The sequence below is a fragment of the Coturnix japonica genome, chromosome 2 (genome assembly GCF_054131305.1).
Source record: "Coturnix japonica strain WE chromosome 2, WE-NBRP24, whole genome shotgun sequence".
NCBI lineage: Eukaryota > Metazoa > Chordata > Aves > Galliformes > Phasianidae > Coturnix > Coturnix japonica.
Genome location: NC_140664.1, coordinates 75,362,514 through 75,506,692, shown reverse-complemented (window position 1 = coordinate 75,506,692; position 144,179 = coordinate 75,362,514). Strand labels below are relative to the sequence as shown.

The 144,179-nt window shown below is 39.0% G+C and overlaps 1 protein-coding gene and 3 long non-coding RNA genes across 7 annotated transcripts in view; 2 read left to right on the top strand and 2 right to left on the bottom strand.

The window, feature by feature from the left end:
- ECI2 (enoyl-CoA delta isomerase 2) overlaps positions 1–8,125 on the bottom strand; it is a 21,895-nt gene extending 13,770 nt beyond the window's left edge. Inside the window, exons 1-2 of one of the 3 annotated variants that reach the window (XM_015854552.3) lie at positions 8,057–8,125; positions 2,489–2,665 (exon numbers count right to left, since the gene is read on the bottom strand). Coding sequence is in view for 1 of the 3 variants with exons in the window: in XM_015854551.3 (XP_015710037.1) it covers positions 8,057–8,118 (62 nt within the window). In the remaining 2 variants the exon portion in view is untranslated. Of the gene's footprint in view, positions 1–1,582; positions 1,813–2,488; positions 2,666–8,056 lie in introns of those variants that run through there. The other 2 variants (XM_015854551.3, XM_085540278.1) reach the window with 2 other exon arrangements.
- Positions 8,126–10,814: 2,689 nt separating this feature from the next.
- Positions 10,815–12,194, top strand: LOC146761960 (uncharacterized). Its single transcript, XR_014943719.1, has 2 exons — positions 10,815–10,923; positions 12,064–12,194. It is a non-coding gene; the product is annotated as an uncharacterized LOC146761960 (long non-coding RNA).
- A 15,828-nt stretch (positions 12,195–28,022) lies between these two features.
- On the top strand, positions 28,023–143,035 carry LOC146761959 (uncharacterized). The gene is made up of 6 exons (XR_014942794.1): positions 28,023–28,141; positions 54,225–54,687; positions 103,940–104,069; positions 107,613–107,732; positions 108,406–108,538; positions 136,653–143,035. It is a non-coding gene; the product is annotated as an uncharacterized LOC146761959 (long non-coding RNA).
- On the bottom strand, positions 94,241–122,193 carry LOC107309666 (uncharacterized). Of its 2 annotated transcripts, none has more exons than XR_014942793.1 (3): positions 121,910–122,193; positions 120,077–120,294; positions 94,241–94,446 (listed from the first exon to the last, which is right to left on the bottom strand). It is a non-coding gene; the product is annotated as an uncharacterized LOC107309666 (long non-coding RNA). The 2 variants fall into 2 exon arrangements; XR_001553277.3 differs by lacking the exon at positions 94,241–94,446 and adding an exon at positions 105,795–111,659.
- Positions 143,036–144,179: the final 1,144 nt, after the last annotated feature.

Below are 144,179 nucleotides of genomic sequence, written 5' to 3'. Positions count from 1 at the left end.
AAGGAAAGAATATTTGCTGTGAAACACAGGAAGCAAGTTAATGCAAGTTAAATGATTTAACGATTAAAAGGAATTCTAGATATTCTTCTGTATCTCATGCCGTTAGAAAGGAAATCTACATGAATAATACAAAAATGGAAACGGCTAACAAAAAAGGCAGTGAGCACAAAGTCAGTTTACTTCACGTGATCATCTGCAGGCCTTTATTAGAACAGCGCTGAACCCAGACAAATGTGGGTGAGCCTTTTGCCAACTGAATCAACACGCAAGCCAACCCACGTGCTCCGAATACTGTGTCAGAGTTCAACCACTTGATCCTTTACCCCACTGGGAGGCCATCCAGGTAACTTGTACAGTCACAGAACACAAAGACCTTCACCTTCAGATCCTACTTTGTCAGCCCAATAGGTGACAGTGCTGATGTGGATTCAGTGTTTACAAACAGAGCTTTGGGTTTGCACCACATATGACAATCCTGACTTCACTGCAGCTTGACTACGGTCAGAGTGCTTTAGATATAAGCAGTCTTTAAGAATCTGTTTAATACACAACAGTGACTCTATTTTTGCAAATGTATGTGAAGAAAAGTTGAGTGGGGAGAAAAGGGGAAAGGCTCAGCAGCCAGCCCTAAAGTGTGTACACATATATGCTCAGGAATAAAGGAGTTTCAAATTTGGCTGCACGTGAGCATTCTTCCTTACAAAGGGCACATATTGGACAAGTTAGATGAGGAGGAGAAATCAAGGACAAATCTATATAACATATATATGGGTGATCCATAATGCCTAATCCAGCTCCAGGCAGGGTCTCAGGCTTCAATTCCTCCCCTGTACCTTCTTTGCTCCTTCCTTCAGATTACCCTGATTTTTCTCCCAGGAGAAGAAAGAAAATGATCTAGATAAGGAGTACAAGTTCAGACACATAAAGTGATGCAAGGGCAATGCTAGAGGGAAAGATTACAGTTGTGAGTAACTGTTTGGAAATGAGGAATATGAAGGGAACATAAACCAGTATATAAACTTCAAAAGTGAGAAAACAACTGGCCCACATAGAAAAAGAAACACAACCCAAGACATTGACTTCTCTTGTTTTCTCCTTCTGTACATGAGAAGTTGTCAAACTGGACTTCACTTTTTTTTTGCTGAGCAAGAAGAAGCTACTGTCTGTTAACATGAAAATCATTACATATTTTAACCTGGGGGCTGCCCATACATCCTGCCATTTGTTATATACTACTGAACCCACTGCTGGATAAAAACAGGAATGTTGTAATGTTGTGCACATGGGTGGGGGGGAGGGTTAATGCAGAAATTCTAGGTGAAGGTTCATAGACTCATTAAGGTTAGTAGAACACCTCTAAGATCATTTAGTCCAACTGTTCACCTACCACCATCATGTCTACTAAATCACATCCCTCAGCACCACATCTCCACGGCTCCTGAACAGTGTCTCCACCACCTCCCTGGGCAGCCCCATTCCAGCACCTCACTCCTTTTCCAGAGAATAAATTTTTTCTAATAGCCAACCTGAACCCTCCCTGTCGCAGTTTAAGGCCATTACTTGTCATCCTAACACTAATTACCTTGGAAAAGAAGCCAATTCCTATCTTGCCACAGTCCCCTTTCAGGGGGTTGCAGGTAGTGCTAAGGTCTTCCTTGACTCTCCTCTTCTCCAGATTAAACCATCCCAGCTCCCCCAGCTGCTCCTCATAAGACCTATAAGCTTTGCTACCCTTCTCTGGACATTCTTCAGGACCTCAATGTCTTTCTTGTAGCGAGGAGCCCAACACTGAACACAGCAGTCAAGGTTCTTCTAGTTGTAGGAGGAAAAGAACCATCTTTGTCACCCTGTTACAGGCTTCTACGTACGCTATTTTTTGTCATATGTTCTCCAATTTTTTGCCTTCCTTTTTTTTCCCCACTATTATTTTGTTTACCTCTGCTTGACAGGTTTTTATGCTAATATAATCTCATAATTTCCACCATTAACTTCTAGATGTTCTTCTCTTACACTGAGAAACGTGGAGTTACCATGTTTGACACATAAACATCTTTCTTTGCAGCTTCCGTCATCCGGAAAGAGTCTGTGTCTGCTTCCACAACTACGCTGCCTCATTTGTATGCATCTCTGTCAGGATCCTCTGCTGCCAGTTAAAAGGAAACCAATTCAGAGCAGAGACCCATGAAATTCAGCTTTCATTCAGAAGATGGAGAAGCAGAAACCACCTCAAACAATCCTGCCTGTTCAAATTGTAGCAGACATTACATTTTTGAGTACGTAGCAACTAACAAAGAACCAAAGCTTAGTGAGTTGCTCCTCTGAGGGGGGAAAAAAAAGACCCTTTTCATGACACCAGCTTCTATACCTTGCTCAAATCCAAAAAGCCAACTAACCGACAGTAACCCCTGCATGTATAACAGCCCATACTTTTTCATGGCAATCCATAGACTCTCTGTGAGCCTTAAGTTAAGCCCTGTGTTGCTCTCACCTGCTAGCACGCACCACAGCAGGTTAGTAGTAACGTCAGTCAAGTAGGCTGCAGCGGGTTAGCAGTCAGTTAAAAGCAGGTTAGCAGCTGGAGTTGGTTGGTTTCTTCCTTCAGTGTGAACCAGTGGAAAGACACACCAGGTAAAGCTTGGCTGCTGCTCCCTTCTCTTGCACAGATCTGTTGGAACAAACTCCTTACTTCTTAGGTCAAAAGCCAGTAGCCCAAGAAAGACTTATTACCATTAGTTACTGTCTTCAAATCAAAACATTTGGTTTTCTTGGTTGTATCGTACAAGGTTTTATTAATCGCTGTGACATACAAGCAACCCTTCCCTCTCTGTTTAAGGTTCATAGACTCATTAAGGTTAGTAAAACACCTCTAAGATCATTTAGTCCAACTGTTCACCTACCTACTTAAACCTTAACCAGCGTAGTCTTTCGTAATCCTCCACTACTTTGTGGTTAACATCAAATAACTAAGGTTTATTGCTATCATATAATAAATACACTTCCAGTGTTCTGCTATTTCCCATACATCCAGCTAGAGGGAAATATCAGCGCAAATTCTCCACAACCAATTCACTGACTGCTGTTTTAATAAACAGAAAGAAATAGGAGCCAAATTATTTCCTCCCTCACTTCAGAAAATCTCAACAGTTGTTCTGAACGCAAGTTGGGTGTACAAATCCTTATCAGCTTTCAATAGTTTAGACTCCCACATTATTTTGACACACAAAAACTAGAAGATAATGATGTGTCTGCCGGCAAATCCAAGTGCTGAATCACTGTTGTTTAGTGGAAGTGGCTCAGCTGCACTTGACAGCTTTTTTTCAGTGGTAAAGAATAGCTGAGAATCAAAGCTCTACATTACCATTCTCTAAGATCTGAAACGGGCTGTTCTTCATTTTCTGAGCAGACACAGTTGATATTCTCTCGCCACAGCTGCTGGGGAGGAGGGGGAAACTGGAATAATCTCCTTAAATCTCTAAGAGCTTTTCTCCCCTCCAGCAGACTTTAAGATATCTGGATGTGGTGAATGAGGCAGGAACAGCAGAGGATTTCTTGTAGATCCCCAGTTCATAGAATCATAGACATAGCTAACGTAAGACATCTCTCCAAGCAGGAAGATTTACAGACATACCCTCCAAAACATATTTGAAAGTCAAAAATATAAACATTAGCAAAAAACAATAAGAAGCTGCAATAGCCATCCATGTGACATTTGGTGAGAAACAGCGTCTATTCGGAGACCAATGAACACAAACAGGTCCTTTGTACACCCAAGGTGACTTTCTAACTAAACACTCACGAACAAATACCCCCAATAATTTTGCGGTTAATGGAGAGAGGAAAAAGCTGTTTTTTCTTTTGCTGACTGCGTGGAGATAAAGGCTGAGTGCTCAATGGTGTTAATGGCTTTTGGCCAAGGCAAATAGGTTTCCGACATGGACACAGCCAACTATTGGTGCATGAAAAAATCCACTGCCACTACTGCAAGTTCAGCCGAGCCAGTGAATGAAGACAAATGCCCCATCTGGAGTACTGTGTGCAGGTGTGGAGCCCTCAGTACAAGAAAGACATAGAGATTTTGGAAAGGGTCCAGAGGAGGGCCACGAAGATGATCAGGGGGCTGGAGCACCTCCCCTATGAGGACAGGCTGAGGGAGCTGGGTTTGTTCAGCCTAGAGAAGAGAAGGTTGCGGGGTGACCTCATTGCAGCCTTTCAATACCTGAAGGGAACCTACACCCAGGAGGGGAGTAAACTCTTCGAAAGAGCTGACAATAGCAGGACACAGGGAAATGGTTTTAAGTTAAAAGAGGGAAGATTTAGGTTGGATGTTAGGGGGAAGCTCTTCACTAGGAGAGTGGTTAGGCCCTGGAACAGGCTGCCCAGGGAGGTTGTGGATGCCCCGTCCTTGGAGGTGTTCAAGACCAGGTTGGACGGGGCCCTGGGCAACCTGATCTAGTAAAGGTGTATGTTTGGTGGCCCTGCCAGGCAGGGGGGTTGGAACTACATGATCCTTGAGGTCCCTTCCAACCCGGGTCATTCTGTGACTCTGTGATTTGTGTGATGCTTACTTTCCCACATGAAACCCTGATACCTGGATACAATCAGAAGAGTCACAAAGATGATGATTCTATTGCTGTACAAGCTCTATGAAAATAACGAGGCAGTATTCTGTCACAGAAGACTTTACAGCTTATCTATGGATAACATTGCAAAGCCCTACCAATTTCCATCTATCGTGGAATACAATGGTAGCACACCTGAAATAAAAATCATACACTGTTTTAATACCACACAATGAATTCAACCCTCAAGAAATCTCTTCAGATCTGAGTTAATTACAGAATCCCTTCCACGAAGCACTGGTGAGGCTATGCCTAAATCACCAGGTCCAGCCCTCTGTGCATGAGAGATGGAGCTAATGGAGAGTCCAGCAAAGGTCCACAATGTCAGATGTCTATGAGCAGTTCAAAAGGACTCTGCGACATTCAGAAAGCAGAAAGGTGGTTGATGTTTCCTGGATGGGCCTGAGTGTGTTGGAGGTTGGTTGATTAGTTTTAAATACAGCATTGCATAACAAGCAATAAAGATACAGCCATAAAGATACCATGAACTGTGTAGTCTGATAGTACTAAGGGCAAAGCTGTTGACTTGTTTCTAAACCAAAAAGGTGATAATTTCTATAAATGTATCAATGAGCCATTCATATAATGAGCAATGAATGTAATTATGCTTTCAAATATGGGACAAGTAATTCAGAGAGCAGGTTCAGTTAATTCCCAGACGGGAATAGGAAATGGCTGCAGAGATCAAGTAACGATTGTTGTGTATCGTGCTGGGACTTTGTGCTGAGCTCCTGCCATGTGGATGGGCTGAAAGCCTGCACGAGTCACAAGATGGTGCTGGGAAGCCAAAGACACTCTGGATGCTGTCCAAGAGCCAGGGTGGAAGGGAACTCTAGCCCTTAAAGCTGCTTCCTGCCAAACTGTAGAGCAGATATTGCTGTACAAACAGATTTATTGGATGGAGGAAGCGTTCCAAGTGCACACAAAGATCACAGAGGAAAAGCCAACGGTTTACAAAAGAAAATTAACTATTTCTCAGTCCATTTTATTTGAAACGCTAGTGTTTAATAGCGCTTCCTTGAAAAAGCTCGGCAGTGTTGCAGAGAAATAAAAGAGCTCTTCATATAAAGCTGTTTTTGATAGGGCTAACAGGCACTCAGTGCTAGGATCATACTACAGCCAGTGTGAAGTAAACCCTCAAAACGGGGCTAGCATGGACATAGGTTTCCCACCAACAAACATTCTGCTACTAAAAGCACTAAATCATAATGATTAATGTCTTAATTGCATCTAACAATGTGTAGCATATATACAATCTAATAACGTGTAGCAGTCCATTTTTCTTTGTGATCCAATTCAGAATGTCTTTCCTCCCTTCCCATTGTAGCAGCTTAGCATATTGAGTTAATATTGGTAGAAAACTTGCCCAGAGGGGTTGCCTTTGTCTTTGTTATTTATTTCTTTTTTAACTGAAGGCAGAAGTCACATTGATCACACAATCTGCATTATTCCCATTTCTCTCCGTATCTTAAGATGTTCATATATATACTTCAAGGAATCTCTCACAAAACTTAGGGAGAAAAGTAATGCAATTGAACATCCAAACTGCACAAGAGGCCCCAGTTTCTTCATCAAGATGCACTCGTTCCTATTTGAAATACATACATACTTGAGGAAAAGTGTTTCACTCACCAGAACGTGCACTACAGCAGTAGAATTTGCATGTTGTAACAGCCAGAGCATCACAGGTCTTGAACCTATTGATACGATACCTGCTTCACTATCCTACTTTTAAACTTGCTTATCCAGTATACTTAATGCACTAAGTGCCGTCTTCTCTAAGTATTTATTAAGCCACTTTTGACATCAAGAGGAAATTCTACAAACTGTCTTATTTTTAGACTCCTATTCACCACTACCAAATAAAACCAAGTGTTGGTCTTGAAATTTCAAGTCTATTAGCAAGTCAAGCCAAGTTCTGCATCATACAACTGAACTAACTCTGAAGATGATGTTGCCGCAATGCACACAACTGCATGTGACATTTTGTTTGGAAACAACATAAAAGAGGTACGTAAGAAAGGCACAAAACAGGCAAGGTTACATCATTCTTTGAAAAGCTGTGCTAAGAGTAGTCTCAGCAGGGAGCCTTAATTAGTAAGATGCACAATTATGCTCATTTTTTTGTGTGTCTGGCAAAGGAAGAACAAAAGAAAACACCAAATGAGGTATTCCTCTGCATTTTTCAGTACAGTTTTAGGTATCTTACCCCCAATCCAACTAATAGCTTAGTTGGCAAGTAAGCAATTGCCTGATGAGACAGAAAAATGAATACATAGGCCCTGCAAGATGAAACCATCAAATGTAGTCATCTCGCATTCTCTGTGGTCAAGCATCTAAAGTGAAAGCATCTGCACTTTTAAATGCGAGGAAGGTGACCTCCCTCGTCTTATGAGGAAAACTACATCTCATCTTGGCCATTAATCAAGTACATACAAGTCAAAAAGACTCAAGCTCATCAGATGGCACACACAGATGGACACCTAATAACTGGCCTTGCCAGGGGAGAGATGGGAACTGAGGCAAAAGCAGGGATTTGAAGGCATAGCTTGACTAAAAGCTTTTGAGAAATGATGGGAATCAGTTTGAATTCAGACATCTCCATGTTTCATATGGACATCTAGACCTCAGTTTTGGACTCATACCTTATCTGTTAAACTTTCAGAGTGCCCATGAATCCTAGAAATGTCAGCTTGAAACACGTAAGGACTCTGAACTGAAATTCAAAAGCACTATTGTTTATTTGGCCTAATCTTGCTCCCACAAGCCAAGTAGAAGCATGTACATTTGCACTGAAATCCTCATTAAATTGCTTCACACAAAACTGCTCTGCTTGTGGTGAAGGGTGCAGCTGAGCTCCAAAACCTGCAAATAAGATAATATAAGTAGGAAGTGGCTTCAAGAGGTTGCCTGCTCCTGAGGTGACCTCAGAACAGGACAGAGACAGCTTTGAGATGAGATCAGGCTCCCCAGGGCCTCAGTAATTCTGAGAGGAGAAGTTCCACAGCTTTATACAAGATCCAAAGGAGGATTTGGACCTCTTACCGCTACTGGAGCTATGGCGCTGCTTAAGGATGTGAATCATTGTTTTACTACCAGCAGCAGTATTTCATAACACTGCTTAATTGTGCCAAAGGTTAAAAACTGCTCCACTGCCATCCAAGCTCCGCAACAGCGCTACATAGCGTTCCATTTTCGCAGAGGACTGACCCGTTCTCTATACGAATGCTCAAAGCCAACCCAAGCGTTCCTAAACCACCACAAAACAGATACTAACATCTCCCTCTCATAGACACCTCCGGGGCCGCAGCCCCGGAGCTCGGGAAGGGCTGATACCCAGACGGCACAGCCCGCGGAGCAAAGGGGAGAGGCACAGGCAGCTCATGGAGCAGGAACGCGTGGAAGCAGCCCCTCTCCGAGGCACGGCAAGGGCTCACCTTATCTCGCAGATACGGCGCCAGCACAGGCTACGAACCAGCTTCACAGCGGAGGCAGCCATGACAACTGGGCGGGCAAACGTGCTGACTGCTGAGTTGTAAAGAAGCGCAAAGCACCGCCCCGCTCTCTCCCTCCCTGCTCCGGGAGGGCACCGCCTCCAGGGCGGGCGGGGAATGGTTTGGAGCCCACGTGTGGGAGGTGTTCATAGAAACATACTTTCCCAGGGTTGGAAAGGACCTGCAAGATCATGTAGTCCTATCGTCCTGCCATTATGTTTGCTACCACACGCCGCTAAACCAGATCTCGTAGCTTCTCGTAGTTACACGGAGCCCTGGAGCTGTGAGTTTGTGTTCTGTAGTGCTCTGGAGTGAAATGGTGATGGTAGAAAGTGTGCTTTTGAGACAATAAAGAGTGTGAAACCATCCATCCCCAGTGGTTCAAAGTCTGGGACACAAATGAGTAATCACTAAGAAACATAATGCATGGAGGCTTATTGCGCCTCCAGTACCTCAGGATGGTTGACGTGGAGCAAAGGTGGACTAAATGGTAGTGTCCACCTGATTGACTTAAGGACAAAATGGAATGTCTTGTGAAGGTGAAAGGCAGTAGTGTTTATCATCCAAGTTTTGTTCTTTCAGCTTCAGCTCCTGCCATCGACCTTCTCTTTGGCAGATGTATCTGTGTTCTGCCAGGTGCTGGAAATGCTTTCTCAGTTTGGAGATTCACATCTCTCAATCCAACTTCAAAACACATCTAAAAAGTCATTGGTTAGTCTTGATTTTATTTTGTTTTATTTTTTCTCACAAAATTTAATGTGTTTAAGGCTTTGAGTTGTTCCTCAACAATAAATGTCTCAAAGCCATTAATGAAGCATGGGGTTCTCATTTTTTATTACAGTTTTCCACAAGAATACATAACCATTAGATCATTCAGTTAAGATGTGAACAAACAGGACTAGCAATCTGGATATCACTTTTTTCCTCCTGTTGCCAAGGATGTGATGTGTGACCTTGGCTAGCAATCTGGATATCACTTTTTTCCTCCTGTTGCCAAGGATGTGATGTGTGACCTTGGTCAAATCATGCAGGTGACTTGTAACATGGCCTTGGATTTCAGGATGGTTGATACCCCTTGAGTTTCACTTAGAATTTAAGTTCTGAAGACCTAGCAGTTTACAAATTCAGATCCAACCCTTGCTGGCTTGCATCTCAACCTGGCCTACCTGAAACAGCTTTTTAGGTGGGTTTTAAACTCTCAGTGAAAATCTCTGCTATGCAGGGAGGTGAAATTCATGTTTGTAGAACACATTGCAACAGAATCACAGAATTATCAAGGTTGGAAAAGACCTAGAAGATCATCTAGTACAACCATTACCAATACTTCCCAGATAAATCATATCCCTCAACACAACATCCAAACGCTTCTTGAACACTCCCGTGGTCGGTGACTCCACCACCTCCCTGGGCAGTGCATTCCAATGCCTGACTACCCTTTCCAAGAGGTAATATTTCTTTAATAAAGTCAGACTGGAACTTAGGAGAATCAAAAAGCATTTTCCAGTTTCACCTGAAAATAGCAAACAGTTTTCATTATGTGATATAGGAACAAAATAAAGACATCAAAATTGTTGAGTGTTTACAAGAGAGGAGCACAGAGAGATGGTAACTGTGGTGACTTCTTTTTCTCATCACTTGACTAAGACAGGAACTATGATGGATGCTCCAAAACTAATGCTTCCTGTTTTAGTAATGATGTCCCACAATGTCAGAGATGGATGTCGATGATATGGCAGTAGAGGTTGAACCATCCCACCAGTGTTCCATTATGTGTTGTTGCCATGTGACAGATGGTGCAATTTTAGGAGCATGGCATGCAGGCTCTTGTTCATCACTGGCAAAAATGCATAGCTAATGGTGGTGATTGTGTTGAAAAACAGTTTTCTGTTTTGTAGTTGAGCATTTGCTCTGTCAAGTAATGTTGTGCTCTTTATCTGTTGTCATGTCTATGGAAATAAATAGGAAACATTACTTTCAGAATAACCTCTGTATATGTTGTGTTTACAAGAATGCAACTCAGTGTGTGTGTCTCTAAACAGTTATCCTGTTCCCTTTTCTCTTCTTTATTCTCCTCTACTACTTAGCATTCATCTGTCTGCTAAAGTGAGATAGTAACTTGACTTCTTCATGGTCAAATGGCCAAGATAGCTACCAGTGGCCGCTTCACCCATGAGACTCTTTTTCACAAGCAACAGGTGTAAGAGAGTGTATTTTCTAGTTGGGTCCCTTTGAAGTTATCATCATGACGTTGCAGGAATCTGCTGTAGCTGTTTGTATCAGCAGTATGATATGCCCAGTTAATATCTGGCAAGTTGAAGTCACCCATAATGACAGAAGCAGCTGATCTAGAGGGTATCTATTAGCTCCAGTCATCAGCGTCATTGTCCTAAGTGGCCCACAGCAGTGTTCCACAACATCCCCTTATTTACTTGTCCTTTAATCCTTACCTAGAGGCTGCCAACTGTGCCATGACCAGCTGCCAGCTCTGTACAGCCCGACCTCTCCCTCACAAACAGACGCATCCTACTCCACCTGCCCTGCCTGTCCCTGCAGAAAGGCCCAGAACGGTCCATTGCGACACACCAGTCACGGGACTCTGCCCACCAGGTTTCATTGATGCCAGTGATGTTGTAGCTCTGGGGCTGAGCCAAGGCTTCTGGCTCCTCTCACTTGTTTCTCAGTGCTGCATGCCCTGCTCTAGCAACATTCCAAAGGTGCCTCACCACAGCCAGCACCTGCTGGAGCAGACTGCAGGATCTCTAGCATACAGTTCCTCAAATTTCAGCATACCATCCCATAGCTCGTCACTGGTGAGTCTGGATTTATCCCTGTCACCTCTTCTAATCTTGTTTAATCTCTACCAGTCAACCCCACTAGGTCCTGCATAAAAATACCTTTCCTCATCTGAGAAAGGAGCATCACATGAGGCATTAGCAGGCCTGGTGTTCTGTAGATCATCCCATAATCAAGAAACACAAAATTCTGCTGGTGACAACAACTTTGGAGCCACGTGTGGATCATCTGGTTCTGCTTATCCATATTCCCTGCTACCAGAAAGATAGAGGAGAACAGTAACCTATCATCCCAAGGCCCTGAAGTCCGTCTTGAATTCTATTTACTACGTCATGACTTCTGACATTAAAAACCAATAATGGATAATAATCAGAGGGCCATTACCAGGATAGTGAGATTTCCAGTCACATTTCTTACCCAGGCTCCAGTGAGGCAGCAGGCTTCCATTTGGGTCAGATCTAATCAGTACATTGGCCCTCTGTTCCTCTGAGAAGGGGGTCACCTATGACAACAGCCCTGCTTTTGTTCCTGATGGAGATGGTCGTTTTAATGGGGACAGGAAGAGTAGGCCTGAGGAGACCCCTCCAGCCTGAATGAACCTTCCTCCACAGCATTGTTAGCCCATCTATTGGGTTCCAGAGCCTCAGACCTGTAGTATGAAGGCACTTGGGAGAGTTGGATAGGCAGGGGAATCCATCTGCTGCCTATGTGTCTCTTAGGTCCCCTCCTTCTGCCTGGGAGCAGAGGATCTTTGTTTGTTCGTTTGCTGCCATGGCAATTCCTGCATCTTTGCAGTAATTTCTGCAGTCTTTATGTCATATGTTTGCCTTTTTTTTCCCCTATAGATTATCTACAGTCTACTTTCTGTAACGTCACTGAATTAAAGTCAGGGTTAAGGAGTTGAATATTTTTGATGTGATAAGACAGCTGTTCTCTCTTTGATAGAAATTGTTTATCTAGGAAGCAGATGTGTGGGGTACTTTATTATTCAGAATTTGATTTCCATGGCAAATAGTTTTGTATTATCACTACTGAGAATTTTCATACATTTTTAACAGAAAGTTATCCCGATTATTTGTTCACCTTCCTTTTGAAATTCAGTCCAATAAATCCTGCAGGACTTACTTGTGAGATAATATTATTGTGTCTTTTCACAGTAAGAACACCTGGGAAAGATAGATTCCTGGCACAAGTTCAATCAGAATATGTGGTTATGGGAGTCTTACTTTACATCTGAATCAACTAGCAACAGAATTGTCGTTAATTAAAGGAACTGGAATCTTCCAAAGCTGGAGTTCTTTTTACTTTCCCAAACCATTAAATGATGCAGGTATTGGCTGTGGATTTGTCAAATGCTTTAGCTGAAGAACGAGTGTTTCTACTTTTTGTGAGTCTTTCCCTTTTCAAGGAAAAAAAGTATTTGGGCCAACGTTTCACACAGTTCAAACTTTAAGCTGGTGCAAGAAAACACTGCTACTGAAAGGAGTGGTCTATCCACAATTTTCCACAATCCCTCCCTGTTCACTCCCATGCCTTTTTTTCTACTCACACTAATGTTTTCATATGCAAGCATCAAAGTAGTTAAAATTAACCAGGCAAAACCAGGCGAGTAAATAAATAGAGGTTAATTGTGACCCAGATCAAATCTCTGATCCTTTTCAGCACATAACTTGGTTTACACTCCTATCGGTTGAAAGGACAGGGCATATCTGACAGAGGAGTCTGACAAGGAGCAGGATTGCTTCTTTCAGCCACAGCACTTTCAGCTTATGACATTAAAAGCATTAAAGCATAACCTCTGAGGGATTTGGTTCACTTTCTGTCTTGGTCTAATTTTATTGCTAGAATGTTTTACGCTCATATCACAGAAAGCATCTCTGTAAGTAGTTATAAATGCATCCTCTAGGAAGTGATTTATAAAGCTACAATAATGTGCATCTATTAGACCATTAAAACTGGAGTTGACAGAGGGACTGGGGAAGATACAAGGTCCCTGTATTATTTTTTTTGTCTAATGGAGGGAACTATTAATGATTCCACTAAGCAAAAAATTACATTACGAGCTTCACCCTCTATCAAACAATCGTCCCAGCAAATATTTTTCTTGAGTACAGGATTCTTTTGGTGGGGATGGATCGTAATTGTCAGCAATCTCTACTTCTGCTTGCAACCACCCTTCCACAGCCTTCTGTGTTGTGCTGACCTCAGCGTTTGTGTGGGCATTCAGGAAAGCAGATCAGAGAGCTGATCCAGTTTAAAAATAACCTGCCCAAGAAGACCCTGCAGCTGGACCAGTTTGCCAGTTTAATTTACACTGCTCATAAATACGGTGTATCTGGCACAGCTCAGAGCATAGTGACTTTAAAATAACCCTATTGCTAAAACATTTGTCTTTAGACTACATCCCTGTGTCTACACTTCCTTCGCTATGTTAGTATATCTCACTTTCCATGTGCCAAGGTCTGATTTTCTTCATCTAGGGCAATTCTATTCCAGTAAAAGCAAAATTCTATGATGGAGTTGCAGCCTCTGTGGATCAAGAAAGGACAAATGATGTTGTCTATTTGGTCTTGTGAGAGGCCTTTGACATGGTCCTGCGCCACATACTTATCTCCAAATTGAAGAGAAATGGATTGGAAAGATGGACAAGTTGATGGATAATGAATTGGATGGACAGTTGCAGCCAAAAATTTGTGGTCAAGAGCGCTATGTCCAGATGGAGGTCATAGATCAATAGTGTCCCCCAGGAGTCTGTCTAGGGAACAGCGCTCTTCAGCATCTTCTTAGTGACCTGGAAAGTGGGATCAAGTGCATCCTTAGCAAGTTTGCTGATTACGCCAAGCTGAGTGGTGCACTTGATGTGGCAGAAAGAAGGAATGGCATCCAGAGGGACCTGGATATGGATAAGCTTTAGAAGTGGGCCCAGGAGAACCTTCTGAAATTCAGCAAGATGTGGAAGTCCTGATGGACAAAAAAAATGGACATGAGCCAGCAGTGTATGCTTACAGAATGAAAGGCCAACAGTATCTTGGGCTGCATGAAAAGAGGGGTGGCCAACAGAGCGAGGGTGGTGATTTGTCCCACTCTACTCTGGATCTGTGAGTCTCCATTTGGATGCTGTCATCCAGGCCTGTGGACCCCAGAACAAGAAGGATGCAGAACTGTTGAAGTGGGTCCAGAGGAGGGCCACAAGGGCTGGAGCACCTCTCTTATAAAGAGAGGCTGAGGGAGCTGAGCCTGTTCAGCCTAGAGATAAGAAGGCTGTGGGGAGACCTCATTGCAGCCTTCCAGCAATTGAGGGAAACTTATAAAAAGGAGGAGGTCTGACTTTTTACGTGGTTTGATAGTGATAGGAGAAGGTGAAATGGCTTTAAAATAAAAAAGGCGAGATTTAGATTAGATGTCAGAGTGGAAATTTTTCACTGAGAGGTTTGTGAGGCACTGGCACAGATTGCCCAGAGAAGCTGTGGACGCTCCATCTCTGGAGGTGTTCAAGGCCAGGTTGGATGGGGCATGGACAGCCTGATCTAGTGTATGGCAGCCCTTTCCATAGCAGGGAAGTTGGAACTAGATGATCTTTGATGTTCCTTCCAGCTGAAACCATTCTATGATTCACCTCAAAATTTCCAATTGGATCTCTTTTAGAGTGTAATGTCCTCCTCTGTATTTGAGGGAGAGCTGACCACTTTCAGTCTCTGTATTAGCTTTTAGTAAGTCATAGCTAACTTGATTTTCTCCTAACAATGCTTAGCTGTTGGTGTTCTTTCATGCTGTAAATTTGCAGTCTAGTGAAATGTATCTGTCTTGCTTTCACCAGTCTTTTGTCCTGCTGCCCTTTTTTCTTCTTCCCACAGAGAAGTGCTCATCTTGATCTTTTACATTACTTTCTGTAGTTTCTCACGTTTCATGACAGAAGGCTTAGATAATACATTCAGACAAGTAATCCACATTTGGAAAGAAAAAAGAAATAAATAAGCTATAAAATGATGTCAGTTCTGTAAACAGGATTCATATTGTGCTCTAATGATTATTCCCTAATATATGTACTGGTGATGGCACTAGGAAAAGTTAGTGAAATGGTGGTTCTGAGGAAGCAGTGTTAGACATGCGCATCAAGTGCCAGAAATGTTTAATCAGGTGGCAAATAAGTAAATGAATAAATGGATTAATTTCAGGATCTGATCCTCTTAAGCAGTCTCAGTGGAGAAGCATCTCTAAACACAGCCACGCTGGCAAAGGAGTCTATCCCTTTTGATATGATCAGCATCCAAAACTGGCGTATTAACTTGGTTGCTTTTTATTTAAAAGATTTAAATCTAAAATGAACTGAATTAACTCCTACTGTTGACCAACCTTTGTTTTCCCATGTACTTGTACAAGAACGAGGGAGCCCAAAGAGATGATATCAGAATTGATGTGCTGTTTAGGGAGTAGCCTAAAACTCACCAGCATAAAACAGTAAGTTCAGGAGGATGCTTTTAGCCCCATTCATTCCTCCTTAGAGCTTACAGTCCTCCAGTGATGGTTAGCATCCCTCACATTCTCCCAGACTACGTACCTATCTTCATTTCTTGAGAGAATTCTACAGCTTCTTGTTATTTTATCACAGGAATAAAAGAAGTGATAGGGAAAGGAATCCAGTAAGAAAAGCAGGGATTGTCCATCTCTTACATGCTACCTCCAGCTGAAAGCATCCAGCCAAACTTTGAGTGACTTAGATACAGCTCTATAGTTCTCAGTAAAGTGCTTTAAATTTATTTCAGTATTGTTTTGGTAGCATTCTACAGTTTCCTCAGCACTTAAGTCATGTAGGCTGTCCTCCTACATTGATTTTAATAGCAATAGAGTTATCTCAGGCAGTTGGAAGGCAGAACTGAGCAACTTCATATCTTGAGAAAGCTGCAAATATATTTTGAGACACCCTCTTAGCCTTGACTTTCTGAAGCTCCCTAACTGCAGTGAGCAGCTGCTCTGTCTCCTGCAAGTTCCTCACTGTAGCACCAGAGACAAATCAAATTAGCTGCGGCTGGGCTAGCTGAAGGCAACAAGTTGTCAGGTAGTAATGGCTTGGATAGATTGGGCTTGTGCTGCAAACTTGAAAACAGGCTATTATTACTTGTTTTCCTTTCAGGTAAGAGTTCTTAAGTTCATAAAAACATAAGAAATTCAAGTTGATTATAGGTCTTTTTCATTTGAAAGCATCAGTCTTATCTTTTGTTTGTAAGAGTACTTTGCTAAATTGGTGATTAGAAGCTCTACTATAGTCAAGGTGGGAAGGAATTAACATGATTTTCTGGGTAGGAGGTTATTATAGGAGTTAGACAAGGAGCAGGAGGTTGGATTAGATGAACTCCCAAGGTCTCTTTTGATCTGAATTATTCCATAAATTCAGCTGAAGTCTATGCTCTATAACACAACGCAAGTGACCACAATAAGAGGATTAACATGCAGACAGATTGTTATTTTTTCTTGAGGGGTTGTTACAGAGTTACTCACAGTAGGACTGATGATGGCCAACAGCAAAAGTGTGCAGAAGGACCTCTTGATGTTGAATGACTAGATAACAAAAAGGCAGATGAATTCAGTCCAGATAAATGTTGAGCAATATACACACGAGGAAGAAAACAGTTATTTTGAATAGAAATGCTAAAGGGTATATTTCTACTCAGGGTTGAAATTTGAATTACAATAGATAGTTAGAGTCATAATAGATAGTTAGAGTTATAATAGATAGTTCCATGGTAACATCAGCTCTGTGCTGAATGGCAATTAAAGTGGAGAGCTGACTTTCTGCATCTTTGTTCCACATCTGTATGAAGTGGATGGAAATGCCTCTACATTACATAAATTTATGAGGTTAAGTTGGTGTATACTTGCCTTGCCACCTAGATGCTCCAATAAAAGAAAAAATCTCATCTGATCTTGTTTAAATAATCTGATTTCTCTCAACTGTTTTAAAACTTCTGTATTTTTTTAATCGGGTTGATTAGCTGCTTGTATAAAGAAAATCACTGATAATTAGAATAATGGCAGTACTGTCTTAGGCGAAAGTCCTGCTTCTTTGGTAGATGTCTTTACCTTGACAGTTAGTGTCATTCCTCCTTCAGCATACACTGAATGGCCTTCATTGTCTAGCTCTAAAATGTGACTTTAGTCATGTGTGGAGAAGATTTTCCAGCTATTTGTCTCAGTTTTGAACTATTATTTATTTGGAAAGACCAATGGCATAATGCGCCTCTTGGCAGATATGAGCTGATTTGTCTTTGGAGACGCAAAACCTGTTGTGACATTTGGATTTGTTTTGGCAATGTACAAAGACAACGAGGCATTAGTTTCTTGAAAGAGTACATGGTGTATGCAGTTATGTTCATGTCAGCGGCTTTTTTTATGTATAACTCCATTGCATATGGGAGCCTGGAGACCCTCAACATACACAATGAGAGCTGTTAGTAAAACATCTCAGTCCTCCAAATTATCATGTTTATTACATCACTTGAAAGTAAAATTGTAAAGTTCCTACAAAAATCAAAATTCATTATTGGTGGGATCATGCATTTGAGTGATACGTCTGGTTTGGAAAGTAGGGATTTCTTTTGCAAAGTAAAATGCAGTCCTAAAGAGGCACAAAATGGAAAGAGAAAAAGCGTACTTCTAATTCCTTGCAAATAGATGTCCAAATCATGCCAGTCACTAGCACTAGCTGTCGTATCTGTATGTAGCTGCAGTAGGGACACAGAAGAATGATATTAGAATCTAATATATACTTATCCATTTTCCCTACTTCTCTTGAGATATCTCAGCCAGGTTAGTGCAGATTTCTGCTTGTGGTAGACTTGCTTCTCCAAAAATACATATGAACCTGTGCATGTACATAGAATCGTAGAATTGCTCAGGCTGGAAAAAACCTTAAAGACCATCAAGTCCAACCACAACCTAACCATACTACCTTCACTCTAACAACCCTCAGCTAAATCATGTCCCTGAGCACCACATCCAAACAGATCATAAACACATTCAGGGATGGTGATTCAACAACCTCCCTGGTGAGATGTATGGAAACTGTTGAGTCAAGGCCTGAACCACTGATTGATCACCTGGGGAAAGGACTGAGTCAGCCCTAGAAGCACAAGTGAAGGCAATTCAACTGTGTGACCAGAAGGGGTAGAGCCTGGCTGCACCTCTCTTGGACCCCATTTAAGGGCTGACTGCCACTAGGGAAGAAGACTGCCGCTAGGTTGGAAATCCCTTCTTTGTGGAGTTTTTTTCCTGCAATTTGTCACATTTAAATTGTAAATTTTAATGATGCTTTGTGAAAATATATCACTACTGCTAGGGTTTGGGAGCCTACGACGCAGCAGCATTGATGTGTTTTTAGCCTTATCTTCTCCTTTAATGGCAACCATGTTTTATACATATATTTTTAGTGCCTTGTCTTTTAAAAGAATATGTTTATAGCTAATACAGCAATGTTTTGTAGGTCTTGTAATACAAGCCAGATAATTAAATGTTTGGAACTTGTATGGTAGGACAATACCACAGGATCTCAAAAATTCTGCTTTATTTTTCATGAAGTCCAAGCTGGCATAGGAAGGTTTTGCCCAGAAAGAGCTATACGGAATGAAATCACAGCTTTTGGGCACAGAAGAATTGGTGGTGGCTTTCAGTAATACCTTAATTTGCCAGTGGAGGATGGGGATATTTGTATCTTCAGAAGTGACCCATCTATTTGTACCAGCTGAGAGCTATATACCAAGAGTGCAACTCTACTCAGTAGGTATTTTGAGAGTCAGGTTTCTTCACAGTGGTCTTTGGCTAACATAAGGCAGAGGAACTGCTAATAGTGTAGATACTGTTATTATGGTAATCCTTGTGTTTTTTAACTGCCTTTTTGATCAAGCATTTGATAAATACAGTTTATTGAGGAGGCCATGTTAAAAAAAAATAAAATCATATATTATATTGTGCTCTGCAGCTGTGCTCTTAAAACAAACACTTCTGTAAATCTCTGTTGTACCTGTCAACACATTTTATTGCTATGCCCCAGTACATATTGATTACCACATCAGTTCTAGCTTTTTGCACCATTTTACTTTGCCAAAGACAAGGCGCTTTCTACAAACTGTGCAAATTACCATTATCTCTGTTTGTTCTTTGGCTCAGGCTTGTGTCAACAATAACACAAACCTGGCCTGAGGTTGGTTATAGCAAAAATTGCACCCAGTCTTTATTTTTTTAAGATTTCTGATGATAAGGATGTATGGAAGTAGAGTCTGCTCTGTGTAGGCAGCTCTTGGTGCAAAGAATTGGACATTAGAGAAACAGTTAATGTGCGTTCAAATAACCTGTGTTGTTCAACTGTGACATTCTTCCCTGCATCCTTTTTGGTCTGATGAGATCCAAAGCACATAAACCTGTAGTAGGAATATTGACATTTCTTTCTTTCCAAGAAAGGTCTGGAAGCTGTCGTCTTTTTGCTCCTAAACAAATACAGCTGGATTAGCTTCACAGGCTTACATCTGAATGATCACTTCTCCCTGGATCTATTCATCTGTTCTTAAGTATCCTGAGCAAGATCTCAGCATCTACTAGATCTCTGAATCCCATTCCTCTGTCATCTGGAAGTGTTCAGATGAATCATCCAATTGAACTGCATTTATCAAATGTCTGCATGCCAGTTCGTTGGTGGTGAGAGCCATTTTGTGACATCTAGCACTCTAATAAAAATACATTCTTCTAAAAAGCCATCGAAGAATGAAAAGCTGTTTAATCTGGCAGCAGCTCAGCATCACACACAGCCATTCACTCACTTCCCACCTTCCAGTGGGGTGAGGGGGATTGAAATGTAGAATGTGTAGATTGAGATAAAATTTTACTAACAGAAAAGGAAGAAATGGAGGTGCTCCTGCCCCTTTACTCTGCACTGGTGAGACCTCACCTGGTGTACTGCGTCCAGATATGTGGAGCCCTCAGTACAGGAGAGACATGGACCTGTTTGGAGCATGTCTAGAGGAAGGCCATGGAAGTGAACTGAGGGGGAACATCTCCCCTGTAAGGACAGGCAGAGATAGCTGGGGCTGTTCTGCCTGGAGAAGGCTTTGGGGAGACCTGTTCATGTTCTTTCAGTATCTAAAGGGGGAGGATGTTAGAAGGAAGGGGACAAACTCTTTATCAGGGTCTATTGTGATAGGAGAAGGGGAAATATCTTCAAACTAAGAGGGGAGATTTAGACTGAATGTAAGATGTTTTTTTTACAATCAGGCTGGTGAGGCCCTGGAACAGGTTGCTCTGAGAGGTGGTGGATGCCCTGTCCTTAGAGACATTCAAAGTCAGCCTGGACAAGGTTCTGAGCAACCTGATTTTGCTGTAGGTGTTCCTGTTCATTGCAGAGGAGTTGAACTACATGGTCTTTAAGGGTCTCTTCCAACTCAAATGATTCTGTGATTCTATGGTTCTATGATCTTCTGTTCTACTTATGGTAGATAGTTTCAGAGTTTTTGTATTTGTTTGTATGTCTGTTTTCCCCCTGTTGTCTTTTCTTTTTTTTTAGTTACATATCATTTTTTTTTTTTTTTTTTTTTTTTTTTATTCTGTGGCTCTTTGCAGTGTTGTTTCTTGGAACATATATCACATTTATAGCGTGCTCTTCTGTGAATTGCCTTCTAGTTGCAGTCTCACTTTTGTTGAGTTACCAATTACAGTGCTTATTTATTGATCCTGGATGAATAAATAACCTAATTTTCCCAGACCTTTGAGTTATAAAGTATAGTTGTGTTGTTTAAACAGCAATTTAGGCTTACCTCCTGAGATTACTCCTACACCTTTTTTGCCACTGATGCAATACAGATTTAGACACCTTGGTCTCAGTGTGTGCAAGTTTTGTGTTATTTGTATAGGCAGAAACATCTGTTAAAGGTCTGAGAATGGCTAAATAAATTTTAAAAAGCTGAAAAATTAAAGAAATATGGCCAGTGGCAAAGTGATGTTAAATCTTTTATTTCAGGTGATGGATTATAGAAACTCAGAGCTTGTTTTCACTACAAACATTCTTTCCTGTTCTAGACATCTCATCAAAGGTCTGGTTTCTAGTGTTTCTTTTTGTTGTTGTTGTTGTTTTGTTTTAACAGTGAAGTACTGCTGCTCCAATGGTCTGAGCTCAAGAAAATCTTTCTAGATTAGATGTGACTTCTTTTCTCAGCCACTCACAATTTCTTTTCTGGTTTTGGTCATGTTTCTTATTTTCTACAGCTTTTAAAAATCAATGATCTCCCATCTTGAGTGTTGGATTTCTGTCTCCTCCTGTTGAAAATAGCAATACTATGACCAAATGCAGTGCTGTCTTAAAATACTTTTGTGGAGCAGGTGTGAAATAGGGTCTTGTTTTTCCTTTCCTCTTTAAAACGAGAAGAACACCTGTGGTTTCTGGAAGTACTCTCTGCAAAGATGTTTCTGTGTAATATCTTGGGGTGCGTAACATCACAAGCACATGATTCTGTGGCCAAGTCAACTTAGAGGGAAACATAATGAACATGGGTTTTAAATAGGCTGGCAAATGGGTTTCTCGCCAGTTTATAACACAGTACTGCAAATACCTATTAGTGCTTACACATAAGATACAATAAGGTATAGATCGACTTATATTTTTAGTGTACCATAGACACTTAAAATGACTTACACATTACAGTTAAGAATTAGTTTTTGGCAAAAAACAAAAACAATAAGAAACAGTTCTTCTGTGATGATCCTTCACTGTGAAGAAAACTGTTCATAGAATTCACCAGAGTCTCTTTAGATGGCTTCAGCTGTAAAGGGTTTTCACATTTCATTTTCAGTCTGAACTGTATCAGCACCCTCATTCATAAATGTCAGCATGAATATTTCTCCTAAATTAATTTAATTATCTAAATATCAAAAGTAATTTCACACCTGCAATTCCTATTTAGTTCTCAAGACAGCGTAACTATCCTTGTCACATTCTTCCAAACAATCTGTGGTTCTCTTGTCCAGCTAATACTATTTTTTTACCCAGGGTTTTTCTTTGCTTTCCATCTTATCATAGCAGGCTTGGAGGACATGCACTAAGGTTACTTTTGGCACTTGAAAAATGTATTTAAATTTACCTGCATCACAACATCTAAGTATACTTTGCCATATCACATATGAGTACTCTATTAGGAAAAAAAAAAACAAAAACAACCACAAAACTAAACGATTGACAGACAGATTAAAAACTGCACTGATTATTTTGCTGCATCCTGAAAGACCATATGTGGAGATGTATCACATCACTGTCATAATGTATGATTTTAACTGTGGTGCTGAGCAATGATGTGGTACTGTTGTGAGTGCACTATAAAAGGATTTTCTGTTACCTTCCTATTTTTAACTTTCACTGACATTTGAAGAAAAGTCAAGACTTCCTTTTTTTTTTTTTTTTTTTTTTAAACCAACCTTTTTAATAAAAAATGAAAAGAATGTCCTAATATTTTGTGTTTGTCTTTAGACTTTTGTGGAGAGGAAAGGCAGTGTAAAAACTGGATTTAATTAAAGTAGTATTTAATTGAGAATGAAAGAAGCATCTTATTTTATATGACTTAATCATCAGTGAGCAGATGCAGAATTTTAAATGAAAGAAAGGCAATTACCTCTTCCTAGTCTTGTCCCAAAAACAAATGCTTATAAACTGGCTATCAATAGAATCATAGAACAACCTGGGTTGAAAAGGACCTCAAAGATCATCTAGTTTCAATCTCTGTGCTATGTGCAGGATCAACAACCACCAGTCCATGCTGCCCAGAGCCACATCCAGCCTGGCCTTGAATGCCTCCAGGGATGGGGCATCCACAGCCTCCCTGGACAACCTGCTGCAGTGTGTCACCACCTTCTGAGTGAAAAACTTCCTCCTACTATCTAACCTTAACCTCCCCTGTCTCAGTTTAAAACTGTTCCCCCTTGTTCTATCACTATCCACCCTTGTAAACCACCATTCCCCCTCCTGTTTATACACTTCCTTCAAGTACCGGAAGGCCACAACGAGGTCTCCCTGGAGCCTTCTCTTCTACAAGCTAAACAAGCCCAATTCCCCCAACCTTTCCTCAGAGGAGGGGTGCTTCAGCCCTCTGACCATCTTAGAGGCCCTCCTTCAGACCCATCTTATGAGGAGCAGCTGAGGGAGCTGGGATTATTCAGTTTGGAGGAGGCTCAGAGGAGACATCATTGCTCTCTATAACTACCTGAAGGGAGGTTGTGATGGGGAGGACTTTGGCCTCTTCTCCCAGGCAACGAACAGGACCCAAGGATATGGTCACAAATTGTACCAGAGGAGATTTAGACTAGACATAAGGAAAAACTTTTTCTCTCAGAGAGTGGTCAGGCACTGGAATGGCTGCCCAGGGAGGTGGTGCAGTTGCCATCCCTGGCAGTGTTCAAAAGGCATCTGGATGAGGAGCTACGAGATATGGTTTAATGGCCTGTGGTAGCAATGGTAATGGGAGGATGGTTGGACTAGATGATCTTGTAGGTCCTTTCCAACCTAGTGATTCTATGATTCTATATGATTCTATGACTTTCAGTGATTCAGATCAGGAAGACTGTAATAAGGGAACTAAGAACTTACTTCTCTTGAAAAAAATGTTATTAGAATTATAAGAGGTGAGAATAGCATAAAAGCCCTTATAGGAGTCTGAGATGTAGTAAAACTTCACTGGATATACAAATGATTAATATCTGTACCAGGAGAAGATGTTAAAAAAGCTATGGGACTAGTGCTGAAAGTAGATTGACATTGAGACAGTCTTATTTTCCCATGAATTCTCTCAAATTTTCCTTGAAACAGCTACTGCTGTCAACTGAGTGTGATGGTACAAACTCTGTTTCAAAACTCATGTTCACAGGTGTTCCCCTTTTCCCATTTTGTTACTGGCTGCGGTTCTCTGTTGTTTCTGTCCAAATTGCCCAGATATGGTGGATGCCCCATCCCTGGAGACTTTCAAGGTGAGGCTGGATCATTTCCTGGGCAACCTGATGTAGCTGTGCAAATCCCTCTTCATTGTAAGGGACTAAATGACCTTTAAAGGTCCCTCCAACTCTAAGGATTCTGTGATTCTATGATCCCTAGTGTCCTGGCCTTTAACAGACTTGTCTTCTACACAAGCCTACGGTTCCTAGAGGCTCTTGCTGTACACAGCAGCATATACACGAGAAGGAGGGAGGCAGAAATGAAGAATCACTCTGATGTGTAGTAATTCAGTCAGTAAAAACTGACAGCAAATGCCTGCAGACAGATTCAGGAGGTGCAAAAAATGCAAGCAATCAGCTTCCTGCCTAGCTTTCTAAGTTTTGAAGCTCCAGCTGAGGGACTTTCCACAAGTTTCAGGGCTGGAATAGTTCTGGGAAAGTAAATTCTCCTTCACACAGCTTCCTCCTGTGGTAGATCTGACCTGGTAGACTAGTCTCTCCTCCATTCATGCATGTCTGAGATCATCTAATCTTTTCTGCATTACATCAAGGCTGGCTAAGAGACTTGCGAAATGTGATGCCTGTTACAACACTCTTAGCTGAACTGTCCTTGGCAGCTGTTCTGAGGACTGCATAATTTCTATGTACCTCAAAGGAAAAGGAGTAGAAGAGAAAGCAAGAAAAAGAGACACTGTTATCCTGCCAGGATTTCTAGGAAGAAAGCTGTAATATGAATCAAGGGAGAAAACTTTTGTTTTCAATAAAAGTTTTGAAGATGTTGATATTAGACTCAAAAGGCACGATTGTTGTCTCACCTACTCATTTTACACTGCCTCCAGTTGAATTACTCATCGTTGGTGCTGGTAGAAGCATACATGAGGCCAAGATCTGGAGAGCCAGCAGACTTTTTATTATAAACAATCCCGTAGTTTCAATCTGATGACTTTGTTGTTCAGCTTTCCAGACAAATTAATAATTTGGATAAATGTAAGGCCTAGTTCTCTGACATACTCTTGACTCCAGAAGTATTATATAAATGCAGCTAAATAGAACTTGGCTTTTGTACTTACTTCAGCTATTGAAATAATTGTATTTTACAAAAATATTTTTTATGAACAAATAGTAGACCAATTTGTGCTCTTTTATACTTTCTATACAAGTGAGAAGCAATGTTGCCTTCAGTCAATTTCAGATGTATTGAGCATATAGAAAAACTGATTGTAAATTCTGTAAATTACAGGGATACTTTGGAAATACATTGTTCTGAAGACAAACTTCACATATTGGAACAAATCTTCTACCTATAGTTATGGAACTTGATGCTCATTAATATGGAGGTATCTTCAGCAAATCACTTGAATACTTTTAAAGATACATCCGTATACTTGTATAATGTCCAAAATACGTTACACCTTAGGTTTACCGGAATCTTTGTCCTGCTAGCTCAAGTTTAGGTATTATTTTTGATGCAACCCAACTTAAGTTATGGTTGATGATTATAAACTGTTTGCATTGATAGAAAGATATAGTTACATTTTAAGAGATATTCTCGTAAACTGCAGAGTTCAGGTTACGTGTTGTCTGACCATTTGTATTTCTACTTAATGTTCACTTGCAAGAGAGCAAAACTGTAACAAATTACACTTTTTTTCTTTGGATTAGAAGAAAAATTCAGTGTATGGTTTCCAGTCTTGACTTATCTGTGTTTTTGATGGACCTGGTGTGCAGCTCTTATAGAATCACTGAATCATAAAATGGGTTGGAAGGGACCTCAAGGTTTGCAGTGCTGCTGACCTCCATACCTAATACTAGACCAGGCTTCAGATGTTCTTCGTTTTATCCTGATTACAGTTTTGCTGAAATCAATGGATATTAGTGGGATCAGAAATTGCTTTTGACAGTATGTCAAATAGATCTGAAAATTTATTTGCATATATAGTGTTCTGTGGTTTGCCATACATTTATTATGTATATATACAGTGACCACAAGATTGGTATTGTTGTCGTTTCTGGACAGTTTACTGTTGCTTTGTTTTTGCTGCCAGTGATAGGTTGCAGGAGTTTTTATTTACATTTATTATTATCAGAGGAAATGTTTCTCTGCTTTAGTGAGCTCAAATTTCAATCATGATAGGAGAATTAGGTGGAATGTTATTTTATAATAACTGAAAGAAGCTCAAATCTGATAGCCCTGTATGTGCAAAGAGCTGCTTTCAGTCAGGCAGCGTTTTACATCCAAGATTTTTTCATCAACAAAGAACATTAGTGTGTACCTGAGATTTAAAGTCAGGAAACTGACCTAAAATTGCAGGTGAATGCAAGACTTCTCATTCAGTGTTCTCCACATCAGTCTTCCATCAGCCTCACATCATCGAAAGGTAATTGTCATAAGCACTGTTGTAGGTGATAGCATTTGGCTTGGAAGATATATTTGGGATGAATTTAGTGTATCTTGAGGCTTTCTGTATGTCCACCATTTGAGAATGCGATTCAAGATTGCTGAAAAAACTCAACCCTTGCTTCACAATCACACCTTATTCACATCATCACTTTTTGGCAGTATATATATTTAGAGGATGAAATACAGGGAGCAGATCGATGCATTAATTTCACCAAAGCGAGGTTAAATATTTTATGTTTCAATAAAAATATTTTAAAATTAAAGTAACTTTTGTTACTTGTATGCAATAACTGTATTATGTATTTCATAAGGGCTGCTCTGAAAGTGATGCTATTTTATTATGGTGGTGGTATGGTAGTAGAGGCTGAGCCTTCCCACCAGTCTGCCATTCCATTTTGTTGCTGTGAGACAGATGGTGGCAGAGGAGCTGTCTTACAAAATGGCGACTGAAATTTTCCATACAGAGAAAATGTCACCCACTGACATTTATCAATGCTTTCTGAATGGAGACCAAACCAGGGATGTGAGCACAGTGAGGGGTGGGTGGTGTATTTCAGCATTAGTGACAGTGAGTCACTTCCAATGGTGCAGATTTCTGTATGAGCAGCATGCATATTCTTCATCGCTGGTGAGAATCCACAGCTAATGGTGCTGAATATCTTGAAAAATTAGTATATTGTAGCTGAGAATTTGCTCTATCGAATAGTGTTACTGTGTTCTTTGTTATAGTTTTCATGGAAATTAATAGGAAGGATTACTTTTGGGGCAAAGCACAGATATGCAGCTCAAGATGATTCCTTTTCATTCAGTGCAACCTAGGCAAGTCAAAAGGTTGGAAATCCATGGCATAGAGAAAACACTGATGCACATTGTGTTTTTCTTAGGATAGAAACAAAGCAAACAAACACAACCTCCTGTTCTCCTGGACCATAAAACAAACCAACACAAATGAACAGGCTACGAGCCCTTTTATGTTCAGGTCTCTAACAGGCAACAGAAGGTGAAGAGCTATGTGCAACTAAAAACATCTTTCAGCCAGGAATCACTCATACAGGTGTTTTTTATTTAGTTACAGCAGAAACTGATGAGAGTCGTGAAGAATCTAAGTATCTTTTGGGGTGGTTTTTATTTTGGAAATGCTTTTTAGTACCCTTATAAAAATAAAGATTGTTTCCAGATGATAAATTATTTTTAGTTTTTCAAAAAACAAAAACAAAGACAAAAAAACTTTATCAGAGAGATTTCATTCCTAACACATTAACATTTAAATAAATGTGAAGATAGGAATCTTCAGCTTGGAGAAGACTGAGAGGTGGTATAATCACTGTTTAAAACTATGCAGAGTACAGGGGTCAAGTAGATGAGATCAGACCCTTTTCAGTGGTGTTCATTGAAAGGACGAGGGGCAGAGGGCAAAAACTGCAACACAGTTTATCTTGTTATTGTATTGCTTTCTGGTGACATCAGTCAGTGGTACCATGCAGCATGCAGGGATCCTCTGGCGAGCACCATGTCGTGTTGTCTGTGGTGTGTTGGCAACAGGCAGTAATTGGTTGTGTCCTGTTTGCTAAAGCAGGTATCAAGCAATATCTACTGATACTGATCAACACGTGCAAACACAACGTTGTCAGCAACTGGCTGCCCTTTGGATTTTGAGCTCTTTGAGGTTGGCAGTCCAGATAGGGTTTTACACACACAAGCCATACCTTCCCAAACAGGATGATAAAATGTTCTGTGAAACTATGGCCAATAAATAAATAACTGAAGTCAAAGTGAATGGCATCCACTTCTGTCCAATTGTGTACTGCACCAGTATTTCCTTTGTGTGTTCAGAAATGATGTTCATGAAGATTTGCTCCATAATCTTCGCATGGATTGAGGTGAGACTGTCTGGCCTGTAGCTTCCGAGGTCCTTCTTCATGAAATGGGAGTGATATTTGCCAAAACAGCCTCCTGCCTTACCTGCTTGACTTACGGAACATCAAAAAACAATCTGTTGTCTGTTTTGGGTTTGCCCAGACTATCAGATAGAGATCTCTGTTCTCTTTGGAACTGGAAGGCAAAAGAGATACTATTTCTATATTAAATGAAGTCGGCATGAGGAAGTCTACAGTACTATTAAAGTCAGTGAGACTTCTTGCATGTTTAATACTGGACAGGGTATTGAATATAACTTCAGTTGGGACCTTAGTGTTGGAGTGCTCTACTTCTATTTCTAAATGGCAGCAAAATAGACATTAGCTAAAATTAAAATATCTACTTTTGTATCTCATTTTCAGGAGTCAGCAAGCAAATAAGAAAATCAAACCTGAACATTTGCCAGATTTTGAGGAAAATTAATTTTTTTATCTAAGATTTTTTCCTTATGTCTGTCACTAGTCAGGAAACTGACTGGTAATACTTCATTTCTAAATGATAGGGCAGCAGGAAAATTAATTTAAAGCTATTTTAGACAATCCACTTGACTTCCTAACTGGTTCATTTGAATCAGTGAGTGTCAGGCCTTCAGGAAATCATACAGCCAGTACTTCACTCAAGTAATTTCAGAAAGAACAGTACAAATTTTTATCCCATCCAATTCTAAATTCTTCTTCTAATTGCTGATGCTACTTCCCGACCTTGCTAAATGCCTCAAGAGCACATAGAGCTGCATTAAGCTCTTGAATAAAAAGATCAGTTATACTCTTTAACAAGTACAAGTAACTTATTTCATTTTATGAAATCTCATTCTGTCACGGCTTCAGAGCATAGAAAGAAACTGCAAAGGAAGGGACCCCTAAGCAGTAAGGGAAACATGTATACTATGAAGGATGAAGACTGTATACTTAACATGCAGTTAATTTAAAATATACACGGGCATCGGTTTTCTCCCTGGCTGCTGTCTAATGAGTGTGGAATTAAAATGCAATCATGATTTTTTTATTTTATTTATTATTATTTTTTTAAGTGCCTGGCTTACTTTTTCATTTTGTGCCCCACACTGATCACAGATCTCACACTTGGATACCTGCTATCTTCAAATAAAGCATTCCCTAAACCTTAAGTAAGGCATCAGAATCACTGTTTTGGAGCTCTGCCATTCATAAAATTATTTTCCCTGGATTTGGTTAAACTGTTGCTTTGACAGTCAGACTACAAGTATCTTCCTCCTAGATCTGTACTCTTAAATACTACAAGTTCATTCTATTTCATTTCCCATATCTGTAAGACAGTAGGGATAGTCTTGCCACGTAGCTGATTCCTTGTGGAGAAAAATATTTCTCCCAGGAGGAATTTTTTATCATCACAAACTTACATTTTAAATTTCTAGGTGGCTTCTTTTGCAATAGTCTTCATGCTCCTATGGGAATATTCTGTGGATTCCTTATTTTCTCATTACCATAGCTTCTGCCTGCATGCCTTCTTTTTACAATGAGATCTGGAAGAGTTTATGGACTTGAAAGGACCAGCTCTAGCTACCTGGCCTTTGTGGCATGGGATGGTACTTACTGACTTGCTAGAGGGACTGAACTGGGAGCAATGTGGCTGAGATGCTGCCATGGCAAAGACTCAGCTGCAGAAATGAGGCATAGGTCAGCCTGAACACGATGCTTGGGATGATGACTGGTTTCCTCTGGACTTCTTGTGAAGTGGATTTTTGTTACTGTGTCAAGCTGTAAATAAATGAGATTTTCCTCTTTGTGAACATCTAACTGTTCTATCTTTTGACTAGTTTATTTATTTAATGTTTGACTGTTGTTTGCTGATAGTGATTTAGGGTAGAGGACAAACTCCATAACTGTGCACAGGAGCAAAGCAGACAGGCTTGTGTGAATGGCAAGCTAAATGAAATTCCCCGGTACTTTTCAGCGTACCAACTCTGTACCCATCCTAAGTGTATTTATAGGAAAATACGTCGTGATGATCCATGCAGGAGGCTCCTCCAGCAGGTGGAGCTGTACGTTTTACTTTATCTGCACGATTGAAAAGGAAAACGTCGACGTCAACAAATTGTCTTAGGCAAACGCCGAATTGATTCGGAGCTTGTTTTTGGAGCCCCAAACACGGGTGTAAATACAGATCATGCCTTTGCAAAACAATAAGGTGTCTGTGGGGTCCTGCTGAAGAAATTGTCTCTAGAAGAATGGTTAAAGGAAGCAATGTTAGAAATAGGCTTGAAAGAAGAAATGGAGGAGTTATGAAATAGAAGTAGTAAATGACTGGAACAAAAAAATACACTAAACATTTAATTTAAATATATGCATATCAGTACAGTTGCCTGAGGAATTCCCTAGTAAATCAGGAACTGCAGATAACTTTATACCACTCTTTAGAGAGAGATTTGGCCATACATTCTTCTATGGCAGTGGGGAAAGCTTGTCCATCTTCTCTGTCCAATTTTTGTTTGTATTCCTCTTCTCCAGAGGACTTGCGCTTTTTCCTTCCCAGTTCTCTGTCATAAGCAGATCAACTAGTTATCTGTTATTCCTTTCTTATGTACATGTAACCGTCCCAACCATCTGTCTGCTGTTCAGAAATAGCTTCAAGAGGTATTTCCCAATCCCCCTCTTTTCTGGTTTGTATGGAAACTTCATTATTAGCAGCTAAAGTTCCTTTCAGTGCAGAAGTTATTCTTATCAATTTCAGTTGTCATTCTCCTCTCAAACTGATTTTTTTCCCATCTCTCCCCTCACACTAAAACGCCTGTTTAGAGCACGGAACCCACAACCCCAAACACAACAGAGCAAATCCAATGACAAAATGACTTTCTTCATAGCTGTGTAAAGAAAACGGACAACAGAATATCTTATGAAGGAAGTTTATAGTGCCATTAAGGCAATTCCCTGGGCTGGGTGAATCAGTGCAGCTCTGCGAAAGTTAGTGGAGATTCACTGTCCATGTAATTCTGAATGAAGCCTGTTCCCTGTAGCAGTGCATGTTACAGGCTGATATAATTTTTTGCTTTTATCATAATATCATTTTCTACTTGATAAACAAATAATGTGATTTCTAAAGAGCTAATTGATATTACTGTGTTAGAGACACAGTTGCATTAAGAATACTATAATTGCGTCAAGAAATATTCCAGTTTATACACTTACAACAAGAACTTCTGAGTGACTGTTTTTATAGGATGTACATTTCAAGATTATGTATTTTCTGATCAAATTAAACTTTTTGTAAAATACACTTCTTCTTTTTTTTTTTCTTTCTTACAGATTCCGTACTTTTATGTTTTTGTTTTCTTGTTCCTCTTCCCTTTTTTCTTGATGTATTTTTGATTTAATACTGAGGATGCTTCAGATAGGCAATGAGATGAAGGCTGCTCATACTGTTGCTCTTCCATCACTCAGACTCTTTAAAATATAGAAGGACTGTGACATAAGAGCAAATCAGAAACTCTGCTATTGACTCTAAAGAGCTGACTGTAAAATTGCATGTATGACATAACTTAGAACTTCAGTAAAGATGGAGAATTCATGCGTAGAAATACATTTATGTTCTGAAAGTGAGCTGTCAGGATACATCTTTCACACATGTTTTCAGACTCTTCCAGATTAAGACCTCTGCCTCTGCTTCTTAATCGGGACTTCTCTTGTTAAGATACAAGGCATTCCCTGACCTAACCTTATTCATTCGCAGATAGCTCTTGAAGCAGCTTGCACTATTCTGCAGAGGGAGTAATCTACTACAGTCACTTGCTGTAGTGTCTAAGTGTCAAGTGAGGAGGGAAACATCTTTTGTTCAATTTTGTATTGATATCCACAGTGACTGCTGTAGGGAAATACAGCCCATTGTAGACTACCCGTCCATACTGAGCTTCAGGCCTGTGGGGCACAACAATGCTTTATAATGGAGCTTACCAGCAGGCTCCACAGTTTGATTAAAATGTTACTGTTTCTCTCCGTGTTATAACACAAACTGGGGAATTCTACCTTGGTCATAGTGCCAGAAGCCTTTGCAAATTTTGTTTGACAACTGGCCTGCAGGACCCGTTCAGCCAGAATAATTGGAAATGCCAACTTCTGTGTAACTTTGGAGTGTTTCCTAACTTAAGTGTGTGGGGTTGGGCAAAATGCAGAATTTGAAGTTGTGCTCTGTGTGTTCTCTAACACAGTTTATTGGCAGCAAAGAGGTGCAGAGCCTTTTTTTTTTTTTTTCCTTCTTTTTATTTATTTTTTTAATCAAAAGGAGAAGAAGGGACTTTGGTTTTTACTTGTATGAAATGAACAATGTTAACTAGACACACAGCCAGAATTTCAATGTACTAAAACAATGCAGTGTATACCCAGCTCTCTTCATGGCTTCAGTGACTATGATGAGACCATAGGACTGAAATCTACTGCCTTAATATCTCCACATGTAGGATGAACTTGCATGAAACTGTACTTTCAACAACGCAGTAGAATTAAAGTAATTAAATATTCATTTCCTTATTGTTGGAATGTTTCTTGCATTTATGTGTTTGGGAGATGGGAAAAAGGTCTCTTTTTTTTCAAAGAAAAATGTAAGACAAGAGGATCGGATGTCAGCTGGTCTATGACTAATTCCTAGTATAGTGTTTCCCACCCAATAGAAATCTACATCACTTATGTCATCCTTGCTGATAGTCACAGAAAAGAGGAAAAAGATTTGGCACAGGGAATGTACTGTATTCCTATCCTTGTAAGAAGAGAAGAAGAGGCTATTTCTCAAAGAAAGGAAAGGGCAAGATTCTGAGTGACTGAGTATTGAGAGGTCCTGATGATATGTGAATATGTGTTGTCTTGAAGGAAGAAGAAAGAGGATGAAGAGCAAAATAAGCAAACCTAAGTTTATGTTAAGTCGTGTGTTCTAGAAAATGCCTCACTCTGAAATAAAGCTGGTTTTAAGAATGACAGTAGAATAGTCTTGGATTTTCATGTGTGTTGATGGTAAACCCATTGCAGATTATCACAAACTTACATATTTTTCCTTATATTTTATTTTAGGTAGGTCCTCTAACTAAAGTCCATTATAAAAGTCTTGAACTTGCTTTAGCATGGGGGTTGAAGTTGATGGTCTCTTGAGATCACTCCCAGCACCTGCAATTCTGTGATTCTGTGTGTGTGATTTATCTGTTGCGCCACCTAACATAAAGGATGGGATGATGAACAGATATTAAAATAAAAATCACTTATATTGCAAACTCAGAAGCCATTTAGGGTTCATGTGGGCAAACAATCATCTTCCAGGTCCCTCAAACTATTAATAGGGTATGCCTGTCACAAGTGAACCCTACAGAGAGGCGTGGTAACTCCCTGCAAAATATAAACATGGCACTGCCATATTGTGTTTGGTCTGGAACACAGCGTATTGCAGTCTGAGGTGGCTGTCCTTCAGTAGAAGGTATCGTGGAAGCACAACATAGTGCAGTCTGAGGTGATTATCATTCAGAAGGAAGTATCATGACAATAATCTAGTAGTGTCCCCCTAGCTTGCAGGGCAGCTTGAAGTTGAGACACAGTTTGGATGACCAAATTGAGTACTCATGCTGCTGAACAGCATCAGGCAACACAACTTCCTTACAGTTGATGAATAAAGTAAAATAAATTATCATTGGTGGGGCCCCTGAAGAGCAGTCATGCCAACTAACTGTCACAGAGATCTGTTTTGAGATAACAGAGTGATACTTATCTCTGACATTTTTAGCCCATCACTTGTTTCAGGCAGAACTACTTTCTGTAGTTTTCATTTGTTCCCTTTAAGATGGCAAGCTGTGGTCAGTGCGGGTCTCTTTTCCCTGGTCAGACACACTGCACTTGCATTATTTTGTACCTGCTGATACAGTCCAAATGACTGCCAGAACATGGCCTGATTCTTTCCACGTGGGGGACACACAGATGACTTGTGCTAACTCCACTCCTGATGTGGTAACTTTGACATTGCTGCTGTGTTACCTCCATTCAACATTTTGGCGTGATCTATTTGAGTTTAGTCTTTCAATGGGCAAGATTATGAAAGCTGATTTTCTTTTTTGTTCTTGTTTGAAGGCAGGTAGAATTTATTCTACCAAACAACCAACAGATGCTAAACAAGTGTATTGTCTAGGGTGCTATCTCAGAGGGAAACGTTGCCTCTTTGTGGAGTGCAATCATTGCTTTTCATGCAGCTCTTCGTCATGTCGTTTGGCAGCTTTTTGGTGTTGCTGTGGCCTCAAAAGGGTTAACAGCAAGTCAGCGGTGCTGCTGTAATCCTCCAGGACTACCAGCATGCTGCACTGTTGTTGTGTCAGACCAGGGGGTTCAGGAGGAAGCTGCACTAGCTCTGGCAGCTGCCTCAGTCACGTCTGTCATTTTGGGTTTCTGTTTTCAACAACATGGCTGACGTAGCAGGTAAAGCAAAAGCCCACCGTAGTCTGTACAGAACCATGTTCTTCCACTCCCTACCACGTCCAGAAAATGCCCTGCCTCCTCAGAGAATGAATGCTGTGTGTCAGGAACACAACCTAGATGGGGAGAAAGCAAAAGTGTGCATTTGACAAACAACCCTTGTCCTTGTCTGCAGTGGTGGAAACAATGCAGGTAAACCCAACTGCCCTCTGCCCTACTTCTCGTGTGCTGTCGGCAATTAATTCTCGAGCAGAGTAACCAGAGGGAGCACTTTTTCCACAACACTGCTATTTTCTACGATCTGCATTGGCTTCGTCCTTACATTGACATTGCAACCATCTGGTATGAGCAATTTGAAATGAAGTGGGGCAAATCCACCCTGTAGCTTCTAAAGAAGTGCTCTTAGTCAACCATGCTAGTTTTCCCTTTTATTTTTAGAAAGACTGCTTTAAATTGAGGAGAGCAGAAGTGATTGGGAAATATCAGAGCTGGACTTAACTTCAACTCTGTTTGCAGTTGTGTAATGTAATTTCAAGTTCTTTTTTTCTTGAACATATGTCATTGGAATATCTGACACATTTAGCTACGTAAAATCCAGGCAGGATAAAAATAAAATAAAAAATATATTTTTTAAAAAGGTTGTTGTTATCTTCTGGGCAGAGAATTGAGGCATAGAAAGGGTGAAAACAAAGTCCCAGAAAAAGTCTGTGGATAGATTATTACCCTAATCGCTGGATTAGCCTCCTCTGCCTGTCTCCCCCAAGATACTAACAGTCATGATTGGAAAGACTGCATTTTCTTGGTAACATGGGTGTTTTCCTTTGTAAATCTCTGTTGCACAGAATGTACTAAGCTTCGGGATAATCACTGAGCAAGGCAAGCAGGAGGCCAAGGGCAAAGCTGAGACAGTGACCTATATATTCTGGGATTCATCATACTCATCTAGTGATTCAGAGTGTTTGCAGGCATTTCAGAACAAGGAATCTGGTCGGAAGTATTCTGTTTCCATTCCTTCCTTTGGGAGGTTTAGTCAAGGGGATAGGAAACTTCTGCAACATCTTCCAGTTTTACTGGGAGACACAAAAATCAAAAAGATGGCTCTACTGGATGAGACTGGAAAGCAAACTTTCTGCCTACCATAGTGGTCAGTAATTGATGTTTAGGGAAACATAATAAAAAAAGGCATGTATGTTCTTCCTATTGTATACCTTTCCATCTTCTAGCAATAGGTGGTGAGAGATTTTTAGATTTGTGGTTTACATCCAAGCTGTCACATTTAACAGGGCTCAGGAGACCTTTTTTTCGTGAATTAGTCTCCTTTTTTTATCCATTTTCCCTTTTGACCTTCACAACATCCTGTGTCAATGTGTTCCACTGCTTCATTCTGCAGTATGTGGAAAAACACTTCCTTTTGTGATTTTTTAATCCTGGGGCTTGATAATTTTCACTGAAGGCCTCTTGATTCCTTCTTTTCTAAGAAACAGCAAGTAGTTGTTTTGCTTACCACAGATTCTTACAGTTACTTGGGTTGTGTTTTCTTCAAACTGAATGGCCTTAGACTCTATCTGAAGAAAGCCTTCCATTATTTTGATAATTTTTCTGTTCCTTTTCTAGTTCTGCTGTAATATTTATGAGTTGGAATGACCAGAAGTGCACTTAGTATTCAGGCTCTGAGTGCACCATGGATTCATGTATTAGCTTAAGCTGTTTTCTGTTTATTCTTTACTCCCTTTCTGGTAATTCTCAATTTTCTGTTTATTTTCTGACCAATGCTGGGGATTCATGTAACATTTTCTACAAAGCATTTAAAGAAATGGAAGAATGCTTCCTATGGTCTATATGATCTAAAGACAAAACATATTAATTTAAACACAGACATAAATTACTGGTATGCTTTATATGGCTTTAGCCCTATCATTGTTGCCTGAAGCAAGTTCTTTCTCCTTACTGTCCCAAGATTTGGAGGAATATCATAGAAATACTACATACCAAGAAAGCCACACATGGGGAATGCAAATGAAATGAATGTCTTCGTAGCCAAATAATCATTCGAAGGTCGGGAACATGAAGAAAATGTAGATTGGATGTGGAGCTGAAGAGTTGTTGGTTCCTAGTCTTGCTTGGAGGTAAAAAAAACTAGATGAATCACTGCATTTTACATGCTGAGATTGGGTAGGGATTGAATAGATAACAGGGCTGTGGTATTGGGAATGTAAATGTAGCTGTATTGATTGTTTATCTGACACTGATTGTGAACAAGAGTTGGGAAATTCTCCAGTGTCCCACAAAAAGCTTGGATACTTTACTGCTGCCAGGAAGCATAAGTTATTAATCATACCATCAAAATATGATTTCAATACCAGATAAGATTTTAGTGATTTAATTTATCAGTACTGATGGTATTTCTGAACTAAACTGGTGTCCCTGTCCAACTGCAATTTAGAAGTGAGGCTTTCTTTCAGCCATTCTCCATGCCAGCAGCATTGCGGTACACATGGGTTTGGATTTGTGGCTGTGCAGACAATTGACTGCTATCACAAAGTCATGAAGCAGGTCTTCCTTGGCTGTTGTGTAGGTCTTATCATTACCTCTCTTGTAGTCTCCTTAATAGTTGTTGGAGGCATGTGGCAAAGTGCTGCAGGATACCCATGACACCATACATGAGGTTTTGAAGCAGCAAGCAGAGAGTAGACCATGCTTTTCCTTCACCAGAAGATACAGTGGCTCATCAGCCAGGCAAGGGTAGTGGAAGCAGAAAGACAACAGAAGTCACCTTTGTTTTCCTGTTCTGCCCTTCTGAGTCCTGTTTCAGGGGATGGAGGATCTGTGCCATAGGTTTCCTCCTGGGTATATCGTAGAATCATTTGAATTAGAAGGGACCTTTAAAGGTCATCTAGTCCAACTCCTCTGCAATGATCAGGATCACCTACAGCAAGATCAGGTTGTTCAGAGCCCTGTTCTGCTTGACCTTGAATGTCTTAAAGGATGAGGCTCCCACCACCTCTCTGGGCAACCTGTTCCATTACCTCACCACTCTTATTGTAAAACAACTTCTTTGTAACATCCAGTCTAAGTCTCTCATCTTTTAGTTTGAAGCCATTTCCCCTTCTCCTATCCTACTAAAGAGTCTGTTCCCTTTTTTCTTAGAGACACCCTTGAGATACTGAAAGGCCTCTCTCAGATCTCCCCAGAGCCTTTGTTTCCTCAGTCTGAGCAACCCCAGCTTGAACAGCCCCAACTCTTCTCACCTGTAAATAATTTGTCAGTGCCCTTTTACTTTCATTTCTTAGGAACATAGATGAGCATTTCCTGTGCTCAGCAGCAACCCCTGGCTATTTTACTAATGTGTCACTCAATACAGCTGCCTGAGCTTTCTTGCAAGGTGTGGCACTGTTGCCATTAGAACACCCAGACTCTTTATGTAGCTCCCCTGTAATTTGTGCATCAAACCTGCAATAAATCTACAACCCTTTTTACCATTAATAACTGTCTTGTGGAAAAAAAAAAGATATTAAATGAGAAGTCATTACTGCTCATCTGTATGTGTGTGGAGCTTTTCAGCTGGGATACGTGCTCAGACAATGAACGTTTGAAATGCAGTAGACAAGCATCCCTGGCCAGACAGCAATTTTAACACGAGGTCTAAATTCCACTCTTAGTTATTGTGGTGCTGAACCATCTCCATCTCGTGAACTGGGATGAGAGAGCAGAATCCAACCCTTAGAATAGTGTTTGATAGCCCTGTTTCTACCGTGATGATTCATGCAAGAGACAGGGCAGCAATCATTACGAAGGAAATGTTGAGGTGGTGTTTGTGAACTGACAGTTCCTGCTAGCTTGAAATGCTGTCAGCAGAAGGATTTCATTGACAGTACCTGCAGCTGAAGAGATCTAAGGGAGACTGGCTGGTAGGAGAGGTTTTGTCACATTTGAGAAGAATTTTATCATAAAGAAATGAACAATTTGTAACACCAGTAAAGGTACAAAAAGAACTACAGGCCCAGCAGCAGGAAGCTCACAGGCACTCTTCACAGCACCTGAGTCATCTATAGCCCCTTGGTCCCCTCAGCCAGACCTGCAGCTGCAGTAAAGCTGAAGACCTGACGTGAATTCACGCTGGTGTCTTGTTCAGGGAAGGATATTGATGTCATCAGACACTCTGGGCCACATCCATCTTTAGTGTGACAGTGCTGGACTTACATCACGAATAATTTTGGCACAAATATCTGCACTGGCTTTCACAGCAACAAAACTGACTTCTCTTCTGAAGCAGGAGTGGTAAAATGTCAAAGAAACTAAACAGCACATAAAACCCTTGATCCTGGTTAGGAGTTTTGCCATGCTCAGGGACAGGGTTTGGCTGGCTATCGTAATCATGGAGTGGTTATTATGTACTCCAGACATTGCATAACTGCCTGTTTAATTTACTGTGAATGTTACTGAAAGCTGAGGATTTAATTCGTTTGAACATTAGAGCATACAGCTCAGTTAACCTCTTCTTCATAAGTCACTGGATATTTATTTCCACAGAATATTATTTTCCTCTGTATATTTCCACTGTATGTTATTTCCACAGAGCTACAACATTATTATTTTTTCTGTTTTAAATAATAAGTTTGATCGTGCTTTTTCCTCAACTATTCTAAGATTTGTCTTTTTAGCATGCATCTGTTGTGAGTGTACACCGTCAACCAGTGTGAAATTGCTTGTCTACCATCACATCTTCAAAAATCTCTAGGAATCATGTTAATTCTTTACAATACAGTCAGGGCTGGTAAAAATCAATCATGACAAATTTTACTCCATATTCTTTTGATTATTATTTGGTTATCAGAGCTTCAAACAACAGTTAAAAAAAGATCTTTTATAATCCATCCTTCCTCCTTCCTTCCTTCCCTCCTTCCTTCCTTCCTTCCTTCCTTCCTTCCTTCCTTCCTTCCTTCCTTCCTTCCTTCCTTCCTTCCTTCCTTCCTTCCTTCCTTCCTTCCTTCCTTCCTTCCTTCCTTCCTTCCTTCCTTCCTTCCTTCCTTCCTTCCTTCCTTCCTTCCTTCCTTCCTTCCTTCCTTCCTTCCTTCCTTCCTTCCTTCCTTCCTTCCTTCCTTCCTTCCTTCCTTCCTTCCTTCCTTCCTTCCTTCCTTCCTTCCTTCCTTCCTTCCTTCCTTCCTTCCTTCCTTCCTTCCTTCCTTCCTTCCTTCCTTCCTTCCTTCCTTCCTTCCTTCCTTCCTTCCTTCCTTCCTTCCTTCCTTCCTTCCTTCCTTCCTTCCTTCCTTCCTTCCTTCCTTCCTTCCTTCCTTCCTTCCTTCCTTCCTTCCTTCCTTCCTTCCTTCCTTCCTTCCTTCCTTCCTTCCTTCCTTCCTTCCTTCCTTCCTTCCTTCCTTCCTTCCTTCCTTCCTTCCTTCCTTCCTTCCTTCCTTTTTAAAGTTACTTGGAAATTTTCCCTATATACTTTTAAAAAATTTACTCTGTCCCCATTCATCAACATTTCATTTTTCTACATGCTCTTCAGGGTCACTTTCTTTGCTTTTGAAGTTCACTCAGCTGAGTTCTGGCCACTGGATCAAGAAGTGCAAAGATGCATAGTTGCAGCGTAGATCATTTATTTTTCCAAGGGGTTTGTTTACTGTACCATTGCCTCTTTGCTCTTATATCACAATGGTACAGAATCTACGTCAAAGAACAGCACCAGAAGGTAAACTGTCTTTACTTTGAAAGTAGACAGATGGCTTGTAGTGCTGTCCCTACTGGGATCTGAAGGTCAAACAGGATTTCTTCTTACCTCTGCTGGCCTGTTCTGACTCTTCAGTTTCATTAAAAAATTATGTTCATTATTCAAAAGGAGGAATTTGGTTCAGTTAAGAAGGAATTAAGTTCTGTATCGAATGTGGAAGCTTAACTGTTACCAGCAGTAGGAACTTTCTTGCCATTAAAATCATAAATGGCTTCTGAATACGTGGAAGTGGTAAATCTGTTAGGAAAGCAAGTATTTACTTAGAATTTACTGAGAAATATCAAATCAATTTTAGTACCAAATAGGCCAAGAGAAGAACTTTGACTATTCCAAAGCACTGCCCAGGCTGTTTCTTCCAGAGCTCAAACAAACTGAAAAGAATTTCTAAGAAAAAGCAGAAGGAGAATTCTGGGTAATGATGGCTGAATAACTACACTCAGCATCCTGCTTTCCTTCAGAACCCCTATGTACAGAACAGGGTAGTGGATATTTACATTTCAATACTCAGCATGCTTCCTCTGCTTTTTCAGAGCTGTCTTGGTTGAGCCCTGCAGCTGCCCAAAGGGGGTTTAAGCTTTACTGGGGATGCAAGTATGGTTTAAAACAGAGGTGTTTGGTTTATTCCCTTGTCCCCAGGCTGTCAGGAATGTAACAGTATAACTCCTTTGCTAAGTAAGTAATCAAAGATGTCTTGACAAATAGTGTCTTGAAAGCCATGGCTCAATAACACTACTTGAAGTTACTTAATTTATTATAAAGAAATATGACTTCATGTGACAGATATAAGTTGATGCTTTAATAATATATACTACTAGATGCAAAACAGTGCAATATCTCTACTGTCATGCTCTTCATTCCATTGAAATACTTGTGTGAGAGCGATCTCTTGTTTGTTTATCAAGGTATTAGCAAACTAACTAACAATGGAGAAAGAATGTAGAAGACTAAGCAATATCATATTGACTGGTGGAGGTTAACAAACTTGCACAGAGAATATGATCATTTCTTAAAAATGCTGTAAATGATGAAAAAAAAATTCTTGTAACACCCCTCAAACAGTGAGACTGACTTGTATATTTTCTAAGTAGTCAGTGATGCAGTGTGTGTCCATATGCATTTGTCACTGATTGGACGGATTAATTCTGTGTTATAGAAGCACTCGTGTTACATGTTGACCTAGGCAGTGTATTCCCGAGGAATTTATGATCTGGGATGCCAAATTTAATACTGTAAAAAAAATGAAATGGCATTAAATGGCCAGATCAACATAGAGAAAAACATACAAATTCATGAATTCTATGCCATCTTGATTTAAATGAGTTCAACGTATATACTGTTTTAAGCATATTTTACTTTAAAAGGTAAAGCAAAATCTTCAGATATGCATCCATAAAGAATCACAAACCATTGCTCCCCTTAACAGCTCACATGTGTCAGAACCAGCCCAGAACTTCAAGGAGGTGTATAGGTTACATGGAGAATAACCTGAGAGTTGCACTATAAAGTTAGTTTTATGCACATGGATGAAAAATATATAAGATAAATACAGCTTTGATTGTTCTATAAATAGTTCTTTAATGAAGGGCTGGTTTAGTTTGATAAGCAAGGAACCCTTCTTTGTTATTACTTTGTATAGGCAATATTAAAGAAGATGAATCTCTCCTGCATCCAGTAGTCATAGTGTCCTACATGAAAGACAGATAACTGTGAGAATTAATCTGGGTCTGAAGATTTCTGAAGACACCATGGTTTAGTTTAGGAATGGGAAGGGAAGCCAGACTGAAAAATAGAAAATCCCCTGTTGAATGTTGCTCAGGGGGAACAGGCATACAGGATGTTGGGACTACGTTCCAGACATTTTAAGCAAAGGGAGAGATTCTCATTTACTTACCCGGTCATTTGATTAGGATTTTAAAAGATTTTAAGAATGGAAGGGGAGAGAAGCATTTCATTATATTCATTCCCTTATCAGTTACAGAAGTTTCTTAAACTTCTGTGCATCAGTCACACATTGTTTTAAATGGCTGTAGGGATCTAAGATTTGTCTTTCTCAATGCCTATCTGTTTGATCTATTAACATTTCAAGGAAGTTTATTATTTCACATAATCACAATACAAAGCTCAGCAAGACTTTTATGCTTCCCAGTGCACTGCAGCATAGCTCACGTACCGCTATTCTATTTTGAACATAATGCTCAATAAGTAAGAAGGGAAACAGTGTCTAAGGGATCCCAAGCAAGGCAATGAGAAGTCAGTGAGTGCTACATTCCTCAGATTAGAAGTGGTTAACATTTAGTGTTGGGATGGACAATTATTTCAGTGAAATAATGTGTGTTGAAATAAAATCCTGTATAGATATTTGAAAGACAAGAGGTCTTCTTTCTGAATAAGTTTTCAGATACTAATAGCAAAGTTTACATTTTTAAAATTTATATATATTTATTTACATTTAATTTTGCTAGTAGTTGAGAGCAGTCCTGTGGAAAAAGACATGGGGGTCCTGGTGGACGAGAAACTGGACATGAGCCAGCAGTGTCTGCTTGCAGCCTGGAAGACCAACATTAGTCTGGGCTGCATTAAAAAGGGGGTGGCCAGAAAGGACAGAGAGGTGATTGTCCCCCTCTACTCAGCTCTTGTGAGACCCCATGTGCAGTACTGTGTCCAGGCCTGGGGCACCCAGTACAGAAAAGACTCAGAACTATTGGGATTGGTCTGAAGGAGGGCCATTAAGATGATCAGAGGGCTGGAGCACCTCTCCACCGAGGAAAGGTTGAGGGAACTGGGCTTGTTTAGCTTGAAGAAGAGAAGTCTCCAGGGAGACCTCGTCGTGGCTTCCAGGATTTGAAGGGAGCATATAAAAAGGAGGGGGGTCAGCTGTTTATGAGGGTGGATAGTGATAGGACAAGGGGGGGTAGTTTCAAACTGAGACAGGGGAGGTTTAGCTTGGATATTAGGAGGAAGTTTTTTGCTCAGAGGGTGGTGATGCACTGCAATAGGCTGCCTAGGCAGGTTGTGGATGCCCCATCCCTGGAGGCATTCAAGGCCAGGCTGGATGTGGCTCTGGTCAGCCTGGTCTGGTGGTTGGTGAAACTGCACATAGCAGAGGGGTTGAAACTAGGTGATCGTTGTGGTCAGTTTAAACCTAGGCCATACTATGATCCTATGATTCTATGTATAAAAGAAACCACAGATCTCCATGCCTAATCATTATTTTTAATACTTTCATTAACTTAGTAGTTTTTGCAGTGCAATTTGAGACAGCACTGTACACTATATGATTAATGATTTATTTTAAATTGCTTTTAAACTTGCTTCTGAAACTCCGGACAGTGAAAAGTGTTCTCCTAATTTTAGTCATCTTTTAGGTGGAGCCTTCCTGCTGCTATCCTTTTCAATGGGAGATGAAATTTCTTTAGTCCTGTTTCCTGTATCAACTTTTTCTATTAACATGCAAGTACTCAGTGCCTGTAAAGCCAAGTTGTTCTTTTAGGATGAGAATTATTTGTGGAGAGGCTGTAGCAGAAGCTCCACACTTCTTACTGCAGCTGACGCCTTCTCTGAAGCAATCTCTTCATTTTGAGTTTCACAAAATTTGCAACAATCCTTTTCCTAGAACTGTATGTACGTGTATATATGTTTGAACTGAAAGTTAAATGACATATATGGCTGATGAAATTTGGGGGATTCTTTTCTGCAAATATGTGGGTCATTATTTTAACTTCAGCAAAGTTACTCTGCTTTGAATCAATGTACAGAAGAGTAGAAATGCCCAATGCATGGCTGGCTGGAGCTGTTCTGCCATCTAAACTAGGTGTTTTGCTGTTTTGTTTGTGTGTGTGTGTTTGTTTGTTTTTATCCTAAATAAAACTTAAAGGATGGCAACTATAAAGAAACAGATCAGTACTGTAATAACAGCGCTTACTTTCCAGAGCTGGTAACTGTTTTTATTTCTGATTGAGATCATTTAGCTCTTCTGAAAACTGATCATTATTTTCAGCCATCTATTCACACAAGACTGATTTGCAGACTTATGATATTAAGTATCTGGAATTTCTATTGATTTTGTGTCTGAAAATCACATGTATTATATTTAGCTGCTAACTGAAGCTGAGCCATTAGCTTAAAGACCTCTAGTTAGAAATTCAGATTTTGACTCTAAAATACAACTGTAGTAAAAAAAGGATAAAGTGGGGTACCTTGGGTAATTTCAGTACATGCCTAAATATTTAATTTTGAACACTTTTGGTCACTTTCCTGAAGTATTTTAAACAGATACACACATCAGGTTATACAAAATACAACAACAAATATCAGGAATACTTTCCAAGGCAGAAAACTTGTTGTGAAAGTTTGAAAGCATCAATATACTGGAGCAAAATTTGGAGGAGAATGGACTTATATAATAAAGATGCTGCTCTAGAAGCTTATTTATATAGCATTAATGTCCCAAGATGTTCTTCTTTGCCACAATTTACATGCAGAATTTCAAATATATCTGTAAGTGTTCCTTAAATATTGAAATGTGAAGGCAAACATTCTCAGGAACAAACATGTTGAACAAACTATGTTGTCTTGAGTATCAGCTTTTAAAAATAATCAAATAGTTTACTTTAAAAGACCAACCTGCATGTCTTTCAGATGGTTTATTTGCTGAACAGTGAATGTGTATTTTAAGTCTCCTTTAATTTGAACCGTGTGCTTCAGAAATATAAAGCTGTTAAGTGGAAAGACTTATCCAGCATTCAGGCTGAAGTAATTCAATTGATACATGCAAAAATTAGCGTCTCCCATGTCAGCATATACAGTGATCACAATACAGTAGCTGTATGTTTTATGTAGTAGAATTAACCACAGTAGTGAGGGAGACATTTAACCTGAGGGAGAGAAAGAAAATAGCTGGTGACATGACCTGATCCTGCAGTCAGATACTTACGCTTGACTGCATAAGCAGTTGTTCCTGCTCACTTAAGTGGAGCTCTATAATGACATATGAAGAAGCCTTTATCAGGATACTGGAGTTTGTCTCTCTTCTTCAGATAGTTACCTATTTCTCATTTCTGTCTTTACATGTATTAATCTTTAAATCAATCCTCTGCAGTAAAAAGATGCTATTATCCTTGTAGTCAGGCAGTACCTTATAGCTGAAAAACTAAGAAACAGGAAGGCTTAGGAAGGGAAGAAGGAGAGTTCATTTTACATCTAAAAATTTGCTGTAAGTTGATCATCTGAGCCTGCACCACACTTCACATAGCTTAGGCACACATTTCAGTTTGTGTCAGGCAGCATGAACATTGTGGATGGGATGGTCTCTCTTCCTTGACATTGAAGAAGAGCCTAACTGACTTTTGTAGGCTAGATACTGAAATTTTTAAGAGATTTTACATAGTTGAGCAGAATCCTTCTGAAGTGACTGCTCTAAGTTTGCAGAGAAAATTCTGTGGTGTGGAGTCTTGTCTCACGTTCTTCCCCTTGGAAGCTCTGCTCTGCCTTAAGGACGGCCACCTTAAGTGATGCTCCTGTCACTGACATTTAGCATTTCCTGAAACTGTCTGTGGTTGCAACTATGCAAATTTAATTGAGGATTTAATAATAGTCTAACTATTTGTGTGGGGGAGAAGGACATATAGATTTGGTTTTCCTCCTTAAAGCTAGATATTCTTACAAAGAAAATGATTTATCCGGAGATTCAGCTTGAAGAACTAGCTGGTCTGGTGTTTTCAGCTTTCCAGAAAGTTCAAAAGCTTAATAGCTATTCAGCTACTGACTGTTGTATGTCTGGTTTACATATGGGCTAAAGGAATCGATTTTTTCAAAAGAACTAGGTATTAGTCCTGCCCTACATGTGCTGAAAGAGTGCCATGAAACTTCAAAGAGGGAAATATTAATTCATTGTCAGCAAGGACTTTCAGATGTTCCTAGCTTCTGATTTTTTGCATGTAAGCTTGGTACCAGCACAATGATGACTTTAAGATGTTGTGAGGTTTGCGAAAGACCATTTAGTGTGTTTGCTTTTTCAATATAGATAAAGTGATTTGGCCTGTAATATATGAAGAAATGTATCCCACTGTAGTGTATTCTCTTCCTTTGTAGAAATAAACTAAACTGATGTAAATAACAGTATCTTATACCACCTAGCTAGATATAGCTCACTTCATTATATGTCTTTTGCAAACCAAATATCCAGGTTTAGCAAACAGTCAATCCACTGTAGTTTTCCGTGCTGCCTTTGCAACAAGAGATTTTTACGCTATCATGTATCTGATTTGAAACCAAGTATTATTTTTAAAACAAAAAAAAAAAAAAAAAAGAGAACTGCCTTTGTTAAGTGCAGTATGCCTGATCTAAAACCCACTGCAGTTACTGTGGGTATTTCCCTTAATTTTCCTGGGCTTTGCATAAGGTTGTAGGTTCTGTAAGTTTCAAGAAACACTCTATTCAGAAGCGTTGAGTAAAATATCTCACAAGTACTCATATTTTTTACTGCAGCTTCCTTTTTTTGACGCTTGGAGCAATCTCATAGATACTCTCTACAAAAATAGATCACCACCAGGCAGAAATTAAGAATAAGAAGTTTCACTTCAAGAAGTGAGTGTTTTTAGAAAGCTGTGAACACCTTAAGGTAATGTCAGAACGTGGAAACTATCTTGCAATCTGAACTACCGTGGTCACTAAAGTTACCTGCTATAATTAACTGAGCAAAGTGAGTTGAAATGCTTATTCATTTGAACACTTCACATAAACTGATGTATGCATCAATTTAAATAGACAAAATAACTTTGCATTCTGTTTTCATGCTGATCTCAATATTACAAAACTGCTGCACTGCAGTGTGCTTTATATTCTATTTTGCATCTGCAAAGTCATATCCTTTATTAAAGACTAATTACTTGCCAATTCGATTTGAAGAACATACAAGAACAAATGGGCATCTGGGAAGAAATTATATAAATTGACTTAGAGTTACCAAATAAATCTCCAAAATAATAGAGAATAATTTGTATATTAAAATTATCTGTCGCATGAGATCATGCACATCTTAATTGACTGTGGAAAAACATATCCTAAAAAACTAATGAACAGCATGTATGTACCATGTGCTCTCATATCTTAATTCCAGTGTCTGTCCATGTATGCCTGTCAATGTATGTGTAAGCTTTCTGTAATAGCAATCATGAAGCATCACCGAGCGAGGCATTTGGGCTCTATATCATCGTTCAGACTCAGTGAAAATTCTTAACACCATAATGTGGTCATTGTTAGTTTAAGTAGGTTTCTCTCAGATGTATTCCAAAGAGAACAGCTGAAACACTGAAGTGGTATGACCCAAACACAAAAAATATCATGGTGGCAAAGCAAAAAGCAGCAGCAGAGGAAGCAGCAGTTAACATTTTGCTAACCCAGTTGCTCAGCCTAGTGAAGTCTGAATGGCAGAGTTTCCCTGTAATAGCACCCATGTGTGATGTACATTAGTATTGCTGAGTGGTTTAGCCAGTGTGCTATTTCAGAGAAAGCTAGCAAGGATCTCTCTTAGCAACCAAGGGTGCAGTTTCACATTACACCTAATACAGTGTGACTGCAGGCTGCTAAGAATATGAGCAGTCCCCATCCATTACCCGCAGCTGTAACTTCCCACACTCTTCCTTCCTCTTAGTCTAATGATTGTGTGGCCATAGGGCAAAATGGTTCAGTTTCTCATCTGAGTGAAAACAAATCTTTATCTGCCTTTCTTTTTTTAAAATTTCTTTTCTTTTTTTTTTCTTCCCTCCCCTCCCCCTGCCCCGCCGTGGTGGATGGATATTTGTCAGATCAGGAAGCCAGTTCCATTTGCAGCTGTGTGACTACAGGATCCAGGGGTGGGAACCTGCAGCTGGGCCAGGAAGATTGTTTGAAGTGGTCCCAGATGACATGCCAGATCTACCAGTTCATGGAGGAATCAAGTTCAAACCCAGCCTGCAGCTATACCACAATCAGGAGCTGTCATTAGATGACATCAGATAAAGCTGTATTGTACTCAAGTTTAAGGTCAATATTGTACTCTTCAGCACATTTCTACATCAGGCTACTACATGCTTGTAGAGCTACATGCCCATTTGTTTCCAGAGAATGTTCTCACATGAGAAGGCTTGTTATCGTGTTTTTTATCCCCAAAAGGGACTGAAACACAGGCTTTCTGCCTTTTTCAATCAGGGTTCCAGAAAGATTGTTTGCTTGGCTACTCTGATTCATCTGTGATTGGTGAGTCACAGTGGCTTTGAGAAGTGGTTATTTTTCACATGATCCAATTTTCCTGCTTTTTAAAATGCAAAATAATTGAGATAATTGAAAAGACCTTAATCCTTTCAAATAAGACTAGCTGATGAATCAACTGGATTTAAGATCTCATGAGATGCTTCTGTTTCTATATGAAGTTTGAAATATGTCCAGAGCATGATAGTTTTCTTCTTAGTACTGTATGAAATTCTTAATGAAGACAACTTAATTCTAAGAAAGGATAGAAGATTTGTCCAAATTCAGAACACTTCAAGGAAAATGGCAAAACAGAAACAGAACTATGCAGGCAAAGGATCAAATTGGGTATCTAGTAGGAAGAAGGGAATATTCCCTTTTTTATAACTGGAAGAATGTAGGAGAGTAGAAATTTACAGAGGAAGTCTGTGGGAAAGGCAGGAATGGAATCCAGGCATTCTGAATGATAGCCCAGAGGTTCATCTTTCCATTTCACTTGGAGGGTGGGGGGTGGGGGTGGGGGTGAGAGGACAGGAAATAATCTTCAGTTTTAACATTCTGCAATTTCAAATTATTTCTCATTCCATACAAGCCAAGAGCTTCTGCTTTTATTTATTTTTTTTATTTATTTTGAAAAAAAGCCAGTAAAATCTCAAAATCTTTCTTCTGGCCTAGTGAATATTTAGTTAATTGCATGAAGTGAAACAGTTTCAGCAGGAAAGCCTGATCTCTGATTGCCTCTTTCTGCTTCTTTGCTCATAAAAGTTTTGCTTTCAGGGCCTCTTGTGGTCTATCTCTACTGACCACCTCCGAGGCTGCATTGAGAAATGTGGCTGTGGTGTCATGATCATATGGCACAGACTGCTACACAATACACGTGACTAGTATTGTCCTGATGTAGATCAGAGATAGCATGAGCTTGGGGCTTTCATATTTCACATCCCAAGCCAGAATTTCCTATCACTTGACTATATGCTCCTCTAAGGTAAATGAATCTTTGCCTCTCCTTTCGGTTGGAGATGTCATCCTTGGCAAAACTAAGAGCAACCTCAGCTGCCCCAGTGGGGACTGTGAAAGTGATTTCAGAGGAAAGTTTTGGGTGTACTCTTTCAAAATGAGAAACTTAAGTTAGAAGATGCCCAATGAGCACTGATAGTAAACATCTCTTTTCTTTTAATAGAAGAATACTGATACTGTGTGCAGGTCATGCAGAGACAGAGAGCTGTGTAATTGATCAGAGTAAGGAGCTGTGCAGAATCCACATTCTGCCTAAGATATGCAGAGAGCAAAATACTGCACCCTATTCCTGTTGTGTGCCCTTCAAGCAGAGAGTTGCCATTTAAGTGTTCCTTCTCTTCAGAGGAATCATAGTTGTTTAGGGGTGTGAAATAGCTGTGAACAAGAAAGCTATGCGATTCAAATTGTTCTGTGCAGAAATCAAATTAAGCTTGTCACTGCCTCTGCATGTTGTCCTTCTACAGTTGCTGTTTGTGCCGTCCCACAACAAGACACCCAAAGTTGTGCATTTTTACACTTCTTCAGTGGCTGAATCCTGCCACCAACTTCAGCTGAAGTAATTTTGAATTCATGAGTGCATTTCAGATGTTAGGGGACCACCAAGTGTTGTGGAAGTGGAGCACTGCTCAGGTGGGAGCTTTACAGAGGAGATGGGATGATTTGCAGATGTCATTGCTCCCTGCCTTCTGTTCAGGGGACTACGCTGAAAAAGCTATTGTATATGTCCTCCTACCCTTTCACCCCTGGCCAAGAAAATACCCAGAGATCTTCACACAGCATTGCACACTGTGCATGTGCTATCAGACATAGTTGCTGCAGGGTGAAAGAAAACAGAAAATAACAAAAGCAAGCCCCATTACTGGAAAAGACTTTGATGAGTTAACACCATTCACGTATCAAAAAAGCAGAATTCTAACTTCTTCCACAGAAGCAAGGATTTGCGTGGTTAAGTCTGATGGAAGTATTTAATGAGCAAGGTCACTGGCCTAAAACAGCAAGAAGGGTGGAAAATCTTGCAGTGAGGAACAAAGCTGTAAAATAAATCAAGATTTGATGAAGAATAAAACCAGCAGTGAATTGTGGAGAAAAATAAGGAAAGAAAAGTAAGAGTGAGGAGAAGTTCAGAGGAGTTGTAAAGAAGGGAATTCCCTTAAGCTTTAGGCAAAAAATTAACATCTTCAACTGAAAACAAATTCAACAATTACTGTAGATGGTGCCCAGAAAGCTCTCTGTGCCCTGCCAACAAATTCCTTATATGAAGATGGTGCTCTTCAAAATGGATAACATTCTGAAGACGACTGTAGACTCTTTGGGGAGGAGGAGGTGAAGCAGCTGTTTTTCAGTATCCATCACTGGCTACTTTAACAGAAAAGGAAGAAGTCAACAGCGTTGAGGCCTGCTTTAGAACAGTAAATACAAAGTACAGGCTTTTCCTTTCAAATAACTTTTTATGTATCAAGGACGCATCATAAAAACGAAGAGATTAAATCCCTGAAGAAGTGATTGCGGTTCAAGAACAGTCTGGAAATACAACCTGAGTCCTATTAAAAACTGGAACTACACCGCTGTGTTGTCAGATAGCAAACTCCTATCGCCAACACAAAGATGAAATTAAAGGACGGGGGTAAGACAGCAAATACATCAAAATGTGAGTATTCAAGAGGATTTGATTAACAGTTAAAAATAATACAAAGGAAAGAGTAAGCAATGGAAGATGGAACATCACTGAAAATAGTAGAAGTGAATTTAATCTCCTGCTTTGGGGTTTCAAAAGGGTGACAAAGAGAAGTGATTCTACAGTCAGAAAATGCTGATGAGGAAATAAGTTCTGGCTGATTGTGACTTCTGTTGGCAATTTTAGGGCTGTAATATATACTAGGAAATGCTTTGGGACCAAAAAAACCCACAAAAAACAAAACAGATCACAGTACATTGAACCCTAGAAGTAAGCTAGATTTTGAATGTCTTCTGTAAATAGTGCAATTAGTTTTAAAATAAAATCCTTATTACTGTATATTCAACAATTTATAACTATTTGTAATGTCTGCGCTGAGAGAATACTTTGAAAATGGGGAAGAGTGAAATAATACTGGTTGAATGGGAGAACCAAGGAAAATTACATTCAAAAGTTTTCTAAAGGCTCTGTCATCCAGAGGATTTCACAAACTGAGTGTTATACCTACTATTGTTCCAGTACAAGAAAAATCTGTGTGAAAAGCATGAGAACTGAGCCATTTCCTTTGATGAGTGGGAGAAGGGTGTGGCTATTTTATTGGGTTAATATATTCTGCTCGTCTTTAAAAGGTACTTGCTAGATGAAAGAGTCAGATGCTTCTGATCAAAAGTTACCCCAGGTAAAAATGAACAAAAATTGCTATCTTAAATGTTTCCTCTTTCCTTTTTCATGTTCTTGTATAACTTTTTGTATTTCTTGTAGCCTTCAAGAAAGAGGAAATCATCTTCCATGGGGAGATTTTAATTAAGTCCTAGATTCAGCTGATGGAAAAGCAGGACAGCTAAGTACTGTCCAGAGCAGGATACTCAGGAAGGTTACAAATTTGTTAGAAAGGCTGGATTTCAGTAGCACTTGAAGAGTCATGATTCGTGTTTTCAGATACTACAGTTACTATTTCATGCCACAGAGTACATACTCTATAATGGGCATGCTATATGGCTTCAGTGTCTGGCTATATCAGCTTACTTCTACATCCATAGCAGCAATCAAATGATCTAAACACTCCCTAATGGATCTGATCTGGGGAACAGTCTGCATTCGGCTGCTTGATATGCATGGAGATTGGAGGGAGTTCCGTGTGTGACCAATTAATCGAACAGGAACTAGAGAGCAAGTTTTAGAAATATTTAGGAAACAATGGTAAAAGCCATATAAAAAATGGAATGTATGCTGGCAAGGCCTAACGAAGAAGTAAGAGGCATCCTTGTCAGTAAAGCTTCCTCCAGAATCCAAGATGAACTACATTTAACAGAAAGCCTGTTTTGGGGAGCTGAGTTTTAAGGAAAGGAGTAGATACACCTTTAAAAGTCTAAGATGTGTAAGGTAGCGGTTCACAGTGATTTAAAGGCTGTTTTACAAAGGTTTAAAGAGTTTTCACTCCTGTAGTAATAGGCATTTAATGTGATCAAGCCAGGAGGACAAGATGCTTCCCCTGGGAAGGATGTGGGGAGAATTACAACATGTAGAGGGAAGGAAAAGTACCACAACTATTAGTTGTATTGAACTGTAAGTAGCAAAATGAAAATTTGCTCTAAGATATTGGCAGATTGAGAAATGAGCAGACTACAAGTGACTATACATTACCAAGTACTTCTAGTCAAGTCTGTTAAGGTTGCTATAGGTAGATGGACAGAGAACAGCAAAAGGAATGTCTGAAATGACTGTATAGCATTGCAAATCAACACTTCTCTGCACACCCAAAAGAACTGTTGTTCAAATAGAAGGGAATATAGGAAAGTATGTTATTAAAATTGCTTGGGATTTCCATTTTATGGAAGAACTCTGTAACCTTGGAATAATGAATCGATCTTACCACAGATTGATTTAGTTTAACAAGAATTATGTAAAACAACCTGTACCAAAATATGCATTCTTGTTATTGTACTTTCTGTGTTAGATCAGGTTTTGCACTGAAAGTCAGTGAATAAAAAAGTGGTGATGAAAAAGTGAGGTTATATGCAGAATCTGTAGTGTTGACTTTTAAACTGGAGGTACTCAAATTGATGACAATAGTAAACAACCATCGAATATATTCTCCTACTTCAGTATGGCAGTATCCACAATACTAACCTTGTGCCCTGTTACACACAACCTGGCACAGCCTTGGCGTCCTGGTGGATGAGAAGCTGGACATGAGCAGCAGTGCGCTTGCAGCCCAGAAGGCCAACTGTGTGCTGGGCTGCATTAAAAGAGGAGTGGCCATGAGGGAGAGGGAGGTGATTTTCCCACTCTACTCAGCTCTTGTGAGGCCCCATGTATAGTACTGTGTCCAGGCCTGGGGCCCCCAGTACAGGAATGATGTTTACCCCTTGGTGTGGGTCCAGAGGAGGGCCACTAAGATTATCAGAGGGTTGGAACACCTCTCCTATGAGAAAAGGTTGAGGGAACTGGGCTTTGTTTAGCTTGGAGAAGACTTCTTGGAGACCTCATTCTGACCTTCCAGTACTTGAAGGGAGCATATAAACAGGAGGGGGAACAGCTGTTTACAACGGTGGATAGCGATAGGACAAGGGGGAATGGTTTTAAACTGAAACAAGGGAGGTTTAGGTTGGATATTAGGAGGAATTTTTTCACACAGAGGCTGATGACACAAGGGAACATCTTGCCCAGAGAGTTTGTGGATGCCCCATCCCTGGAGGCATTCAAGGCCAGGCTGGGTGTGGCTCTGGGCAGCCTGTTCTGGTGGCTGGTGACCCTGCACGTAGCAGCGGGTTGAAACTAGATGGTCATTGTGGTCCTTTTCAAACCAGGCAATTCTATGATTCTATAATTCTATGCTGTGCTGCTGGCTGTCAAATCATTGTCTTCAGGAGCTGGGATATTGCGACGTAGAACATTGCTGGCTGCTCCAGCAGCAGGGAAGAAGATGGGTTAGGCCAGGCCTCATTTCCCTTCCAGTTTTCTGACTTATGGCTCTCTTTTTCTAGGAAAAGACCATGGAAAGGGCCATAGCAGATCTAAGGCTGCAAAGGTTTTGTGTGCGTTGCCACTGGATGCCTGAAGGAACGGACCATTCCAGAGAATTAGTTGCTTTGTTCTCCAGCTGGAGGAAAGGAGAGAAGGAAGTCACTGCACACTCCTGTTGCTCGAGGAGAACCTTGGCCAGTCTCTGCAGAGATCACACTACGTGGGGATGAGAGTTCCTAAGGGAAGAGAAGACCTCTGTCCACCACCTCTGGAACTCCACTGACCTCATCTCCAAAAAGTGTAGAAATAACAGTGCTATTCCTTTGAGGGAGAAGTGTGATAGAAGACTCAAATAACCTTGCAGCACTTAACTGAATATAGCCCTGAGGGAAGTTGAGCACTGGATGGGACAAATTGCTAGAGAAGAGGTAAAGAAGAGGAATAAATACTGAGAAAGAAAGGCTCACATTCCTGACTGCTAAGGTAAGTAAAAGTTCTAAGTGTAGTTTGCCTACACTCCTTGATTATTATTGCCATTGTCTTTGATTGTTCTATTATTTTTTTTTAACTTCTTTTTTGCCTTGGGTTGCTTATATCATATGAACTGCTTCCTCCTACTCCCTTTTAAGACCTGTAAATACCTTCAACTCCGTGTAATTTATGTGAACTCTCTTCTGTTTGGCCATCATTGTAGTTTTTTTTGTTTTGTTTTATTTTTTGTTCTCCTACTGATTTTCTAAAACATCAGCTCACATTTCTTCTTTGTACCCTAAAGAACGTTTCCTCTTGCAGTCTACCATACTCTGCTTGGGAAGGTAAAAGTACCTAGGTGGATGGCAAGTGATAGCAAAATGCAGTTAGCAGCAATTATTCTGGGGAGTGGTAAAGCCTTGGGCCTGTTCCAAATTTGCAGACAAGCAGCTGAAGTACCAACTAGTCGTACCCTTTAGAAAAAGATTGTGCACCGTTGAGCAAAAACTACATATGAGCCTGGCAATGTGGGACAGGTTCTTGGAATGGTTTCCTGCGGAAAAATTGATTGCTAGTGCACACTGTCTTCCATCCAAAGTATCCATGGCAATATAAAATATGTTGTAGGCTTAGTATGAAGAGAGAAGTTGAGGCTGGAGTGAAGACAGTTTAAACAGGAAACCCACATTTCAAAACGCTGTATATGTAAAACAACTCCTTTTTCACTCATTTCTGTTGCAGAGGCTGCTGTTGCTTAGTTTGACTTCTTATTATTTGCTTTCATAATAGCCTATATATTTACAAAGGATCAGTCCACATACAAGCCTCATTTAATGTCCATTTGCTACCATTTGCACCACATTACGAACTCATTTACAAAGGGAATGTGAAAACAAATGTGAGCCCTATGGAAAGCCTTGCTGAGCCTGTGTGTGATTGCAGCCGTATGTAACAGCTCATAAATGGTGTCGGCTAGAGACCAGGCTTAAGTACTACAGCACAGGAGCTTGTCATTTCCTTAACCAGATTGCAGCATCTGTATTTCCCCTGCCCTTTTCCTGGTGCTGTTGAGCCAGAGAATTCTTTCTAGAGCAGTCATCTTAAAAGCCAAATAGCTCCTTTGGAACAGTTCATAATGCTGTCATCTTTAAAATATGTCATTGTGCTGGAAAACACTCTTTAAGAGCTGCAGTGTTGCTGGCTAGCATACTACTCTGAGATACAGAGGAAAATCAAAAGCAGTCTCCCACACAGTTGCTCTGGCAAATGAGCTGTCATAAATGCAGAAGTTCAGCAAATAAGAAATTGCTATGTCCTCAACCAGCATGCTGAAACTTGCCACATCCCAGCTTGCCTGCATCTCCACACATGTCCATTAGCTGTGTCAGCCCCTGGAGCTGGTATGCACCACTGAAGATAATGCTATCATTTTTACACATATGAGTAAATGCAAAGTAGGGCAATGTGCCTGTGTTCAAAATGATCCAGCCACAGTTCTCAAGGCTGAAGCCATTTATTCCATTTAGAGACAGGATCTAAGGCATCAATCAACTGGCAAACATGAACTTCTGAACACAAATGAGAGAAATAGCCTTCCACATAGACAACATTGGTTTGTTATGGGGGTAAAAATTTCTGTCTCAACATGGTTCATGAAACCTGAGTTCTAGAAGACACTCATGCAGCTGAGCAATACTGATCCACTCCAAGTACCAAAAATGAGAAGAGGAGAAGACAGTGTTACGTGTCTTTCTCACTAGAAACAGTCATCTGAAAGACTGAAAACAAAGTCAAGAGAGCACCTGGCATATTTAAATTAGACCTTCATTCTCTGGTACACTGTTCAACAACAATGCTTGTGTTATTCTTTTTTCTCTACTTGCTTGTAAGATGCATACAAAACATATCCAAAGCACTTGGAGTGTACAAAGGAGCACCTATTAACCCTGTTAGACTGATTCTTGAGGTCTTGAGTGAAAAACAGATTTACTAAGTCAAGTTAGGAATAATAAGCATAACACTGGCTTTACTCTTAGTAAACTCCCTGTGATAATCAGTAACTATCATCCCTGAGACCATCGCATGGGGACTGACTCCCAGTTTAGTGACAGATGCTTGCAATTATCAGGAATCTTCCCATTGAGCAACTTGCTACATTTTCATGTGATGCTTTTCTTGTATCCATAGACAAAATGGAAGGTCAGTTTTGGTGTTTTATGGCTGCACATAATTTCTCTGTTTTGCAACCTTCTGTATTGGAGCCTGTTTTCCAGTCAGAAATTTCAGCAGGTCCAGTCTTGACAGAGAATACAGGCACGTTTACCACTGTCTTCAATTCTAAAATACGATCTAGTGATTATGTACACTGAAGAAAAATAAATGTATTTCTAGTTATAGAATTAAGCAGGGAAACTCCCCTTATTTACTAATCCTGTTCACAGATGAGCATGTAGACTAATCAATAATTGACTGCTACACACAGAAAGGCAAGAGGATAATATTATACATAAATTCCCACTAGGTATTTGCATAAGGTCTTTCACATAATAGTCTCTAATATGGCTGTTAAAAGTCTTAAGTCTTTCATTTTCATTCTACTAACTGAATTGTTTTTGCTTTTGTTTTTGTTTTGTTCTTATTGCTCTGATTCTTTTTCATGCATCACATTGTGATTTTGAACCAAGTAAAGACTGAAGTTTACTGTTTGCTTTTCTTAAATTTATCCATAGTTTTTGACATTTCATAAAGGTTGTGTCTTCACTTCTTTCAGTGATTAGAATGAAAAATATGGCAAGTAGACTGCCTTATATGTATTATGGTGCCTGCTGAATAGCAAGTTTCTTCCATTGCTTCCCAATTCTCTCTAAAATCAAGATATACTGAGGTACATTAAAATATTTGTGGGTGAGAGAAACATGCAAGGACTGGCTGAACTTATTCAAACTTCAATTTGATGGTGTTTTGAGGTTAACGTGAAGGGTTGGGCTGGTTCTCGTATTATTTTGATAAGCTTACTTGTCTTTAATACAGCTCTCAAAGGGGATGATTTTGCATCATATGATGGCTATCTAAAATAATTTTAGGATGTCGGAGACTCTGTGAAGGCAGACAAATGGATATGTGCTTGATGTTTTGAAGTGTGATTTTTAAAAATAATTTCATTTGAAAGTAGGACACTACTTTTTCAAAAGATGAATTAACTTATGATTGGAAAGATAATATTTCATGAATCAAATCAATATCAAGCATAGTATTGCAGATCCAAGAGCCACAACTCAGAAACAGAACAGATAATCCTGGGATATGAGGTAATAGAACTGGAACAGATGTGTGGCACCCTATGGGAGAAAGACAGCCATTTGTGAGCCAAAATAGCATATACTTTTAAACTATTTCTTGCTTTTTTTTTTTTTTTTTTCCTTCTGCATTTTGATTACTCAACTCAGTTTCAAAACAGCCCTCAGCTCCTGCTTGACTAAACAAAGATGGAAGGTATGATAACAGATAATCAAAGACAGAGTTGTAACCACAGTGAGCAGATGTGAGTGATTGATGTTATAAATTGTAGTTTAGAAGTTGTAAGTATCTCCAAAGTTGAAAAGCAAGCAGACAAAAAGTTGTCACTAAAGAGAAATTAGAACACTGATAGTATTTTTGTATTTCATCACTGTGGTCAGTGGGATCTTTTAACAACCTTCTTTTAGACTATAGACAATGTTCTGACTTTGAAATGGCACCTGCTTTGCATTGATATGGATGCAAGTTAAAATGTTATTTGGTAAAATGAGATGTGTTGCAGTTTTTATGATACATTCTAATGTTCCTTCTTCATGTTATCATATTAAACAAATACAGGAGCTACTCCAGCAAATATTGACTCCTGCAAGCACCTTGACATAGGTGACTATGTCCAGCTCTCTCACCCACTTAGAACTGCTGATACTAAGCCTACTCTGAATCAATTAAATAAGGAAACTGGAAAATTTCTTCAAACTACATACTTTTCTAAGTGGGAAAATGCAAAAGGCAGATGTGCTTTCAACTCACAATATATATATATTTATATATATATATAAAATAAATAAATAAAGACAGCATAGTTGCTCCTCAGAAGGCATATTCATGGCTGTATTAACAAGACTTGAGACAACTACCACATGTTTAGTATCTTGAGAAATCTAAGCAGAGTATTTCTGCTTTTTCTGACAGAGGGAGTGACATAACAGGAACCATGTACATAGCTTTCCATTTTAAACCTAATTTCCATTCTCTTTGTTTATGGTTGAGGTCACATGCTGTGGCAGTCACAAAAATAGTAAAATTACGTTAATTTGTAAATCCAAATGCTTTGGTTTCAGGATTAGTTGTTCCTAGTTCTCTTCACTGTTTTCACTGTTGTCGGCCTCCTTCATATTTGCAGTGGATATTTATCTCCTCTTCCCAGTCCGCTCTGCCTGTCCCCCAGATCACACAAATTAACTGTGAACATTAGTGAGAAAGAACAAGGAGGTCACACCATCCAAATGTCCCATCTTCAGTAGCAGTCATCTGAAGAAAATAACATACTTTTGGGATGAATGCATTCAGCCTACCTAAAAATGTCTGGTATTTCCAGAGCAATGCCTTGAAGAAAAGCCTTTAGCCAGATTTAAGGGTAAAAAGGCAGAAGAAAGGAAACAATATTAGGATGGTGCTAGCAACTGAATGAAATTGCTTGCAAGCTGACTGGATTCAGAGACAAATAAGGAACCAAATATAGATTTGAAGTATGAAAGAAGACAAATGAAGAAGGGAGGAGCGTGGGGGGAAGCAGTGGCACCAACAGAAGAGGAAAGTGCCTATTACGTACATGTGCATTTGTAGGGCTGCTCTGAAACATCTGCCCAAGCTTCTGAATGGAGGATACAATGACTGAGGTGTGTACTTGTCACTGATGTCACAGTGATTATTAAATTAAGCAATCAATTACTTCTGTCCAGACTTTGCCCTACCATGGCTGTTTATCTATGTAACTGTGTAATTAATATTATCTAAATCCTTCTCCGTGATCTTCAGAGGAACACTACTTCTGTAAGGGCTGTGCTGAACCTCATGCAATTGATTGCAAGCCCTTAGGTATCTGTGTGCTACCAGGGAGATAAAAATAACAGTATGAAAGGAACCCAGCACTAATATCTAACTCCCACAAACTCCTGAATCTTAGCAATACAGAGACCTATAATCTGCCTTTGCCTCTGACTTCCTATTCTGTCAAAGATCTCACAGAATGAAACCAAACCACAGTATGACTTGAATTGTCACTTCTGTGTAGATAATACATTTTCTAGTGCATCATAGAAAGAATGAAAGGAAGAATATCTGTATCTACATGTATTTTGGGGATACAAAAGGAAAGAAATTCTGTGGGGCTGCAGAGCAGATAATTGTATAATGTGGAGCAACTGACTTGTGTTAAAAAAGAAAATTCAGGCAGCATATTAGGGAAGCTTTTTGTCAGTGATGATTTTGAAGCTTTAAAATAGGTCTTTGGCGAGACTGAATGCGGACCTCAGATGTCTGATTTCCTGAAACAAGGAAAGGTTGAGCTCTTCAATTCTCTGTCCTGTTTGCTCTTTGAAAAGCCCATTCCCTCTGACTGGGCAAGAAAGCCTGGAAATAACAGAGATGGGCAGTAGCCAGGTAGGGATGACATGGGAAAAAGCAATACCATCCCTAAGCTGCAGTCCCACTAGCAGGATTACTAGCAAGGCTGTAATTTGTGTTGCTGAAAAGATTTGTGTTTTCATCAAATTCTCCATAATTTCTAATGTGACACACTCTCAATCTGCTTGCCCATGCTAAATGTTCTCATTGTTTATACTATTGCCTGATTCATTTCAAAGTACTTAGCACAATTTAAAACACTTCAGACATTACAGTTCCTGGTTGCTCTGTAGTTCCTTTGCTTCAACTTACCTTTATGGAGAAGGAAAGACTCCCACTATGTTTCAAGGACTTCTATGTGTAACCTCCATAGCATGCAAATTAGTGGAATTTATGCTAGAGTATACATAGATAAATACTAGAGGGGTGTCATGTCTCATAAATCTAATAAAATACCCCAAAGGAGTCAGTAAGGTCACATTTTTAAAATTCTCTGGTTATCAGCAAAGTGGATTGCATTTTCAAGAGTCATTCAACAGAGACCTTCACAAAAGATTCCTGTGGAAATTAAGCTCCCAGTGCATAGAAGAGAAGGGATTTTTGTGTATTAGCAGCTGACTAATAGGAAATGAAAGCAGATGTTTGGAACAATCTGATGTTTCCAATGGAGTTTCTCAGACAACTGGGCTGGGGTCATTCAGTTTCTGAAAAGACCTGGGAAGGGAGTCCAACAGTGTGCAAAGATGCTCATAGAAGAACCTTGCAATAACCAGTCTGTGGCACCTGGGGGGAAACATCAGTAGAAGTAGCGTTCTTTTCTCTATTTCTTTTATTATTTCTGAAACATCTGCTACTGGCTACTGTCACAGCCATTGAACTAAGTGGCCTTTGACATAGCAGTCATGTCCATTTCAGTCAATGTGGAAACATATGGTCTTTTTTATTTGTAGTGTATGATCAGAGTTATTGATTCAGAATGATCTTGAGGTACATGCCCTTTCACTTAAGGGTTCTTCATGAAGATTTCCCTGTTCTGCCTTACTGTCCTTTTCCCTCTTCCTGTTACCACTTTCTTCTACTTTTCATTGCTGGGGCAGTATTTTCCTTCTCTCAGTAGGTTTTGTTCATTCCAAAATGCAGAACTAATATTTAAATGGAAAAAAAGAAAATAAAAAAGCAGTCTTATAGAACAGGAGAAAGAAAATTTTTGCTTGCTGAGAGTTGAATAGATCCTTTCAAACACATTTAACAAGCAGCCACCTACTAACACAGACCTTAATGTTACCCAGGAATAATATAAGTGTGTGTTTGTGCATCTATGTGTGTACATGTAGATGGCTAAAATAGTGGTGAGCTGTGTAAAATGAAATCAGTCTCAACCTGCTGTACTAATGGCATGTTTGTCATTTTTGCTCCAGGCCATTAATGTTGCAATTCCTCCACTATCTCAGAGCTGTCTTTTTCTTCTGCTTCCTTGAGATGCTGACATTTCACCAAAGTCCTGGGTCACTCAGGAGCTGGCCAAATCTAGGCTCTGAGCAGGGTTGCTCACAAAGGCAGCAGAGGTGAATTGCTGGGGGGGATGCTGGTGCTGATGTTATTAATAGGGATGTTGATTCACAAGTAGTAACAAACTAAACAGAAAGAGCAGAAGCTGTTGCCACCTGCCTTGGTCTGTGGCTGAGATTCCTTTTGAGGGAGATAGAGCAGAAACAAATGTTATCCTCTGAGGGAAACGGTCTTGTCCATTGCAACAAAGTAGCTCTGATTTTTTTCAGTTTACCCTAACAGTCACCTATGAACCATTCTGGGTGCTGTAGATTTTACACAGCCTTTGAAGCTCTCCTTGCAATGAGTGAGCAGACAGCTGGGAACAGTAATTACTTCAGCCATCCTCATTTAGTCTGCCACTACAAGTGAGCTGACAACTGCAGCTCACTGATGTTATTCTGCATAAAGCGTGTTCCTAAGTTTTCCAAAGAGCTGTGGTCTCCTCACTGTTATCATATATTCTGATTCTTGTTCCCTTTAGGAAATGGAATGAAATAAATCTGTCCCTATCTACAGGCTTCTGCCCACTGACTTTCAATCATTTTTAGTGACTACATTAATAGTCAAGAATATTTGTTTTGCCCCTCCTTCATGTCCTTTCACATAGATCTGACCTGGCACAAAACATTCATTGTGGACTTAAAGAAACTGTATGCACGACTCCCAGCTTAGCCATTAGTGTCACCTAATAAGTCATTTATAGCCTTTTATTAATTGTATATTCAAATAATGGAGGAAAAAGTCAGTGCTGTTGGTTTGTCTTCAGGTCTGTTTCAGGGCTTGTGAGATAGATTACATGTAGAAAGGCTTGTGATTTGAATATGAGACAGTTGTCAAATGAATAACATATCAGACTTCAGCCTTTGTAAACAAAACCATATCAGTGGTTTCTGCTTTGATTTCATTGTAATTGGTTTTACACAAACTTCCTGTAACAGTTAAGCATCTGGTAACAGAACTGAAAGATATTGATGTTAATAATGAAGCAAGCCACTCGCTGCCAGATTCTGATAAACTACACTGTATCTCAGTCCAGTGGAATCAGTTAAGGAACAAAATGCGTTTTAAACAGAAAAAGAGCTTAAGCAGCTGGACTAAAGAATTTAAAATGTATATTTACAGTAGCCAATCCTTGAAAATCTCGTACATGAAAGATGTGCTTAGTAAAACCTGTGTTTATGTGCAAAGAACTTATACTCGCACAGATATGAACAGAAGAAAGTGGCTCACTTTTTTTGCAGACTACAGTACACATCCTACATGAAAACTACACTGAAAACTTTCGATGAATAAAAAATGGTCATTCTAATTCTGTATTTATCTCATTAATTTTAATTGCTATGTAAATAACAACAAACATTGTCATGATTCAGGTGGAACTCTGACTAAATGTAAGTGATTTAACTGGAGGCAACGAGCAGCAGAATTATGAAGACATTCAGTTTCTGGTTCTATAGTGAACACTTCCTCTACAATATTGCAAATACACATGTGCATCAATACAAATACCTGATGTGACCAGACAAGTCAGCAATGTAAATATAAGCCATTAGTCATTATTTTATCTGCTCATGGTACTGCTGGCCTAGGTTAAAGATGTGTGTAATTTTCAGCAGGTCTGTAGCACCACTGTAGTCCTTTGGGGATAAATTACAACCTGTACATTTCAATTTTTTTCCACGTGCGCTGCAAATAGTATCACCATCATGTGAAAACAAAATGATTCATACAAAAGGTTTGTGTATTTCTTGTTTTAGCTCACCATACTATTAAATAACAATACAGAAGCCTCTTTTTTCCATTTTCCACCTCTGCAATTGATGCCGGGCTGATTTTAAACTAGCTTTGATGGAGGCAGTATGAAGCAGTTAGCACACTGTGAACTGAAATGCTAACTCTGTTTCACAGCAACATTCCCTATACATCTAGGACTCCTGTGCCTTCTTAGGAGGTAGATTCACTCAATACGTGTGGACCTGATAACCTGCAAAGAACATGGAGTAAGAATGTGACCACTCAGCAGAGTAGCTTGACACCTGGTCAGGGGACAGGATGCTTGATCTGAATGCTACTGACAAATGAGGCTGAGATATTTAACAACTGGACAGTAATTTTCATTTTTAAACCATAATGGTTTCTTAATTCTAATGCTTATGCTAGGTCTCTTTGAAAACATCTGTTTGCCTTGGCTTCTTCTGCTTGTTTAACATGCTCAGTGATGGAGTAGTCATGTATATAATATTACTAGCAGTACTGGTGTATGCATATCTGATCATATCAGCATTTTCAGAAATAGAATCTGGTGCACACAGACCTCATCTGGTTAGGAAATTTATGTTGTATGTTGTGAATCATAGCCTGTGTCTGCAGTTAAGATTTTCCTTATGCTATAACAGAGTGTGATTGCAGCAGTCTAGCTTCAAGCAACCTGGAAGTATTTTAGGAATATCACAGCATAAAACATGGAGCCTAATGGAAGAATTTTCAACAGTTTACTTACAGCAAGGTTTGTATTTTCTTCTATTAAATGAGATCATACAGCAGGGCTGACCATATGAGATGTCAGAATATTAGGCAAATCTGACAAGGGTTGAACAGATTTTTAAATAGAGAAGGTTAGGCAAAGTTTTGATACTTAAGACTCTTTTGGCTCCTGTGTTTTCAGAATAGATGTATGGTAGGACATTGTTATTCAGCATCAGTAATGCAAAATTTTGGATGTAACTGCAAGGAACTGCATGTTGGCCAATGTAGCATATGGTGGGGAGAACAAAGCTGGCAGACCATGCTCCTTTCTGTGCAGCAAAGTGCTAGCAAATGATTGAAGACTGTGCATGGTAGGTCCAACCATACTGTCAGTTGGTTGTAGCAGGTCTTGACATTGCCACACAGTGTCATCAGGTGTTCAGAGAAAGTCAGAGATCACTCAAGTGAAGCTATGAGCTAAACCAGATATGGACAGTATTTCATAAATTGAGAAATGAAACTTAATTACATGAGAAATTATGATAGTGAAGCATTCAGCTGTAAGTATCAGTTGTAACAGTGTTACCTCTGAATCAGGTTTCAGTAATTTTCAAGGTCAGGAAAGTCCTAAGACTGAATGCCCAAACAGATGTCATCAAGTTAGATTATTTCCAAGCTCGAGTTTCAGGCAGCTCATTGACATACGAGTTTGAAAGTGTTGACTATGTCAGAGCTTAGAGGTAGTCCTTTGAGTTAAGGTTTGCTGAGTGCCATTCACGAAATCTTCTGAGGAGTGGTTGAAAATTAAGCCTCAAATTTAATTGAACCAACTGGGAACTGTTTTAGGCAGTTTCACTAGAGACTCAGTGATCCATGTGAAGTTTGTACGTAGAAGTCAGATGCAGGAGCATGGTACTGCATTTTATGTTTTTCATTAGTTTTCAGTGTGGGTTGTCAGTGGAAGCTCTTTATCACACATACTGCAATCATAGTGAAAATTGGCTAGATCTACAATTATGCGTATTGTTGACAAGGTGCATTGAAAGATGAGATATTCTCATGCTTCATAGCAAACAACAATCAATGTTGCAGCATGGTAATTACCTGTGTGAGATAAATGCTACATGCTTTTTATAGGCTGGTAATCTTGTATTTGGCAATCTAGGTCTGAATTGACTTGCAGAGATAGCAGTTTTTAAGTCCTTGCATACTTTCTCTGATCTACCAATCAAGATGTATTCTTGAGGAGTACTGTAGATAATATTAATGTATAGACAAACAGACAGGATCTTGGGTGGTGACTTAGAGGACAGACAAGTAATCTTAGCTCTATCCCTGGGCTCTTGGTGACCACCCACTCAGAGATTAATTCTCTGTATAGGGGTTGTAGAGCTCAGAGGTTAAATCCCTGTATAGGGCTTGTAGGGAATTTCTGATCTGGTTGCCAGTGTCTCACAAGGAGAATCTCAACATGCTACTTTTGCTAAAATAAATGTCGGGAAGAGAGTTAAAAATAAACAAGTTACCAGGGACAGCATTCATTTTAATTATGTTTACTTTTCCACAGGCAGAAAGAAGTAGCTCCACTATCTATTTTAGTCACTAACTACATAATTAATAGGGCCAGGTTAACCTTGACTGTGAATTTCCTTTGGAAATTGGATGCCAACACATTTGAAGATCCTTTGCTCTCATGCTCATGGCCTTCTGGAGGGAGTGCTTCCTACCCATCTAATGAGCTGACCAGTCCTTTCAATTTATTCCATTCAATATATTCTGTAATGAATATAAAATAGAATATTGAATGTTGAATGTATCTATTCTATTCAATTTATTCAATAAAGTGAGAATGCAATACAGAGTAAACTGATCTGGGACTGTACCAAGTAAGAGGATATCATTTGCATGTAAAAGGATTTTTATCTTCCAAACTCTTGTCTTGAGCTCATGTACTGCTCAGTATAGTATCATCAGAATGAGGTGGAAAGAGTCACTGGTGAATATCTGATGTGGTTCTGCACAGCTTTATCAACTTTAAGGACATATTTAATGACTTTGCTTCCATCTGTTGTAATCTCTCTGTATGCTCTCTAAAAAACAATTTACCAGCTCAAACCTAGGAGCATTCATGAGTATTTGGTAGATTTGTACAGATACAGCAACAGAGCTAAGATCTTTGATTCTGTTCTTTTCCTTCCAAACCTTGTTTGGTTGTAGAGGAGTGCTGCAGAGGGTTGTATCTGTGAACAGGTAAAAATAAGGGAGCAGGAGAAAAGCAGGTGTTTTAAGAGAGCACTAGCAATCTGAGATAAAACCTTTAATGGCTTATAAATATTGTCACGAAGGAGACCTTAGCATATCAAACCTTTTTATAGCAGGTTGGTGAATGGAAAAGCTTCTCCAGTAGATCAAAACCATCACTGCATTACTCAAATGTGAATTCCCTTGGGAGTTTGCATTTTGCACAAATAAGCTAGATGGGTCTAGATTTACAGTAAAGCCCAGAGCTGGTCCCACAGTGGTTCAAATGCAGTGAAGTAACGTAAGGAAGGCTGAATGGAGGGTTGGAAGCCATGTGCAGCTGAATTCAAAATGTCATCAGCTAGAGAATTCCAGCACAGTTTTCTGTTTGGGTCTGTCAATGGAGAGGGCTGAGAGGAAGGCAGGACTGAAGGAAGTGGCAGGTCCACAACTGCCGTTTTGCTGCCAAGAACGGAGAGGGTTGGATGAAGCAAGTTTGTTTGTGCTGTAGATATTCTGACAGCACAGTAGCTGCTGAAACTGGTCCTTGTTTTTGCTGCAAAGATCGAAGTCGAGATCAGTTCCTTCTTCCTATATTCTTGTTCTTCCACGTTTGCTCCCTCTGCTGGCAAAGTCAAAAAGACGTGAAGGAAAATGAAAGCGAGAAAGGAAGACAAAATGGTGGGCTTACCCTTTGCAGTTCGAGAATTAAACAAAACCTGAAATTTAGTACAACATTAACCCACCTTTTAAAACATTTCTCATCATCTTGTCTTCATTATTTCCAGGGGGAGAGGATGTCTGTTGTTCTATCACCGGATCTCCTTCAAACTTTATATTCAGAAAACAAAGCACCCCATTCTCCTTTTTAAGGAAAGAGAATAGTGTAAGCCAATTCCTGACTTCAGTGATGACTTCTCATGTTTTATCTTCTTTTCCATCATGTTTGTAATGCACATTGTGGAATATCAGCACCTCTTGTCTTTTCTATGTCATAATTGAATATTACTTGTTACTTAAGGATGGAATTCTCATATCTCTTTTTAAAATCTTAAAGCCTAGCCCAGGGATTTTGTGCAAAGTAGCTGCCCTCTTTTTTAAAGGTGAATGTTCACCATTCAGCTGTCAAAAAGCGAACCAGATCCATTTGCACCTTTCTCTCCAGCCCATTATCAGCTACATGTTCTATTCCTTCCTTTGCACCATCTCTGCAGTTCTCTGTAGTTCCTCCAGCTGCAGAATGAGCCAATGTGAGCTCTTTCGTTTTTGCTAGCTTAATTTTATCCCATTTTAATGAGATGGATGAGTTGAGCTCAAGGTCAGAAGACAGTCAGAGACAGCCTCAGAGATGAGGCAGTGGCACTCAGTGAATGACCAGATCTTCTCAAGCAGTGTGGTGCAACTTTAATGCCTAGTTGTGGTTGAAAGAAATAGTAAACAATGCTGGTAGATAAAGTTCAGTCAAGCCTTTCTCCATGTAAGTAATTGGTCCTTTAATAGGCTTGGGATTAAGCATAAGATTCTTGGAACATTTTCACCGGAGCTAGTCACTGGTAGCATTAGATGATGAGCATGACCGAAAAAGGCATAAAGATCTCTTGCCCTTCGTTGCTGGCTCCTTCTGCTTGACCTTGCAAGATTATGTTACTAAAGATGAGCTGTTGTTCTTCCTGAGCTCTCCCTAATCACTGGTTAAAAAGATGGTGCCCTCCCCCCCCCCCCCCCCCCCCCCCCTTTTTTTTCATTCCCTCAGAAATACCACAACTCTTATTCTGTTTCCCCCTAATCTTCCCTCAGTCTCATTTTGTCTCAGTAGCACTCTTTCTGGTGCTGTATTTGAATTCTGCAATGCTTCTTTTCACAAGGATGTTCTATTTTCAGCTTCTCTTGTTCTCAGTGACCAACCATGCATGCTCACTTGATGAGGTAACATTTGTTACCTCAGCAACATCCTCTGATATTTTCTCAAAGTAATTTTTGTCATGAAGTATCATGAGAAGCTCAGATGCTCCTTGTTCAGTTGTCTTGAATACAGGGCTAGTGAATGATAACCTTATTTTTTGTTTTGAATGTGGCAAGGAAGGAGATCCATTAACACTCAACTTAAAAATAAAGGGCTGCAGAGAAGTATTTGAATTGTGAAAGCTGGAGAACATACGGTGTGTATGGATTTTAGGAGGCAGAGAAGGCGGGTCTGGAGCTCTGCAATTGCTTTTTGTTTCTTATGTTTCTTTGTTTCTTTACTGTATGATTCCTGAGCACCTTCTTAATATCTGACACACTAACTAGATGAGCGTAAAGAGTACTGGGAAGTTTAATATACAACATAGAACAGAATGTACAACATAGAACAGAACATGAGGATTGCTTTTAAGATTCACTTTCTGCAGACATTTTATCACCTAAATGTTCTTAGACAGCAAACACAAAGGGACATGAAAACAACTGAAGGTAGTTCTCTTTTATATTTAAACAAAATGACTCACAGAAAATATTTTCTGTGTGGAATAGAAATCTGTCTGCAAAAATGATTTTGTAGTGTGAGGAGCCCTGTACAGGCTGTACCTTATTATGGATAAAACTGTCATCCTACATGTTGCCACCTGTGTTAGACATATCTGTGATTTAGCGACAATTTACATCAATCATTTTAAACAAGCCTATAAATTTTCATTTCTTTTCAATTTCATTGCCTATAAGTAAATGGCTAGATCCTGATATAGAACCAGAAATGCTCCTAAATTATAGAAAATAGTGTGGCAAACCTTTACTTTTTTACCTAATTTTGTATATTTTCATCTGTTTTGTTTTGTTTTCTCAGTTGGCTACATATCTTCATCGCATCAGCAACAGAGGTTGATGACTGTTGAGTTTCTTTACCATTCATCTTCTCTTGCCTGTAGATTTCCTGTGAACTTCTTATTGTGTGTATGCTACCTTCGTCCCTACAGGTTTAGTAAGGATGGAATTTTTTAATTTGTTTTTATCTGAGTAGTTTCCCCACCTTCTCTCAGTATGCATTTCTGCCTTCTTGTTGATCCAGTTAAGCTATTTACTGTATACACCTTACACCAACTCCTACTTAGCATGCATTATGTTTTCTGATGTTGAATTCATGGTGATCATGAGATGAAAGGATGAACCTAACAAAATTATGACCATCTAAGAAGTGATTAAACAGGAAACTCCCCTGCATTGTGATTGAAAGGAAATGAGTGGGTGTCAGCCTAGTGAGTTGTTCCATATGAATCAAGCTATAATGGGTCTGTTTTTCATGTGTCTTAAAGGGGAGCTCAGAATCATCCCTTAAGTCTTGTCTGTTGACAATTTAGAGCAAAAAAAAGTGAGCTCACAGACCTGCATTTCCCACCATCAAGTAAAAGTTGACATAACTGTGGAGCAAACATGAAAAAAGAGCAAAGGATTTCTTATGGTCCTTAATTCTTCTGCCGAACAATTACAATCTCTGCTTATCAACTGCCTTTTCCTTCCTTTAATTGTCAGATGTAATAGCTTCTTGTCCTAAATTTCTTTCATAGCTCATCTGTTTCAAACATGCAGTGTATAGTTGACCTATTTCTCCTTTTATAACTCAGGTGGAGAATATTTTCCTTCAGAAAATTATTACTTTTTTGGATTCCAACCAATATAGCCAAGGTTTTCTACAAGCTGAGCTTTAAGCCTTTAGCTACTTGTTCCATCTTATATACAGGTTCAAAGTGGTTAATTTTCTTGTTTTCTGAATCAGGGGATTCCCCTGACAAAAAGGAGCTGGAGGAAAATTGTGTAGGATAGATTCAGTTCTGTGGAAACTCATGCATTTTCAAACAGAGATGATGATGATTCTTGAATGAATGTCATTGTGGCGGATGAATATGATATTTAAGCATTAAAACTTGTGTGTGAAGAGAGTATCCTGAAAGAATCCACAGATGCTGGAAATGTATATATTATTAATGAGTGATTAGATGTTTGAGTCAGACTGTCATGGCCTATCTATCATATATATGACTTACCAAGTCCTCTCTTTCTTTCTTTCTTTCTTCTATACATTATCAATGGATTCAGTGCTTTGTTTCTTTGCAGTTCAGCTGCCTTCTGAATTGCAAGTCTCTCTGTGAGTTACACGAAGCAGAGATGAGATAGTAATCCCTGTGAAACACTAATTGTGCCCTGACTATGACATTATCAGTTTAATCTGATCAATACATGCAGATTTTTACAAAGGAAAGGAAAAAGTCATAAGTAAAATTCAAAACGTAAAGATGGACACAATATCTGTTCATATTTCCATAATCAAGAGAAAATAAAGGGATCTAGTTGTGGCTTGTGTAGTCTGGTCAACTGAGAAAATTTTATTTATCATTCTACACGTTTATACTATAAATTTAAGAGGGAATGCCACTTTCTGCTGTGTTTAAGCATCTTATAATTAGATTTGCTTGTTAAAAATGGACATGTCTTCTGTTGCCTGTAAAAAGCATGAACATTATGAAACCAGTCTTCCTATGAAGGACAGATGGAGGAAACATAAATAGAGGATAAGTGCCAGAGGTTCCAACATCTGCAGTTAGTGGAAGCCCAGGACAGTACATTTTAAGCAATGCATTTTAAATGGAACTGTGATTGGAATGAGATATGTGTTGGCAGGAGCTGTTTCCCCAGAAAGAAGAATGTTACAGTGATAGGAAAAGAAAGTTTGCTGTGGCTCTCTTTGGCTTCAGATTTGGAGAAATATCTAAAACATGCCAGTCAAATCCTGTTGTCATATGGCAAGAAAATGTGCACTCCAATGAAAACGGCCTATATTCAGGTAGGCCCCAGTAGCCAGTGATTTATAGTCTTCATTGTACCTGCATGTGAGCTGGGTATTTTAGCAAAAGAAGTCGAGTCATGCCTTTGAAGGCAGGATTTCCCAGGCACCCAGGAAACTGGTTCTGCCGGTTCCTGGGGGTTCTCACCTCCTTCCTCCACCGCACCCACTGCAGGCTCTGTGCATCTCTGAAACACAAACAACAAGTGAGATTTTATCTGCTGAAATGTTTTCAAAACCACTGGATTTTGGTCTTTCAAGTCACTGGTCTCTACCATGAGCAAGGATTATTTGGATAACTATGGCTATGTGCAAAAATGTTCACGTCCTCAGAATGATCTCACCCTTCTTAGCTTATGATTTTTTTTTTTCTCTCTGAAAATATGAATACTTTTCAGAAAGCCTAACATTCATCTCCAGTTTAAAAAGTCAGCCTTGAATCACGGAGGAGAAGTAGTGCATTGCTGAAGATTTGGTCACAGCCTGCCAGATTTTGTTACAAGTTCACTCAAAATCCATTTTCATTCAGGCTGCTCTCCTGATCAGTCTTGCTGATTCATTGTATAGACTGTCATTGCTCATCAACTGCGAAAGTTTCTCAAGTAAAATTCAATATGATCAGTCAGGCATGTCCAACCTGCAGCCTGTGGGCCACATGCAGCCAGGCACAGCTTGCAATGCTACTTGCGTTTCTGGCCCCACATCATTGTGGTGGTGGCTATTCCCTACTGAGTGTCCCAATCCCAATTCAGAACACAGGGAAGATGCAGTGCAGTACAGACTCTTCTGACACCTGTAGAATTCGCTCAGATACATTGAAACCTGCATGCATTATACATGGCATGTGCTCATGTGGTTTGTTGAGTAAAACAGAGTGGCTGACAACACTCATATTTCAACTTGCCTAATGGCATCTCAAATGAAAAAAGACTCCCACCCCCCTCCAAAAAACAAGAAAAAGAATAAAGAAAAATCATGGATGAAGGAAGAGTGTTCAAAGAAAAATGGACAGATAAGTACTTCTTTGTCAAGACAGATAATATGGCACTATGCTTAATTTGTGAGGAAATCATGTCAGGTTTCAAAGATTACAATTTGAAAAGATATTATATGCAAAAACGTACCGCAAAATTCAATGCCTGTCAAGGAATGCTTAGTAAAGACAAAGCAGTGGAACAGAAAAAAGGTCTGCCATCTCAACAAAATCTTTCTAAAGTTAAAACTAAAACAGACCCTGTTATAAAAGTTAGTTACACAGTAGAAAATTGGATTACACACACACACAAAATCAAAAACATTTACCAATTATGAGTTTATTACTCCATGTATGGAAATGTGGCAGATATAATGTGTCCTGATTAGGAAAAAAATAAATGGATTTTTGTACGGTTTGTCTCTCCAGACAGTAGCCAGGTGAACTGAAGAAAGAAGAATATCTATTAAAAGACATTAAGAGAGTGAGGCTGCTAATTTCACATTTTTTTCTTTGGTGACAGATGAAAGTACAGATGCTACAGATACGTCTCAACTTGCCATTTCCATTAGAGGTATTGATAATGAATATAATGTCACTGAAGAAATGACTTTGTTGGTGCAATTAAAAGATGAAATAAATCTCTTGATTTGTATGAAGCGGTAAAAAAAATACATGAAAGCAGCTTTCTTCAACCTTTTTCAACATATGGTATAGCTACTGGTGGCATCCCTGGTGGTAGTTGGTAAAAAAGAGGGATTTATAAAATTAATAGAATACAGTGCAATTATCACTGACAACTCACGTTTGATGAAATATCACTGCATCATTCATCAAGAAAATTTATGTGTGAAAGCTTTAAATACGGATAATGTTGTGCAAATCATCATCAAAGCTGTGAATTTCATAAGATTCAATGGATTGCATCATCAGCAATTCCAAGAGTTCCTCAGAAATACAGTTGTTAATTATGGGGGCATAGTTAACTTTTCTGAAGGAGAGGTGGAAAAGTGGCTAAGTCAGGGTATACAAAGTGAAATATAAGGAATCAAAAGGAAAATTTGTGCCAGAACATGAAGTTTAAAAATGGCTCACACATTTAGCATTTTTTGTGGTCTTGACCGCTCATTGAATGAATTAAATATGTGCCTTCATGGTAAAAATCAACTTACCTGTGCTACATTTCCAACCATAACAGCATTTGGAATGAAACCTAAATTACAGCAGGCTCAAGTTATGACAAGTAATTTCATACATTCTGATGCATTGGCTAAACACAGTCCTATGAACAGGAAAAAATACACTCCCATGCTTTCTATTTTGATAAAGGAATTTGAGGATAGATTTTAAGATTTCTAAAAATATCATTTTCAGTCAACATAAATAAATTACCTGTGAATTTTCAAGTGGAATGTATTCAGTTGCATTCAGGCATTCAACTCAAATAAAAAACTGGTCATGTCTGTTTAGTAGACTTTCCTAAGACCTGTCTTAACAGAGAAAAATATCCCTCCCTTCACGCTCGTGCCTTATTCTTGTAATCACTTTTTGGCAGTACATACATTTGTGATAAACTATTGTCAAGGCTTAAGCACAAGAAGAGTAATATTTCATTAAAAATCTCTGACAACCATCTTGAGAACTCACTAAGACCTTTAGCTACTTATTGTGAACCGGACACTGAAACATCGGTATCACAAAAGCAAGGTAAAATATCCCACTACTTCTATGTTCTAGTTGCTCTGATTTTTGTTTTAATATAAAATACAAGAAAAAATGTTTTGCCTCTTATATCATTAACAATATAACATATTTTATATACGGACAAAGAAAATTTCTGTTTGCTCATTGCAGCCCAGGCAAGCCAAAAGGCTGGACACGCATGTGATCAGCTATAAACTGCTTCAAAATTATTCACCATAAATGACAAATCATCATCAAGCAGTTACTGATAAAATCTGCACATTTCTTAAACTGTTAGGGAGTGCTGAATTACAGTAAGGGAAGAACATTGAGACAGTGACATGAATTATTTGATGCACCAGCTTCAAGCACAAAAAACAGATGTCTTAGAGGATATAGATCATCCTTACAGAAGGTAGGGAAATAGCATGAGAAGTAATGAGTCTGAAAAATTTAAGTGTTGTGTGGAATAATGAACTGAACAAATCTCCACAGTATGATGCAGTAGCTGAAAGTGAAACAAGGAGTAATGTAACGTTATGTTACCAGTGGAGCTAGCACTGACATGATCATTGGAAGAATACTTCTACCAACATGATGGCCATTCAAAATATGCTCTTGAGAAAGTTCTTAAACAGGTGCTTTGGAACAGACACAAAATGGTTAAAGAAAGAGAGATGCAAAAAGCCCACTGATGTGGAGATAGAGGGGTGATTTGATTGCTGTCTGTGAAGAGCATACAGCAGAAGGTAGCTTTTACACCTAATAGGCAAAATACAAAATGAACTGAAAGTCACAGCTAGAAGTAAAATGAAAATGTCTTGGAATAAGAAAAATCAGCTAAGCAAGAATTGTAAGAGATGTATCACTGGAAATTTTCAAAGCAAGATCACTCTTGGATTTGAAGTAGGAACTACCTGTAACACTTGTAGGCTTTTGTGGTACAGGGAATCATTAGTGCAATATTTTGTGGTACAGTACTTCCTTGTATGCTTAAAATCTGTGTTTGTAAATGGATTTACTTACAATATGACAAGCATTTTTAAAAGCCTGATAAGTACAGTAATAAGTATCCACTGAAATAAAAAAGTAAGAAGTCTCTGTTTTTCCACATTTACCATTAATTCTCTGTGAGCTTTAGTATATTGCAAAATTGTTTGAAAACATGTCAAAAAGTCATATTAATAAATTTTCACATTTTTCATCGATCTCTGTATATACTATTGAATGGAAAAGAATTCATATGAGGAAAGAGTCTTATGTAAGACTTCTGTGTCTTGTAGTGAAATACAACCCCATAAAAGCACTTACATAATATACCAGTGACTCTAACCTGTGTTTACCCAAAACTTAAATGATTAAGGAATAGCTTAGAGAGCAAGGTTACGGTCACAATATGAGAAGCCAAACAGAACATAAATTCAGCCAGTTAAGCTTGTCTAAAAGCAAGCTTAAAGACTGTAGAGTTGATGGAAAAGAACATACTGTAAAGGAAATCTATGGCAAGGTCTGATTAATATTTTTGATGAAGTGTTTTGTTGAAAAATGAGACTTCACTAAATGAGATTCTCTGCAAAGTCTTCTATATTTGTTATGAACATGGCATGTAGGCAGGCAGCTCTTGCAAAAGCTGAAGATTTGGCAACTTGTAAACCTTGATTACAGTGTATTATACCTATGAAGGAAGCCAGAAATTTGATAAAAAATGTTTCTTTTCAGATGACTACAAATCCCTGTTTTATCAACAGAATAAATATAGTTGTGTCAAGATATTTTCTATCTGCCTTTCTTTTTGCATTCTAACAAATAGGAGAAGAAAAATCACTTAGATAACGCTGATAAGTCTTTTGGTTTGAATTAAACACTGTATAAAGACTTGGAAAATACTGGAAGGTAAAGGACCTGAAGAGAAATGAAATAACCTTAGTTTTATCAAATGCAGTGTCAGCCTAAAATCTTTTTGCATGAGATATTTGGCCTTTTAGACAGGGACAATGCAGTAGACTGAATTTTCATGTGAGATCAGCACTTGTAGGGTGATTTCAAATTATTTCTGAAGTACAAATGATGTGGGTCACCACAAGAACTGATTAGGCTGGTAATGCACTGGCTGGCATGAGACTGCAATGTATTAAAGGAGAAATCCTCTTCTCCAAGAGGCAGACACAATGGGCAAGCAAAAGCTGCATTGCACACAGCACTAAGACCTTCTTCATAGTGTTGCATGCAGGTCTTCACATGTGTTCACGAAGAGAAAATTAAAATGGAATGGCTGCAGAGAAAGGAAAGTGAAATGAAAATTAGAAGAGATTGAAGGGAGAAAAAGATGAAGAATAACAAAATCAAAGGATTACAATTGTGAGTCCTTATTGTGAATTTAAACAAGAAAAAAGTTTTTTTGAGTTTCTAGGACATGGCTTGGAATAATTTTCCAAACAAGAGTATTGAGGGTAAGGAGACAATGATTTCTTATACACTAAACTTTGTAGACAGAAATGTGTGACTGTTTGATGGAATGAGAGAATTTCTGGGAATGGGAAATTAAGATCCCTTGAGAACCCAAGGTATTAATATCTCCAAAAGGTTTTGAGCAAGATTGAATCAGTATTTGGGAGAGGCTGCACTACTTATACACAGTGAAAATCTGTCATTTCTATGTTTCACAGGTTGCCTGTAGAAGTCAGAGAGTTGTGCATTCTGCTCATATGCCCAAAGATAAACCAGACAGATTTAGGATAAAAGCAAAACCTTCAACTTAGAACATACCAAAAACTACTATTAGCTTTGGATCTCTTGGCACTGTCTTCTGTGAGAGCCATTCTCTGTCCCCTAAGATAGATGTTCTAGGAGTTATACATTATAGGATTTTTGCTTAAGATTACTTTGGTGTTTCAGGGTCATAGCACAACAATGAAACCACTGATTTTTTCCCTGCTTTATATTATACACATGGATTTTCCCAGGTTCTACATTCATCAGATTTTGGGAAATATTTGTTATGTATTCTAGTTAATATGGTGATTTCAAGTGGTACACTAGAAAGTACTACTGAAATGTTACCAACAGTTACATATGACTATAACTGAAGACCCCTTAAATTCTTGTTCCTGGGTGATACTCTGACTCTCAAACAAGTATGTTTCTGTAGACTGTAAGACCTGAGGAACTGGTATACTGACAAAAAGTGATATAGTGGGAAGTTCTCCCGTGTAAGTAAGATCCCAATGAAATCTGAATCAGTGCAATTTCTGAACTGTGGGATATATGTGGATTCAGAGTGAACTCAGGTAGTCCTTTGCCTGCATGCTTAAGCATGAAACAGAAATTACTTCTTTGTATTTCTGTTTAGAGCAACAATTGCTTTCTACTTGTAGGAATAGAAATAAATCAAAGAGTGTAAGTCAGAAAGAAGGAAGCACTGGGACCAGAATCAGAAACATTTGGTGCCATCCTGGGGGACTAAAAAATACATATTTTTTACTGTAGTAGTTTAAAAAGAATTGGGGCCATCTGCTAATTCACATTAATTATTAAAACTTACAAGAAACAGAAGACATTATGGCTGATGCATTCTCAATTATTATAAATCTTAGTTGCACTCCTTCTCTTATTCTGTCTCATGCAAACAACTGATCAGCATGCAGCAAAAAGAATTTTATTGGAATTTCAGTAAATTTAAGGATAAAATAGCAGCTCTTGAAAATAGGCTGAAAGACCTGAAGAATGACTTCAGTATTAATTTGTAATACTTGCTCATGTGAACACAAAGTTTCATTTGTTAATCTAAATATATGTTTTAAAATGTAGTTATATAAAAAACAAAATCCGTTGTGTACATCCTTGATTAGATTTTAATATGTCTTAAATTCATTAATATTGAGTCAGTTCCTTGCAGGGTTTGATAATTTCAGACATGTACATGAAGTAATTTGCACCACTGTCACTAAATGAAACCATTGATTCAGTGGTCCAGTAGGTGCAACATTTTTTAGGGAAAATCTCTCCTTTGTTGATCAGCCTGAGTATCCACTTGTAGATCCAAATTCAAGTCTCAGTAAAATTTAGGTATACTGAAATACTGGTCCAAGCCTACATATTTCTGTTGCAAAGCATGAAGTTATCTGCTCTGCTAAACTCTCTTGTGTATGTTTGCAAAGTGAAGTTCTATGGGCAATAGTAGTTTTAAACAAATATTATAAAATCATGCAATGAGTCTGAAGTGTTTGTGTAGCCATGATGTGAAATTTAATGAGATGTTATGCATTGCACAAACACCAGACTAACAAACCTAGCTGTAAGACTTTCACTGACTGTCGTGCTAAGAAGTTTGTACTAACTGGGGCTCATACTGACAGAAAGCAATATACAGGTTAAACCATATAATCTTCATAAAATCACTGTCTTTCTATTATGATGCACATTTGCTTCTGCAAAGAGAATGAACTACTCAGATTTTATGAACTACTGGTGCTCATTCATGGATAATGATATAAATAGGCAGTAAGCATATTAAGGGGATTTATGTATTCTATAACTCAGTATGTTTTGAGGCTGTACCATTCTTGAGGTCCCAAACTCAAACCATAGTCATTTACATTAAAGGTATTGCGCCGATGAGATAAAAAGTGGACAAAATGATATGTTTTACAGTTAAAGAATTACAAGCACAGTTTTACATCATACAGTTTTTCAAACTACCAGGAAAGCAGGAAGAGGTTATAAGGCTTTATATAATTACAGAAAAAGAGTTCAAAAGCTAAATGTAATGCAGTATTCTGCTGTTCTAGGACAGATTCTCACAACTGCATATGACTGAGCAGTAATAGGTGAAAGACAGATGGTACAATACAGAAAGCCATTCTCAAAGCAACGGCTGAGGTTAAAAATGGAACTGCTCTAGAAGCCAGAAGAAAAATAAAATCTGCTTATTAACAGCTATAATTTCAAAGATAGACATTTGGTATACACTACAGTTATGGTAGTAAGAATTCGTCCTGGGTTATGTGTGGTCATCTAAAGTTTTGCTTCTTCTTAGTGATACTTCTAGTATTGTGGTAAGATATTTATTATGCCACTGCAGCTAACTTATAGATGTTTCCTATAGAGACAAGGTCAGGAGTGAAGGCAGCAGAACTGCTACCTTGGACTTTCAGAGGGTGGACTTTGAACTATTCAGGACACTGGCAGCAAGAGTCCCTTGGAAGTCTGTCCTGAAGGGCAAAGGGGTCAAAGGGGAAGTGGTGGAGTTACTTCCCAGGAGGTGTTCAAGAAAAGTGTAGATGTGGTACAAAGGAACATGATTTAGTGGTAAGTATTGGTGATAGGTGGATGGTTGGGCTTAGAGGTATTTCCTATCTTAATGATTTTATGATTGTGTGATTCTACATTTCCCTCTTTATTAGCTGAAGACACCATTCTCTACCATTTACTCCTTGTAAAAGATTCTGAAGTAATTCTCTACTTTATGGCATCCCATCTTTATCAGTAGTTCACTGAACTCGATGATACTTTCTATTACAATTATGAATATATTCTGATACATGGATGGAGTCTGCCATTGATGATGCAGAACCATTGTTGTGATACTCTGGATAATATGCCCTACTCAAACCATTTGATGCATCTAATGGTTTTCCTGGACAGGATTATCTTCATTTGTTGCATGTGGAAAAAAGAATTCCTAAGAAAAACTGGACTTTAATTTTGATTATGAATTTTTGAGCAACCCTAATGTGAAGAGTGAATTGCTGGCTGTCATCATCACTGTCATCATTTTTCAGGTGCCCTTCCCACTAAGGCCAGGATGACTGGGTGTAGCCATGTTCACTGCCTACCTCCTCCTGGCTTTGATGCACAAGTCTGTCTGCCTGACTTCACAACAGACCTACATCTGATATGTAGTCCTTTCACTGTCAGAATGATTCTACAGACACAACAAGACAAACAAGTCCAAGAAAGCTGATTTTCTCTGTAGAATTAAAACACAGCATTAGTAGTAATGCAGTGTAAATGCTTGAACAAAAACTGTAATTGGGCCTTCAGCTATGTAAGTATCCTTGTAACTTCGTACTTAAGGGTTTTGGAATCCACCTGTAGTGCCTCTTAACTACTGCTCTAAAGAGACAGATTAAAGATAGGATAAGGCAGGATAATTAGATACACTCACAGAGTATCTAAATTCTGTTACAATTTACAGCTGTGTAATTCCAGTGGACTTCAATAAGGCAGAGTGGGATTTTTTATCAATCCAGAATTAATGTATACAACAAGGTTTTAAGTGCTTTACACATCACAAATATTATACTTAAAATTTCCAGATCTTTGTCAATGTCTTATACGCGTTAATAAATTATATTTATAACCTCTATTCTAGAATCTAGGCAGAGCATAGGAGATGTCAAATATTGCTATTTTAAATAAGCGCTAAGTTCAAGTTCACAACATTCAGCTGGGTATTTCTCATATTAGCCATCATCTCCCACAAAACTAAGGAGAAAACTCTCATTAGAACAAACACAATACGCGTATCATGGTGTTGCTTAAGATTAACCTGGAAAATACCTGGAAAATAAAGATGGACTTTGCTACTAAGTTATAAGACACTTGATGCTGTAATATCCCTTGTTACTTTATTTTTAGAATTTGTAAATATAAATGCAAGGTAAGGTCAATTGCTTGTACTGATCCGCTAACAATGATACATCCTTTCTGAATGTATTAACTTACTGTCATATCTCAGTTGGAGTATCATTTATCTTGCTAATAGAAATTTCATCTGTTAGGTAAACCAGTCAAAATCAGAATTAGTTTTTCGTAATAATTAATTCATAATCTCTTATTATAAGCTAAACATGTTAATATGTGAAAGAAGTGAATGCTTGAATCTTAATCCAGCTGAGACTCTTCTCACTGATATTAAGAATACTGCCTTGTCTTGAAGCAGCTGTTATCTTTAGATGTTGCTATCAAGGGTCAGTCATTGATTTTGTTGTGAGAATAGCAGAGATCTTAATCACTGAATTAGAGGAAAAAGTACCAAAACTAGGGAAAATAAAGATCTACACTTGCTCTCGCCCTTTCTTGCCCCAGATGAAATTATTTTAGTTACTGGCCAATAGAGAAGTAAACATACTCTTTGTTCTGACTTTTGCCAAATTATTTGGACTTGCAGCCTGTGTGAGCCATTGCTTTGCATGTGATTAACTACAAAAATCTGCCTTATGGATGCTAAAATATAAAACTGTCATGGAAGAATTCTCACTGTCATTGTATTCATTGCCAAGGTCATAGAAGGCAGAAAAAGTTCAGGACAATTATTTATAGTGAAACATAATCTCTGAGGATCAGTCTTTCAAAGTTGTACATACTTGTGACATTAGATTAAGTAGCTTTTGTGAAAACTATCAGGCAAAATTCGGTTTAGAAATTTACGTTGTGTGCACAAATGTATCATTCTAATAGTAAGAGTCTCCAGTCTGAGTATATTAGCTGAGGCTACCCTGGGCATTGCTTCTGAATAAAACAAATCATCTCCCAGTGCTCTCAGATTCTGTTGTTACATATATTTTCAGACAACGGGGCCAGAGAAAATTATTTCTTTTCTAGTCCCTTAGCTGTCATGATAAATTGATTAAGTTGTAATAATTTCACCTACGTGTGGTACTTAAGAGAGAACAGCCTGAATTCAGAGCCTGCTTTCGATCTGTGTTTTGTACAGACATCACAGGAGGGTTGCCTGAAAAAGAAAAGAATGGAAGCTATTTTTTCCCTGTGCATTATATTAGATGATACTTCCACCCTAAGTCTGAAGACGAATTGTTGTTTGACAGAAAACTGCAGTGAGGGAGACTTCCAAGTGGAAGTTGTAAAATATGTTATGGAAGATCCTTGGCCAACATGTACTGAAACAGAAGTGTTGGTTGTGTAATAAAATTAATAAACAATAAACAGGCTTGCTTGAAATTACAAATGCTGCTGAAATAAAATAAAAATAAAGTCAGTCCAGGGCTTACTCTTCCAAAATGCTATTTACGGGAATTCATCTCTGAAGACAGCATGTCCATGCCTTATTCTTCCTACCCTGGCACTGCTTCTTGTTTCCCAGTCAACTCTCAGGTGAGCAAGATAACACCTCTGCTACCTGGGCATGGTAGACTTGTACCACTCTTTGTTTGCTCGCCACTGTGGTCATCCCAAGAATACCTCATAAACAAAACCGGATCACAGCTTGGTCTCACTCTTCATAATTGGTACATTCATGGTGGAGCATACACCAGCTAAGTGCAGAAACACAGCTGATGTTACTGTCCAGCACTGTAGATCATAACTAACCTTCTCTTTTTCTCTCAGAGAGCTACATTATGCTGAGGATGAATGATATTACACATCAAGCCCTGCAGTAAAAATACAATTCATATGATTGCTTATAAGATGAATTTCCCCTGCACATGGCAAATAGCCTAAGCCTGAGCTTTGGAATGTTGGTTGCCACATATCTGTTGGAATGCCTTCTAGTTTTGCCAGTCATTTACAAGAACAGGCAATACAGAGGAATCAGTAGCCACAAATAAGTTCCTAAACTATTATTTCCCAATCTAAGTGGATAAGACTGAATATTTTGGATTGCTGGACCCACTCCTCCAAAAAAAGTCTTGAAGATAAGCTGTGCATAATATTGACTAGTTATTGCAGTCTTGAAAAACTGAGTGTTCTCTAGGGCAATCTACTTGTTAACAACTCTCAAGCAGCAATAGCATTTCGTTTGGTTTATTCCTTGAACTTCTTTTCAGACACAGTGGGAGCATGCTTTTAGGTGGCATTTCTTAGCCTACCAGTTTTCTAACAAAAACTGCAGCAACAGAGTCCTTATAGCTTTCACCTGGGTACACTGTCTTGGATTCTGTGGTGAGTTTATTTAAAGAGATCTTCCTCCATCTTCTTTGGCCCAGTATACAAGAACTGTAGTATGCAAATGTGTAATGCAAATGATGTGAAATAGCTTTACTTTTGAAGAATGTCAGTAGGTAAACTCACTTTGTCTTTTGAGAAAAAATAGACTTTTCATCATGCTTTCTATTAATTTAAATGAAAAGTTTTTGATCAGTCCTGAAAGAAAGCAACTTCATTTTTTCTTCTTGTTAATACTGCTGAACACATCAGATTGAGAGAAAGTTTTAATATATTTCAGTACCTATAGCTACGATGCCCTTTTTGCTAGACCAGCTCTGGTTCTTGTGCTGTTTCTCTGCACGGGAATGGCATTTAGAATACAAGTACAACATGCTATCTCTTATTTATTGTATCTACTACTTACAGCCAAGTTCTGCTGTGAAATCCATTCAGTTCGGTTTGATATTCTCTGCCCTCAGTGAGAATGTAGTTGTGTCTCAAAGGTTTTTAGGGCGACTGCCTGCTTACTACTAGATTTGGTTCTCTGTTTCATTCATGCTGATCTGCTGAATTGAATGAACTTGTCATGCTGTAATACTGTGGATTTGATTATTAGGATCTATGAACTAGAAAATACCTCCTGCTTGTTTTTTCATTTTACTCTGTTTATACACTGTTAGCTCCTTAGTGGTTTCTTAACACTTTCACTGAGGTGAGAGGAGAATCAAATCCTTAGATCGAATACAAGCTTCTGCAGATTCATATATAAATCTCTACTTTCTACTGTTTAAGTATTTGATAGCTCCTCAAATAACCCTTGCTGTCATTCTTCCTTCAGACCGCTCAATATTGTATTCCCCAAAGAGCTCCACTTGGTTGATGGCACCATGTATAACCAGCTCGGCCTTGCCAATGCCCTTGTGGGGGTGCTGAGAAATATATAGAAGAAAACAAACAAACAAACCAAAAAGCAATAGAGGAGTCTTCACACATTCTGAGGATGACAGAAATGCTCCAGCCACTTCCTTCCTGTCCTCCCAAACACCCTCCCTCCTCCCTCCATGCACTTCTTCCAGAAAAATCTGAGCTGGAGCACATCATAAATTCCAAATCCAGGTGCATGCATTGGCTACACCCCAGTGTCACTCTGAAGTTTAACATGTCTATTCAGAAAACAGCCTTTCCAACTATTGATTTCCCAGCGGCAATGGGAAGAGAACGTGACTAACAACTAAGTTTTCTTTTCAGAAAACAGAGAGATGAAGGCTACAACACGTGTTCTGACACACTTCAGCTTAGTCTAGACATAGGCAATGTGTCTGTGTCAGTGACTTACTAGATGGTCAAAGCCCTCTATTTCTTTTCTCTTGTGAGATTTTGACATTTCCTGATTTGCTCTGGTGTGAATCAGAGTGGAAACGGAACAATCTTAACAAGATGAAATTTAAAACAAAAAAGGAAAAGAGAATCAATAGCATAGATGTAGGATAGGCAGCACTGCAATTTCCTCAGTGAGCCATCAGAAACAGTTATTTAGGGTAATTGCTATAGTGTTTACTACTGGTACACTGAACTGTGCATAGATATGTTGTGCTGTTGCAAACACTAACCAAGGCAGAAAAAGAGGCAGAGAAAAGAATCCATGAAACCACAATTCAGATAAAATTCAGGAACCTCATTAATTGATTGTATCAAAATGAGGGATAAATCCAAAAATAAAAGTAAATTCATAACTAAGTTATGAAAGCCATGAGTAGTGTCTATTTGCCTCCCTCTCACATAGATAAATTTATGAAGTCATATGATGTTCACTAAATAATCAGATGAAACAACACATTAAAAATTCTTTTTAATCAAGGATTCAGACAGTCATGGTTGTGAGCAGGAACTATTGGTATGTCATGATATGTTATCACAAAATCACAGTATCTTAGGTGTTGGAAAAGACTTCTGAATATCATCTAGTCCAGTCTCCCTGCTAAAACAGGTTCCCTAAAATAGGCTGCACAGGAAAGCATCCTGGCAGGTTTTCAGTACCTCTGAATATGGAGGCTCCACAGCCTCTTTGGGTAGCTTGTTCCAGTGCTCTGCCACCCTCAAAGTAATTTTTCCTCAGGTTCAGATAGAACTTTCTGTGTTCTAGTTTGTGCCAAGTGCCTCTTGTCCTGTTGTTGCACATCACTGAAAAAAGCTCTACATCATCTACTTGACTCCTGCCCTTCAGATATTTATAAGCATTGATAAGATCTGTCAGTATACTCTTCTCCAGGCTGAACAGCCCCAAGTCTCTCAGTCTTTCCTCATGAGGGAGATGCTTCAGGCCCCTCATCATCTATGTGGCCCTCCACTGGACTCTAAAATTTCCCTGTCTTTCTTGAACTGGAGAGCCCAGAGCTGGACACAGTACTCCAGACCCACCTGGGCAGAGTAGATAGGGAAGATTACTCCCTTTAACCTGCTCGCAGTGCTCCTTTCAGAGCACCCTAGGATACTTTTGACCCACTTGGCCACAAGGGCCCACTGCTGGCTAATGGCCAGCCTATTGTCCACCAGGATACCCAGATCCTTCTCTGCATAGCTCCTGTCCAGCAGGTCAGCCCCTAACCTGTACTGATGCATGTGGTTATTTCCTCACCAGCTGTAGGACTCTACACTTACCCTTGCTGAACCTCATAAGATTCTATCCCACCCCACTACCCACCCTGTTCAGTTCTTGCTGAATGGCAGAACGGCCTTTTGGTGTGTCAGCCACTCCTCCCAGCTTCTTATAATTAACAAACTTGCTGAGAGTGCATTCTGTTCCTTCATCTGGGTCACTGATGAAGATGTTAAACAAGACTTGACCCAGTACTGACCCCTGGGGAATACTGCTAGCTACAGGCTTCCAACTAGACTCTGTTCCACAACCCTCAGAGCTCTGCCAGCGAGTCAGTTCTCAGTCCACACTGCTGTGAACTCATCTGTCCCACACTTTCTACACTTATCTATGTGGATGTTGTGGAAGGCGATGTCAAAAACCTAGCTGAGGTCAAGACAGACAACATTCACTGCTCTTCCCTCATCTACTTAGCTGGTGATGACATCATAGAAGGCTACCAAATTGATCTAGCATGATTTCCCCTTGGTGAACCTATGATGACTGCTCCTCTACTTTTTTCTCTTCCACTTGCTTGGAGACAGCATCCAGAATAAAGTGTTTTATCACCTTCCTGGGGATAGAAGTGAGGTTGGCTGGCCTTATGTTACATTATAGGAAAGAGTGAGATAAAGCCAAGAAAGACTGTAATGTTTTTCCTGTCTCTTTGACCCTTAATAAATGCAAAGATGTCTTGGAAAGGAGACATGTGAGGTAAAGCTGAGAGTGCATTTCAGGCCATTACTTTGGGATGATGAAGAAATCTTACTGCAACTTGTATGGGAAAAGATTGGGAATAGATAGCTTGTATGTATTTGAGAAAGTGATGCCAAATAATTTAGAGGAATTTATTGGAAGTCATAAACAAAGACAAGCTGGACAGGGAGCAAAATCGAATATTACAAGAAAAGCATAAACAGGCCACATCTGCTGGCAAAATCAGTGCGTGATCAAAGCAGCTAAGACATCACAAATACAGCACATGCAAAGATTTGTGGAGAAAGAAACTCATCAACTAGAATATACCTCAAACAAGAAAGAAAAACAAAAATGGAACAACAACAAAAAAGAATTTACTTGGCAGTTGAAAAGTAAAGGAAAAGAAACTAAGCCAGTACTACTGGTGCTACAACGTCTTAACAGTGCACTGATGAATCCTGTCAGAGGTGCTGCCAATTGAGCAGGTTGATTGAAACTGTGTATTCCCTGTTGATGATGCATGAATTTTGAGAGTACTGTAGGGATGGGACAACTCGCAAAACAAGATTGTTTGGCTCTCCAGATGCTGAATCTCAACACAGAATCTTCTTCAATAGAAAAACAGAACAAATACAGAGGTAAATAAAAATGCAGAAGGTACAGGAATGCACAATGTTAAGGCGACAGAAGCAAGTGGAAAAAAAGAATATAATGGCAATCCAAATAATAATGTAGATAAAATTTATTGCCAGTTCTGGAAAAATAACTTGTAATAGTATTTGTGAACAAACTAAGGTCGCTTTTAAAAGAAAGAATGGGTGAAAAACAGTGCAGCATGGTCTGGCCAAAATTATACCGATTCAATATTCATTTTCTAAAATGTAATTTAAGGCTTTCTTTAAAAAACAAAACAAAACATTTTTTTCATTGATTTTATAATAGCATTTAGATCACCTCAACAGGGACCATTATGAAAAATGACTAAATAAGACTTATCAAGGTTGTAGCTGAAGTAAAAATAATACCAAAATTTGTGCGTTTAATTCATCTTGCAGTCTCGTAAGAACTAATAGGCAGCTGAACGATTGATTCATTTCAAAGGCTTGTGGAGCAGAAAAAGCCATAGAACAGCTATTTTTCATTGCTCTTGAACCAGCCATGACGAAGTCCAGCATTTAACATTGGTTAATCAATGTTGTTCAATGATGCCACTGGAAAATGCTTTATTTCATCTTAGGACTACATTCCTCAAAGTTTCCTCCGTCATTCATCTGTTAAGTGTATCTGTGAAGTGATCAAATGTGAGATGTCCCTGTGGTTCTGGTCCCTAAGAGAACCTAGACCACAAAGAGACTCTAACCATCTTACCCAGCATTCTTTCATGCTTTTCTCACTGGTTATCCAAGTCATGTGATGTGAATGCATGGGGCAAGTATACTCTAGTCACTTAAGTTTCAGAAGAACAATCACCATTTGAAAGAAAATGTTAGAAAGTAACACACCCACAGTATCTAACCTTTAACTTACTCACAAACTGTGTTTGAAGGACCAAAGATAAGTGGGTAGGAGGCAACAAACTGCTAGATTAAAATGGTTCTGACAGGCTAGATCTGGCTCATAAAACTTTTTTGGTTGTTTTTTTAGTCTTTCTGATAGAGAGTTAAGCTTCCTAGCCTGTGCAAATAATGTCATATAACTGGCAGACACACTTGAATTGATGAGAGGTTCTTGGCTATTTTAGAAAATTGGTGTAGTTGCCTTGGATTCACAATAAATGCCTAGAAGACAAAGTGATTGTATCTAGAAAAGGGGAAAATATATTTAGGGTTGAAATGAAGCAGGGATAATCTTATAATACAGAATCTTGTTTATACACCTAGAAACCTTGACCAGCGTTGATGAGCTTACAGGAGTAGATGCTTCAGTCACAGGAGTTGCAAAGTTTGATGTAATTCCACATAGCATAAAAATAGGATGTTTGGAGAGAAATGCATTATCTGAGGTGAAAGTTTCAATTTGGGAGACAATGGATGTTTGTCATCTTGCAAACTAGGAGTGTGGCTGCTGATCAGGAAGACTTTCTCTTGGGTCCACCAAATAGCTGTTCTGTTATATTAAGACTGCTCAATTCCATGCCCCATTGCAGGATTCTCTCCATGGTTTTTCAAATGCCCAGGGTGCTAGTGCCAGCACTGTGTAGTCAGGAGTTATAAAGAAATACTATGTACCTGCTTCAACAAGCAAGAGAAGAATGCTGAGAAATACTGGAGACATCAAATCCCTGAGACTTTACTAAAATTTAAGCAGTATTTACTGAATCTGTGCTTTTTCCGGGTGCTGGCAATAAATTTTGCCTGAAGAATTGTTTGGATTGGAGACACATTCTTTCCTCATGAATATTTTTAAACAGGACACATTCCAGATGCCTGCTCGCTGTGTCCCAAGCAGTTGGATAGTTCTGTTGTAGAGTAACTTAATGGACTGTTAATAAAACTTTCTGATAAAACTTTAGTACACCAGCCAGTTCCGTTACTCTTTTGTGTAGTTGTCCGGGTGATCTGATCTGGGAGATAATTTTTAACCTGAGAGTAGTCAGAGGGAGATCTTTGCTTCTTTCAGAACTGTATTTCTACTGGCTGAGGACTAACATCCAATCTTGAAGTCGTATGACAACTTATCTGCTGAAGTAAAAAGTCCGATAGTAGTTCAATAATACAGGTTTCATTTGCTGTACACTCAAAGGAAAACACTGCAATTCACTGCACTAAAAACACATGGCTCCTCTGTAGGAGATCCAGTACTTTGCTTTGAAATGTCATTTGATTCACTTGAAATGCCACTTGGCAAATGTGGGAGCTTTACCATCTTTCCATGATGTAAAGATCCATTGAAATAAAAAACCTTCTGAAGACAGCTATTAAGCTGCATTGACATTCAGACACTTCAAATGCTAAATATTACATCACTGAAGCTAGTGAGAACTGAGAAAAATTTCAAATGTATCCTTTTAGCACTAAGAAATATTATTTTCAATTATTATTAAAACAACAGAACCGTGGTTAAAGACAACCATTTGTGGAAATTATAAATGCAAAGATCTTCACCAGCCACTCTCCCAGCACCGAAGCAGAAAGTCTCATGCCCCATGTAAGTCTGACCCCCAAATTAAATATATTAGAGTTTTAGAAAGATTGAGTTGCCAAGGTAAGAAATTGCCATTTAAGAACATCTAGCTTGATTTTGGCTATTTCATATCCATCTTAAATATTTGTGAAGTAGTTTGATGAAAAATACATTAATGAGGGGGAAAAAACAAAAGACAATGATTATACCATGCTTCACATCTTTAAATCGCCTTTACCAGATCATCAAAGCAACATTACTTTTCTTATTAAAGCAAATGAATAAAGAAGGTGATTTTCACTAACAGAACTGCTGAAGGATTCTTAACATGAGACAGTTTTCTCCACTTTTAGCAGTTGAAAATCTAGACATCTAGTTTGACCTGCTCATTTAGGCTCCCTCCATAGACAGGTATTTCAAAGATCACCCTCACCTTGTCCTAAAGGATGGGATTGAGATAAATTGGTACCCATTACCTGTTGCTGTCCAGAGGCAGAAAAATCAATTTTGACTGATTATCGTCTCTGGTCACTCAGAACTGGTTTGGAGTTCTGTCCTAATCATAACTGAAAATAAAAATCTGAAATTTTGACCATCTCATTTTCTTTTTCCTTTTTGAAATCAGTTTTCCCAGCAATTATTTACTTATTCAGTAGAAATTTCATGGTGAAGAAATCAATTTCTATTATAAATGCTTTCAGGAGAGAACTCTTTTTATTTCCTCATTCTGAGAGATGCTTCTTTCTCCATTATTCTAAATACTTTGCAGTGTTTTGCTTCAGTGTTTCCTATTTATAAAGTCTCTGTATTATCAAGCCACGTGAAATAGATGTTAGAAGTCACAAAATGAAATCAGTTCTGAGTATTATTTCTAGTTGTAGCCAGAGGGTTGTGTTCAACATACCTGTGTCCAGGTGAAGGCTGGTCACAAGTGGTATCCCCCAGGGTCTTGGGACTGGTGCTCTTCAACATCTTTACCAATGACATAAACAATGAGATCAAGTGTACTCTTAGCGAGGTTGCCAATGACACCAAGCTGAGTGTTGCAGTTGATGGAACGGAAGAAAAGGACAAACCTGAAAAGTGAACCCCTGTGAACTGATTGCTATTCAAGAAGCCCAAATGCAGGATGTTGCTCTTGTGTTGGAGCAATTTCAGAACTGTCTAGCTACCACCAAGCAAAAGTGTGTCCTTGAATTCTTCCATTCAGAAAGACTGCACCCATTGTCATTCATCAACACTTGCTAAATGTTTCTGGTAACCAAACAATGGATGTTAGCCTGGTGTGGTGAATGCTGTGTTTCAGCAGTAGCAGCAATACTGTGAAAGACAAACCACATTTTGAATGGCCATGCAGATTTTCATGAGCATGGCATGCATGTTTTGTCCATCACTGGCAAAAATTCATAGCTGATGGTGACATCTATGTTTTTGCAGCTGAGAATTGGTGATGTTATTGTGCTCTTTATATCTGTTGTAGTTGCCATTGAAATTACTAGGAGGCATTTCCTGCAAAGTGACCTATGTATGATTCTATGATTCTGTGGTCAGGCTCTCTGATCGTAAGTTCATCACTGAAAAACTGCATCACTGCATCATTGAAACTTGCGGCCTATCTGCAACTGATCTGTACGTTCTGCAAGACAGAATATGCTACATAAATAATATTACTGATTTTTTTTTTCCACTTTTCTCTGTTTCTCTATTTTTTCCACTTCATTTTTGGACTTAATTCTGCAGTAATCCCTCCCTACATCACTCTCTTTACAGGACTGCTCTCTGACGTACCGCAGTAATGTACAGAACCAGTAAAACCTAAAATATCTTCTTTTCATATGATACTGATCACTGTCATACAGAATGATTTTCTCTATACGATAAAGATACGATAATTGGTGTATATGAATCTAAATGCACTTTCAAGTTTTTAATATCTTACAGCTAGTTTATTCTTACTGTTAAGAGAATTGCTTTTAGTAGCACTTGTTAATAATGCAACATCAGATGTTCCCTTCTCAGTTTTAGTATTTCTTCTGATGAGGTTACAAAGTGTTCCACATTAGGCCTAGAAGTTCACTTGTTCAAAGCCCTTTCAATGAGAGGTCAAAGACAGAAGTTAGACTCCCTATCCAAATGAGTATGTTCTTTAATAGTACACCTTTTTAGAGCTAGCACACTTCAAGGTAAATTCATTTAAATCCTAAAAAGAAGGACTGGAGACTTGGGACAGGGGAAATATATGGCTGCACAAATCAAGTTCCTAACTTTTTACTGCAGGTCAGACCTGAGTACCTTATACTAGCTGTTCAACTGTTTTCTTTTAAGTAGATGTGTTTAAGATGTTGTAGACAATATGTGAATCAAGAGGTGGTAGGTTTTTAGATGTCTCTTTAAGTCTTTCATTCTCAAAAAAAACCACAAATTCTTTCATTTCAGTTCAAGATGTTAGATAATGCATTGTTAGTGTTGGTATCTCTACCCCTTCCACCTCTTCTGTACAATCTTCTTAATGTTTTCAAGAAAAGAAGGTACAGCTTGATACCATGGTGACAATTGTTTCCTAATATTTCTTTTAGAATCCTTCAGTATAGTTACATAGTTCACTTACTAACCTAAGGCATCCTTTGGAGGCAATGTTGTGAGTTAAAGAATAAATCATAAATGATGAGCATTGAAAAGGTTGTGTTTGGCACTCTAGTCATACTGTTGAGGGAAACTGCAGATGTTTCTGGAGAAAATGAACAAAGGTTCAGGCCTATAGACTACTTGTGTCTGTGAGTTTGGAAGGAGATAATCTTTAATTACAATAATATTAATATAACATCAGATGTCCCCTAGCATAATTTGACTGTGTGTCTAATGCATCCTCAAAACTCTATCTTAGAATTACCATCAGGGAATTAGTGTAGATGTTTTAATTTCTCCTAAGTAAACTGCAGAAGCTCATTCACCATTTTTTTACCCCCCACAGTTTTACACTGTTGTGTACTCTAATGAAATCGTAGTACATAGGAGAGTATTTGATTTTTCCAATGATACAAATTTTTAGTGGTTGCAGAACCATTGGAACATGCAGGTTCTTCAAGATACCAGCAGAAGAATGCCATAGAGAAATAGGCTTTAATAGTAAAGACAGTGCATGCCCAGAGACTAGATGAGGATTGTTAATATTCCCTTGCACTTATCCAGTATTTTATAATTCTTGCACTGATTATACAATTAGCCATAAAGAATTAATATTAAGGTCTGCTGAATAAAATGAAATTATTTCTGACTGAATTGCCTTCCTGCTTTATCCAGGAAAAAATTCATACTCTTATGATGTAGTGACAACGTTTCACTTTTAAAATATTAGTAAAGGATGGAAAAAAAACAGAAATAAAATTCAGATATTTTCTTTTGAAATAAATGACATTTTATGAGTATCTTACTTTTGATCTGGACACAATTGAGTTATAACTCTGCTGTCTTCAATGGTGTTTATTATTCTACTCTTGGTTGCTGAGTAAAGGTCATGCTACACTTACTTTCTGTCACTACTATAAATGTCATACCAACATGATACAAGCTATGGTGTCGAAGTCAGAGCTCTGACAGCTTCTTTTTCTTCTCTAATTACTTTTCTTAACTATATCTTGTTGCCTTTAATGTCCATGATCAATTGCATCACAGTACACTTCTGCCTTGCTATCCAAATGTATTTTCCTGGTGTTCACCAACAATAACAAGAAATTTAGCCTTTCTTTCTGGTGGACAGCTGCCTGTGAGTAGACTGTGATTTCACTGCTTGTTCCCATTAATCCAGAGTATTTGATGAACATTAGTGCACTTGACTTTGACTGTGTGGCTGGAAAGAAAACAGTTTTCCAAGGATTTTTTTATTGTGTCTGGGTACAGATTGATTAAATAAGTCCCATAGCACTGTTTTTTTTCTACAGTTTCATGAATATGGAAGCACTGCAGCAATTGGATAGTGGTGGATAATGATAGGACAATAGGGAATGGTTTTAAATTGAGACAGAGGAGGTTTAGGTAAGATATCAGGAGGAGGTTTTTCACTCAGAGGGTGGAAATGCACTGGAGCTGGACTACTCCTGCAAGTAGTCATTTTTAGAACAAGGCCAGATTCTGCCAGATTTATGACTAATACTAGATGGCAATACTCAATAGAGGTAAAGTTGGCAGAAATTAACCCTTGGAAAGACTCAGTGGATCTTTTATTTGTGAAATTCGACAGTACAAGGTAATGAAAAGACTGCTGTGTAAGGACAAGATCCTTGTGTAACATGAGCAGAAAGAAGAGCATATTTCCACTGTTTGATACTGAATTTTCCTTCCTTCCTTCCTTCCTTCCTTCCTTCCTTCCTTCCTTCCTTCCTTCCTTCCTTCCTTCCTTCCTTCCTTCCTTCCTTCCTTCCTTCCTTCCTTCCTTCCTTCCTTCCTTCCTTCCTTCCTTCCTTCCTTCCTTCCTTCCTTCCTTCCTTCCTTCCTTCCTTCCTTCCTTCCTTCCTTCCTTCCTTCCTTCCTTCCTTCCTTCCTTCCTTCCTTCCTTCCTTCCTTCCTTCCTTCCTTCCTTCCTTCCTTCCTTCCTTCCTTCCTTCCTTCCTTCCTTCCTTCCTTCCTTCCTTCCTTCCCTCCTTCCTTCCCTCCTTCCTTCCCTCCTTCCTTCCCTCCTTCCTTCCCTCCTTCCTTCCCTCCTTCCTTCCCTCCTTCCTTCCCTCCTTCCTTCCCTCCTTCCTTCCCTCCTTTCTTCCCTCCTTCCTTCCCTCCTTCCCTCCTTCCTTCCCTCTTTCTCTCTTACTCTCTTTTTGTCATATTTTCAAGGGTTGTATATTTCTCATTCATTGTAGTCAGATGACTTTGGCCAGCTGCCAGACACCTCCCCAGTTGCTCCCTCACTGTCACACCTGAATGGGACAGGGGGAGAAAAAATGATGTAGAATCATGTGGGGAAAGAAACAAAGATCACTTTCCAGCTACCACCACTTCCCTTAGCTCTCTAACTCTTCATTTCAAATGACGCATTCTCTTTTTGTGTTTAAATGAAATTGTAATCTATAAACAAACAGATGGTCATTGATTATAGGCAAACTAGATCCAACTTGTGTAAGAAGGAAATTGCAGAAGAGAGTGAAGCACTGAACACCTTGCAGAACCTTATCTATTTGAAACCAGAAAGCAGAAGAAAACCTTGTACAAAAATAAGAATCACTGCACATCTTCCTGTCTTAAGGGACTCAGGCTCTCTGGCACAGAAAGCATTAGAACCTAAGTGTATAAAAGTCTGCCCTAAGTAACGAGAGGACACGGGTATGCTCTGGGGATAGCATGTTTCATTTTATTAATTGTGCTTATCATTGTACATATTTTACATTATTTATCAGCTTGCAAAGTATTACATTTGATCTGATTTCCTTATTCACACATTCTGCTTTGTTTTATGATATACAAACTTTTCAGCAAATTAAACACTAAAATAAACATACTTAGGCAAGTTAACACTTTATTAAGATGAATAGAGCAATTCTGATTCCCTTTGGTACCATGAAAGTGTCTTTGCTGTGAATACCATAGGGCTTCAGAAACTGGCTTACACAACTTGCCGAAGTGGGAGAACTGTATTGCATTATCTTAATAGGAGGAATGGGAATTTATAAAGTGGTAGAGTGTGACACATTCTACTTTACAGTATAGAGATATCATAAATTTGTGGAATCAGAACATTTTCCACAGCTGCAAATTTCTGTTGCCAGTACTATTGTATATTAGTCTGTATTTATTGTATGATATCATTCCCCTAGTACAGTACTAGTAAATTATATTTTATCTACAGTATCTCTCTACCTCAGTATTTATGTTTGCAAGACGTGTCCATATATAGTACAGAATGATAGGAGAACGCTTCAGTAGATGACTACATTGATGAGTCTAATGCAGAGTGCACTCACTAAAGAGACACTTTGAAGTGCAGGTGACCGCTAACTCTACTGTGAAGAATTAATGATCCGCTTGGTCTCCATGTTCTGTGGGACTGACTGATCAGCAAAACTCATGTGTTAGTGTTGATTATGCAGTATGTCCAAACTGCTCTACTCCACTGCTGTTCTAAGCCTGTCCTTCTGCTACACAGAGCTGCAACATTTTGCTCCCTGGAAACTTATCACTGAAGCTGTAACCAGTTTTGAAGAGCCATTCTGAGGCTTGTAGAATTGTGAAAGATTAGGTCCTGCTGAGTGCCTAGGAATTTTTTCATCAACCACTGCTGACTTCTTTTCTTATAATGGAGGCCAGGGAGAATGCTGTATTAATACTCTTCTTGGTGAGGAGTAAAAAGTATCTGATTGAGTTTCTGTACTGTCAGCTGGAACATCAAACTGATATAGGGCATTTTGGAAGCATTCACTTAGATCTATGTGAGCTCAGCCAGAAACAGTCTGATTTGTGCAGTTCTCTAGGGTGGTTACATTTGTGGCTTTTTTTGTCCTGTTTAAAAGAACAGACTGGCCAGACAGGTTTGTTTTCAAGTCTTGAGTTACATAGGGAATGTTTTCCCTGGAAAGAGGAAGAAGACACTTTTGTTATAAGACCAAACTTCCAAGGTGAGAGCACTCATCACTAGCAGATTCTTAAAAGTCTTTGGCTAGCTCCAACAGTAGTGCTCAGCCAGGCTTTACTTCATCATTAGGCAGTTCCTGACCTGCTGATATGCAACTGCATGGAAATACCAGTGTGCTGAAGAAACATCTGAAGTATTTTCACAGGTTTCTCAAGAGCTGCTGATGGAATTCATGTACTTCTTATCCTTTTTCCCCCCCTATTTAGACATGGGAAAACTCTATAGGAGTGGAATATTGACTAAGAATTAATGAAGTTTCATGTTCTGAGCTGGTAGCCATGGCAGATGCTATATGCATATACAGTGAAAAACATTTTTTTTTCCTCTGAAGAGCTCTCAGTATAAATATCAAGTGATGAAAATGTAAGTCTCAATGAATCATCATAGGAAGTTGTTTCTTGTACATGAGGAGGCCAGGCAAAATATATGTTTTCAATTTCTGCTTCCTTTGGGAAGAATAGCTGACTTCATGTTCGCCAAAACACCGTCATTCATAATGTCTACACAGCACTGCAGTTCTAAGTGGCCCTGTATGTCTTCCATGTTTATCTGAAGGAGTTCATAGATGAAGGAGAGCTTCATTCAAAAAGAATTTCAACTGTATGGGAAATAAATATCTGTAATGAACTTTTGGGTGACTGTAAACTTGGAAGTGTTGTCTAGGTGAAATTCAAATTTAATGATTAATTTTCATCTGAAAGCAATGATGGAATCTGCAGTAGCAGCAATAAGGAAACAGCAATAATCTGTTGCACAGCTATACAGACAACATATTGATAACAGCATGGAGGTAGTTTCTTCCGTGGTTGACAGCTGCAACAAACATCAGTGAAAATGTTGTACATGTTTTCAGTGTTTCTTTCTCAGGGAGTCAGGAAATGTTCAGCCTGTAAGTTGCATTGTTATTAACTTTCTCATGTAATAACCACTCTAGAAACATGTGTGTGACATTCAAGTCACCTTGCTTTCTCCTGCAGTTTGTGTGCAATGTCCAAGGTGTACTTTGTCCTGAACTGAGGTTGCTGTCTCTGAAATAAGTACTGGTGTTATACTCATGTAAAGAATAAATGAGAAATGTCCAATGTATGGTTTGAAGCCTCTTAAGTACCAGAACTTACCAGTACCAGAACAGTTCATATATAAATAAACCAAAATGAATTTGTCTCTATTGACCCATGTATTTTCACAGCGGAGGTGCTTGTGTAAACAGCTCCCATATACACTTTGCTAATCCCTCATTTATACTGGAACAGTTGGATGAGGGGCCTGTGCTATCAGAGAGATGAATAAACTCATGCAACTGAAAAACTCTTGACACTTTTTCTGAATTATTTTTCTTTATTTTTAGATAATACTGTTGACAAATCTGAGGTTTTTTGAACTGTAGAATGGTATAATCATTTGAATTGGAAGGGACCTTTAAAGGTCATATAGTCCAACTCCCCTGTAATGAACAGGGACACCAATCCAGACTGATCTAAAATGCCTCCAGGGATGAAGCATCCACCAACACACTAGGAAGCCTGTTCCAGTGGCTTGTCACCCTTATTATTAAATAATTCTTCCTTATACCCCGTCTAAATCTCCCCACTTTTAATTTGAAACTATTTCCCCTTGTCCTGTCTGTCCTCTTCTTATTATAGACCCTCTTTAGATACTGAAAGTCTGCTTTCAGGTCTCCCCAGAGCCTTCTCTTCTTCAGGATGAACAGCCCCAGCTCTCTCATCCTGTTCTCAGATGGGGGGGGGGAGGAGGGATATTCCATCCCCTAAATCATTTTTGTGGCTCTCCTCTAGATGCTCTCTAACAGGTCTATGTCTCTCCTTCTGTGAGGACTCCACATCTGGGCACAGTACTCCAGATGAGGCCTCACCAGCACAGAGTAGAGGGACAGGATCACCTCTCTTGCCCTGCTGGCCACTCTTCTTTTGATGCAGCCCAGGATACAGTTGGCTTTCTGGGCTGTTAAGGCACACTGCTGGCTCATGTTCAGCTTCCCATCCACCTGTACCCCCAAGTCCTTTTCAACTTGGCCATGCTCTGTCTTTACATCCCTCCAGCTTGTACTGATAGGGGTTGCCACAACCCAGGTGCTAGACCTTGCATTTGCCATTGTTGAAACTCATGAAACTCATTGCAGTTGGACTTGATGATCTTCAAGGTCTTTTCTAACCTGGGTAATTCTATGATTCTATGAAGTTCTCCTGGACCCACTGCTCAAGTCTGTCTAGGTTTCCCTGATACCCTTGGGTGTGTTGACTACCACATAGCTTGATGTCATATGCAGTCTTGCTGAGGGTGCACTCAATCCCGCTATCCATGTAATTGATGAAGATATTGAAGACTGTTAGTCCCAGTACTGACCCCTGGGAGACATCCATCTATGATCTCCATCTGGGCACTGAGCCATTGACCACCACTCTGTGGGTGTGACCTTGTGGCCAGTTCTTCATCCATCGAACAGTCTGTCCATCAAATACATGTCTTTCCAATTTGGAGAGAAGGATATTATGGGAGACAGTGTCAAAAGCCTTACTGAATTCCAGATAGATCTACCAGTGGCTCTTCCCTTCTCCACTGATGCAATTACAGCATCATAAAAGGCAACAAGATTTGTCAAGTTTTCTATTAGCAGCATGGAATCTAAGCATACTGTGTTTCTCCTGAAGTGGAAAGTAGGTCTCTAGCATTTTTTGTGTTACTACTGTGTAGATAGAGAATAAGAATGACAGAATGGGAAGTGGAAACATAAAAAATGTTGTGCTCACGCACTCTGAAAATTAGGACAGAGAATTACAAAGGGTTCATAGGAATCACTGAAGTCCCTTTTATTTTCAAGTTGGTTTTTTTTCTATATTAGTAGTAGATTACTCTGTAAATTTTTACCTACTTTATAAGGCAAGTGATTTCAGTGAATGTAGGAATGTGAATTATCAACGAATTTTTATCAGTACTTTGGTGGAATAAAATCTTCTCATGCATTTTCTTGTTCCTGTGATTCACATTTTGGTAGTATGTTACATTTAGCCTTTTGTACCTTAAAACTATTCAAAATTGGATAACTCATCAGAGTTCTTGGAAAATTCATCTCCCTTTCTTTGGGAAATATAAAGATGCCCAACTTTCTTGGAATTACACTGCAGTTCTTCCTGCCATGAACCTGCTGTATCGTGCAATTGCAGTCAGCTACCCATTTCTGTTTTTTTCTGTTTTTCAAGCACTTAGTCATAGCCTGCAGTGCTTTGATTTGACCTTGCTCAGCTGAATCTGGCTTTATTTCTCTTCCCAGTGGATCATTGCTTTTCATGTTCCAGATAGTGAAGGAGAAGGAAATGAATTAGTACCTCTGCAGCCAATTGCTGTGAAAATAGTGTGTGCCATACAACTTGTGTAGGCTGCTGAATGATATTTTCCTTGATGGCCAATGAGGTGAAGGATGTTGCATGTTTATAATGAGCTGGCAGTGCTGCCCTTCCTGCAGTCTACACAGTTATGACTGTCACCCAGAGATGACAACTTTATATAGTCAGGGATGTTTGTGCATATTATTGTGTGAGATATTACAAGCACTGATGGGCTGGATGTCAGTGAAGCTTAATATGAGATATTCCTTTTTGAGTAGATAAAGCCAATGAGTTGTGAAGACACATAACCTTTTGTTAGCTGATACCCTGTACTGTTTGCAAGGGTGATTTGTGAGTATGTTTTTGAAAGGAGTGTAACAAACCTTGCAGCCTAAGCCACGCTCTCTCGGTGATGAATATAAGTCCTGCTGAGATCTTGTCAGCTGTATACCAGCTTCAGATTGTTGTGGGAAGATCCTGCAAGCCCGTGCAGGGAACAGAGGTCAGACAGATGGGAAGTAAATGCTGCAGAATCATGATGAGTCATTTTAAGTCCCACGTTTAATTGATTCACGTAAGAATATCATAAGCATTCCTATAACTGCCATCACAATGATTATGCATACTTCAAGAGTTGCTTAATGAGGCTTACCTAAGTCTCTGTGCCAACCCTACCATTCTGCAACAAAAGAAATAATGGAGCACTGTAATAACTGAGCCTAAAGATGCCTATTCTGTAAACACAGAAATTTCTATGAACAGAGACGATTTCTTTCCACTGGAAGGGCAGCATAGGCCTCATGTGTTCCTGTTTGCACGTATGTGCACCAAGCTCTGAGGGAGGGTGCATGTGTTCACCAGAGAAGAAACAGTGGTTTTACTTGTAATGTGCAAGTAATTTAAGCTGCTGAAGCTTTATTGGTGTAATACACTGAAGAGAGGATTATTTGGCAAAAGAGAAAATGTAAGATTTCTGGTGGAAACAAGGATACTTTGATGCGTATATCACATCTCAGAGCAATAATAAAAACAAGAATAGAAGAAGACATCTGGATCAGTAAGCTGCACAAACCTCTGTCTCTTAACAGACATGTATCAGAAGCAAGCAGTGAGCACAGAGGCTGGTTCTGACTGCATTTATCCCTTAATAACTCCATCATACCTAAGAGGATATCGCAGGTGTGACCCTGAAAAAGATCTGAACATATAAGATCTAAAAATAATAATGTTTTCAGCTCAGGAGTTCTGAAACTGATGGTGATAAAGAGAAGAAAGGAAAGGAAAGGGGAAAAAAAATAAATAAAGGAAAAAGGAAAGGAAAAGAAAAAGGAGAGGAAGAGGAGGAGGGGGAGGGGGTAAGGACATAAAAAAAACAGCTTGAAAGAACTGTGTATTATCTTACTCAATGCCTGATTATCACAGAGGGCACAGAGGTCTGTCCTGATTCCCTCTGGCTGATTTGAGAAAATGGTGGCATTTGGCAAGAAGGCAGCAATGAGCAGCTGTGGGAAATATCCCCTCCAGCTCCCACAGTTGAGCCAGGAAGAGGATATTCGTCCACAGCCCAGCCACCTGGCCAACTGTGCTTGTAGTGTATGTCATACAATGAGATCTCAGGCTGCTGGCTTTGTTGATCCAGTGTGGTAGCAGTAGAAGGCAATGGCAAGCTAAGGAAGGATGCCACAACCACAGCAGTCAGTTTTCAGCAAGAAGAGGTGGTCAGAGTACCTTCAGGGAGCCTTGCTAGGGACAGCGTGAAAAAGGCAGCAGCTACATAACTGGAAGGAAGTGCAGAATATATTCTCCCTGAAGCCAGTACCAGAATCTGTGATTCCAAGCCCCAATTTTATTCTCAGGGGACAACAAAAGGGGATTGATTTATGTTTAAGAGTGCAAGAGGGAAAGACTCCTGGGCTCCCTCCTCATTCACTCAGCAGTGCAACAGAAGCCATCACTTGTTGACTTTTAGTTAACCATACTAATTTGCAGCCTGTTTCTGCAGTGATCAGATAACCCCCTACCTCAGCTAATGTAGTGCTCCCTGTGTTCCCACAGATTCCCCTTTTGGGATCCCCATGGGTAAATGGAAGAGGGAGGAATGGCCAGCTTACCACTAGAGTTTTTGTCAGCTGCCAACTAGCAATGCCAGTAAGTGATCTATTTTTGCCATTTATTCAGAAAGACCTGATGGTCTCCATGAGTCTGGCACTATCATGCATGTCAGGAGTCAGTGTACACAGAAGCATTGACCAGTCTGCTCCCCAGGGATTTACTGTGCGAGTAATAGTGGGTTAATTTCTCTGGAAATTTCTGAAAGAGATGATTGTGTATCAATAAGTTGTTCCAGATGACAAAAATGAAGTGTTGGAAAAGCCTCGAGGGGCTCGTACAGCCATGTCAAGGATATGCTTTCCCTCTGCTCTTAAAGGTGACTTGCAATATTAAAAAAGCCTTTGGCCTTTACTGCTAGTTTTATGAAGACAAAGACCTGAAAGCTATCCATACCAGGTTGTGATTTTCATTAATTTAGGAACATCTACTGCTTTGTTTCTCTGTTTTACTGTGAAGTACAGGGGCATGTAGCACATGTAACACGTGCTTTCTTAGCCTTTAATTGAAACTGAAAGTAGTGGGCTAGAGGTTGGGTAGTTTTTATGCCCTTGAGCTCCCTCTGTAGCTATTGCTAAGACGTTTGAGTTACATATGTGTAAACCAAATTTAAGGATTAGATTAATAGCTTTTGCTGTGATTTAATTAAGTTGATGCAACCCCAGTTTGGTTTTGTTAGATCAGCACAAAAAAAACAGGCGTAAACAAGCCCAGAGTATTTTAGGGAACTCAGTGAAAACTTTCTTTCACATTTTACTACTCTTTTTTTTACTACTTTTTTATTTCTTCTGGAACTATATCCTCACACAGAATATACCTGGAAACAAACCAGCGTGGAAATCAGTACTGAAACCTTGTTACAAATTGACAGATCCTGCTAATGTGGCCTTTATTTTTCCCTAACATCACACAAGTGAAAAGGACAGAAAATGAAAGCTGTAATTCTGTGACTTAGTTTTATCCTTAACAGGAAAGGAGTGAAACTGCTTCAGCATGGGTAGCAAAAAATGCCTGTCTTAAAAATTTAAGGTCTATCAGAGAAGGAGACAACCACATCATTTTGTTCTAGGTAAACTCTATATCTGCATTGACTTGTTCTCTTTTTCTGTCAATTATTCTATTTTATTGTCCAGAAGGAAAAAGAGAAATATCATCATTTGGCCAAGATGTCTAGGCCTCTAGCCTGGATATCTGGGCATGGATAACTAGCCATATTCAGTCCATCCTTTTTATTACACAGCTGGTATGTGCTTGCACGGTAACTCAATGTCAATCAGATATTCCTCCAGTGTTTCAGACTCACTGTGGTGTGTCTCACAGTGCACACTCATACACTCCATGCCATGAAACATTAGGCAGAAAGATAGCAACTTCAATCAGTTTAGGCTTGTGGGGTTTTCTCATAAGCAAAGCACATGTTTTTGCAGTGAGGCAGAGGCCAGAACGTCTCTCCATAAACATAAGCAATTTTTTTTGTGCATTCTGCAGCACATCCAAAAGCCATCATAAGCAGTATGGCAGTCCATAGTCCTTCTGTCTCACTCCTTGCTTTAGTGATGATTGGTGATAATAAAGAGATTAAAAATAAGAACAATGCAAAGGCTGTTATATAAGGGAAATAACTGCTCTGTGCTGAATGTTTAATGTGGCTGCTGTAAGATTTTAGTATTCATTTACACTCCTTGAAGTTTGTGGCTTGAAAATATTTTTTTTTCCTTCCCAGACAAAATCATTAACTGGTAACCCTCTTTCTTAGCTATCAAAGGATAATTCAAATCGGGGGAAAACTCAGGAGGTCTCTAGTCTTGATTTCTGCTTGAGGTAGGTTCCTCAAGAATTTACCTGATCAGGCCTTGAAAAGCTGTAAGAATAAAGACTGTACAACCTCTCTGCCAACTGGTTTTTCTGCTTGACATGGAGAAAAACTTGTTCTTTACATCTGACCTGAAGCATTCTTGTTTGGGCTTATGTCTATTGTCTCCAGCTATGCACTGCCATGACAAGTCTGGCGCTATTTCCATACAGATACTGGAAGGCTGCTGTTTAGATCCCTTGAAAGATGTCTCTTCTCCACACTGAGCAAGCTCCCTCTTCTCAAGCTGTCTCTCAAGATCAAGTGCTTCAGCACTCTGTACTGAATTTTATCTAATGAATCAGTGGTGTTCTTGTACTGGAGAGTCCAAAACTTCATTTTAGATACTGTCTAACAAGCACTGAGTAAGGTTGAATTATCACATCCCTGGCTGTGCTTCTGCTGAAACAGTTCAGGATGTGGTTGGTCAACCTTGCTGCCAGGAAGGTTGCTGGCTCATACCCAGTTGGCTGCTCTCTGGGATTCCCAGGTCCTTCTCAATAGAGCTGCCCCCCAGCTAGTCTGTGCCTAGCACATATCATTGCCAAGGTTATTCCTTCTCAGGTGTAGGACTTTCCATTTTTCCTGGCTGAATTTCATGAGATTGTGTCTGATATTTTCTTCCAGCCTGCCCAGCTCTCTTGTTCCTCCAGCCCTGCTCTGAAGTGCATCAACTGTTTCCTTCGATTTGCTGTCACTGGCAAACTACATGAGACTAGATGAATGTGCTCCATCATCCCTCAAGGTCATGATAAAGGTATTAAAAGATATTAAGAAAGAACTTAGATTATAATGATGTTATAAATATTACTATACACATGCCAGCAGTTTGAAATAATGCTTAATGCCATATATCCCCATCCACTTGCCTATAATCTACAGAGAAGATGCTTGATTGTGTGTGTGAGTTCTGTGACAGGCATAGACAAAGTCCTAGTGGGCAGTAGTGCCATTTGCACTAAAAGTGCATGCTTGTATTTTTGTGATCAACCTCTGTAGTGTGATAAACTTATAAATAGCCGAATTGTTTTTAAATCCTGTGGTTTAGGGTCTCTGCAAACCAGTCCTCCCTGCAAGTCATCCACATCACGTGTAGGGAACATAGTCAATGAACAAAAGAACAAAACCATACACTGAAATGTATATGCAGAGGGAACATATAGTTCTCTGTCTTAGAGAAAGGAACATGGCCTCAGGAAAGACTCAGTTTCTAGGTCCATGTGATCATGAATAAGTCAGTTATTTTCTTTTATGATTCAGTTCCTCACCTTTAAAGTAAGTATAATAACAATGCTGTACTACATAAACATATTTGAGGGTAACTGATGTTTCAGAAATGTTGGTAACTGGTTTCAGACTGTGGTAGTTTCTGCAGACATTAAGTGAGGTCACAAGCCTCATTGTGCATCATACCCTATACATACACACGCTGTCACTGTGGGTCATGTGTGCTCCTTACATGGATGTCTATAAGGAGTGGGAAATGGAGGAAAGAGGAACATGAGTGATAGAAACCTTATCAATAGTTACATTAAAGGTTGTTGAAACAGAGAAGAAGTGCTACACAGATGAATCATCAGCAATACACATACTATTTGGGAAATTCCTCATAAGAAGCATAACAAAATTGTTCCGTCTAGACTTTTTAATACAGGCATCAAAAACCTTAAACTATGACATATGTGATAAAAACACTCATCTGCTGGTAATACACAACATTTTCAAAAAGGGAAGTTGATTATTATTATTATTATTATTTTAATTACTTTCTGCTTTCACCCTACAGATCAATTGCTTGTAACTACAATTACACCTGCTTTTAACTTTATTTCTTATTAACAGTATTAGCAAAGCAAAATAAACTCCTGGTTTCCAGCGTGAGTCCAAGCCTTTGAAAACAAAGGAAAAACAAGATTCCTGGTAACTTCAGAGGGCATTACATCCAGCCCATTGTTTTTAAAAGTCAAAAGCTAACAGAGATTGTTCATTTCCTGGCATTGGCATCAGCAGTAAATGGGATTGCCTCACAAAACGTTTGCTCAGTCCTCTGGGGACAAAGGATAAGAGCTTGTTGCATTGCTCAACAATGATCTCCTCCACCAGCCACACAGAAGCCCTGCTTCATTTCAATAGCTCATTACTTCCATGGTGAATAAAATGAGACCATGGAGTTGAAAGTATGGGGAGAAGAGTGAAAGCCAGTGAGAAGCAGGGGTCTGAAAGACCATTCTCAAACACTCTCCACTTCCAAATGAAACTAGTAGATAGAGATTAACATCAAGGGCAACAAAGCGGTGAATGGCTTATGTGAAGAAACATAGGGTCTCCATGACAAACAGGGACTTCTTGGTGTCACTTTGGGGCACGTTTCTCTCTTTATTGTAGTATCTTTGAAGTAGGCATTTATACCATTGCCATCAACTCCCTCGATAATGAACAGACAGAAATAGGTTGTTGTGCTCTATCTCCTAAATGAAGGTGATTTGTTTAATCTATTTTAGATGTCGGAAATGGGATGTGGGAAGCTTTGCCCTCAGAAAGCCTGTACTCTTAAATCTAAGGGGAGCCCAGACAGTTAACTCAGATACAGACACCTACAGTGCAGAATCTATATTTGGACAGATGAATCCCACTGCTGTTGTTTACTATAAATAGGAAAGTGCACAGTATATTTAAAGCAGAAAATCCATTGGGTACTGCTGAGCTTATTGTTAATGCTGCTTAAACTAGTTAATTAAATAACTCGTCAATCACCCCCTAGTGTACAGAGTACCAACCATACAACTACTGAAGTCAATAGTAAAATTCATGCAAGCACCAGGAGGCACTGATGTGGGTCTATGTATTGACCATACATTGAAGCAAAAGGTTCTGGATATAGTTCCAGATCTAGTTCTTTTTTTTTTTTTTTTTTTTTTTTTTAAATTATATTAAGGGGATATGTGAATTTCATTCAGATGATTGTAGAAGAAGAGAGCAGCAGCAAAGTTCAGCTGAGCAGCTATCACTCTCTCTTGAATGTTCCTATTCTGCCCAATTGCAAGATATAAGACATTAGCATAAGCTTGTTTCAAGGATGTTCACTGTCCCCAAAATATAAGACTCTTCAGGCTTGAAATGCCATCACTAATAAATTGTGGGTAGTGGCTTTACAAAATTAAATAGCTGGCACTGACAAGTTGGTTTATTATAAGAGTGGCAGTACTGAATGTCGTCTGTGTAAATCAGATCAAATGCTTCTGGTACCTAAACTGCAAAAAAACTGGCTCTTGATACTGCCCAATCAACTATAGCTATAATGACCATAGCAGGAATGTGTTAATTTACCCCCTCATAAATCACATTGAACTGTATCTTAAAAGCAGCATAATAGGCAAGGGAGGCATTTGTTAGGATATTTTTATAATTAAAATGAAGAAAACCTTTCATAAGAACAACTGCCAGGTGGCTAGCTGCCATCTCTGAGAGAATGTTGTGAAACATTGGGCATGTTTACCATGGAGAAAGACTCACCAGCCTAAAGGGCTGGATAGACTGCTTTGAACTTTATAGTGGTTAGTGGAAATCCTGAAGTTTGTTCTTGGAATATAAAAGAGTTTTGGCTGTAGTAGCTACATCAGGATCCTTAGTTCCCTTTTTGCCTTACTAGGGTATTTTAATGTTCTAATGGTATTTCACATTCCAGTAAGCATCCGTGGCTGAAATGAGTTTGTTACTCACTTGTTGACTCCTCCATGCATTTGTGATAATTAGAGACCACATGTCCATTGTAATTGTGGAATCATCTCTGAGAAACTCATAGAAGTTCATAAAGCATTGCAATTAACTGCAACAGTTAAAGATGACAGAAGAAAGAAGAAATGGAGACAACAATCACTCATTCAAAGACATCCTCTTTATACAGTCAAGGGTAGCATGAAGATGACGCATGAATGACAAGGAAAGGTTGAAATGAGAAATTAGTAGACCAAATTATATGAATGAGATAAAGAAGGGATGGCCTATTCAATCTCACATCATCCAGCAAACCTATAAAAGCAGAAAGAAACCAGAGACCAATAGGATAAAAGAGATTTCTAAAGGACTTAATGAGGAAAGGACATGTATTGATTCTCAGCTCCACTGGGCAGCTTTCACCAGATACAGACCATCAAACATTGTACCTTGTTGTTTCCAACAAACCCACAACCTGACAGAAGTGAGATGCTGCCTTGTCTTTCCATGTTTTCTGAGTCTCTGTTTCCCTTTGTTATCTTTTATTTCGGTCTCTCACTTTCTGTCACTCTGCTTTCAATGTCAGCTGAGAATATCTGCGCTTCTCTGCAAAATGAAGAATGATGGATGAAAGAAAACCTGATTTGGCCTGAAAGGTATCCTATACCACCAAGGGAATTGGACTCCAGTTTGGCAGTTACCAAAGGTAACTTGCTTCTCCAAAGTGTTTTCCATTCTGAAGGGCTCAGCAACCGCTACACCTCCCCTGCTTTCCACTCTTCTGTCTTTTCTCTTGCCATGTCTATATTTATTATCAAGCAGGAAATCAATCTTTACTCCTACAGTCCTGAACTGAAAGATGAGTAAGAGAATTAAGCCTTTCTTGTTGCTAAGGACTTCTGGCTAGCATAATGGATTCTAAACAAATAACCTGCATCTGGTAGAAGGACTCTGACATATTTTGATTAAGTTATTCTTGTTTAACCATTTGTTTTCAATTTTCAAATGCTTTGTGTTTTGTTTTTGTAAGTACTAATCAGTATACTTTCCAGCTTTAGCATGAATTTCTTGTGCAGCTACTGTGTGACTGAGCAGGCTGAGCTCTCTGTACTTAAAACCACAAACCGTGTTAAATGGTTTAACACTTTAGATTGGTTAGATTACATGAACACCTAAGACTGAATTCTCATTTATTCCATTGAAACTAACTCAGTGTGGCTGGTTACATATGACTATTGTTGCTTCTGGTGCTGCTCTTTATTAAAGATATGTTTGCTCTAAAATTCTAAACCCCTCCCTGCATCGCTATATAACGTCTAGGGTAACAAGTAGAAAGAAAAATACAAGCTCTCTTATTTTTAGCTTATTTGTCCATGTAGGTGTCAAAGTAAAATGTCAAGAAGACACAACTAAATACTGATGCTTTGGCAAACCACTGATGAAGGAAAAAATGGAGGTACTGGAGGATTTTACCTGTTACTGCATTTAACATCACTGGATTGTGAGAAAAATGTAAGTTAAAACACAATATATTATAGAGATAGTAGAGCATCTGTAACCAGCAATATTTCACTCGGGATAAATGATCATGTCCTGTTCTCAATGAAAAGAAGCTTGGGAGCCCATGGAATGGCAGAAGATGAATCTCTGTTTCCTTTTACATGTCCTTTCAAGGTGAAAGAGGTCAAATCAAGCAGTCTCTAAGCTTATAAATCACTCTGCTAGGCTAGTTTAAAATATCATTCTACAGAAACATAGGTGACAAGTTTCTAAAATGAAGATAAAAGAATTTGCTGTCAAGGATTTGATTTGTTGAAGGCTTTCAGCAAGGGCTTTGGACAGGAAGGGAAAGAAGAAATGCTAAAGAAAATAGGAAAATCTCTGGAGAGTAGAGTTGTTAAGTCTAGAAAACTGAAGAAGCCCTGGGATCCTACAGCATAGGATTTGTGACAAAAGATGGGACTGGAAGAAAAATGATGAAATACAATTGCAAATAAAGTGCAAAACATCTTTCTTTTTTTTTTTTTTTTTTTTCCCTCCTTTTTTTTTCTGTGTGTATTTTCTTGATTTTGCCCTTTATTTAGAATTTCTTAGCATTTTTGTATGTCTTCACAATACCTGAAACATTGTGAAGACTTTGACAGAACATCCTGCAAATTTCTTGAGGTTCAAAGGTTATTTAAACAAACATAGTTCTTTCAAGTTGAATCAATACAACATAGAAGACATGAAGTTGGTTTGTTTCAATAGCAACCTTACTAGAGTCAAGCAAATAGTAAGTACAGAATAGACAGCATGCTATTGCCTTCATATTTAAACAGAAAGCATTTTAGGATCTTCCCCGTTGTGAGAAAAAGTGTGTGTGTGTGTATATACACACATATTTATAAATAAATAAATAAATACATATAATATATATATATATAATATATATTATATATATATATAAACCACGTTGCAGTGAAGTTTCAAGTGGGAACAGAAAAGAGGAACAGTATTTTTATTCATGTTTCTCTACAGGCAGTTCATGTGCTAATTCTGACAAGCAGAAACAGTTTGAAACATGATTTTTCTTTCCTGAAGTAAGAGCAAAAGCATATTTAACATTGTTTTAGCTGACATCTTTCCTATTGTGCATTTTCCCAAACCAAAAAGGATAAGAGGACTTTCATTAGCAAGTGTTCACTGGCCCCACTGAAATGAAGGCCAGGCTTTTTCATTTTGTCAATGATCTATATAAATGAGGCCTGTGTATATATATATTTTTTTCCTGCTGTTTTACGTCTAAGCAGAGGAGTTCTATGGGAGCAAATACTTCTCAATTGTGTAAAAGAAAACAGGACAGGTTTGATTTCTGTGGTGTGATCAATTTTACCAGAGCTTATCTTTGCAAGAAAGGCTGGTTCAGGGACAGCAACACTGGATGGCTGCCCTGAAGTGAGATAGAGGTAGGCCTAGGGAAATAACCAAGGCTGTGAACTTTCTGTGTTGCTAGTAGGAGGCCATGTACATTTTTTTAAGTGCCCATAAAGTAAAACCTGGATAGTCTGAAACACACTTTTTCTCATGATACATCACTCTGGATTTTTTAATGTGTTTCATTTCTCTTTTACTTGAGATTACTGAGTAACTAAGACAACCTGAATATTTACCCTTTTCTTTGTGGAGACGCATTTATACATAGACATAAAGGCTAAAAAACTCTTTGTTCTCCCTGTTTGGTTACGTGCATCCTAACTAAACTGCAGCCATGCTATATGTGAATGTTGCCACTCACATCACAGCTACATAGAGAAGCTGGTTTAGAATACAAGAAGGTCCCTTCCTTGGGCCTTATGCCCTGCTGCCATCCTGTCCTTTGGTTTTCTTCTCTCCACAGTTTTGGAGAGAGCAATTTCCTCATCCTTGCTCAGTTTTTTTGACCAATTCATTCTTGAACACTTCCATGTTTTTAACATTGTTCAAGGACGTAATGAGCTGCTGCTTGGCTTTGAGTAATAATCATCTTCATTCACACTGGAGGTTTCCATTCCTAATTATCTTCAGTGTCTCTGTCTGCCCCCAGCATGAGTAGACAGTGAAATAATATAAAAGATAACTATAGCAATGTCATTTAATTCCAGCAAGACACATTGACCTGGGAAGTGAGTATGGATAACAGTAAATATTTTGCTGATTAGGAGAAGTGATTTCTCAAGATGAAGCCCAAATTCTCAGACTGATCCTTGCTTGTCACCCCCTTTAGTTACATTCTTTAAAGCAAGTTTCACACGGAGCCTCCAGTACTCAGGCAACATGCTGACTGTACTTGTGTTAGAGGAAGCGTACCTTCTGGCATTGCTCTGGGTGGGCTCTGAGATGTTATTTGCTGTCTTCAGAAGTGTTGGTTCCTGTAGTCAGCTATAGTGCTGTTTCTTTACAGTAAACTGAAAACTGTCTTCCACTGACATCAGAAGGGAAGGAAGAACATTTAGATTGAACAGAGAAATAGTTGCAAAGGGTTAAAATTATGTATTCGTGTTTTTAAGAGAGCAAATACTGTTTCAAAATAAAAACAACAATAGCAACAAAAACAGCAACAACAAAACCCAGGATAGAAGAAAGAACCGATTCTGCACTTTGTATTTTTAAGCACTGCTGATTTGGAAGCCAACCATGAATGCCAGTAGTTGCTTATGCACTGTACATGCTGTACTCCAAAAGCATATCCGCTACGGCAGGCCAACCAGAAGGGAAAGCATGGAATTTTCCTTTGAAACAGAAAAGGTCTTGTTGCTCACAAGCATTTTGCTCTCCAGTTAACTCCTTTATTTCTTCCCTGCATCTGAGCAGTCCTGTGGTAGCACCTCTGGAATTGCATTCAAAGGTCTTAAATCAGTTTGTGGTGCTCAAATACCACAGCAGTATAGTAGTTCTTTCTTATTTTGACTTCTTCCTGTTATTGCTGCCAAGGCTTCTCATCTTTGCTGTGGACATCTTTTTCCTCCTCGTCTGCTACTGCTTCTGTTGTTCCATGGTGATGGAGTGTAGACACAAACTGATGTCTGGTCTGCTCTAAAATTGAGGGACTTTGCCCTTGGAGAAAGGTTTAAGTGCACATGAAACGTTTGCTGTGGGAAGCTGTGCTCAAATTCTGCAATGGGAAGAAAGAATAATCCATATTTAGGATGTCAAAGCAAGTTAGTGAGAAAATAATGTCATCTTCCTTGCTACATTTGCTGACACAGAAGATTAAGGCTCTGCTGAGAGCAGACAGAGAGCAGCAAGAACATTCATATCTAGGGAAAAGGATCTTGTTCTTCTGTGGCCTGAATTTGGTTATCCCAGATCCTTGGATGAAATCCTGGCTTTAAGGAGAGAAACTGGGATAGAAAACACAGACATAGTCCTCTTTACCCTCAAAAAACAGAGGAAGACCACAACAAAACCACTGTGTTTAGGGAAAAGAAACTATAAAGGAGCTCCTGGAAATAATCCAAGCCAGATCTCAGTAGGAAGACATGGATGCTCAGAAACAGAAAAAAAAAAAAAGAAAAAGAAGCATTAACAGATGTTTTCCCTCCAAAATGGGGTAACCATAAGTTCTGACTATTGCATAATTTGGTAATGTGGTTATAATTATAGACAGTTCTACTATTTTCTTTCACTATTTTCTTTCTTTGTCATGTTTGTTGCAGGAAATCTCTCTCTCTAAATAGATTTTTTTAGCACAGAGAGATGTCTGTGCAATCTCTTTGTTTCTCCTGTGCTTTTGCATATTTTCACCTATGTTCATTCTGTGACTAAATAGTTTTGCTGCATTCGTGTATTCAGCCACAGATACTTTAGCACCTTAGAAAATAATCATATGTTGGGGAGAAATGCTACTGCTATACACTGTAGCACATATACCATCTTCCCAAGCCTCATAGTCTGAGGAAGGAAAGAAACCAAACACTTAAATTATGTGAAAATACAGCAAACTACAATGCTGGTAAAGGTAACACTTATTCTTCTCATGTGTTTGAAGGCCAGGACACCCACACATTTGGCACATCGCCACATACATTTGGGTAAGGTAATGTCATTTGCACAGCAGGCTGTTCTTATCCTCCATCTGTTCTAAGTCATGCAGATTCAAGTTGTGTGTCCCTCAAAAGTCCACTTTTCCAGCACCATCCAGTCTGTAGCAAAACAGTGGCAAGGATGCCTCAGTGTACAGATTCTGTAATACTTGAGCTGTATCTGTGATGGATAACCAGGCTTTGGTCCACAGTGAAATCTCTTGCATCTGGAAGGTGTGTGTGTGGGGACAGTTGTCCAATTTAGTATGTGAGGAATTCAACTATTGTATGTGAGCAGTTCCTCAATACAGTCATGCTGGTTCTTAATCTGGTGGATTTAGACAGCCCAGAAGAATACTCTGTTTCTCAGTTTATCTATGTGCTCTATGCAAAATACAAAGTACTTGGTACTTTACAAATCCATACCATTTTCAGTAGCTTTTCCATAGGGACTAAGTTGTACATGAGTGGGGCAAGGCTCAGTAGACAGAACAACAGAAAAAATAACATACACAGTGTTCTCAAAAAAAATATCAGTTTCTGTGTGTAGTAATAATTCCTTTAACTGCCAGGCCAGGGAATGTTGTATAGAGATAAAAACTGATGCATCATTGCTCTCCTTCTAACAAAAAACATTAGACCAGAGTGCACTGAGAGCAACTTTTCTTCTCTTGCCATTGACAGAAGTAAACTGACTGCAGGCTGTTACATTCAGTGTTGAACTTTTTTTTGTGGTTTTGCAATAATCAGTTCTTTTTATGTTGTATGATCGAAGCATGCAGCTGTGAAGAAGCTATTGTAGCATAAATGGACAAGGTAGGTAAATTAAAATTACTTTAGGTATTCAAGGCAGATTCTGATTTCATTTATGCTGGTGTAAATATAGTCACTGAATGTAATTGAAGATTTACTGAACCTTAGCTGGGATAAAAATGAACCCTCTTGTAGCTGTGCTTTCTAACTTCTGTGAAATTCTGGTCTGAATCTTGACAGTGGTTAGCTGTTAGTTGCTTCCATTTATATCTTCAATATTTCTTTCAGATTTCTATTGTCTTCCCTTTTTCTTCACTTTCTGCTCAGCTGTCATCATAGCACTTCAACTTTGTTTAGAAGAGCAAGGCAGATGTCTCCCAATAGAGGTTCTGCCAGTGTCTGTGGGAGCAGTGCTGTGATAACAGTATGACCAACAGCATCAACACAGAATGACCACATCACATCTGCAAAACCTTTCAAATACCACTGGTTTAGGGCCTGCAGCTTCAGATTGCTTTAACACTGGAGTCTCTTTGCTGGTAGCACTTAATGCTACTCAGTTCACCAGTATATTAGGAACATTTAGATCTATTTTGTTGGTTTGTTTGCTGTTTCTTTTAAATCAGAGTTCCCACAATGTAATACAACCAGGGGGTGAGAAGGACTTCTAAATAAGCCTTCTTCTGAGGTGCTCCCCGGGTATCAGAAAATATAATTGAATGTGGCAAAACGTTACCGTGAACCACAACTTTCAAGTTTCCAAATGGAAATAAGCAAGGCATTATAAAGATTAATGAGAAACGACATCAATATTTACTCAAAAAGGAGGGAGAATTTCAAGGTAGCCAATAGCAATAGCTTGCAAAAACTGACCTGAAACCAAAACTTAAAGCTTTTTTGAATATTTTGTCTTGTTTATGTTGTGTATAAAGCTTATTTATGTAGTTTTTGAAAGTATCAAGGAACAAAGGCGTATGTTTGGTGACCCTGCCAGGCAGAGGGGTTGGAACTACATGATCCTTGAGGTCCCTTCCAACCCGGGTCATTCTGTGATTCTGTGATTCTCACTGGTGGAAAGAAAGAAAATTAAAAAGGCATTATTCTGTGCTTGCTCTAGAAGCAATCTCAGAAGTCCAGTGATAGTTTGCCATTCTCCCTTTCTATACCGGAGTCTGTGTAGTAATTTTGTCTATGATAAAATATTTTGTCAAGTGAAATTCTAGTTTAGGATCAAAACTCCCTCTCATATCATGAAGCTGAACTGTAACCCTGCTCTCACAGTCCATGCTGACTACTACCAAGGGCTTTATCTTCTCTGCATCTGCAGGTAAAACCTGCAGATTACTGAAAAGAGTATTTATTCATTAAACTAAAAGTCAGATGGTCACTCAAACTTTTGAGCAAGCAGGACTTTCAGTAGTTATGTAAGTACTATTGCTTATAAAGTAATGAATGTTGTGTTCATGGTTCTTCCCACACTGAAAATATGAGATGTGCAGCCCTGACAATTCTCTTACACTGTTGAATTGGGAAGAAAGTATATTCCAATCTCTCTCTACAGCTGATAGTTGTAATAATGTTTATCAACCAGCAGAAAGACCCAGCTCTTAAGTTATGCTGTACAAACAGGAAGAATATATATATATATAAATATGGAGTGGAAAGATATTCCTTACACAGATTAATACTAATGTGCTTGGTTCTGAATGACTGAAAATACATATTGCTCCAAGCAAGAATAGAATATAGAAGAAGATTAGAACAGGTTGCCCAAGGAGGCTGTGGATGCCCCATCCCTGGAGGCATTCAAGGCCAGGCTGGATGTGGCTCTGGGCACATGGCAGGGGGGTTGAAACTGGATAATCATTCTTGGCCTTTTCAACCCAGGCCATTCTTTGGTTCTGTGATTATGCAAACACATCTAAAATCAATCACAGCTTACAAATTACTGATAAGCCTTGAATATGTGGCAATGCTTGTAATTGACTACGCTGGAATTTGACAAATAGCATTGGGTTAACTGCGTGCACAATTTCTACATGAAATATTGTCATACACAGTTACAGAGTTATCTACATCACTCAACTTCTTTTCCTCTCCAGAAGCTCATTCCTGCAGCTGCAGTTCCCTCACTTTCTGAGCTGTTGGATATATCTGATTCAAAAGGGAAGGCACTGCCTGCGGATTGCCACAGGTGCCTCTTGCAACATTTCCATACTGAAGGTTGTGGGGAAGTTAGAACTTGTGAAACTTGCAGTATCTGATAACAGACTTCAGTCATATTTCAGGAAATCATCCCTGTGCAAAGAAGCTCATTAACATACACTTCAGATCTGCAGAAGACAGTAAAAGTTACGCACGTTCTTAAAGCTGAGCTTGTGCTTTCCTGAGGATCTCCCAATGTAATTTGGTTTGTCTGCAGATGCAAGCCTAGGCAAGAAGGTGTCTGCAAAAACTGGGGAAGGCAGGTTGTGTCTGTCTGTTGCTGCTTTGTCATGTATGGGATAAGAGTTTTCTTCCAAGAATAAGAGACATTTTGAAGAGGAATGTTTGGGGCTTTTATTTATTATATTTTCAAGGGAAAAAGTCTGATCTTGATTGCCCTAAAAATTTGTGATTCATTTGTAATGCAAGCAACCATGCGAGTGAAATGTACTTAATTGAAAGAGGAAATAGTTTTACTCAACTTCACATTCCTTTTAGTTCAAATGCTTATTCAGCTCAAATATTTGTATGAAAGGATGCTCTAGTGAAAAATCGAACCCTCTGATTAATGACCAAAATCTTGCCGTCCACACCCGTTCATCTAAGCCATCCAAGAAATCTTTCAAAAGCAGAAAAGATTTATTTGAGAACTTCAAGTGCACAACCACCATTTTTTTAAAAGAAGTACTTGCATAGCTTTTATTTCATAAGGAAATGAATAATTGCACAAATGCTTGTTTTCTCCTTTCCCACATGTTATTAGCAAATTACACTGTGTTGTTAAAGAGCTGCTAGGATCATCCCACTACACTATGTTGATATTTTTAGTGTTACCTGAACTTTTCTTAGGTTCATTTCACACATTCCAGCTATAGCAACACTTTGGTCCTCGGAGGATAGACACCAACAGTCCAATGGAAAAGGACTGTCTTTTGTCTTTCAGGAGAAGCTTTTTTTGATTACTGTGCTCAATACGACTGTCATACATCCTATGAACAGCTAATGTGAAATATCCAAGGCAGGAATTTGGCCTTGTCTAAATGAGGGATTTTGACTGTCTGTGAGTGTTTTCATTCAGAATGAGGTTGCCTTATTTCTAAATAATTTACTTTTAAAATCTATTTTATTTCACAATTGAACACTGTTGTTCTAAAATTATAGCATTCATGAAGACCTGAACTACCATAACTGTATGCATAAAATATAAACCATTTTGTTATTTTGGTTCCACTTAACCGTGTAGGCAGACCCTTATATTCCAGTGTAAAACTGGTCGTTTCAGCTTATTTTGTATCTGTGAATTTCACTGCTGCCCTATTTTCTTTCTCAGAAAATGAATTCTTTGTATGAGCTGACTGGTGCAAAACCAAGGACAGTCAAATGATAGTCCTATGCACTGTCCAAATACATTTCTAATCAAAACAGAGTTATGGTACAGATTCACTGGACGTGTGCTAAGTAATCTTTAAAGTAAATTTTGTTGTTTTTTTTTCAAAGCCTGGTGAAACTATCCCCAATGAAATTACAAATACACTGATTTCCACAGTTCTTTCAACCCTGTTCTATTTATTTCAAAACATCTCTTATTTTACAGAATAACACACCAACTCAAAATTCATGCAATCAGTGACCATTACAGAAGGCAATATACATGTTACTAAAGCTTAGGAGGGAATGTGAGAATAATAAAAACAATAAATTAAAACATATGGCTGTTACTGAATTCAACATTCCAAGTGCTAAGCAGGACAATATATCATTTTACACAAGCTCCTAGACAGTGAATTGAAAACAGCTACTCAGAATTTGGATCCCAGAAATAATCTGACAAATAAAAAGGGTCAGCTTTAAAAGATTGATTGTACTGAAGCCAGTATGCTTCAGTATGAGAAAATGCTAAGGTATACATGCAAGATATTTATGGTCAAATATTGTATGTGGAGGTGTTCTCCAAGAGTATTTAGTTGTTGAAATCCCAAATTTAAGCACCCAGAATCCTCGTTTAGATGCCTCTTCACCAGAAAGCATATGAAATCTCTAGATGCCCAGGTATTCACTGTTTACTGTGTGGCAAATGAATGAAATTGGGAAGGTTGATGTCTGAGCCTTGTATTTCTCAAGTAAGGTATTCACCTTTAACTTGCATCTAAAATCCAGTTCAGAAAACACACTAAATATAGAAATGTTGGATCAGGCCATTACAGAGACATGGCTGGAGAGCTTTCAACACTCACTGTGCCCTTTTACTCATCAGCTAAAGAATTCAGCTTAGACAGGGAAGACACAACTCCTTTTGTTCATTCCTCTCCCTTTTGAATCAACTCCTTTTGTTCATTCTTCTTTTTGAATGGGCATTTCACACCTTCCAAAATCATGTTTTAATTTCAGATCTGTCTGGTTTCCTGAGTGAAGGCATTCAACATCCATTCTTTCTACATGTTTTCACTGTGCACAGATTAGGAAAATATTTGTTAAAACTGAGAGAGAGCTGAGAAGAACAAGGAATATGAAATGTGGTATGGTAAGATGGCTCAGTGGTGCATTCTCTCACCTTAGAAAAGAGAGGCCCAGATTCCAGTCCCTGCTCTCATGATTAGTTAATATGGGATACTTAAAATTTCATCAACTCAGGCTTGGAGGCCTCTTCTCTCTTAGCAGGAATGCTATGCAATAAGGTAATGCTCTCTTTTTTACCTAATGAATATTTAATTGTTCCCAGGGAAGTAAAGCAGCTTCAGTGAGAGGAATTAATGGCTCTTTTTCTGTCTTCAAGCTAACCAGTGAGCTATTGGTTAGAACTGAGTTTCTGCCTATCCCCCTCACTGAAATATGTGAGCCCAAATGTTAATTCAAGGTAGTAAATAACAAGAGTCTCTTGTAATACCCTGACAGCAATCACTAAGTTTAGAGAGCGTCTCCAGACTCATGTGTTCTTTTTGTTGACGTTATTGCTTTCCTGCATCTTTGAGTTCTGAGGTAGAGGCATCCAACTTTAATGAGTGGCAACCCTGCCCACGGCATAGAAGTTGGAACTAGATGATCCTTGAGGTCTCTTCCAACCCAAGACATTCTATTATCTTTTAGGAAACTCAGTGTGAAGGCATGGCACCTGGAAGTCCAGTGCTATAAATTTTGGTGTGGGGCTGCCTCTGACACTCAGAGACTTAGCTCATAGTTTCCACTCTCTTTCAGACAAAACAGACACTGGATATAATAGCTAGATAGTTAAACTGTGTCCTATATCTTAAAGCACAAGCTGAAACAACTAAATTTATTCAGTAAAGTCTGTGGAAGAGAAGTGTATCAGAAAGAGCCCAGCACGATAGATATGCCCAAACATGAGGTCTACCATGAAAGATAAGTCATCTAACATTCGTAATTTTCTGAAGCACAGAAGAAAAATAGCTGACAAGTCATAAGAGATTTAACAAAGTAAACTCAGATCCCCTGGAAACATGAATATTTAACTGCTATCACTGTAGCCATTATTTCTAAACTTCCAAAAAATATAGATTCAAAAGAGAAAATCAGTACTTCACTGCTAGGCTAGTTAATACACTGTGGGAAATTGGTGTGCATGTTTTAAGACTTCAAATATTTATTCTTAGCAGAACTTTTTACATGTTCAAGATCTAATCTTATTAGTTGATCAAATATATTTCCTGCATAGTTGTTGAGTATTCCCAGATGAGCTGTAAGTGCCCATGACATTTAGGATACAGTGCTTAACCTCTTTGGCATCATCTGTGTGCTCAGTTCTCTTAAGAAGAGCACAGCCTGCAAATCACAGGAAGAAATGCTTCTAATCTTCTCACAGCTGGCAACACTTCAGCTGGATTGCAGTGTTCAGCTCAGGGTACTGATCTTCAAGGAAGAAGTGAACTACTAAGGATAGTCCAGAGAACAGCAGCGAGAATGACTATAAGTCAAGAAAATACGTTCAGCATGAGAAGACTGAAAGAACAGTCATTGTGTGCCCTAAAGAAGAGACTTCTAGAGAGAAGGGCTCTCCCAGTCCATGAAGATAAGACTTCTTGTATGACAAGAAATAGTGGACTTAACATGGGGAAGAAAGAATCAGGTTATCAGTTGGGAAAACTTGCATAAAGTAGACGTATTAAAACTCTGGAGCAGGTTTCTCTTAGCAGCTGCTAGAATGCATGTCACTGAAGGCTTTAGTACAGGTTTAACGATATACTGAAACCACAAAAGTTTGATAGATGTTGATGTCTCAAACGCGATGAGCATACGGCATACAGCTTACTTTTCAGTCTTTTATTCCAATGGCTCTCAGTTGGCTTTTGGTTTAAAATTACTTATTCAAATTTGTTGAAAGGATTTTCTTCAAACTCTCTTAAATCATTTGTGTTTGGATACACAGGCTGACTGTAGAAGTGTCTAAGACAAAGTATTTCTTTTTTGTAAAAGATACAAATTAGATAAAATGGCCATGACTCCAAAGTCTGACATGCATTCCTCCAAATACCTTAATTAGATGGATAAACCTATGCCATAGAATTACGTAGGACATTAATATCATTAGACTTACTTCCGACTCAGAAATGTATGACGTCACCTCCATGCACGATGAGCATCTCTGGTGTGTGCAGTAAAGCTGCTGGAACAGCTTTTTGAAGTTGTAGCATGACAGGCTTTTGGCAACTGCTTGGAACAAAGCTGCTCTGATGGTTGTTTGATTAAGCAAATCTGCTGTGGTAAATGTCTGAAGCCAAGCTGTTTCTGCAGCTGTCTGAGCCAGAGCTAGTCCTGCAGTTTTTGAAGAAGGTATTTGTAAAGTATGGAGGAGAAAAAAAAGGAAACAGAGAGGAAGAGAGAGAGAAAGAAGGGTTTTTTAAACATTTTAGCAGCACGTAACATTAAAAACAAAAGTATGTTTGTTTTCAAACAGTTTTGTAAAACAAAACTATAATGCCATCTTGGGGTTTCGGTGATATTGGCAATTACATATGTATAATATGCAGTATTGCTAAGTCCTTGGGTGCAAGTATAAAGTATATTGGAATATAGTCTCTGAGGCTGTCATTCAAGGTGCAAAGTCAAACCATCTAAAGGTAGAAAGTACAAGAAGTCAGAACTGAACTCCTCTCTCATGTACAAAAGCTTTTAGTTGTGTGTCCGTACTGAAGTTTTCTGCCAAGATTTTTTTGCTCTATCAGCGCTCAGGGATGACAAGTAGTTTTTAAACAGTTTCTTACTTTTTGTTTTCTTTTTCTACTTCAGTATGAGCCCATGTGCTTATTTCACAATATTCAAAATATGCTCTGATAGCAGTATGATTAACTTCCTCGTGATCATTTCAGTGGTTTTTATCACTGTACTCTGTGCTTCACACATATGAATATGTTTACTTTTATAACTCTTGTAGTCAAAGTGATATAGCTACCCCTGCTATCTGTAGAGAATAGGTTAAAACTAGCCTCTAATTTGAGGTGCTCAATTCCAGGTTCCAAATCTTGAGCAATTAATTTTTATATGAGTTTTATTTTCTTTTGATATCTCACATGTGCAACAGTTCAGTAAATTCAGAGCACAGGATTTCAGGTGAGGCACCCAGAAAAAGCGGGTCTACATAAGAAAAGCTTGTAGTACTCTAGTAACTTTCTAAGAACTACACAGAGAACTTCCAAGCTACAAGGTGTATACTGCCACTGTAAAATAAATAAGACAGATAAACAGTCATACAATTACATGTCCACCAAAACACAAAGGAGCCAATACATAGTCTGCATGGCTGTATAGCTTTAATTCTTCCATTTCTTAACTTACAAATACTTGATCTTAACAAAGTTTCATCATGTTGTTCAATGTGTAGATAAGTTGCACTATTTTGAACTACACTAGAAAAAAAATAAAATAAAACATCCCCCACATGTTCCAGCTGTCACACCTAAATGTTATGAGCATGTTTTATCAATGGGTTAGGAAAATGTAGATATCCCACATGGCTTCCTGACATTTAAGCTAATAGAATAACTAGAAGTAATATTTTCTATCTTCTGTGTGGACTGCAGCAATATGATAATATATTCTGATGGATGGTTTCCAACCTTTTTTTTGACAGTGTCTGGATTGTTAGAGTTATTTAAGGTTATTGGGCTCCTGATTGAATACACATCCGCAGCACACAGATATTTGTATTTATTCCTGCAAAGCACAGCTAATGGCTCTACCCGTCACTGTCTCAGTCTTGTCTTATTCTTAACCTTGCTCCTCATTCCATCTCTATTTGCATTGCTCAGAATCTCTTATTTTCATTACTTCCTTTCCTTTCTGACTTCGAATCTGTTCTGTCTCCTTTGGCCCCTTTAAATTCTCCACCACAGATTTCTCTATAAACTGACTTCCAGCACCAGTTTCTCACCTAGTTTGAGTGTATCCGTCAGTCTTCCTCACAGTTGCCAACATTTCGTCATCTATTCTTCTTTTTTTATTCTTGCTGGCTCAGAATTTCTTCACCTCCTTTTTCATGTGCCATTTGCTGTCTTTATCACTGTACTTCCCCCATTTCCTTCTTCTATCACTCTCTCTCTGCATCCTGGTATCTCGGTTCCTATCTGCTCCTCATCTCCAGGCAGATCAGCTTTTTGCACATTCTGCTTTTAAATAGTGCAGCTTCCTCCTTCTCACTTCCTGTTGAGAGTAGGTGGGAGAAACAGAGCTTTTGCGCTCAGCCTTGGACTGCAGCCCAGTATGACATAGAGCTGGAGTTGCAAGGAAAATCCTGCTCAGCCTCAGTCTGGAACGCATTCTAATTACAGAATATTTGAGAAATGCAGCCACTGACACCTGAGACTTCTGTATAGACTTCTGTGCAATGTTTTTGGGTTTTTTTTGTTTTTTTTGTTTTTGTTTTGTCTTGTTTTCTAAAGCATCACAAATGACAAATTCTAAAGCCAACAATGACAAATCATCTTAAGACGGAGAGTAGCACATCTTTGAAAGAAAGTCAAGCCTTTCCAAATTTTAAGCCCATTCCAAAAATCCTGGTGGCCCTTTTATATTCCCCATAAAATTTCAGCAAAATTCTCAGAGGTCTTTTTTGTTTATTTGCTTTTTAATGAAAACACTGTATTTTCCCTTAGCCTTGATTTCAGAAACGTCTGAATTATTTGTTTCCAAAAAACAAACAAAAAAAAAAACAAACCCCAAAACAAAATAAAACCAAACCACCCCAGAAATTCAGCCTCGGGCAGATACTCAGTGTGGAAAATTTCAGTGCAAATAATTAAACTTTGGCAAAGTTACAAATAACTGAAAACAGAGTCTCATAATGGAAAATTTGGATAACCTTGCTAGGCATGTGTGCATCCAGGCCTGTTATAATGTAATGCCCATTAAGATTTGGAGCAAAAATTCTTCTCATCATCATCAGAGAAAAACTCATCTCATAGCTTTGCAGTCACCACCATTTCAAGTTTTAACTCCAAAACAGTTAGAGGGTGCTTTGAATGCTTTATTTTCATTAAATGGTGGTTGCTCTGTTTATGATTAAATATCTGCAATTATTGCTATATGGACGAGTCCATCCAGAGATCCTGAGTCAGGTCTCACAAAATCAGAGTGATTTAAGATTTATGAGAATGAACAAGCATTGAAGAAAAGTGGCATGTTCTTCTACAAGTTCTGAGCTTTAGGGGTGTTTTTCTAATATAATCAAGTCCTCTTCAAGTCCATAATTGCAAAGGCAAGAAACCTTGATTTCCGTATTATCGATACTACAATATGAAGTTTAGCCAGGAGCAGACACTTGAGGATAAATACAGAACATATTGGCCATTGTCATAATGTTGGGCTCAGAGACAAACGCAATTGCTAGTTCTTTTCCCATAGCATTTATTATGGACTCGGAGGCTGGGTACTGACTGATCAGCTGATGCCCTGCTTCTGCTTGTCAAGATGCAACAAGTCTCTAATGCATTTGAGCCTTGTTTTTTCCTTAACAATGATTAGTTTTGAATTCTGCATTTTTCATACAGTTAAAAAAATAAGACAGTTGCAGAAAATACTGAATACCACTTGAAAATGAATGAAGCATTTTGAAGGCTCAACATGGGGCTAAAAAAATCCCTTGAAATGTGTCCTTATCTGAAGGAAACCTTAAGTAACACTTGAGCTTCTCTCCTTTGCCAGTAGTTGTATATCCATGGCTGCTACCAAGAGGGATTCTAAACCCAGTAAGACTGTAAAAGCTCCAAGAGTTACTGACAGATTTCATATAGGTCAAAGGAAATGTGATTGTAAATGAAAAGATATAAATTTTTATATATTTATATATTTAACTGGATTTCAGCTGTTTTCTGGGAGAGCTTTTTCAAGGTAAAGATAGCCAACAGAACCCAACAGAAAACCAGAGCTGAGTAAAACACACAGTATTCACAATTCTTTGGAATGCTGTGGTGGGTCTTTGGAATGTGTGCTGATGTGGGTGAGTTACTTATGTTTTATATATATCAAATGGCATTTTCCCCCTATCTTCTGTCTAGTAATATGTTACAAATACATGATAAAAATGTTCTTAATGTTAATAATATTTTAAACATTCGTACACTTCAAGCTGTGTTTATAAGATCTTTGTAAATAGAAACAATACTAATAATTAAGGTTTCTGTTAGACATATTGTTACTGCCTTGAGGGTAAAATCACATCTTGTAAGTTAATGACAAAACTTCACTGACTTCAACAAGGTCGTAGTTTCATTCTGCATATTGTGAAGTCAGTTCTAGTCACACAATAATTGAAGTTAACTTCCAAAATAGAAAGCTTTTTCTTGCAATAGAATAATCAAATCAAAATTCAAGATTTTTTTTCAGACACTTAAGGACGGTCCCTTTCTGTCTGGGACAGTTTCATTTCTCTGAGACAGTGGTCAGGCACTGGAACAGGCTGCCCAGGGAGGTGGTGGAGTCACTGTCCCTGGAGGTGTTCAAGAACCATTTAGATGTTGTACAGAGGGATATGGTTTAGTGACAAATACTGGTGATGGGTGGATGGTTGCACTGTATGATCTTAGAGGTCTTTTCCAACCTTAGTGATTCTGTGATTGTGGAGTAATTTGGCACAGAAATGTTAGAAGATCCAAACAGATTCACCCGAATCACTAAATACTGACAGTTATGTAATAACTGCATCAAATGTCTGGAACATCAAAGTACCAACACAGAGGAGTGGCTGTTTAGTGCTGTAAAGGTCACTGCGACTGGAGCATGAAGATTTAAATTAAATGACAGTCTACTAAAGGTAAATGTTAGGACATTTCCCTGATCATGAGATCCACAAAGATTCCAAGGAAACCAGTAGACATTTAGCTTTTCCATACTTCTAGGTCTAAGTTCAACAAAACAATATGCCGGGAGGTTGCAGAGAAGTGACTGAATGGAGCCTGCATTGATTTGTAATTATAAAAATTTTGCTAATGCAATCCAGGAAATATGCTTTTTTTTTTTTTTTTTTCTTTTCCTTTTTTAACTTCCTCTAAAGGGCTTAGTTAAGAGAGATATGAACTGCCTTTGGATTTGTCTTGATACATTGAGATTGAGGTGAAGCTAACTAGGTAGGGAAAGCCTCTAAGGCAATAGGGTGACAGAAACTGTAAAACTGAATAATTCTGAGTCTTACAACATTAACCCTTCGATATTTGGATCATAGTACCATGTACTTCATCATCTGCAGCAGGACAGAAGGTGACAGCTCCTCAGATGAGATGCAGATCACTTAACTTCAGTAGCCTGAAACACAGACAGCTGCATCTGAACTTATCACCTTAAGTTCCATTTACTGTCAAGGGAAAGAGATAAACATCTTGTGAAACACAATCCATTTCATCTGAAAAAATCCAAAATAAGGCAAGAGAATGGCTCTGGAGGTGAATATTTCTTGCTGTTTCTTGTAATGGCTGTCTAGAACAAATAGCCAACATGGATGACATAGATGAAATGATTTCCTTCTTTTTGTCTGGGGTGGACATCAGTACACATTTATTTGTCCAAACTGCTGAGAAGGTCTGTAATGATTGGAAGAGTATCAGAAATGCAGTTTAGAGATTCTGCAAATTAAAGTTCTGTTCCTGCAGGGGTGGGACACTGCAGGCTCCAGAAATTCCTACATTCTGTCCTAGTTTGAAGTGCATGTCATGTTCCAACACAAAGCAAATGCTTATTTTTAACTCCCTCAAATGTTTCAGCCATATTCTAGCTGGGTCCTGCTGCTAACATAATTAAGATCTCCCACCCTGAGACCAGCTCTTCTCAGTGGTCTGTTACAGGTGGCTTTCAGCACACCAGGTAACAGTGTGCTGTTCTTGTGCTTTATTTGTCTCATAGTCCTCTTCTTTCATTTATGCATGTAGAAGAGGAAGCCCAGTGTCCTTAAGCCAAACTGCACCATCACCCTGGTGAGTCTAAGGGTGAGTCTCCATACTGTAGCTGTGGAACTCCATTGATAGCAGCTTGTCTTGTTGGTCTTGCTCTGTTCCTCTCTCCCCCAGTTGTTGTATGTGATAATAAAGATACTGCCTCAAGTGTGACCTGACACAGACGACTGACACAAGGAGCTCTTTCATTTCTTTCATAACTAATTTTCCACTGGATCAGCCAGTTGAACTGACTACCTTGTGTTTACACTTCCATTAGGTATGTTATGCAGGAAGCATGGCCACATACTGGTAGTGGTACGGGACTCTTTCCATCCCTTCCGCTGCATCTTTGCATCATCTTAAATGCAGAATAAAATAGAAATGACTTCAGTACCACTGTTTGTCTGGGTGGTTATTAATCTGTGTGAACAGAAGGTTTTTAATGTACATAACTGTTTGTTGGTGTCCAGTTAATTGGGCTTAGTTTACCTTTATAAGTGAGTTTATATTGCTAAGGAAAATCTTCCAAGTCTGGTGTCACTTGAGATAGGAAGACATTACCAAAGTGATGGGTCTTACTTGCAGCTCTGCTATTGTACTGTTTTATGCTGTAGGATAGTATGAATTTTGTTGTGCTGTTTTGTTGTTGTTTTCCTCCAAATGAGAGTAAAAATACCACAACATTGTGGTTCATACATGAGTTGTAGCGCTGCCCTGGCCAAGCTGGGTAAGTTCGCAAGCAGTAACCAAATTCAGAGTGATGACTGGAATTTTCCTTGCAGTTTCAGCTGCATGCTGCTCTTTAACTTCCTGTTCCAAAATAGAGAGGAATGTTGCTATCAGCATCTAGACATTTATTGCTTCCTTCCATAGCAGCAAGCGCAATTCACTTGCAGGCCTCAAAATATGCAGCTAGCCCCTAAAACTGATAGCATTTCAGTAGATGGATGGTTTTTAATGATTGCACCCATAATGCAGACCCTTTTGGCAACAGGAAACTTGCTAATGCAATTTAGTATTATCTTTCACAGCAGGAGTTCCCCTCAGGGAAAGACTAGTGTTTATTGTAATGCTTCAATTTCATGAGGTACCTTAAGAAAACTGAATTATTAGGGATCAGAAAGATGTTAAAATCTTAAAACCAGAGTGGGCAGCTTGGTCTGGACTGGCAATTACCTGAAAGTGCATCTCTGCCTGAGTTTCCTACTCTGTGTAGAATTTTCTGAATTTTTAACATGATTTTTAATTTACTTCCTGGAAGCAATCTTCAAAAATCAGAGTGCTTCAAACATCTCATCTTTAAGCACTCAAAGTCACTGCTCCTGAATGCTTTGGCCTTATGGTAATACCACATATATAAGTGGAAATGAAATGAGTCTGCGCAGATTTGCTGCATTCTGCTCCCACTTCATTGTCCCAATGCCAGAACAGCCAGCCACAAATTGATTCCACCAGCACTGAAGGAAGTATTATGTATGAAAAAGGAAATTATGTCTAAAGTTTGTGAAAGAGCCTTAACTCAGGATTTCCTGTACTTTTAGTTTTTGTGTTATTTAGGAATGAGAGTCAGCAACCCTAACACCATCTTAATGTAATTTTGTGTGCGTATGCTGGAATTTCCCTTGGCTTTTTGGAATGCAAGTGAAGTCAACACATGGACCCAGATGAAATGTAGTTGAAGAAAGATTTTTATTTAAGTAAATACTGTCAGTTGTAAATGTTTACGTTTTTGTTCATAGAAAAGAGATGAATAATGTATTTATATGCCAAATGCATCCTTCTCTACCAACCAACAAGTAGTTCAAGCTCTTTCTGGCATCATCTACAGAGGAAAAAGAGCAGGGGAATTTCCTCTAAGAAACCTCTTTGGTCTAGTCCACCACCAGTTTCTATAGAGACCGTATTCTCAAAAAATCATCCTCATTTATAGCTATAAATAACTCCCACAGTTCAGTGCAAAAGAAGAGCTTAGCCACTGAACATGCTGGGCATAAGTTGGCCATTATTTTTGGAGAAATGGAGATCCAAGGTAGATCAAACGTTTGTGTGCAGTTGTCAATGAGAATTTTTATAACCATTGGAGGTGGAAAAGACATGCAGAAGCAGCTTGTTAATGACACAATTTCATACTGGGAAGATTGTATCTGTTTCTGACATCCCAGGGAGGAATATTACTGCAAAGTGAATGCGGAATTGCATGCTACATGCTAATGGGAGAACAAGTACTGCCTTAACCTGTCTTTCCATCCTGTTAGTACAGCCCCTTCACAGAGTTCCTTGGGCACATTGGTTTATATTGCTTTGGCACTCTGCAAAATCATTCATCTATTTTTCTTTGTAATGACCATGTAAGAAAAAAAAATATTGTTTCTGCCTTTCTGACGGGGAAACAAGTCCCAAAGCAATAAAGAGTTTGATTTTTAAGGTTTGTTTAGAAGCTTAAAACTGTTCAAGTGCTTATAGATGCAAGAAAACTATGAGGAAGTGCAGACTCTAAGTGGAACATCCCCTTATTCCCACCCTCTGCCTTGGTTTCCGTGGGAAGGCTGTCTGTATAGAGATTGAGAGCCCTGGAGTGCATTGCTCTGCAGTCTAGACATGGTCATAGGCACAGAGTCAGGATATTTGAAAACACCAGGTGCTTAATTCCGATTATTCTCTGTGGCAAACAGGCCCTTAAGTGTCTCTGGAAAGCCTACTGACTACTTACCTGCATTCTTTAACAATTCTGCCTCTAATGCTCAAGATCACAGAAGTAGCCTGTGGCTACCATACCAACCACTGGCATATTCTTTCTTCTATACCCATAAAGACTTATTAGAATGGGGAGTAGACAGTTTTCCTGACTGGGCAAAAATGAGGTGTGAACATCATTATGTCAGGAGGGACTGGGGCTTCAGGCAAGACTTAGGTACCAAGCAGTGTTTGCACAACTGAGTATTCAGTAAGTTTATGAACCTAGTTCTGTCATACTGTCCCCCGTATACAGTCCTGTAAATCCTAAATGGTACAGAATTTTTGGTGTGTTGGTTTCCTCACAGCAAAATGCTTTACATTTCATTGCATATCCACAGTAAAATATTTTCCTTGACAGATGCATTACTGCAAATGAAAAATTACGGGGAAAATGTAAATGCTTAATTGAGGCAATATAAATTCAATACATGCGCTTTATGGTAGATATCATCAGTGTATGTGTGTGGATAAGTCTACAGTTCAATACATTTGAATGTATTAAAGTAAGCTTTGTTGTGAACTGCAAATTAAGGAAAAAAACCCTGCTGTCATTGGATATTGCTAATTTTCATAAAACTGAAAAAGAAATCAGTGGAAAGGCATCCTTTTCTAGACACAGATAATGGGAAATTTTGATAGGCTTCCTTCAGGAAAATTTCACTGCATTGAAAAGAGGAGTCTCATGTTTTGAAATGAATATAATCACCCATTTTTCCCCAGAATTACAATTACATAACACGTTGGAGACCAGAAGTCTTCACCTAAATTTCTGTGTGAGCATCTTCAATGCAGAGCACATCCTGGAAGTTAAGATGCTGATGCAATATTTGACATGGACCATGTTTTACCCTATTATATTTGTTTACTAGGACTCAGACAGGAGTGTCAACTGTCAGTGCAGCACAGAGATGCCCAAATAACAGTTACATTGCCTGGTTTGAATATGAGAATAATTTTGGCCATGGCAATATGAATTAATTCACGCTGCTTCTTAGCAGGGAAATTTAGCCTTCATGAGCTCCATGCTGCTGCAATTTGTTGTGTTTTTTTCTGGCATTCAGAGTATCTCTTTTAACACTAGCTTGACAACACTGTGCTTGATTACAAAGTGCTGAAATCTAACTTTCATATCATGCTTTGTAACCTGAAAAGGTTTCTTTGTTCTGTGTGAGTTATGTTTTATGGAGCACTCACAGTCATATGTTTCTCTGCAGTATGGTGTGGCTGTTTTGGATGCTGCTTCACTTAGGCAGTCATAGTTTTCAGCTACAAAAATAGCTATGACAGAAATCACTGTTTGCATAACTGAATTGAAAACAACATATTACTGATAAAGTAGTACACAAATACTGCAGAATACAATGTATGAAAAGCAAAAAATATCTGGCTTAGTGTCTTTATAATAATATAACAACAAGTTCTGTGAATGGTAGGAGCCTTGTTTCTTGCATATTTTTGTATCCTGGTTTGATTCTCGGGTACCTAAGAAGGTATGACCTCCAATTACCTAAGGGTGAAGTAATTCTATGGATAGGGATGTAGTAATGGCTGAACTCATGTTCTGTTCTTTCACTCAGCAAGTGTTTCTTTTCTGTTTGCCTGTTTTCATTAAAGGGTATTCATTTCTGTGATATCACCTTTCTGAAGAACTTGGTTGAAATAGTCAGCAGACTCAAAATTCACACAGACAGGAAGAAATGGATACACACATGTAAACACATACTCTGTGTTACCTATGAACCTCTTACCTTAAGAAACCGGGCAAAGAACAGTAATGCTCATTAATGAATGTAATGAACCCCAAAACAAATTAAAGCCTGGTTTGGTCAAGGCAGCAAATCACTTCCACCACCATTTTATAGGAGTCAAGGCTAAGTGTTAACTAAATACCCATCACAATCTGTGAGTCAAATATGTCAATGCCTGAAGTGTTTCACATGGAAATATTTTTGCCAATACTGAAAATATTAATTTAGTTTTCCTGTAGAATAATCTTTATAATTTTCAGCTGATCTCATCAGTTTAAATATTACCTAGAACTCTGTGGCTTTTTAATTATGCCCTTGCAGTTTTAATTAGTGTGTATGTAGCTGTGGGAGGTCTTTCATCCTCATTTATTATTTCCTTTCAATTTCTAAGAAATATGTACCCATTAATAGCATTTCCAGCTTTTCATTCACAAAAGAATCATTTCCAGAATCGATATTGACACATCTACTGGGCACTAACTCTCTCATAATAGGCTGGGATCTGATCATCAGCTCGAGTCATGAGCATGAGGAACAAGAAGCAGATGCAGCACCACTTCACCACTCCAGCACAAATAAGAGCCATACTCCCACTGCAGCCTCAGTATATTCGAGCTGCCAGGAAGGAGGGCAGAAAGATGAGATATACAGCTGTGCCAGTTCACTTGGTTCATTTGGGGCTGAATAGAGGTTCTTTAGTCAGGAGAAAATGAGGCTTAGAGGAGAACTTATACCTCTTTACACCTACTTCAAATGAGATTGAGTGTGGGGGGATCCGTTCATCCAAGCAAGAAGCAGCAGTAAGACAAGAAGAAATGGCCTCAAGTTCCATGAGGGATAGTTTAGGCTCTATATTAGAGGAAATTTCTTCACTGAAAAGGTTGTGAAGCAATGGAACAGGCTTTTCAGGGAAGAAGTTGAGTCACTGTCCCTGGAGCTATCTAAAAAGCATGTAGAATAGGTGCCTAGGAACCTGGTTTATAGGTAGACTTGGCAGTGGTAAGCTAGAGTTAGATTTGATGACTTAGGCAGACCTTTCGATCTTTTCCAGCCTAAATAAAATAAATTCTAGATGGGACTGGTATAATTTTTCATCTTATTCCCTGAATTTCCAATATTCTATCTTTTATAATAGACAGAGCCTCCGTGGGCCACTCTTTTATTGGCCACAGATGTCTCGTATTGAAACAGGTGTTCCTAGGACGATTAGGTCAGATTAACTTTAGGTTCAACACCAGCACTGCACAAAACTTGTGTGTAGCTAATCTCTGGTAAAGTGGGCTTAAAATAAAATACAGTATCAAATTGATTCAATCCTTCAGCTCACGGCTTTTAACCCACAGGTTCTTGCACCTCCCTTGTGCTAGCTGTGGCACTTGTGAAATGTGAACTGGACAGACTAAATTCAGTAACCCAGAAGAAAAAAAAACACCAGGGAAGCAATTTTTTTTTTTTCTAAGGCTAGTGAGTTGAATCATCACCAGGAAAGGGAATGAGAAGGTGGCCAGAAGCAGGGTCAGGGAAGACTGGTAGCTAGATTGCCCCTTCGCTAGCCATGAAACCTTAGGTTTTCCCTATCATATTCTTTGACTGGCAGATTCTAAGCATTATGGCAATGAAAGACATTTAGCAGGAAGAGGGAAATCAAAAGCTGATAAATAAACAGGTGTCTGAGCAGCAGACACAAATGAAGCTTTCTTTGGATTTGTATATCAGGATTGGTCTTAGATGTGTATTCTGTCAAGTCTACCTGGCTTTGTGCTCACATTTCCCCTTTCCTTCAAGGGAGGGATTTATAAGGGTCTGTCTTTCTTGCCTAGTCAAGTCTTTGTTGCAAACTTTGCAGGAACCTAGTATCTGCCAAAAATATCTATCCCTGTGAAAAACTTGACTGAAATAAATCCTCTAAGTTCTTACAGGACACTAATTGGCAAGAAGCATACCAGCTGAGACAGAAGGTAAAGTAGCATAGGACATATTTTCTTAGTAAGAGAAAGAAAAGTGTCACATTGTAATGTTCCGTTAAAAAAATAAATAAATAAATTAAATTGCAGTTTTCTAAATCATTAGTCAAAATATACTGACCGACATATCGAGACAACCATTCAACATATATTTTATACCTTTATGGATCTCAGGGCCTCACAGAGAGCACTAGCACATAATTTACTCATACATTAAGTGTAAGAAAAAGAAATAACGTGCATACCTTTTCAGGCAAGCAGCTTAGTAAAGATAACCCGAGATACAATTCCACCAAGGCCTGTCACCATATGGGTTGTAATTCTAATTTACAGCAGCAATAGCACACCCTGCATGAGCCTCACTTGATTCAATAACATTCTATTATTTCTAAGAGCTGCACAGCGAACCTTTATCAATCTCCCAATACTAAATATATCAAGATGTGACAATCACCCCTTTCCTTATGGATTAAATAACGATTTGAAATGTCATATTTGGATGTAGTGAGCAACATGCCTGCTGCCAACCACTGACAGCAAACTACAGTAGTTAATATGACTCTATGAAACATCTGAAAGCAAGCAAGCTTGAAGCATGAGCGTAAAGCATCTTTGAGGCTTCACTTATGTGTTTCAGTGAATTGTTCATATATACATATTAATATTTCAAGTTATTTTTATTTAAAACTATCTTTCCATGTGGTAAAAACTAGATAAAGAAATGCTTAGACACCCTCTTGTTAATGAATTACCCTCAATTGAAATTCCTCTCACAAATATTCTTATACAGAGGAAACATTTTTCCCCTCATAAACTTCACTCCCATTAGAGAACACTTTATATCTTGCCTGCAAAGGAAGGATATTTTCAAAGCCTCACAAGCCCTTTCTGATTAAGGTAAACAGTGTAATTACCTATCTAAATATTTAGTGTGCTTCAGTAGGCTGAGTGGCAGTTCTCACATTTAACAGACTTTATTTTACCTGTCCACCTGGCCTAGATTGTGAGTGATACTTCACATTCTTCATGGGAAAGAGATAAGTCATTTAAATGCAAATGATCTCTGCCCATGAATTGGGAAATAAGCTTTGAGGTTTTTCCCCAAATTCTACATTTACTGCTTAGAAGTCAGGGTTTTTTAGAGATCTTTCCTGCTTGGGTGTGTTTTTGAGAGTCACTAAGCACAATTATAAAGGCAGTGTCAGCTTCAGACATTAGGTTTTATTCAGGTAGGGTATGCTTAGCTGGGAATTGCATTTATCACCTGGGGCTAGAATGAATGTTCTGTATAAGGGAAGGGAAGGGAAGGGAAGGGAAGGGAAGGGAAGGGAAGGGAAGGGAAGGGAAGGGAAGGGAAGGGAAGGGAAGGGAAGGGAAGGGAAGGGAAGGGAAGGGAAGGGAAGGGAAGGGAAGGGAAGGGAAGGGAAGGGAAGGGAAGGGAAGGGAAGGGAAGGGAAGGGAAGGGAAGGAATACAGTCCTATAGGCATAGGTTATTATGGTAGAAGGGGTGGACATATGGAAGCCAATGGAGAGATTACCTTTCCTTGTGCTGACAAAGGGTTCCCCGGCTCCTTTCATGTCCTAATGGATTTGCCTTTCTACAGGTACCCTAATGTTTGCAGTGACCAAGCCTTGTGTTTCTTCATAGTCATGACAGAAATTGCATCATTAAGCTGTAGCAGTCCTCCACTGGATGTTAGTGTGCTCAAAACAAAGTCAGCAAAAGAGAATGGATTTACATGTCTCAGCCAATTCTTTACAAAATCTGGTGTGGGGTTGGTAACTTCAGGGAGAGAGGTGGAACACAGAGCTGGGGGCAGTAATTTCTTAAACTGCAAAAGCAAAAGCTAGATTTGTCAGAGCTTGTTTGACCATGCCCTAACTACCCTTTTTGAAGTGCACAACTAAGCTAAGAAGAGACAGTGGTGCCCATTAAAAAAAGTCTTTGAAGATACCTTTAAAAACAAAGCCAAGTCAATTATATGACTATGCATTTGTGTGAAAAAACAGCTGATTTCATCTCTAAAATTACAGGAGAACCTCAACTGTAAATAGTTACATGTATCAGAAACAAATACTGCTTTGGCCAAAATATATATACATATCCTACAAACTGCTAAGAGATCTCATCCTTTGGATTACAGGCCACCAACTAAAATTCATCATAAGTCAGTAACAAGATCCCTGAGGAACTTCAGCTGATCTGCTGATTTTCTATAAACCAACATGAAACAAGCTAATAATTTCCAGTCAAGGACTAATGGGTAGATATTGCCAGCACCAGATTCTTCCTTTCAGCCCCAAATAGATGAAGGAGTACCACCCGCTATTGTTGTGTGAAGTAAAAGCTGTATTTCTCATCATAACATTGCCTTTGTCCTTTGTGGAAGTCTGTTCACGGAATCAGATGAAAAGATGTCACTGGTTCTGTGCAGAAAGTTCTTGTTCCGTAAATGAATAATTCAATTTTCAGTCTTGTTAATCCATTGCCTTTCAGGATCATTAAATTAAGTTTCAATCAAGTATTCCTGAAGTCATTTCACTGTTTATCTTCTTGTTTTCTACTCCATTAAACCACAGCACCTATAGAAATGCTTAGAAAGAAAATTTCTAAGTGCCAAGTTCTATTCTGAATTACTGGAGAACTGTTGGGCACAAACATAAACAAGATTTTTGTGACACCTATTTTTTTCAGCTTCCTCACACTATAAATAGGCACCTTTTTCAAAATCTCTCAAAAGTAGTAATGTTCTCTACGTAAACGTTAATCAGCTTATGCAGTGTATCATCCTCATGTCCCTTTAATGAGATTAAGCTCATCTTGCTGAGTGCAAGGTTTCCTGCTGTGCTCTATTCTTCTTGCTGTTTCTATCAGAGGAAGACCCCACCCTTCCTGTGTGAAGTATTTTACAAACACATAAAAAAGATAATACCTGCCCTGACAGAAAAATTCCCTTCACTGGCTCTCTTAACGTCTCAGGGCAAGGTTCTCTGTACTTCCTGAAGCAACAAAGTGACTAAAGCTGCCAAAATGTGGAAGTACCTTTCCTAACCTGTCACTCCTCTTCTTTCAGGACCACAAATGGCATTAAATGCTTGTAAACCAAGACTCAAAATATAAGCAGTACGAGTATCCCTGCCCTCTTTAGCACATCAAAGGCTGACAGCACACTGTATTTCTTCAGTCCACTGAGCCATCTTTACCAACCCCTATCAACTTCTCAGTTGTGCCACGATCACTATTTCTGGAAGTGTAAGGTGACCTAGTCAAGGAATTTATTTTAGTTAGATACAGCTTTCTCCAGTGTTCTTTTGCCAGCTGGCATCACACAGCCTCACTAAGACCAGTATCAGCATAAGCAAGTGTGTCGTGCAAGGATGCAGGGAGAAGCAGTGGATGCCTAGATTATTGCTGTGGCTGAATAAGTGTCAGGTCCCCTCATACTATTCCCTAACACTATCTATCTTCAAAATAGAGTAGTGTATCTAATTCTCAGACTTTAGTTCACCATACCTTTAGGCAAAACTGGCAATTAGATGTAAAAAAAAAAATAATTGTGGGTTTAAGAGAAAGAATAGAAGTAAGATGAAATCATCCCTATTGATTCTGCAGTATGTGTGTGTACATCGGTGTACACACATACATATACACATAAGGAGCAGCCTAATTCTTAACCATTAGCCGTTCTCTGCTGATCACCTTGAAGAGCTACAATGCAAGCAAGGCTTTATGCTCTACAGTTCCTCTGTCCCCTTGGGTTTCTAGTAGAAGGAAAAGTAAAAATGAATAGGGAGAAAATGTTGCTTCTTTGTCTCCCCTGCGGATGGCTTTAAGAATAAGCAAAACGGTCTGTTTCCAAAGGCTCCAGCCATGGCTCCACTCCCTGCTTTGCCTTTGGAAAGCTGAGTAATCTGCTGTTGCTGAGATCGAGATGTTCAGGAAGCAGTTACTGTGGTGACCTCTGCCCACAGCAAGAGATCTATCTCCCTCCCCATCCATAGGCTTGCTGCTCCCACTGTCACCACTCAGTAGGATTTCATCCTCATGTTCCAGCCTGCCTCTTTCCCTCTCCTCTTTTTTCTAAATGAATTCTCCTCTACTTTAGTCTAGGAAAGGCAGTGATGAACGGTACTGACACCCTTTGTTTAAATAACAATTAGTATTCTGAGACCATCTCTTGGAGGCTGATGACGTACAAGCATGTCTGCATAAGGAAAAAAATGATATTTGTAAGAAATATCACCCTCATATCTTTTACACACATAGTGCAAAATGCTTAAGCACTTTCCTTCTTTTTCACAGGTATTGGGGAAACTTGTATTAGAGCACGGAAGGCAGTGAAGCTTGAACTAAAGATCTGAAGCACTTTGCTGTGTCATCTATCTTCATTGTCCCTTCTGGGAGCCACAGAAATGGTACACACCCGATCTGGGAACCAAAAACACCTAGCAACTGCAGCCTGAATGAGGGCTCGAAATGCTCTGCCATTTCATTTATCTTCTCCGTCCCTCCTGGCAACCAGAGAAACAGTGGCTGAAGGCACACCCCACCCAGAAACCAGAGACAGCAAGTGCTGTACCCTGAGCAGAAGCCTGAGAGCAAGCCATTCCATTCATCCACTGCTTCCTGTCTGCAGCACTGTACCTGGCACAGGAGTCACTTAGGTAAACAAATGGCCTCTGTAACTCAGAAAAATGACGTAAGCTCTCCATACTGATGAGAAACGCAGTCTGGCTCCATGTCCACAGAGCAGCTCGTGCTTCCCATTTGTCGTGAGCCAAGTTATAACCTTGACTTGCTGCACACGTCTGTATAAATGCACCCCATTTGTGGTCTGTCAGAAATCTAGGTTTTGTGCAATCAATTACCTCAGCAATTAAAGAAGCAACAAACATTTCTTTATGCGCTTTCGGTGGGAGATGAGAAATGTACTCCCCCCAAACATCCTGTTAAAAGCGTGTTGGTCTGCGTAGGCATATCACCAGTATGAAGTCTAATCACCTGACTATTTATTTTCAGAATATGAAAACTAGGAGGACAGAACTTCTAGAAATTCTCACAGAGTAAATATGAGGTAAAGAGATATTTTTCTTCCAAACAAAGCAAAGTCTTGGGCTCAAGTAGGGAGTGTACTAAGGTACAGATTAAAATGCAATTGTACTTTTCCAGACAAGTCAACGGATTTGAAGCTTAGTGTTCATTCCTCACTTTACCAAGACTAATATTTGGAGTAGAACGTAAACTACTTTCTGAATACAGGGTTGGGTTTCCATCATATTATTCAGAAAAACTAGCATCTTAGCCTATGATTACACTTATTTTAGTAGTTCTGGGTTTGTTTTATTTCAGAAATTATTTATTTTTATTTAGTTTACTGTTTAATGAACTTATGTATCATTGCTTTCAGAAAATTTATTTTGGCTTTATTTTTACTATTCATTTTACTTTTCTTTTCCTATATTTGTATATATATCTAATTTAGCGTTAGACTGTGAAAATAAATCACTGTATATTTCTACTATATACTTACTAAAACCTTCTTTCCTTGAGCTGGTAATGTTATGTAATGCATAAACAAAGGAAGAGAGCATAAAATCAGACTGACAGCACAGCTGTTCTCCAGTATTTGAGATGGGACTAGCAAACCATCCTCAGTTCCAGTGGTCTGCAAGCACTGAAACCAAGAATTAATTTGGTGACAGTGAAAATGCAATTCATTTTATCGTGTACTGAAAAGATCTACCAGTCTACATTGTGTAACTTGCCGATAGAGATCAGAGGTTGTCCATCACACCATCTGCCTTTCATTCAGCAGGCTTCCAATTTCCTACAGACAGTAGAACAGCTGGGAACAAGCCAGCCTGGAGGCGTAGAGCTGGGTGCTGTCAGCATATTGCTAGCATTGTAGCTCAGGGCATTGCACATTCTTTCCCAGAAGTCTTGTTGAAGTGCTCTTGAATAGGAGTGGCGAAAGGTCATGAGTAAAAGGAGTAGCTGCAGGTCTGCCAGGAATGATCAAAGCCATCTTAAAGTGTAAGTGTTTGTCCCTGTGAGGTCTCACAGCCAGGTCTGCAAAACCTCCTCCCTAATCAATGGCATTGAAAGCGGCAAACATGTTGAGTATTATTAGCATGATGCTTCTGACTGAATTAACAATAACAGTAGAAAAGTCCCCGTGTGGCTTTCCTCACATTAAGATGCTCATTAGAGTCTCTAATGGAATGAAAAGATTTGTCAAAAATTGCCTTTTCAAGTTCCTCTTATCAATATTGGCAAACAAATCCTTTTCTCACAAAGACATTTTTAATGTAATTCCAAACCCAGATTGGAAACATAATAGTTCGTTAGAGTTTACAAGACTTGAAAGATTTTGACAAGTCTTTCCAAGATTTTTAATTAGAAATGCTCAGAAAACTGCAAAATGTGAAATGAGTGAATTTCAAATATTTCCAAACAGAGAACAAAAATGTTTTGAAATTTCTGATAAGCAGGTTTACAGCTTTTGATAAATTCTAATATTGAAGTTTGGTCTCCTAGAAGGGCCTTGGTCTGCTACTGTGCATTTTGCTGACATTTTATCCTCAGGTCAGTGCTTCCATTGTTGCTGCAGCTAAGACAACTGGAAATTGGAAACCCATTTGTCAAGTTGCTTACTAGAATAAAAATACAAGGAAGCTTCTATAGCCAGTCTTTCCATCTTCCCAGTGAAAGTGAGCTCATTGATTTCTCCATGGAAGTGAATACCAAAGAAGAGCATTGTCCAGTGGTCAGAGTACAAGACTGGAAGTGAAAGTAAATGCTTTCTCCTCTTAGGCATGCCATTAGCTAAGTGAGCAAGTATTTGGCAAAGGCAAAGTTCATTCTTTGCTGTGCCTACCCACAAAAACTTCACTTTACTCATGTATATTGCAGGGTGTGAAATACCTGGACATACACGTGAAGTTGTAGCAAAGGATTCCTTTGCCTAAGGAAATAATGTCTGTATGGCTGAGATTTCTTTCATTTCATATTTACTTTCTTCACTTGATCAGGAACTTTGTATTTTACAAGATTAAGAGCGCTTGTAGTTACTAAGTTACTGAAATTTCCTGAAAATTGTCAAATAAGCCCAGGGAGATCCAAATTGGCCCTGCCAACCTCTTCTCACTACACCTTCTGGGAAATACTGCAGTATAATAAGCTGTTTCTTCCTGGCTTATAAAAATTTACAGGAGAAACCAATGGAATCTGTGGGGATGCAGATGGAGAACTCAGGGGAGTCAATTAAGGAAGCTGGGATTTCTGTCTTTGTTTCTGAAAGGGGACAATTGCATAAGAGAGCAGAGTTCACTGAGTCCACTGTTTATGGAATAGCTTATTGTTATTAATGGATTGTGATCTATCAATAGCATTAAATTCAAAATTAGTGTCTTTATGTTCTCTTGTTTTTGTATTATAGGACTAGATGAAAGTCATTGTGTTGACGTAATGTGCTCTTAAAAATTGTTTCTGCATGTAATCTTTTCTAGTTCATGTCTGGAGCACTGACTGAAGTTATCACATTTTACCTAAGTTGGCAGTAATCTCCAGTAGAAAACTGGCAATTCATTAGATTACATGTTACTTAGCATAATAAACTTTACCCTGAGGAAAGGACGATGTTTTAGGGACAATCTGCCAAGAAAGTAACTCCAATTTAAGTTAAGGTAATGCAAAATTTGTGTAAATACTAGTTTGATTTTCTGTGATTTTAATTTATTTTAAATCACTTGGGACCAGCATGTACCTGACCAACATATAATGTCCCTGTAGCAGTTTGCACTCAGTTAAATTGGCTTTAAACTGTCTAAGCAGTGAAGTTTTTTAGCATGTACAGATACAAGGGATTTTCTGGCAAACAATCTAGAGCAACTAAACATGTTGCCTAAATTTGTCCCTCTTGAAAACGAAAAGTAAATTAATGTTAAATGAGTTATTTGTTCATCTTTAAACATGAGATAAGGTACAGAAGAGGTACAATGCTAAATAAATGAGTTGTTTGCCTATTTCAGGGTGGGGTGGAGGGAGGAGCAGATAGGATACACATTATTTTAGCAGAGATACCTCTGATTTTCTTAATTGTCCTTATTTCCATCCCTGGTTTCATTCTTAATTTTCCTTATTTCATAATAGTAGTTTAAGCATTTTAAATGTAGTTCCCAGCTGTTGGTGCTAATGTTAGAATATTCTGAAAATACACTGAACTGTAGGGTAGAAGTTAAAAAATTCCTTTGTATTTCAGCACAAACCCAAGCAATAGACTTTAACACTAGAGTCACTACTACTACATCTTAGTCTGATGACAGTGAAATAACATCTTAATTACATTCTCTGAAAAAGAGATCTTCCATGTTCTGACATAATGCAACAGCAATTGAATTTAGCAATTATGACATATCTACTGCATTTTTTAAATTTATTTTTGTAAGCTGTTGAATATTCGGTTTCAGCTCAGTCATAAATGAATCTATCTTGTTTTCTGTTATTTTCCTACCCTTGTACTATTACTTATAATGTATAGTTTCATAGCTGTGTAGAAATGTAAGTTAGGTTACATTAAGAATGAAGATCTAGAAAAATTAAACAATTTGGGATACCTACAGGCTCACAAGGGAGAATCTCCATGCCCCTCATCATCTTTGTGGCCCTGCTCTGGATTATCTCTAGAAGATTCCTGTCTTTCTTGAACAGATGAGTCCAGAATTGGAGACAGCACACCAGATGTGGCCTCACCAGAGCAGCATAGAGGGAAAGAATCACATCCCTTGACCTTCTGGCAATGCTCTTTTAAATGCACCCCAGGATACCATTGGCCTTCTTGGTCACAAGGGCATGTTGCCAGCTCATGGACAACTTGTTGTCCACCATAACACACATGTCATTCTCTGCAGAGCTCCTTTCCAGTGGGTCATCTCCTAACCTGTACTGATGCATGTGGTTATTCCTCCACCCCAGGTGTAAACCTCCATGCTTGCCCTTGTCAAATTTCGTAAGGTTTATTTCTACCCAACTCTCCACCCTGTTCAGGTCTTGCTGAACTCCTCCTAGCTTTGTATCATTTGCAAACCTGTTGAGGGTGCATTCTGTTCCTTCATCCAGGTCACTGACAAAGACCAAAACCAGTATCAAGCCCTGGGGAATACTGCTAGCTACAGGCTTCCAACTAGAATTTGTGTCACTGATCACAACCCTCTGAGCTACATCAGACAGCCAGTTCTCAGTCCACGTCACTGTCCACTCATCTATCCCACACTTCCTAAGCTTATCAATGTGGTTGTTATGGAAGGTAGTGTCAAAAACTTTGCTGAACTCAAGATAGACAGCATTCACTTCTCTCCTCTCATCTACCCAGCTGGTGATGATATCATAAAAGGCTACCAGATTGGTAAAGCATGATTTCCCCTTGGTGAACCCTTGTTGACTACTCCTGGTAACTATCTTCTCTTCCACTTGCTTGGAGATGACATCCAGAATAAGGTGTTACATCAACTTCCCAGGGACGAAGGTAAGGCGGACTGGCATGTAGTTTCCTGGCTCCTCCTTTTTGTCCTTTTTGAATAATGAAGAGACACTGGCTGTTCTCCAGTCCTCAGGTGTCTCTCCCATTCTCTGTGATCTCTCAAAGCACTTGGCAATCTCTTCTTCCAAATCCCTCAGCACTCATGGGTGCATCCATGGGCAGACAATAGATTTGGTTGCATCTGATCTGCCTAGATAACCTCTGACCAGATCCTCCTATAGCAATGGGGAGTCCTCCTTTCCCCAGAATCTCTTTCTTATCTCCAGAGTCTGGGATTCCCAAGGGACAGATTAGCAGAAAGAGTGAAGCAAAGAAGACATTCAGTAACTCCAACTTCTCAGTGCCCACCAGGGCACCCACATGGTTCAGCAGCAGACCCATATTTTCACTTTTCTTCCTATTGCTACTGACATACTTAAAGAAGTCTTTGACCTCCCTTGACAGAATAAATTCGAGTGATCCCCAGCCTTTCTTGTCACATCCCTGCATGCACTGAGAATGTTTCTATATTCCTAACAAAAGGTCAGATCCCTTTTCCACATTCCTTAGACTTTCTTCTTCCATTTGAATTTTAGCTTGAGCTCCTTGCTCATCCATCTGGATCTCCTGCCACCTTTACCTTATTTCTTACTCTGAGAGTTGCACCAATCATGAGCTTGGAACAAGTGGTACTTGAATGTCAACCTACTCTCCTTGGGCCCCCTTACCTTCCAACGCTCTAAACCATAGGATACCTCCAAGTAGATCCTTTAGGAAGTCAAAGTTGTCTCTCCTGAAGTACATCCCTCTACCTCAGTGCCAATTCACACTACCTAGGTGTGTTCCCCACACTCAGTATATTTCTCCTTTGCATGGAGGGAAAGGAAAGGGTGGAGAGAAGGATGGGCATCTACCACTGACACACTAGGCTAACACAGTATAGCTTTGGCTCCCTCTCACTGACTTAGAGTAAATGTTACACACTTTGCATGAGAATTTTGGGAAAAGAGAAGAGGAGAGGAGAGGAGAGGAGAGGAGAGGAGAGGAGAGGAGAGGAGAGGAGAGGAGAGGAGAGGAGAGGAGAGGAGAGGAGAGGAGAGGAGAGGAGAGGAGAGGAGAGGAGAGGAGAGGAGAGGAGAGGAGAGGAGAGGAGAGGAGAGGAGAGGATCAATTGTGTTTTCTTGAGGCACTCCTCCCTGTACTTAGGCTCCCAGGGTTTACCTGGCATTGTTGTTTTTCACTGTGGGGCAAAGACCTAGTAGCAAACTGTCACCTACAGATAGTCTGGGACAATTCTGTTCCCACAGTTGCAGTGCATTTCTTTTTCAGTATCAATAATATCTAAGACCAAGGAAATATATATATATATATATAATATATTTTTTAAAATTACTTAGAAATGCATATTTATTTTTAATGTTCATTTTTATTTGGTGGTTTCTGATAAGGTTCTGTGATTAAAACTAATTATTCTAGATGGTTTTCTCTCTAATTTCCTCCAAATTGCAATGTGAAAGCATTGTTTCTGGGGATTTAATTTCTTTTTAATTTCTAGTTATTCTGATCAGCAGGACTGCTGGGATTCACTACCTTTAATAACATGACTTGATTACCTTTAGAAATGTAGCTAGAGTTCAGAAACATCACCCGTGTCCTCATCAGAAGAGATGTGAAAAAACAATTTTTCTCACCTGAGCCTTATCTGTTGATCTCTTATTCTCTTAACAGCCAAGCGTTGAACACCTGAAGATTAACCTGCAGTAAAAGTTCTCCATTTCAGATAATATTTGGCTTCTTACCAATTTATCTTGATGCCCCTGTCTATTAGCACATCATATTTTAATTGTCTTTGATCAAATTGTTAATATTTAATTCCCGGTGTTTTTAGCTTGGTTTTCCAAGGTTGCTAACCATATGCAATTACATCATCTATCAATCCTCATTTTCTTCCTTATTCCTCCTGTAAGTTTAGAAATTTTTGTCTAAAATCAATCATTTTTGACAGTCTGCATGCATCACAGTGTGTTCTTCTGCTTTCCAAACTGGTGGTTTAGTACTCCTAGAAGTGCTGTGTGTAGGGAACTGTGTAGGACAAACAGAAAGCATTGCTGGGTTTTTATGGGATGTAGCAGTTTCACAGTGAGAGTGTAAAGTAAGAGCAAATTTTCTCTTAGATTGTTGTGTTATTTAGATATACTCTGTACGATAGGTGTTCATGTAGATAAATTCATAAATATGTGCATATTTATCTCACAGTTGGAAGTACTTATATGTGATATACACAAATCACAACTGAAATATGTTTTCTATGA